The 117,043-nt window shown below is 38.8% G+C and overlaps 2 protein-coding genes and 1 pseudogene across 8 annotated transcripts; 2 read left to right on the forward strand and 1 right to left on the reverse strand.

The window, feature by feature from the left end:
• Window positions 1-30,501: 30,501 nt before the first annotated feature.
• ZNF300 (zinc finger protein 300) lies at window positions 30,502-78,202 on the reverse strand. Of its 7 annotated transcripts, XM_065875078.1 has the most exons (5): window positions 77,518-77,641; window positions 77,169-77,275; window positions 76,571-76,581; window positions 66,946-67,956; window positions 30,502-31,507 (listed from the first exon to the last, which is right to left on the reverse strand). In XM_065875078.1, the coding sequence occupies exons 1-5, from the start codon at window positions 77,549-77,551 to the stop codon at window positions 30,502-30,504; spliced, it is 2,169 nt and encodes a 722-aa protein (XP_065731150.1). In that variant the 5' UTR covers window positions 77,552-77,641. The 7 variants fall into 7 exon arrangements, with proteins under 7 accessions (XP_065731150.1, XP_065731149.1, XP_065731152.1 ...); XM_065875077.1 differs by lacking the exon at window positions 76,571-76,581 and having other exon boundaries at window positions 30,502-31,530; window positions 66,885-68,413; window positions 77,180-77,275; XM_065875080.1 differs by lacking the exons at window positions 66,946-67,956; window positions 76,571-76,581; window positions 77,169-77,275; window positions 77,518-77,641 and adding exons at window positions 33,170-33,296; window positions 33,558-33,684; window positions 38,651-38,668 and having other exon boundaries at window positions 30,502-32,050.
• Window positions 51,147-55,414, forward strand: LOC136121652 (protein phosphatase 1 regulatory subunit 12A-like; annotated as a pseudogene).
• Window positions 78,203-85,823: 7,621 nt separating the features above from the next.
• On the forward strand, window positions 85,824-95,829 carry LOC136120295 (zinc finger protein 25-like). The gene is made up of 5 exons (XM_065873731.1): window positions 85,824-85,880; window positions 88,888-88,932; window positions 89,673-89,799; window positions 90,090-90,189; window positions 95,151-95,829. The coding sequence occupies exons 1-5, from the start codon at window positions 85,824-85,826 to the stop codon at window positions 95,827-95,829; spliced, it is 1,008 nt and encodes a 335-aa protein (XP_065729803.1).
• Window positions 95,830-117,043: the final 21,214 nt, after the last annotated feature.

The raw sequence follows: 117,043 nt of genomic DNA on the forward strand, positions 1-117,043 counted from the left end.
TCAATGGAGAACAGGCCTTTTCCATTTGCTCTGTTATTTTCAGAGTGTGGTTTTAAACTATGTCTCTGGAGATCTATCCAGCTTGCTTCAGGTTCTGGGTACCATCCTGCATCTTTACATACCACACGGACCACTCTGGCATCACTGTTCTTGATGAGAACATGTGAGGAACTTCTTATTCTTGTGAAATGAGAAGGGAACAAGCAGCTCAATTAAGAAATCAAAAAGTGGTTTGATTCTAGTTTCAGTGTTTTGAATATGATGGACCAAATCAAAGGATGGTTCATCTCCTGTATAACTTAGGTAAAAACAATGAAAATTTTCCATCAAAATACATAATTATCCTAAGGAATCATATATAGCAGAAAAAGGCAAGAACAAGTAATTTTTAAGAACTGATATGGAAGAAAAGAAGATAATATGAGAAGCTGAGTCTAACAATTTATAGTAATTTCAGAAGCACCCTAAAAGCTGGTTGAATGGCACAGTTCTAATCAAAAGTTATTATACCACAACAGAAGTCAAATTGTCAAAGCAGATTCAGAGAAATTAGGCACCTTACTTAACAGCAAATTTTACTAATGATTAATTAAGGATACAAGCAAAAAAGCAAGCGTAACATCTATCTCTGGAAGGGTCCAAACTATCATATGCACCTCCAAAAACTAGATTTTTGTACTGGGACGTATTCTGGCTTCAGAGCTAGAGATGAGTGTTCACTGTGTGTGTTGGACATGTGCTGTAAAAGTCAGCTCTAGGGAGCTATTTAAGTTTAGAGCTTCTTAGTTTTTACATTCCATCAGTCATGCAGAGAGGGGATCTACAAGACTAATTTCTGTTCTCTAAGCGGTGCTCCATAATCAATAAATTCCAGATTTGTTTATAATAAGCAATGTAAAACTTCTGGTAAAAATATTATCACATGAGACCTTCTTTGGCTATCCTCCTACTTGTAAGTTTACATGGAGGAGAGAGTTATAGAGCTGTTGAAGGATTCAACACAATTCAGCCCATATCACAGGAGCAAACCAACTGGGCCTTCAAGAGACATGCAGTAAGGCACCAAGGGGAGGTAAAGAGTGTGTGAAAAGGTATGTTTTTAGAAGTATCATCTCATTGTACCTTCTCAGAATACGGGTTTGGGCAAAAGTATTTGTAGAAGAAGAACATTACCTTGTCAGAAAACCTCAATTGCTTGTCCTAGTCCAAAAAATATTTGAATAACAGGATCTTCTGTAAAAAGAGTGGATATTAGGTTGAGAAAGGGAAACCAGAATAATCCAGAATAAAGAGAAGGCTGAAGGCTCTTCAGCAATACCTTTCTAGAAGTTCCAACGTTGGGCCTAAGAGTGAGTTAGTGAAAGAGGACAAACAAGAATATTTCTCATTCAAGGGACAGTATATCCCAATTCTGAGGCTCCTGAGAGGTTGAATATACAAGGTTATAAATTTTTAAAAATCTGTATTATCCAGAATTTTAAATGAACAATTATAACTGCTCATAGTATATAAATGTGCCACTTTGGACATTCATATTCATTTTCTTATTTGATATTTACAACAGAGTATGGAGTTGGCATTATGGTCCCCATTGTATAGTGCAAGAAATAAGACCCAGAAAGCTCATAACTGCAGAGGCTACCATGAACCCATGTTTTCTGTTCCCAAGTGCAAATGCTATTCCCTCTTAGTCTAATCGTCTAACATTTTCTAAACATTCTTGACAAGGAAAGGATAACGAAGCACTGCTTTGAGAAGGCTAGTTTTGAAAGTTTCTTCATTTTTGGAGAAATATGATTTAAGGGACAGATTTGGAGGTGTTAGTACCAAGCAGCCTATGACAGGCCTTGTGGTGCTCAGGTTGCACAGCTCACTCTGGCTGCCTCTTCACCTTCATCTTGAGCCCACATGTAACAGCCAGGACCTAGTTTTTCTTAGCCTTTGGATCCACCTCCTACATAAATGCTACTGTACATTTCTCTTCCAGCCGTAGATCTTGGGCACAGGGTTGGGAATCTGTCTGGGGTCCTAAGGAAACACATAGGGCTACAGTACAGATTCTTTCACTGGGGGATTTAGACTTAGATCACTCTAGCCCTGCCAACCATCCATCTTCTGCTCTGGCCAGCTAGACACTTCACCTTCCTCCAAAACCTTATCTTGCCATCTTTTACTTTTGTTGATATATCTTTCATTATTCACTTAGCTATTGTATTTCCCTCTATTCACCTGCCCCATTAATGTTAATTTCTCCTGTTGTAAAAAAGAGGACCATTTGCTTCCCAAGATTCCCTTTCATGTGGATTTCCTTCTCTGCAGCTCTTGTACCACTTCTTCCTGAAGTGCTGTATTTCTTATTTCTCGTCTCTTTCACAAATACAGACTCATCCTAACTTCTGTATCTCTTCCCCATTGCTAGTCAACACTTTCAAATCTTTTCCCACTTTAGTCTCCTCACCTGAAGTTCTTCTCTTCCTTCAACAGGGCACACCCTGAGGGGCTAAGTTAAGGGGTCTGCTTCAAAGATATACATTTTAAATAGAAGATACAGAAATACTGAAAGTAATGGAAAGAAAAAATATATATCATTCATATACTAATCAAAAGAAAGCTGTTATATAGCTCTTCTTACACTGGACAAAATAGAGTTCATTAAAAGGGAGAGAGATCACCAGGCAATAAAAAGGGAAAACTCACTACAATATAACATTCAGTAAATATAAGCAACGAAGAAATATAGGCACATTTATTGTTATGTGAAATGGTGAAATGTACACATTTCTAAAATAAGGGTATATATAAGGTAAAATATTCTCTATCATCAGACAAAAAAAAAAGTCCTTTTAACTTCAAGATAAGAAATTATACTGTCTTGAGCTCCCTTGTGCCTTCAGTTCCAAAATTCCATGGTTCTGTACTTCTGAGTTTCCATGGTTTTGTGAACCTCTGATTCCAACCCAAAGCAGTTCATTTGGAGAAAATAGGGCCATTTTCACTATTCTTACTGAGAATTCCTGAGGCAGGTATCTTGGTTACACTGGTGTGGGACATGGGAAAGCAAAGAAGGTGACTTAAAAGTAGCAAAAAGTACACCTAAAAGGTGTGGGAGTGACCAAATTTAGGAATAACAGAAAGAACCAACACATAAAACCACCAGATTGTTTAATGTGGGCACTGCCATACTCTAATTTAAAACTGAATGAAAACAGCCCTTGGGAAGTTTTTGGAGAAGATTCGGAGGTTCACCTCCTGCTTGACTTCTGTACCACCACTGCAGTGACTTTATCTTGAATGAGGATGTCATTAATGAAGAATATCATTACATATGGATGAGATGATCTGAATTATTTTGTATGTTAACCCCTTACCAGACATATCATTTGCAGATATCTTCTCCCATTCAGTAGGTTGTATTTTTGCTATGTTGATGGTTTCCTTATCTCTGCAAAGGCTTTTAAGTTTAATTAGGTCCCATTTGTTTATTTTTACTTTTGTTTTCCTTGCCTGAGGAGATAAATCCAAATAAAATATTGCTAAGACTTATGTCAAAGAGTGTACTGCAGTCCAATGTTCCTAGTATCATTATTTACAGTAGTCAAGATATGGAAGCAACCTAGCTGTCCATCAAAAGATGAATGGTTAAAGAAGATGTGGTATATATAATACAATGGAATATTACTCAGCCATAAAAAAGAATGAAATTATGCCATTTCCAACAACATGGATGGATGTGGAGAGTATTATGCTTAGTAAAATAAGTCAGAGAAAGACAAATATTGTATGTTTTCACTTATATGTGGAATCTAAAAATTAAAACAAAGGAATGATAGGGCCTTTGAGACAATATGGTATACTACAATGGTCCTTAACACTGGCCTCACTTAATAATCACCTTTTAAAAATAAAATTACCAGTGCCACACTCCAAAGGAATTCTCAAAATTTTGTAGAAAATTTATATTTAAAATATAATATTATGTGGCAATTCTGGAAATCAGATTCCACCCTCTCCCCAGGGTTTGTTGGTGTTGCTGCTGCCATTGTTGTTGTTGTTGTTGTTAGTATACTGACTTAAAAAATTGAAGTATACTTGATTTACAATATTTTATTATTTTTGAGTGTACAGCATAGTGATTCATTATTTTCACAGATTGTACTCCATCATAAGTTATTACAATATAATGGCTGTAACTCCCTTTGCTATGGAATATATCCTTGTTGCTTATCTATTTTACACATAGTAGTTTGTATCTATTAATCCCAAACCCCTACTTTGTCTTTCCCCCATTCCCTCTCCCCTTTTGTAACCACAAGTTTGTTTCCTTTATCTGCAAGTCTATTTCTGTTTGCATATACATTCATTTGTATAATTTTTAGATTCCACATAATAAGTGAACAGTAAGTCTTTCTCTGACTTATTTCACTAAGCACAATATTCTCTAGGTCCATCCACATTGCTGCAAATGGCATAATTTTGTTCCTTTTATGGGTGAATAATATTCCATCGTGTGTGTGTGTGTCTGTGTGTGTGTGTGTGCACATTTGCACACGTGCACCACATCTTATTTATCCATTCATCTGTTGATGAATACTTAGGTTGCTTCCATGTCTTGGCTGTTGTAAATAGTGCTGCTATGAACACTGAGGGTGCAGTACACGTGTTGACATAAGTCTTAGCAATATTTGTTTGGATTTATCTCCTCAGGCAAGGAAAACAGAAGTAAAAATAAACAAACCGGACCTAATTAAACTTAAAAGCCTTTGCACAGCGAAGGGAAACTATCAACAAAATGAAAAGACAATACTGGAGTGCATGCATCTTCAAATTAGTATTTTGTTCTTTCCAGATATATGCCCAGGAATAGAACTGCTGGATCATTTGGTAGTTCTAATTTTAGTTTTCTGAGGAATCTCCATTCTGTTTTCCATAGTGGCTGTACCAATTTACATTCCCACCAACAGTGTACAAGGGCTCCCTTTTCTCTACATCCTCTCCAACATTAGTTATTTGTAGACTTTTTCATTACAGCCATTCTGACAGGTATGAGGTGATATCTCGTTGTGGTTTTGATTTGCATTTCCCTCGTGATTAGTGATGTTGACTTTCTGAACAAATTTTAGATGAATGAAATCAAAAACACAATACACCAAAACTTGAGTTCAGGTAAAGCAGTGCTTAGATGCAAATTTATAGCTATAAAAACCTACATAAAGAAAAAGATAGGCTAATGACCCAAGCAAGATGTCTGCCTCCAACAAGAGTTCAAGTAGATGAACACTCTCTGATATTTCTGCCACCAGCTTTTATGACCCCAGAGATAGCAACAGCCATCCTCTGCCTCTGCAGGACACACCACAAGACCAGCAGTGGACAAATCTGGAAGACACCATCTTAACCAAGTGATTAAAAGTTTACATCAACAATAATGGGACAAATCAACATCACGTGCCTCCTGGTATGAGAAGAACAAAGCACCACTTCTCAGAAGGCAGAAAGCAGAAGCAAGAAGAACTACAATCCTGCAGCCTGTGGAACAAAAACCACATTCACAGAAAGACAGACAAGATGAAAAGGCAGAGGGCTATGTACCAGTTGAAGGAACAAGATAAAACCCCAGAAAAACAACTAAATGAAGTGGTGATAGGCAACCTTACAGAAAAAGAATTCAGAATAATGACAGTGAAGATGATCCAGGACCTTGGAAAAAGAATGCAGGCAAAGATCGAGAAGATGCAAGAAAAGTTTAACAAAGACCTGAAGAATTAAAGAACAAACAAACAGAGATGAACAATACAATAATTGAAACGAAAACTACACTAGAAGGAATCAATAGCAGAATAACTGAGGCAGAACACATAAGTGACCAGGAAGACAGAAGGGTGGAATTCACTGCTGCGGAACAGAATAAAGAAAAAAGAATGAAAACAAATGAAGACAGCCTAAGAGACCTCTGGGACAACATTAAACACAACAACATTCGCATTACAGGGGTCCCAGAAGGAGAAGAGAGAGAGAAAGGACCTGAGAAAATATTTGAAGAGAATATAGTCGAAAACTTCCCTAACATGGGAAACAAAATAGCCACCCAAGCCCACGAAGTGCAGAGAATCCCATACAGGATAAACCCAAGGAGAAACATGCCGAGACACATAATAAGAAAACTGGCAAAAATTAAAGACAAAGAAAAATTATTGAAAGCAGCAAGGGAAAAATGAGAAATAACATACAAGGGAACTCCCATAAGGTTAACAGCTGATTTCTCAGCAGAAACTGTACAAGCCAGAAGGGAGTGGCATGATATACTTAAAGTGATGACAGGGAAGAACCTACAACCAAGATTAGTCTACCCAGCAAGGATCTCATTCAGATTCAATGGAGAAATCAAAAGCTTTACAGACAAGCAAAAGCTAAGAGAATTCAGCACCACCAAACCAGCTCTACAACAAAGGCTAAAGGAACTTCTCTAAGTGGGAAACACAAGAGAAGAAAACGACCTACAAAAACAAACCCAAAACAATTAGAAAATGGTCATAGGAACATACATATCGATAATTACCTAAACGTGAATGGATTAAATGCTCCAACCAAAAGATGCAGGCTTGCTGAATGGATACAACAACAAGACCCATACATGTGTCATCTACAAGAGACCCACTTCAGACCTAGGGACACATACAGACTGAAAGTGAGGGGACGGAAAAAGATATTCCATGAAAATGGAAAACAAAAGAAAGCTGGCGTAGCAATACTCATATCAGATAAAATAGACTTTAAAATAAAGAATGCTACAAGAGACAAGGAAGGACACTATATAATGATCAAGGGATCAATCCAAGAAGAAGATATAACAATTATAAATATATATGCACCAAACGTAGGAGCACCACAATACATAAGGCAACTGCTAACAGCTATAAAAAAGGAAATCGACAGTAACACAATAATAGTGGGGGACTTTAACACCTCACTTACACCAACGGAGAGATCACCCAAAATGAAAATAAATAAGGAAACAGTAGCTTTAAATGACACATAGACCAGACAGATTTAATTGATATTTATAGGACATTCCATCCAAAAACAGCAGATTACACTTTCTTCTCAAGTGCGCATGGAACATTCTCCAGGAAAGATCACATCTTGGGTCACAAATCAAGCCTCAGTAAATTTAAGAAAACTGAAATCATATCAAGCATCTCTTCTGACCACAACACTATGAGATTAGAAATGAATTACAGGGAAAAAGGTAAAAAACACAAATACATGGAGGCTAAACAATATGTTACTAAATAATCAAGAGATCACGGAAGAAATCAAAGAGGAAATCAAAAAATCCTAGAGACAAATGACAATGAACACACGAGATCCAAAATCTATGGGATGCAGTAAAAGCAGTTCTAAGAGGGAAGTTTATAGCTATATGTCTACCTCAAGAAACAAGAAAAATCTCAACCTTACACCTAAATGAACTAGAGAAAGAAGAACAAACAAAACCCAAAGTTAGCAGAAGGAACAATATCATAAAGACCAGAGCAGAAATAATGAAATAGGACCAAAGAAAACAATAGCAAAGGTCAATAAAACTAAAACCTGGTTCTTTAAGAAGATAAACAAAATTGATAAACCCTTAGCCAGACTCATCAAGAAAAAGAGGGAGAGGACTCAAATCAATAAAATTTGAAACGAAAAAGGAGAAGTTACAACAGACACCGCAGAAATACAAAGCATCCTAAGAAACTACTACAAGCAACTCTATGCCAATAAAATGGACAACCTGGAAGAAATGGACAAATTGATAGAAATGCACAACCTGCCAAGACTGAACCAGGAAGAAATAGAGAATATGAACAGACCAATCACAAGCACTGAAATTGAAACTGTGATTAAAACTCTTCCAACAAACGAAAGCCCAGGACCAGATGGCTTCACAAGCAAATTCTATCAAACATTTAGAGAAGAGCTAACACCTACGCTTCTCAAACGCTTCCAAAATATAGCAGAGGGAGGAACACTCCCAGACTCATTCTACGAGGTCACCATCACCCTGATACCAAAACCAGACAAAGGTGTCACAAAGAAAGAAAACTACAGGCCAATATCACTGATGAACATAGATGCAAAAATCCTCAACAAAATACTAGCAAACAGAATCCAACAGCACATTAAAAGGATCATACACCAGGATCAAGTGGGGTTTATCCCAGGAATCCAAGGATTCTTCATATATGCAAATCAATCAATGTGATACATCATATTAACAAACTGAAGGAGAAAAACCATAAGATCATCTCAATCGACGCAGAGAAAGCTTTTGATAAAATTCAACACCCATTTATGATAAAAAACCCTGCAGAAAGTAGGCAAAGAGGGAACTTTCCTCAACATAATAAAGGCCATATATGACAAACCCACAGTCAACATCATCTTCAATGGTGAAAAATTGAAACCATTTCCACTAAGATCAGGAACAAGGCAAGGTTGCCCACTCTCACCACTATTATTCAACATAGTTTTGGAAGTTTTAGCCACAGCAATCAGAGAAGAAAAGGAAATAAAAGGAATCCAAATTGGAAAAGAAGAAGTAAAGCTGTCACTGTTTGCAGATGACATGATACTATACATAGAGAATCCTAAAGATGCTACCAGAAAACTACTAGAGCTAATCAATGAATTTGGTAAAGTCGTAGGATACAAAATTAATGCACAGAAATCTCTGGCATTCCTATACACTAATGATGAAAAATCTGAAAGTGAAATTAAGAAAACACTCCTATTTACCATTGCAACAAAAAGAATAAAATATCTAGGAATAAACCTACCTAAGGTGACAAAAGACCTGTATGCAGAAAATTATAAGACACTGATGAAAGAAATTAAAGATGATACAAATAGATGGAGAGACATACCACGTTCTTGGATTGGAAGAATCAACATTGTGAAAATGACTCTACTACCCAAAGCAATCTACAGATTTAATGCAATCCCTATCAAGCTATCACTGGCATTTTTCACAGAACTAGAACAAAAAATTTCACAATTTGTATGGAAACACAAAAGACCCCGAATAGCCAAAGCAATCTTGAGAATGAAAAACGGAGCTGGAGGAATCAGGCTTCCTGAGTTCAGACTATACTACAAAGCTACAGTAATGAAGACAGTATGGTACTTGCACAAAAACAGAAAGATAGATCAATAGAACAGGATAGAAAGCCCAGAGATAAACCCATGCACATATGGTCACCTTATCTTTGATAAAGGAGGCAAGAATATACAGTGGAGAAAAGACAGCCTCTTCAATAAGTGGTGATGGGAAAACTGGACAGCTACATGTAAAAGTATGAAATTAGAACACTCCCTAACACCATACACAAAAATAAACTCAAAATGGATTAAAGACCTAAATGTAAGGGCAGACACTATCAAACTCTTAGAGGAAAACATGGGCAGAACACTCTATGACATAAATCACAGCAAGATCCTTTTTGACCCACCTCCTAGAGAAATGGAAATAAAAACAAAAATAAACAAATGGGACCTAATGAAACTTAAAAGCTTTTGCAGAGCAAAAGAAACCATAAACAAGACCAAAAGACAACCCTCAGAATGGGAGAAAATATTTGCAAATGAAGCAACTGACAGAGGATTAATCTCCAAAATTTACAAGCAGGAATGTAAATTGATACAGCCACTATGGAGAACAGTATGGAGGTTCCTTAAAAGAATAAAAGTAGAACTACCATATGACGCAGCAATCCCACTACTGCGCATATACCCTGAGAAAACCATAATTCAAAAAGAGTCATGTACCAAAATGTTCATTGCAGCTCTATTTACAATAGCCAGGACATGGAAGCAACCTAAGTGTCCGTCAACAGATGAATGGATAAAGAAGATGTGGCACATATATACAATGGAATAATACTCAGCCATAAAGAGAAACGAAATTGAGTTATTTGTAATGAGGTGGATCGACCTAGAGTCTGTCATACAGAGTGAAGTAAGTCAGAAAGAGAAAAACAAATACCGTATGCTAACACATATACATGGAATCTAAGAAAAAAGAAAAAAAAAAGGTCATGAAGAACCTAGGGGCAAGACGGGAATAAAGACATAGACCTACTAGAGAATGGACTTGAGGATAGGGGGAGGGGGAAGGGTAAGCTGTGACAAAGTGAAAGAGTGGCATGGACATATATACACTACCAAAGGTAACATAGATAGCTAGTGGGAAGCAGCCGCATAGCACAGGGAGAGCAGCTTGGTGCTTTGTGACCACCTCGAGGGGTGGGATAGGGAGGGTGGGAGGGAGGGACACACAAGAGGGAAGAGATATGGGGACATATGTATAACTGATTAACTTTGTTATAAAGCAGAAACTAACACACCATTGTAAAGCAATTATACTCCAATAAAGATGTTAAAAAAATAAAAAGAGGGCTTCCCTGGTGGCACAGTGGTTGAGAGTCTGCCTCCCGATGTAGGGGACACGGGTTCGTTCCCCGGTCCGGGAAGATCCCACATGCTGCGGAGCGGCTAGGCCCAGGAGCCATGGCCACTGAGCCTGCGCGTCTGGAGCTTGTGCTCCGCAACGGGAGAGGCCACAACAGTGAGAGGCCCGCGTACCGCAAAAAAAAAAAAAAAAAACCAAAAAAGAGAAAAACAAATGTCGTATACTAACGCATATATGTGGAACCTAGAAAAATGGTATAGATGAACTGGTTTGCAGGGCAGAAACTGAGACAAAGAAGTAGAGAACAAACATATGGACACCACAGGGGGAAAGCGGCGGTGGGGGTGGTGGTGGTGTGATGAATTGGGAGATTAGGATTGACGTGTACACTTATGTGTATGAAATGGATGACTAATAACAACCTGCTGTATAAAAAATTTTTTTGAATATTTTAAAAAAGATAGATGTTAAATCACAATGTAACCTTCTACCTTAAAAAGTAGAGGAAAAAGAACAGATTAAATGCAAAACAAGAAAATCATAGGATATAATAAAGAATTCAGAAGAAATAGGGAACAGAAAAACATTAAACAAAGTCAATGAAACCAAAAGTTTATTCTTAAAAAGATCAATAAAACTGAGAAGCTTTTAATTTGGCTGATTAAGAAAAGGACTCAAATTACTAAAATTAGGAATGAAGGTGGGACTATTACCACTGACTGAACAGAAATAAAAATGGCTTTAAGAGAATACTATGAATAACCTATGCCAACAAATTAGATAACCTAGATGAAACAGAAAAAATTCTCAGAAACACTCAAACTATGGAAACTGACTGAAGAATAAATAGAAAATTTGAATAGAATTATAACAAGTAAAAGATTGAATTACTAATTCTTAAAAATCCACATAGAATAGTCTAGGCCCAGATGCTTCAGTGGTGAATTCTACCAAATGTTGAAAGCATGAACACCAATCCTTCTCAAATTCTTCTAAAAGTAAAATAGGAGGGAACATTTCCTAATCCACTGTAAATATAAGGCCAGTAGTACCCTGATACCAAAACCAGATAAAGACACCACAATGAAAGGAAATATATCAATATCTCTTATGAATATTGCAAAAACCTCAAGAAAATAGTAACAAACTGAATCCTGCAACATATAAAATAGGTTTATACACTATGATCAAGTGGGATTTAACCCAGGAATGCAAGGTTATCTCAACATATGAAAATCAATGTAATACATGATATTTATAGAATAAATGATAAGAATCAAAATGATCATATCAATTGATGTAGGAAAAGCATTTAAAAAATTCATCTCCTTTTCATGATAAAAATGCTCAACACACTAGAAATAGAAGAGATCTTCCTCAGCCTACTAAAGGTCATCTAGGAAAACACAACAGCAAGCACAATGCTTAATGGTGAAAGAATGAAAGTTTTTCCCCTAAGATCTGGAACAAGATATGGATGTCTGCTCTCACCACTTCTATTCAACCCTATAGTTACGGTTCTTGTCAGGGCAAAATACTAGCAAATGAAGATACAGTACCTTTCCAACCATAAATATTTCACTATATATCTCTAAAAAATATAGAGGGGTTTTAAAAAATTCAACCACAATACCACTATCCAGAAAGTTAACAATCATTACTTAATATAATCATTTTAGTACCTATTTAGATTTCTTCCTTTGCCTCTTGACTTTTTTCAGTAGGTTCATGCTAATCAGAGTATAAACTAAGGTTATGTCTCTCAATGTTATGGCTTACAATGTGATTTGTCTTTGTAAATGTTCCATGCACATGTAAGAAAAATGTTTGGTGGAGTGTCCTATAACTGTCAACTAGGTCAAAATAGTTGAGTGTTTTTAGTTCTACAATATTCTCAAAGAACTTCTTTTTACGTGTTCTACCAATTACTGAGAGATTGCTATTAAAATATTTTTAATTGTGGATTTGTCTATTTCTCCTTGCAGGTCTATCAGTTTTGCACCATGCATTTGGAAGCTCTGTTACTTAGTGCATAAAAATTTAGTATTATTTCATTTCCTTAATAAATTGGCCCGTTTATCATTATGAAATGACCCTTTTTATCCTTGGTTATATTCTATGCTCTGAAATCTGATTTGCCTGATATAGTTACTCCTTCTTTGGATTAGTGTTCACATGGTATATTTTTTCATTCTGTTATTTTTAATCAATCTGGTCTTTATGAATTTCTTATAGACAACATATAGTTGAGCATTGTTTTTTTATCCAATTTGAAAATCTCTGGCTTTTAATTGGGTCATTTGGATCATTTATATTTAATACTATTAATGATATGTTTGTGTTTAAATCTATCAACTTACTATTCATTCTTTTTGGTCAATCTATTTTTTTTCTCTTATTCAGTCTTTTTTGGAATAATCAAGTACTTCTTTTATGATTCTGTTTTGCTCTTGTATTCTTAACCAGACATTTATAGCATACATCTTTAACTTATTTTAAACTATATTCAGGAACTATTGTACCACTTTAGGTACACTTTAAGAAGCACACAAGAATATACTTCCGTTTATCTTCTCCTTGCCTTTGTATCACTCTTATGCAGACACATTAAGTTATACATATTACTTACACATATGCTAGAAAACCCTCACTACATTGTTATTATTTTTGCCTTAAAAGGTCAATTATCTTCTGAAGAGATTTTTAAATAAAGGGGAAAAGTCTTATATTTATCTATATGCTTTTCTTTTCTCCTATAGATCCAGATTGCATCTCCTCTATTTTCCTTGCTACTGCAGGGCTTTCTTTAAGCTCTCTTGTAGTGCATGTCTGTTGGTGATAAATTTTCTTTCAGCTTTTGTAGGTCTGAAGACATCTTCATTTCACCTTTGTTTTTAAAATGTATTTCTGATGCACCAAGAATTCTAGATGGCCAGTTATTCTTTTTCTCTTTTTTCAGTACTGTAAAGAAGTTACTCCGCTGTCTTCTGACTTGCATTACTTCCACTGATGAATTTCCTGTCATTCTTATCCTTGCTCATCAGTACATAATACATCTTTATTCTCTTTCACAGTCATTTTGCCTGTATGTCCAATGTTCTTTTCTCTCTGTTGAATATATCTAAGTTAGGCCTTGTTGCCAGTCATGCAAGATTAACAAAACCACCCAACGCTAAGAAGACATTCAAAGAAAGCATCACTATTATCTCCAAACTCATCCAGTTGTATATATTACATATGTACAGCTTTTCTTCAGTCATGCAGTGGTCTTAGGAAAAAACCCACTATTTTTCATTTCATTTCTCTTTTGCAAAGAAGTAATATCTCACTGATACTTACCCTAGATCAGTATCAAGGGACGAGTTCAACAAAGACAGGATGTAGGGAAGAGAAATAAAATGTATTGACGGCAACTTTTATGCAACCTATAAGGTAAATAATAGACGACCTTACTTAATGAAATTTGGTGAGCAGTCATACTATCAACACTATTTTACAAACAAAGAAAGCAGGACCCTGAGAGATGGAATGATCTATTCAGGGTGCACATTCAGTGACTTACAGAGCTAGGATTTGAACCCAGTTGTGCTGATGGAAACCCTTAAGCCTATAGCACTAAGTGGATGCTGTTCACTCTTCCCCAAAAGTTACTGCGAGCTGTAAGGACAGGTAACGTGTCCACTAGTCACTCCTACCAGATCCCCTAATTCCCAGAGAGCCTCTGTCCTGCTCACCCTCTGCCTCATTCATCTCCCTAATTCTCTTATCTTCCTATAGCATCTGCCTGGACTGTAAGAAAACCTCCTATCACCTGCATGAGTGCTGTCAAGAACTCATACTCCCCCAAGGAGTCTGAAGAGTCAAGTTTCACCTAAATATTCAATACAGTGACAAGGACTAACTAGGACTTTATACAAGTTTAGCAACAATCACATGTAGAGTGCCAAGCTGGACCAGCTAGAGACAGGACAGTGTTACTCATTTAACCTCTCCTGGCCTAAGTTTCCTCCTGTCTTCTGAGAAATGCAGAAGAAAATAATGTACCCTAATCTGCCATGGGCTCAAATCTGTCTCTGCTCTTTAACATTTGTGACCCTAGGCAAGTCCCTCCTCTCAGTCTCACACCTTCGAACAGTGTTCTGAGCCACAGGTGAAAGGATATCAATTAAGAGTATGTTTGAAATCCTGTGCAAAGTGCTAAATGGAGGTAAGTCTGACTGCATTGATTTGGACTGTTGATCCAGACTGCCATGATATTTTACACAACACAGTTTGGTGGTAAAGAATGTGACTGGAGCTGGAGTTCCCAGCTTGGATGCTGGCTCTGCTATTTGCTATCAGTGTAACCTTAGCAAATAACAAATTCTATGTTCCCTAGTTTCCTTATAGTTAACACGGGGACAGTAATAGTATTTAAACAATAGGATTATAATGAGGATTAAATGAGTAAATACACATGAAAGGCATAAAAGTGTGCCTAACAAAAGTAATCAGTTCATATATATATAAAATATGCTGAAAAGTTGTTGGTAGAAAATGGAAAAACCAGGAGAGATATAGGGGCCATGATGGGATCTGCTAGGTTAGATAGTAGGGGATGGGGATTGGGTTCATCTTCCTCATTTCCCCTCCTCCACGTTCCAGAACCCTTTGTGACTGTTCCATAGCTCTGTGATGCAGGTCTGGAACTCCAGACTGGAGTGGGTAGTCTCTGTGCTCAGTTTCCTGAGGTAGTAGTGCATTTTAGATGATGGAGAACTTTGGCTGGTTGTTTCTGCATTTTAGTGAGTCCTGGGACCTTGGTTCCATCTTTTACTTTTGTACAAAGTTGGGGTCACCTTTTTGTCTTGTTACTGCACCCAGTGGTGTGCATAATTACCAATGTTTGAAAAAAACAGAGACATTAATCAGGTAAGGGAACTCTAGACTCAGCCCACAAAAGAGATTGACTTGACTTATTTTTCCTTTTCCTACTGCCACTATTCTAAATCAATTATTGGAATGGAGAGATAACAGGAATGGGAATTCTCAGGAGAGATTAGCACATCATTTGACTAGGAAAACTGGTTGGGTGGCCAAGGGGTATAGTGGAGACTAGGGTTTCTATCCAAAGTTCACAGACCCTCTACCTAGATGTGGTAAAGAGTTCCAGGTTAGGGGCTTCCCTGGTGGCGCAGTGGTTGAGAGTCCGCCTGCCAATGCAGGGGACGCGGGTTCGTGCCCCGGTCCGGGAAGATCCCACATGTGGGGGAGTGGCTGGGCCCATGAGCCATGGCCGCTGAGCCTGCGCGTCCCGAGCCTGTGCTCTGCAACGGGAGAGGCCACAACAGTGAGAGGCCGACGTACCGCAAAAAAAAAAAAAAGAGTTCCAGGTTAAAATCCAAACACTGTGATTCATGGGTCATGGATTGGTTCATAAAGAGAGTTCAGGGCACCTGAAGAGAAGAGGCCTTCAATGCTTGTTCAGCAGCTGCTTTCCCATTATAGTGTTACCTGGCCAAGCCTCTCTCTTGTGTTTGGGCTGACCCAGAAAGCAATGTTGAGCCTCTGAAAGCCTCTGATACAGATTCTACTCATGGAGTAAAATCCTATAGAATGGAGCAAACATGTTCCAGAAAATGTGAGTTTCTGTGCCCCTTTACAGTAGAGGACTACTATCTGAAATACCAATTGAGGACCAAAGGCAGTAAGCCCATTCTTTGAGAAAGATTCTTCTCAAACAATTCTTTGTCATTCTTCTTTGACAAAGGAGAATCAGTAGAAAACATATCTACTTTACAAATAAATAACATGGAAACAATACAGGACTCAACATTTATCAATATAGAGTGTCACTTTACTCATTAATGAATGTCTGCTGCTTGCTTAGAATAAGGAGTATAAGAAATGAGTCCCACTTCTCATTTTTTTTCTTGTCTTATCTTTCAGCATCAACTCAGCGGCAGGAAGAGAAAGTGGGAACTTTAAGAGCTAAGGTTTTGCTGTTCAACCCAGGCCTCTCCCACTGATACCCTTTTTGCTCCTTTCATTGTGGAGCAAATGGTCTCAGGCCCACAACTGTTGGGATGTCACTTCCTAAAGCCAATCCTCAAAAAACATAGCCCTCTGAGGAGAGCTCATTGGAAGTAAATCAGAATTGGGGACACTTCTAATCCCTTCTCTCTCCTCCACAAGAATTTAAACTGGTGGAGCTGGGCAGTGGGTCGTGTCCATGGGGTGGGGTGGTGATGTGAGATAGTAGAAGCAATATAGGTTGTTTTGGAGGCAACATTTTGGGGCCTGACTTTGTACAAGTTGTTATCTTCCCTAATATTCAGACTCATCCTTTGAGAGAGAATCTGGCTTGCCAAGAGCAAAGCAATGTTGTGATAATCAGTTGGGAACAATGTGCATGGAAGCACTTTGTAAATGACAGCATTGGACCTATATCAGCCTTATGATTTTCTCACTGACCTTTTGACCTTAAGTCTTAATTCCTGGGGCTCTTAGGGTAAATTTTGAAATAGTCTTTTCTCAGTTGAACATTCTACAAAGCCTCCTATAAGATCCCTTGCTCCTTCTTTCAAACAATAGGCTATTTTCCTAACTTGAGAGCTTCCCTTAAAGGCACCAGTTTTCTCTTTGGAAATGATTAATCTCTTATTTTTCCACATATCCCTCTTCCCGGCTTGCTTCTTGGAATTCCAGGACCCCATAGCAGTCTGGGGATGGCACAAAAAGGGGACACATAGAGAATGGAAAGTGAAAGGAAGCCTTGGGTTAAGTGATATAGGAATGAAAGAACAGGAATGTGGAGACACGTGACCTTTGCCAGGCCTGCTAGGCCAGCTTGTCCCCATTCTGCTCCTGGATGCTATTTTTACCTCTGGTCTCTTACAGGCGCCTGCACAAGCTCTCTTTTGATGTGGCTTTCTAGAGCAGTCAGAGCAAGATCCTGCTCTGAGGAGTGTAACAGAGCAACCACAGAAGCAAATATTCTGTTATGGGAGAAGCTGGGGGAAATGATGTTTTGACTCTACCTCCTTTGGGATTCACTAAGTCGTCACACACTCTGGCCTCCAACTTCCCACTGGACTGAACCACCTTCTCAGTTTCCTTGTTTTCACCATCAACGCTGGGTGGCCTACTTCCATCAGAGCTCCATTAAACGCTGAATGCAACAATATCCATGGACTTTCTTTCACACCATCTCTTCCCTTTTCCTTTGTACCCCTAGAGAACACTCAGATCCTGGACCCTATTTCACAACTAGGCCCCTTTGCCTCTGTACCGTATCTCCTTACCTGACCCCACACTTCTGAAGATAACTTTCCCTCTTCAGTCATCTATATTTAAAAGGCTGACTAAATAGCTGAAACTGCAAAGCCCCTTGGAGGAAACATTCAAGCAGATCAAGGAGAAGAAAAAATCAGTTTTCTGCATGCTTACCTGTGGGTGAAGAGGGCCAGATGGCCATGAGGTCAGCCCCCTAAAACTCTGCTCATAGGCTCAGGCTGGGGAGGGGAGCAAACAGGACAAGAATCTATCACCAACTTAATAGAGAAAAGGTCCTAAGTATCCTAGGAAACCCTTAGCTGGAGAAGAGCAAAAAGGGAATGCAGACTGGAGACCGCAAGGAGGAGAGTCTGCTCAGGACAACCTATTGCAGAGACTCCTGGGAACAAGTCATCCTACTACCTATCATAGGGTCCACCAAACAGTACTTGGAAAACAGGAATAAGTATGTGCTCCAGTGGTTTCATCCACTGGATAGAACATAGATTCATGGCACAAAACCAAGACACTGTCAACTTCTTTGCAGAGCTCAGATCCACTAGAAGTCAGAACTGCCTCTATGGGCAAAGGGGATATTGAAACTCAGAAGAACAAGTCAGTCACTGGCTAGATCCTAAAGAAAAAATGGGATTATGTACAGAATTAATCAAGGAAAGGAAGTCTGCCTGAGGAACTCAAGGCCCAGGCTGAGTTCAAAGATATATTTTCCTGTGATTACAAAGATCCCTACATCCCTGTGGAAATGAAAGGGCTGAGGAACACATCTTGATACCTACAAGTAGACTCTTAAGTTGCTAAATGCTCTAAACAATAGGCAGGTCACAGTCAGAATAATAAAACTCATGAAAATTGTGAGCTTCCAGAATGAGCTACTGTGTTTGAAGCTGATCAGGGAGCCTGGACCAAGGATGCCAGGTCTAACAGACAATCCTCATACCTGCCCCAGGATCTGTCTCTGGGGGTGGGTGTTTCTTCTGGTCAATCATAAACTCCTCCTCTATTCCCTCCCTGTTGCCAGCAAGACTTCTCTCAAACGTTTCCATACAATTAGAGAAAATTAACTGGCTTTCTCATTACTGAAGAGGATGTGCTCAGTTTCTCATGATCTCAAATATATTTGTTTCCTCTAAAAGGAGAATAATGTCCTTCGTCTCTGCCGCACTTGTGAGAAGTTTAGAGTATCCGAAGATCTAGAGCGTGGAGAAAAAAAGAGGCCAGTTTTATCTCTTATTGAGAGCTGGCTTTGACTTCTTAAAGCTGATGAGGGTTAGGAAGGGCCAGTGATGGTGGCATGGCACCTACTGCCATCTCAAGTTGCTCCATTTATCTCTCTGAAGATATCCTGCTTAATACTTATTATAATACGCCCTTATAAAACCAAAAAAATATATTCAGAAGCTTTGAAAAGTGATAAAACCCATAAATACCATGCCCAGGAGCTGGACTTAGCCCTCCCCATGTTCCATCATTATTTTGAACTGTATACTGCCATGGTTGGAATGGTTGGGGTTACACAGGCATCAAAGGGCCAGAATTTTCCACTGAACCTCCAGGAATAGTAAGCAACAAACTTCTCATGTCCCCAAAATGGAACTGGAGTTTGAGAGTCCTAAGTTTAGAAAGGTAAGGAAGAATTCTCCGTGACCCCGAATATTTTGGTGTAGAATAGCTTCTACCTGCCCTCCAGACCCCCTTACATTCCTGATGTAGGCTGGGAGAATAAGAATTGCTCTCCACTTCTCATATCTTCCTTAAAATGTACAATGGACCACTAACTCTCCTTTCCTCTCTCCATGCAAAAGGCTCTGGAGCAGCAGGAAACACAGAATGCCTGGCTGTTTTATAGTAAGTGGGAGACAGGAGGAAAGTAGAGGAGGGTTAAGGTCTTAGCAAACCTGATGATTGAAGGAGAACATAGTTTTATCAGGCTTGGGAAAGAAATCTCCTCACATCTCCAGGTAGCACTCAGCTCACTCTCCAGCCAGTGGAAGTGAGCTGAATTCAAACTGAGAGACATAAAAATTGATGCATGTCCTGAATCACGATCACCCATCCTGCAGAAGATAGCCCCACTCTGAAAGTGTTTGGAAATGACACTGTTTTCCAGAAAATGGAAACTAGAGAAACTAGGCCCATCTAGTGTACACAGAACTGGATGAGCTTGAAGGTGTCAGTTGTTTGAGAGTTATGCTAAGATGGATCATCAGACAGGTATGGCAAGACCAAGGAACAAATTAAGGATTGCCTGAGTCTATGGGATTCATTGGTCTCAAAAAAACCTTTAAACTCTATGAATTCTCCCTGCTGAGTAGATATCTTATGGAAGGAAGCCCCATTCTACGATGCTTGACTTGATGATGTCATTGCAGGGCAAAGGGATCATACAGCCTTCAGTGATGGGAAGATTCATGGGGCAGTCATACAGCATCTACAGAAGAATAAGGACAAGAGTGGGGAAAGGCTGGGGAATGAGTGGGAAGGGAGGAAAAATAACCCAGCTAGTGGGAAAGAATTGGAACGTTTTCATCGTCACTAATCATGACACACCCTACCCCACCAAACAACACATGCATGTGCATACAGACACACACACAGACACAGACACACACACACACCCTGACCTGTTTATGAGTGTCTTAGACACCACAGAGTGTGCCTCAGAGCATGGAGTTAATGTACCACAGAAGGTTAGGATGGAATTTAGATTTTTCACAAGGAAATAAGCATTTTTCTCTCTCTAGGTTAAGTGTAGAACATCAAATTTCTAAATGCTTCATTTTATTAGGTTCTAAATTTACATCTTAATATAATCCTTAATGTGATCATCACATTAAAATTATAAATGTAAAAATTACACAACAGAGTTTCACTTGGAAAAGTAGTGTCTAGCAGCATGCACAAAGACTACGTATTGCCACATCAATAGGCACATAAATAAGACTGGTAATAGTTGTGCATAATGCCCACTTCAAAATAGTGAAACAAAAAGGTAACAGTGGGTTCCGTGGTGGCGCAGTGGTTAAGAATCCGCCTGCCAATGCAGGGGACACAGGTTTGAGCCCTGGTCCAGGAAGATCCCACATGCTGCGGAGCAACTAAGCCTGTGCGCCACAACTACTGAGCCTGTGCTCTAGAGTCCACAAGCCACAGCTACTGAGCCCACGTGCCACAACTACTGAAGCCCGCACTCCACAACAAAAGAAGCCACCACAATGAGAAGCCCCCCACACCGCAACAAAGAGTAGCCCCCGCTCCCTGCAACTAGAGAAAGCCCAACTGCAGCAATGCAGACCCAGCGCAGAAAATACCTAGGGATAAAAGACATACCAAAGGAGGCAGAAGACCTGTACTCCAAAAACTATAAGACACTGATGAAACAAATTGAAGATGACACAAACAGATGGAAAGATATACCATGTTCCTGAATTGGAAGAATCAATATTGTTAAAATGACTATGCTACCCAAGGCAGTCTACAGATTCAATACAATCCCTATCAAATTACCAATGGCATTTTTCACAGTAGAACAAAAAAATTTTTAATTTGTATGGAGACACAAAAGACCCCAAATAGCCAAAGCAATCTTGAGAAAGAAAAATGGAGCTGGAGGAATCAGGCTCCCTGACTTCAGACTCTACTACAAAGCTATAGTTATTAAAATAGTATGGTACTGGCACAAAAATAGAAATATAGACCAATGGAACAGGATAGAAACCCCCAAAATAAGTCCACGCACCTACTGCCAATTAATCTATGACAAAGGAGGCAGAATAGACAATGGAAAAATGACAGTCTCTTCAATAAATGGTGCTGGGAAAACTGGACAGCTACTTGCAAAAGAATGAAATTAGAACATTCTCTAACACTGTACACAGAAATGGAGTCAAATGGATTAAAGATCTAAATTTAAGACGGGATACTATAAAACTCTTAGAGGAAAACACAGGCAGAACACTCTCTGATATAAATCAGAGGAGTATCTTTTTCAATCCATCTCTTAGAGTAATTGGAATAAAAACAAAAATAAACAAATGGGACCTAATTAAACTCAAAAGCTTTTGGACAGCAAAGGAAACCATAAACAAAACAAAGAGACAACCCACATAATGGGAGAAAATACTTGCAAATGATGGGACCAACAAGGGATTAATCTCCAAAATTTACAAAGTGCTCATTCGGCTCAATATCAAAAAAAACAAACAACCCAATCAAAAAATGGGCAGAAGACCTAAATACACATTTCTCCAAAGAAGAAATACAGATGGCCAAAAAGCACATGAAACAACGCTCAATGTTGCTAATTATTAGAGAAATGCAATTCAAAACTACAATGAGATATCACCTCACACCGTTCAGAATGGCCACCATCAAAAAGTCTACAAATAATAAATGCTGGAGAAGGTATGGAGAAAAGGGAACACTCTTGCACTGTTGGTGGGAATGTAAATTGATACAGTCACTCTGGAGAACAGTATGGAGCTTCCTTAAAAAACTAAAAATAGAGCTACCATATGATCCAGCAATCCCACTCCTGGGCATATATCTGGAGAAAACCATGGTTCAAAAGGATACATGCACCCCAATGTTCATTGCAGCACTGTTTACAATAGCCAAGACATGGAAGTAACCTAATGTCCATCGATAGATGAACGGATAAAGAAGATGTGGTACATATATACAATGGAATATTACTCAGTCATTAAAAAGAATGAAATAATGCCATTTTCAGCAACATGGATGGACCTGGAGATTATCATACTAGGTGAAGTATGTCAGACAGAGAAAGGCAAATAACATATGATATCACTTATATGTGGAATCTAAAAAAAGATACAAATGAACTTATTTACAAAACAAAAAGAAACTCACAGGCTTAGAAAAGAAACCTATGGTTACCAAAGGGGAGAGATGGTGGGGAGGAATAAATTGGGAGTTTGGGATTAACATATATACACAACTGTATTTAAAATAGATAACCAACAAGAACCTACTGTATAGCACAGGGAACTCTGCTCAATATTCTGTAATAACCTAAAGGGGAAAAGAATTTGAAAAAGGATAGATATATGTATAAAAGAATCACTTTGCTGTACACCTGAAATTAACACAACATTGTAAATCAACTATAGTCCAATATAAAATAAAAATTTTAAAACAAACATTTGTACAGGAAAAAAACAGCCTATTTGTGTCTTTATATTTAAAGCATGCTTTTTGTAGGCAGTACATAGTTGGGCTGTGCTGTTTTAGCCAATACGACAACCTCTTCCTTTAATTGGTGTGTTTGGACTTATATGTAATGTGGTAATTTACATTGTTAGATTAAGTCTATCATCTCCATTTTATTTTCTATTTGTCCTATCTGTTCTTTTTCTTTTTTCTGCCTTCTGTTGGATCAACTGAATGTTTGTTTTGACTCCTTTTTAACCTGTTTTGGATTATTGGCTATAACTGTGTTGTTGTTTTAGTGGTTTATTTAGCATTTGTACTATATACCTTTAGCTTACCCCAATCTACCTACAAGTAATATACAACTTCATATATAGTATAAGAGCCTTACAATATGTTCATGGTCATGTTTTGCCATTATATGACCACGTGGCTCCTCCAAAGATTGGCTTGACCTACCTCTGGCAGGTATAATTGTGGATGATGTGACACTCTTCAGACAGCTATACCTGGGAGCTCTCCAAGGATCTCCTTAGATAAGGAATCCCAAAGCAATATGAGGCATTAGATTAGATTTCCTCTTGATCATCTCAACAAAATCTGGAGCCAGTGTCTCTTGGTACCACCTGCAACAAAGAGAGAGTATCATCAATCAGTACACACCTCCTAAGGGACTATATTTCTAGACGCTTCAATCTTAGAGGGCCAGAGCTTAGGGAGTTCACTGAATGTGTAGTATCAATGGCTTCCCCAATGTTCTTCAGATACCAATTCTCTGAGCTCTTTTAAAAATCCTACTTGATTTCCATGTTTATCAACAAGCTATCTCATTTCCAGGACCTAGGAGAGGTCCGCTCTGAACACCAAAACTTAAGAATTAAGATTAAATCTTTAAATCAATTAAAATAGTGATTTTTAAAGGAGTTTTTTTTTAATAATAAATCTTGGCTAAATAGAAGGAGCATTTTAAGAAGAATTTTGCTGTTGATGCAGCTGTTACTGGAGCTATTAATAGTATTTTATGGACTGACAACATTGGAATAAATCATCTAGAGCTGATGATTCTTATAGAACAATTTTTTAGAAAAGATTTAACTTTTTATACACATCATGTAAGTCTGAATTTAATTTTCAATGTAAATATACACAATGGCATTTTATTGTTTTCTCAAACATTTCCTGTAACTTGCAGAGGTCATATAAAAAAACAAAAACTGGCTTCAAGATTTATATACAATTCAAACATTTGTTTACATATTATAAAATATTCAGTTACAAGGGAAAAATGATTTTAAAATTGTCTGCCTTGTTAATGGCTAGTTATCCGAAGCTTCATGTGAGAATAATGTTCTTTTTTGTTGACTAACAATCTTTAATTCCTATATCTAAGTTTGTGGAGATTTGCTTTGCAATGCTGTAGAAGTTTTCAAAACCAGAGATTCTAAATCCTTTAAAGGATTTTAATAATAAGTGAGTATGGTTTATTGCAAAAAAAAAAGATTAAACACATAAACAAGAACCACTTAAAAATAAATAAATAAATAAACAGAAGGAGCACCTTTGCGCAGGCATCACGAATCATGAACTAGTTCAAAACACAGTCTACAATGGAGAGTGAGGCAAAAGGGGCAGCATAACACAGTGGTCAAGAGTGTAGATTCTGGCATCAGAATATTTGGGTTTGAATTATGATTTCTGATGAATGGAAACTAAGTTACTCTTTGTTTCTGTTTTGCTTTATTTTTGGTATCTTGATTTTCTTTTAGGAATAAAGGAAAGGAATTAAAGACAATTTTTGTTTGTTTGTATGTTTGTTTTCTTTTGACAATGGAAAGTGTGTGCTGACTTTCAAAGCAGCTTTCTGGTTTTAAAATATTGATATCAGCCTTTCTATAAAGATGCTCTCTTATTCGGTCTGGTGAAAAGATTCTGAGAGGAGGGTGTGATGACAATAGCATGCATTGGTAAAGAGATAGGCCATGATGGGTGTGCTGCCTATTACCAACAAGATGATGAAGCTCCTCGTGGTGAGAAAGAAGTGCAGTCCATTAGGAGACTGGAAATGACCTCAGATAACCATCTCAAGGATTACCTGAGATCCCCCACAGCTCCAGATTTGCAAAACTAGCTCCTGGACAGTAACAATGATTTCCTAGAGAATTTTGTAAATTTTCAGTCTCCTCACCAAGTCAGAAATACAGTATTTCTCTATCGCAGAAATGTATCAAAATCTCTGCAGTCCAGTTAGAGCACAAGCCATTAAAATGTAGAATCCTTAACTTCCTCTTTTTTCTACCCACAAAATTCTCTTTCTAAGTCACCTTTGCAGATGAACCCTTGATGTATTTTCTCACGTTGATCATTTTTTAAAAAATTTTTTTTAATGGCCAATTTTAAAGTCTTTTTTTTTTTTTTAAAGTCTTTTATTGAATTCGTTACAATATTGCTTCTGTTTTATGTTTTTTGGTTTTTTGGCCATGAGGCATGTGGGATCTTAAGCTGTTGCACAGCAAAGGAAACCATAAACAAGACAAAAAGACAACCCTCAGAATGGGAGAAAATATTTGCAAATGAAGCAACTGACAAAGGATTAATCTCCAAAATATACAAGCAGGTCATGCAGCTCAATATCAAAAAAACAAACAACCCAATCCAAAAATGGGTGGAAGACCTAAATAGACACTTCTCCAAAGTAGATATACAGATTACCAACAAACACATGAAAAGATGCTCAACATCACTAATCATTAGAGAAATGAACATCAAAACCATAATGAGGTATCACCTCACACTGGTCAGAATGGCCATCATCAAGAAATCTAGAAACAATAAATGTTGGAGAGGGTGTGGAGACAAGGGAACCCTCCTGCACTGTTGGTGGGAATGTAAATTGATACAGCCACTATGGAAAACAGTATGGAGGTTCCTTAAAAAACTAAAAATAGAACTACCATATGATCCCACTACTGGGCATATACCCAGAGAAAACCATAATTCAAAAAGAGACATGTACCACAATGTTCACTGCAGCACTATTTACAGTAGCCAGGACATGGAAGCAACCTAAATGTACATCAACAAATGAATGGATGACGAAGATGTGATACATATATACAATGGAATATTACTCAGCCATAAAACGGAATGAAACTGAGTTACTTGTAATGAGGTGGATGGACCTAGAGTCTGTCATACAGAGTGAAGTAAGTCAGAAAGAGAAAGACAAATACCATATGCTAACACACATATATGGAATCTAAGAAAAACAAAACAAAACCGGTACCGATGAACCTAGTGGCAGGGCAGGAATAAAGATGCAGACGTAGAGAATGGACTTGAGGACACAGGGGAGGAAGGGGAAGCTGGGACGAAGCGAGAGAGTAGCATTGACATATATACACTACCAAATGTAAACTGGATGACTAGTGGGAAGCTGCTGCATAGTACAGGGAGATCAACTTGTTGCTTTGTGACAACCTAGAGGGGTGGGATAGGGAGGGTGGGAGGGAAGCTCAAGAGGGAGGGGATATAGGGATATATGTATACATATAGCTGATTCACTTTGTTGTACAGCAGAAACTAACACAACACTGTAAAGCAATTATACTCCAATAAATAAATATATAAAAGAAGGGGAAGTTGAGCTTTCACAGATCTTCTGACTATATCTCCTTGAATATTTATCCTGTTGGCATTTTTAGCTTATTAATGTAACTATTTTTAATTTGGTTGAATTTTCATAGCCATTGAAATGGAAAAATATTAAAGCTAAGGAATCAACATAAGAACAGACTTTGTTCATCTATTGTTTTTACTGTTTTAGTAATATTAGTGTTGAAAATTTGAAGTTTGTTTAAGCATACTATAAGCAAAATAATTTAGTAATTCTGCTAACGTGGTTGGGGAACATTATTTTCAGTGTAAGATGAAATACTAGTAAAATATTAAGGATTTTATGAAAAGTATGAATGGAACAGTATAGACTCACAATTTAAAACAGTATGTTCTGATCCCTTTCCAAGTCCACTGAAGGTGGTCTAAACTTAATGACTGGGGTAGTATAACTAGGCATTTTCTTAACACTGTATTTAGAAGAATAGATGTTATTATAATGAACTCTATCAGCTTTTAATGTCATGTTTTGTGGGGTTTTTGTCTTTGAAAAATCTTTGCATAATGAAAGTCACAATTACTTTCTGTTTTCTTCTAGAACTTTAGTTTCCACGTTTACATTTATGCACATGACCTTTTTCACGTTGATTTTTAGATATAGTCTGAGTATGAGCTAGGAATCAAGAGTTTTTTGTATTGCTTTGTTTTTGCATATGGATTTCCAAATGTTCCAGCATTGTTTGTTGAAGACTACCTTCTGTCCATTGAGTTACCTTGACAACCTTGCTAAGAGTCTGTTATTCATATGTGTGGTTTGACTTCTAGACTATATTGTTTCATTGACCTGTCTATTCTTATGCCAATACTATATACTTGATTACTCTAGCTTTATAATAAGCCTTGAAATCAGGTAATATGAGTCTTCTTCTTTCTTTCCAAAGATGTCTTGTTTATTCTAGGTCTTTTGCATTTCCATGTACATTTTTGAATCAGATTGTCGAATTCTACACAAATGTCTGCTGAGATTTTTTGTGGGTGATTGCAATAAATATATAGATCAATTTGAGGAAAACTGATATCTTAACAGTCAATATTGAATCTTTCTATCTGTAAATACAGTATATCTCATTTTTTAAGATATTTTGTGAAACCCATTTATCAGGTCTAGTAGATTTTTTTGTAGTCTTTGAAATCTTCTGTGTAGAAGACCGTGTTATCTGCAAATAAAGACAATTTTATTTTCCTTTCCTGACTGTATGCTCCACACCCCCCCACTCCACCCCACCCCCCACCTTATTTTGTTTTCCCTACTGCACTGGCTAAGATCACCAGTACAATATTCACTAGGAAGAGCAGAACAGACATCTTTAACATTTCCCAATCTTGGGGCACACATTTAGTCTTTCACCATTAAATATGCTAACTAGATGTTCTATAGATGTCCTTCAACAATTTGAGGGAGCTGCCCTTTATTCCTAGTTGCTGAGTTTTTATTCTAAATTGATGTGGAATTTTTGTCAAATAATTTTCCCCCATCTATAGAAATGACCATATAGTTATTCTTTTTAGGCTATTGGTATGTTGAATTATACCAAAATTTTTTTGTACATTGGACCAAACTTGCATTCTTGAATTAAACTCTATTTAGCCATGATGTACTATTTTTTTCAAAATATTTCTAGACTTGATTTGCAAATAGTCTGTTAAGGATGGTTGTGGCTATGTTCAGGAGAAATACTGGTCACTAATTTTCTTTTTCTTGTAATGTCTGGCTTTAGCATCAGGATAATGGTAGACTCATAAAATATGTCAGGGATCCTTCCTCTTCTCTTTTCTGGAATAGATATTGTAGAATTGGCTTTTTTCTTTTTAATTTACTTGTATTCAAATCTTTTCAATAACTTTTAAGTATCTTTAGAATCTGAATATGCCTAGTGCTTCTTTTTCTTGCCTCATTGCACTGGCTAGCTCCTCTAGTAAAAAGCTGGAAAAAAAAAAGCTGGTGAAATGTTAAACCAGGAGGTGTTAAATCTGAAATGAGATTTTTATAGAAACACATTATCAGATCAATGAGGCTGCGTAGGAGCTGTAACAGTGGAAGGATCAAATGGGAAGTCTATGAGGTGGGAACTGTGAATCTTTGTTAAACCTATATAAGGTCCATACCTGTCACTATATAAAACCCCCTCTTCACTAAATTTCTCTATATTCCCAATATGATCCCTTGGCCTTCTCATGTCTCCATAAGAGCCAGTTAGGACATCTTCTATGAGGAACCCTCAGAGTAGCTCAACCCATGAGGTGTATACTCTTAGGCCTTCTATCCCAGATCTGAATGGCCAGTTATATCTGATGACAGTGCTATCAACTCAGTGTTAATAATGAGACCAGAAATTTGCCCAGACAGATTCCCACATCCCTCTCCATCAGGTATGCCCTCTCCCCTGCAGAGATTCTCACCCAGTTTCATAATAGATAGTTCAGCCATGCAGGAAGGGGATAAGGTGGGCATGAAATGTGAAGGAATCAAGTAGGAACTAAGGGAAGAACAATGTGAACATGGGTAAACCATGTTTTACCATATAGACACCCTCATCCTTGCCAGGTATGCTCTCCTGCAGAGCAGCTCCAGCAGGAGTTCTCATTTTAAGTCGCTCATGCAGGAATATGTGGGACCACAGGAAGGAGGGCAGGAGAAATTTTAGAGGTATTAAGTTCTCAAATCTATGGCAGGCATGAATTCTTACCCCAAGAGTTTTCCTTTGTTAAGTGTCCTCAGTTCCGGGGAGAACAGCTGCAGCTGCAGGACAGGGGTCATAAAGGAACTAAAGTGACATTAGACAGGGTCTTTATGTGCAAACACAACGGCTTATATAAAGGTATGTAAAAAATAATAAAAGTATAATAAAATCTCACTTTAACATACCAGGAATCAAGACTACCATGGCCAAAGACAGTTAAATCAATCAGTCATAGGAATGGGGTACATAAGCAGAGTATCCGGACTGCAAAGCAAGTTCAGATGTATCATGTTACTCTTAGCATCCTGTTATAGGACAATAGAAAGATGAAAAGAACTAATATTAACTGAAAGTGTGCTCTACACTGTACATTTATTTACGAATAAAAAAAAAATATTCAGATGGGTAAAGTAGGCTTCCCTGAAGTCACACAATCTTTTGAGTAGTTGAGCCAGGATTAAAACCCAAACCATCTGGTTCAGTACCAAAGTCTTTCCACTATACCAAATTCCCAGTAAGGGAGAGTAAAGAGGAGATTTGGTCAAGAAGCAACAATTTCAAGGTCCAGGGTCCTTCCAGAGATACAGATCAACTTATATGCTTGAGATGGGAAAATGTATAATTATCACCTTTACTGAATCTGATCAACCTATCTTTCCATCTTTGTATAAGAATTTTACATGTATATTTAGGGATCATGTTAAGCAACCCCCCCCCCTTTTTTTTTTTTTTGGCTGCTCTGCACAGCTTGCAGGATCTTAGTTCCCTGACCAGGGATTGAACCTGGGTCACAGCAGTGAAAGCACCAAGTCCTACCACCAGGGAACTCCCAAGCCCCTCCTTATTAATACAGTTTCTAGGAATTGATTTTTTTAACTCAAGTTTTTTTCATGTCCTTTATAGGGGATTACTGTACATGGCCAAAATAATGGCAAGCTAATATTAGCAATTTCACAATGTGTTTATTGTTATGGTATAATAAGGAATATGTAATTTGACAATATTTTATATACATAATTTGTTCTACTGACCACTCAGTTCATGACTTTAAAAGCTTTACATGCCATGGTGAAATGTCCTTCATTTATGTAATTATTTCCCATCATCTTTGCTGAGTTAGGTATCACCACACTACAGACACGAATTCTCCTGTAAAATTTTCTCTATAAAGATGTTGTCCACAAATTTATCAAATTAATCACGTTTCTGTTGTTTATTAAGGCTTGAGCTAATACTGAAAGCTTGTCTGTGTTTTTAGTTTATTATGATTTTACCACTGCTGTGAATTCTCTGATGTACAGTGAGTTGTGATTTCTGGATGAAGGCTTTCCCACATACAGCACACTGATAAGGTCTTTCCCCTGTATGAATTCTCTGATGTAAAACAAGGTCTGACTTCTGAGAAAATGCCTTTCCACATTCAGCACATATATAAGGTTTCTCTCCTGTATGAATCCGCTGATGCCCTGGGAGGTGAGACTTTTGAGAGAAGGCTTTCCCACATTCAGTACAAACGTAAGGTTTTTCTCCTGTGTGAATCCTCTGATGTCCAATGAGATGTGATTTCTGACAGAAGGCTTTTCCACATTCACTGCATTTATAGGGCTTTTCTCCAGTATGCGTTCTCTGATGTATAATGAGCTGTGACTTCCGGGAGAAGGTCTTCCCACATGCAGTACATTCGTAAGGTTTCTCCCCAGTATGAATTAACTGGTGTGTAATGAGTTCTGTCTTCCTGCTGAAGGCTTCCTCACATTGAGCACATTTGTAGGGTTTCTCTCCAGTGTGAATCCTTTTATGTATGATGAGGTGGGACTTCTCACAGAAGGCTTTTCCACATTCAGTACACTCATAGGGCTTCTCTCCAGTATGAGCTCTATGATGTATAATCAGCTGTGACTTCTGGGAGAAGGCCTTACCACACTCTCTACATTCATAAGGTTTCTCTCCAGTGTGAATTCTCTGATGTATAATGAGGGGTGATTTCTGGGAGAAGGCTTTCCCACAGTCACTACATTCATACGGTTTTTCCCCAGTATGAACTCTTTGATGTATAATGAGGGATGATTTTTGAGAGAAGGCTTTTCCACATTCAGAACATTCATAAGGTTTCTCCCCAGTATGAATTCTTTGATGTACAATAAGGTGAAACTTCTCACTGAAAGCTTTCCCACATGCACCACAATTGTATGGTTTCTTCCCAGTATGAATTCGTTGATGTACAATGAGCTGTGACTTCTTAGCAAAGGCTTTTCCACATGTAATACATACACAGGTTTTCTCCTTAGTTTCAACATTCTGATACTGAATAAGGGATTGTTTCTTGCTGAAAATGTTTCCACACTCATTATCATCACAGGGAATTACTCGATTGTGAATTTTCTCAAGATCAGGATTGGACACACCATGGATGGATGATTTTCCACATCCAAAACTCTCATCAGGGTTTTTTCCTGAATTGCTCTTATTACAACTAGGTAGGTCAATACTAGATTTCAAGTCATTTTTAAATGCATCACAGTTATGGGGTCTTTGTCTTGAAGTATCTGACCCTATGCATTCTTGAAATATTTTGCCCAATGCATTATATTTGTGGTCTGACTCCACAGTCATTGTTTTGTTGTTGATGACTGTTACTTGCCTGAAAAGTCTGTTTTTCTGACATCTCTGTAGGTGGCCATCACCTTGACAGACTTTTAATATGGAGTAAAATGAACCATCCTTTGTGACTCCTTTCAGTATCTTATTATGGAAGGAAACAGACCCCAAAATACATGATTGGGTGTTGTCAAGGTTACTTTTCCTGTCTAAAGGAAAGAAAGATAAAATAAAACAGTCATAAAGAATAATTAATAGAATGCAGAGGAGTATAAAAAATGACTGATCCAATGAAGGTGATGAACTCAAAACTGGGATGAGACAGGCCATTTCATAAGACAGACAGCAAATAGTATGATGAGGGAAATGGTTAGACAAGGATGTTAAAGCGAAATATTTATGGGAAAACTATACCTAAAGGAGATAGAAAACTATCTGAGTTATTATCACTCTAATCTTGGATTACTCTTTTAGAGTCTTCCCATTTCTCCTGCTTTCTGAAGGGAAATGCTTTTCACCTTTCAAATGCGTTTATTTTATAATTTGCTATATATACTTGACTAGTATTATCCTGCCACCACTAGCCAAAGAAACAAGGTCTCTTCTGTATTCAAAATACTTTAACTCTCCTCAGTCTACTTTCTTAAATAACGACTAATACAAACAATAGAAAAACCCAAAATCCTGCTGTGGATTCAGTATCAGATTCACACCAAGAATCCAAGCTTGAATTCCACAGTTCCCCATAAATTCTTTCTCTACATTATCAAATAAAACTAGCAAAGTTCTCCCAGAAAAGCCATATTTCCCTAACTTCAAGGTTTTGTTCATATACTCTTCATGCCCACCCCCCATCAACAGTTTGTCTTCACCTCCCTCTCTCAGCATCATCAATACTCAATATATCTTTCAAAGCAGCTACAGCTGCATGCTCTGAAAAATGCTTTTTCAAATTCTGTTTCGTTTCTTTAGACTCTAATTTTCTCTGAACTTTTAAAAACAGTAGCAGTATTTGACATTTAATTCTGTAATGCAACCTGTGTTCTTAGAAGGAATTTGCCTTCTATTGCCTATTAAGCCTTTTCATAAAATGCATTAAATATATATTAACTATATTAAACAAATATATATTTAATACATAATATATACATATACAATCAATAAGAAATAGCTATCCCCTATAAAGGTTCACAGTTATTTAATTGATTATTTGTTGAATGCCTAGTAAATTCTCAGCATAGGAACAAAGAATAAGAGAATTCACTAAGGAGAGAAACATAAGCCTCAGGCATCAATCAATTAAAAAAAAAACCTGATATTTCACTTCCCTTGTCGCCCATCTGCCTGATCTTCATATGGATAGATCCAATTTGGTATGTCTCTCTTTATGATCCATGGATCTTCTCCTTGTTCCAACTTGGAGATGACATCTGGTTTGGAAACTGGATGCCCTATTAAATGGAAATAAAAAAAAAAAATGGAAATCAGAGGACCTGGGATAGACTGCACAGAAGGCAAAAGAGAAGGTGCAGTTTAAGGAGGTCTACAATGAAGTAGTACATTTGGCCCTCAGCAAAGTAATGACCTCCATTGGGGAAGGTACGAAGATCATAAAAGTCATTATATATGTCAGGAACCACCTAACCACAGAGACTGATAAGGAAAGGCACTTGATTGGACAAGTCTGAGTTATACAGGGAAGTCATCCTTACCCATTGAGACCAGGTGGCTGTAGTTCTCCAGCATCACATCCCTGTACAGGGTCTTCTGAGCAGGGTCCAGTTGCTGCCACTCCTCCTGGGTGAAATCCACAGCCACATCCTTGAATGATACTAACCCCTGTAACAGTATATTCCTGTTAATCTAAAGTGATCATTCTTATCATCTCTAATACAGTATGCAAAACTATACCTACATCTAGTTTTGTATCAGAGTATTTGGGAGAACCAATGCAAAATCCTGCCTTTGGCAAGAAGACCCAGACAGTACAGGAAAACAGAAGAGGTAAATCATAAAATGCCTACCTAATACAAATGGTAATTTAAGGGCAGCATTAAAGCAGCTGAGAGGAATTTTGGAAAACAATTCAAGTATGTAATAATAAGGAAACAATTACTTAAATTTGATGGAATAATATACAGCTCTTTCAACATGTGGAAATACATGAAAGAATAAATGAAAAAAACAGCATAAGTTAATATGTACACACTGAATGTAACTATGAAAATGTATCTCTGTGCACTAATAAATTAGAAAAGAAATAGCATTACATAAAGATTTGAGTTTAATATAAAAAAACATACAGCTGAGAGGAAGATGTATTATTCAATGAATAGTACTGAAACAACTGGACAGTTAACAGGAAAAGAATAATGTTGAAGCCATATGTTAGAGGCTGAATTGCATACCCTGAAAATTCATAAGTTGAAGTCCTAACCCCTAGTACCTCAGAATGTGACCTTATTTGGAAATAGGGTTACTGCAGATGTAATTAGTTATATGAGGTTATTAGGGTGGACCCTAACCCAATATGACTGAGGTCGACATCAAAAGGAGAAATCTGAACAGAGAGAGACACACACACAGAGGGAAGACAGTATGAAGAGACATGAGGAGAAGATAGTTATCTACAAGCCAAAGAGAGAGACTTGGAACAGATCCTTCTCTCACAGCCCTCAGAAGGAACCAGCCTTGCTGATACCTTAAGTTTTGACTTCTAGTCTCCAGAACTGTGACACAAAAAATTTCTGTTGTTTAACCCACACAGTGTGTGGTATTCTGTTAGGGCAGCCCTAGCTGCCATAATAAAATACATCAATTATAACTAATACAATGATATCTTATGTCTTGGAAAAGAGAAAAATATATATTCTGGATGGAGTAAAAATTTAAACTCTAAAAATACCCAAAATTATATAACAACAAAACAAAACCTGGCTGGGAAGATTTTTATTAATAATTTTTTTTAATGTATTTATTTTTGGCTGCATTGGGTCTTTGTTGCTGCACGCAGGCTTTCTCTAGTTACTGGGAGCAGGGGCTATTCTTCCTCGCGGTGCACGGGCTTCTCATCGCGGTGGCTTCTCTTGTTGTGGAGCATGGGCTCTAAGGGTCACAGACTTCAGCAGTTGTGGCACGTGGGCTCAGCAGTTGTGGCTCGCAGGCTCTTGGGCGCAGGCTCAGTAGTTGTGGCGCATGGGCTTAGGTGCTCCGCAGCATGTGGGATCTTCCTGGACCAGGGCTCGAACCCATGTCCCCTGCATTGGCAGGCATGTTCTTAACCACTGCGCCACGAGGGAAGCCCTTTATTAATAATTATAGAGAAGGATTTTTAAAGTATAACATATAAAAAAGAGAAAAGCCGCATTTAGAGAATCAGAGAATGTCAGAGTTCTTGAAGATTCTAATCCAATCCCCTCATTTCATAGGAAAGAAATCTTAGCTTCTTCTAAATCTAACAGTTCTCCTATATATATGCAATAGTTAGGAATATAATGAAATACATCAATTATAACAGCAATATATTGAAAAACACACTTAAGAAATATGCAGGTAACATTCACGAGAAAACTATAACAAATTATTGACATGACACTGAAATAAAGGACTTGGGTAACTGCAGAGCCAGAGGTGTTTCTGGAGGGTAAACTGACTATTTTAATTATGCCACCATTATGTATGTTCATAATAGTGGAATCTGAGTGATTTGTATTATTTTAAACTACTTTGAGAGTTTTCCCCTAATTATTCCATTATTATCAAATATTGCTTTCAGAATGAAAAAAAAATTAAATATCAACATTCCCCTGCTTAAAAGACTCCTTTGGGTCCATCCTTGCATATATAATTAGTCTCATCTCAATCATCTCAATGTTAAGGTTTCTCTCACCCACATCAAGTCTCATATTCACACCATCAAGCTGCCAAGCATTCAGTTTGTTCCCATAACAACCCCTTTAGTTTTCCCACTTTACATATGAGAGAATTGAGGATTACAGTGGTTAAGTCACTTCTTGCCAGAGGTTACACTGAATATATGAGTGATTAACTGTCAAATTTAAAAGCTGGTGTCCTGACTCAGTAGCTGGGTTCTTGACCACTGTACTTATTCCACAATGCCTTCCTTGATACTGTAAACAAGACCTTTTATATTTTATTACCTTAATGCCATCTTCAGACAAACTTGCCATGAGACACCCTCCGCTTTAGTTTTCCTCAAATTCTCAGCCTTTTCTACTTTTTCAAATGCTGTTTCCTACCCTCATCCTACTTCCTTCATGATCCAGAGTTTAATAATCTTTTAAGACTCTTATCCTTGACTTATTTATAAAGCTGGCTGCTCCCCCTTATCGACTATAAAAGTCCCTTGCTCCCATGTCTATTATAGAGCTTTTATGTGTTAATGTTAGTTTCCACATCTGTTCACCCCATTTTTCTCTGCATTCTTCCCAAGAACCATGTGTAACTCTTGAGATATTTCACAGCCAGCCAGCACCTGTGACATATATTGACTACTCAAGAAATGTTTGCTAAAAAGGAATGAATGAAAATTATAGAGAATAAAATAAATTTCATGCTTAGTTAAGAACAGTTTTGTGCACTGTCAATAATATTCTTGTGATCTAAAGAACAGTAAAATGTGGAAGATAAATGTAGAATGTAGAGGGAAACCATTCTGTTAAGAAAATTAATAAACGTAATGCTGACATTCTAACTTTGCTTTATCAATGATACTAGAATGCTTTAATATACTAAATATGTATAAATTTTGTTAATTTTGAGTAAAATAGTGCATAATCAGTGGAAAATTGTACTTTCCAATCAGCTACAAGCAATTTTTACTGCTTGAGTGACTGGACGAATGGAAGAGATGGAGGAAATGGAAGGGGAGTAGGTGTTAAGAGGGAGAAAAGAAAGATAGATATGTATGAAAATGATGACTTCACTTCTGGACTGTATGGAAAAAATATAAATCTTTCTTCCTGAGCTAATAAGCAAGTTAATTAGCCATGATAGTTGGATTTATTGGGCCAATAAAAAATCCATTTTCATCTTTAAAGCAGCTCTAACAGAAATATAAAGCCAACCAGATAAGTAATTTTAAATTTTCTAGTAGCAACATTCAAAAAATTATTTTCAATAATATATATTTATCCCAGTATATTCAAAATATCATTTCAACACGTAATCAATCTTTAAAAATTATTAATGAATTTCTGCAATTATATCTTCAAAACCCACTATGTACTTTACACTCAAAGCACACTTCAATTCAGACTAGCCAATTTCAAGTGCTCAATAACCACATGAGATATTGGACAGCACAGCTCCAAAGCTACTGAGACCCAAAAAGGAAAAACACCTGTCTTTTCACAATAGAACTCATTTGTTAAGCTCCACTGTAAAATATACATAAGAACTCCTAATGCAAAAGCTGATTCCAAGATTTGACAATAATAATGATTATATAATAATAATAGCTAATACTTAAATATAAAACAAACCATTCCCAGTTACTGTTCTAAGTGTGGTTTTTACTCAATTTCCACAACAACCCTATGAGGATTACAATCTCCATTTTACAGATGAAGAAACAATTCCAATCCACAGGGTATATTATGGATCTGCTAAAATAATAAAGGAGAATTCTATATACTAGCATAGGAAGATATTCAAAATACATACAAAAATTTTTATACTGGACAGTAAAGTTAAAAATCAAGTTGCAAAACAGAATGTTTACTATAACATTATTTTTCCCCAAAAAAGGAACAAGAAAGTAAGAGACACCCCTGGCACTGGTACTATTACACATGTACGCTCCATCACAAGGTTAGAAACAAATGGTTAATACTGATAATCTCAGGAGGAGGGGAGTTTAAGTTAAAAGGTACCTCAGTGTTTAAATTTTTATCTTTTTATATAGTTAAAGATTTTTATACCGTATATATAGTGAATATTGGCAGGGAGAAAAAAATAACAGACTGTTAAAAACAGAAACACAGAGAAGGAACTAGCCCCAAGTTAGACAGTAATCCTACAAAATCTGAAACCATAGTAAAGGGTACAGAGCTTCAGTGACCCTTGCTCTCCAAAGCTCTGCCAGACAATTATATTTCAAGAACTACTTTTTGAAAGAAATATGTATTTTGGAAGACCATTCAAAATGTATCCATCCTATATTATCTAGACTTTATCGGTAGAGAAAGCTGGCCAATAGGAAGCCTCTATAATCAATCTGGTCCTCTAAAGAAGAGGTCAACAAACTTTTTCAGTAAAGTATATATTTTCAGCATTGCAGGCCATATGGTGCCATTGTACTACAAAAAAAGCCATAGACAATATGTAAACAAATGGCATGGCTGTGTTGCCAATAAAACTTTATTTACAAAAACAGTTGGAGAACTGAATTTAGGCAATAGTTTGATGACTCCAGCGCTAAAGGATAAAGTTAAGGAGTTTGGCTATGACATTATGATAACTTCCCTCTAAAAGAAATCATTCTGTGATACAGCTACAAGAAATTTATAATTGCATTTACCACAGGAGTGTTGGTGAGAACACTGCACACTCCACCACCTAGAGAAAGACCCAAAAATGAAATCTTAGTCTTATATGGCAAGAAATAATTTCTTCCCATGGGAAATGTATCTGTCTACATATTACCTAGCAACTATTTCTAGGTCTGGATCTTTATTTTGGCTGTCTTTCCCTGATCCTAATTTTAGCTATCTTTATTTTTCCATTTGATTGTATGAAGAACCAAAATAAGAAATTTAAGAAATTAAAAATTAAAGAAACTCACCTGGGACTTCATCATTTTCTGTTCTCTTCTAAAAAGGTAGATGCCTGAAAAGGCAAAATTGGTGATCAGAAGGATGTTTTCACAGATCAGACGCAGACTGCAGGTTCCACATTCACCAGTCTAGAAGCAACTACCACAGAAGTCAGGTAGATGTTAGGCCAACCTGTGGGAGAAGACTGTTCGGTCTTTATACAAAGATCAGCACGTATCATGTGAAGGAAGTCCTCTTGTGACTACATACTATGATCATACAGAACTTGGACAAGGTTTTTTAATTTAATTGTATAGATGTGAATATATGTTTCCTGTTGATTTATTAACAATTTATTTTCTCCACTATGAACCAGCAATTCCACTCTAATGTTTTCATAAGGCAATACACACACACACACACACACACACACACACACACACACACACACACAAAGATGAAGCTCCCCGGCAATAAGAATGGGTAATGAGCAAATGAAAAACTGAGGAATGTATTCCCTTATTCCCCAGAAAGGAATCAGCCGCTGAATTCTAATAATCTCCCAAGAGCTCTCATATTTTCCTTCAACTCAGCAGACTTTCCTGCCAATCAATATTCATGGACCAAAATGTTCATTTTAAGATGTTTTCCATTTAAATTTTTATTGCTGATTTCAACAGTATGGTTGTCTGCATAGAAAAATGGTGGTATGTTGGAACCACTGATACAACGGAATATACCCTAACGTAAGAAGGTACATACCTGGGAAATCCTTCTCAGTCCCAGAAGGAGTCAGGTAGGTAAGACTTAACTGGTTCAGAGGAAGTGGGTGCTCCCATGATAGACAGACTGTTTTATATGGGGTATTCCAGGCTTTGTCAAAATAGATCTGGAAGGAAACAACCAGGAGAAATAGTCATACTTATCTCTGGGCACCCAAGAGGTGTTCAATAAATGTTTCTTGAATAAATATAAAATGATTTCAATAAACTTAGAAAAAGGTAGGACGAAAATCACACTTTTCATAATAATCCTATCTTTTTTGATTTGTTTGGTCTTGTTTCAAAATGATCATTTTTATGCGGGGCACCAGACTAAGGGCATAATGGTTGAGAAGAGATTTGACCTTTAAGGTTGCATATGACCTGTGGAAATTTTAATGTATGTAAAAAACAGTAGGGATGATCATCAAGATTCCCTGATCCCGTTACTGCTCCCTCCAAATCTCTGAATCCTCGGACCTAGCAATCACATACCCCACAGATCTGCCCCATGCCCACCACATCATTGACTGCCACATGGATGCCCTCATCATTTAGTCCACAGCCTCCCTCACCAATCACTGATTCCTCAGAGTCCCCTAAATCCCTGCCCCAGTCATCACCAGTCAGACCCCCTACACACCATTTCTGATCCCACAGACAACCCCGTCACTGACACACCGTTATCCAATTACTAACCTCACAGCTCACCCCATCCTTGACTCCCAAATAAGCCCAACCCTAATCCTACATACCTTCCCCACCAGTGACTTCATCAGTCTCCAATCACTGACACTCACGGACCCCTCCCGTCCCATTACCAATCCAAAAGACTCACTCCTCACCACACATGTCCGCCTTCTGACCTGCAGTTCCGTTATCAGATCTAGAAACGCCCGTCACGGCTTAACCCGGGACAGCTGTCACATCCATAGCGGCGAACTCTCCCGCTTCCTGTCTGGGTGAGCAAAGCACTGGGCTCCCGGGCCTGCGCTGTTCGGTACCGGGCAGCTTTGCCCACTCCGCACCCTGGGCGGCTTTGTTCAGGAGGCAATATGGCCGCTCCCATGCGCTGTGTCTCAGTGGGAACTGCCATCTTGAGAGGCCGGCCGGTTCCGTACAAGCAGAGGAATTCGGTTTATTCGGAGGCCGGGCTGTACCACCGCGGCAGCGAGGGGAGGGGGAACAGATGACATAAAGGAGAATTATACAAACCAGTAACATGCAAAATTTTGCAGAGAGATTTTATAGGAGGACTGGGTAAGAAGTTTGAGTGAATGTCCTCTATTAGAAAGCTTCATTTGGTGGAAGAGGAAGAATTTGGAACAGTAAAATATTCTCATTGGAGACTTTACCTAAAAGTGTTTGTAAATGGCACAGCCCTCTACCGGGAGATTTTACTTTCTGAGAGGGGTGAAAACGTGGAATGGAGATTCCACTGTGGGAAAAGGGGGTCAGAGTGATGGAAGAGTTCACTGAGGAGCAGAGAAAGAGGACACACAGAAATAATGAACTTTACGCTAAAAACGATTATATGGAATTCTCTAGGGGAAACTACTACTACTGCAGTAACAAGTTGCAGAGGCCGACTGAAGAAAATAAAGTGAGAGGGAAGAGGAGATGAGAATCAGAGACTAGGAGAAAACAAGAATAATGGGGGAAGGAGAAGCTTGTGGAGACAGAGAGATGGGAAACTTAAGCGTGAAAAATGGAAGCACAGGAACAGAAGTGGGAAACCAGGAGACTGAGACCGAGAAGGAGGAGACTAAAACAACAGAAGGAAAGAAAAGAGAGGAAGAGAGTGAGGAGGTTAGACTTCAGGGGGAAAAATCACTTGATTAAAAAAAAAAAGAACCAACGAAACACTTATCATAACCTTTACCTTACATCAAGCTTTTTTACTTAAAAAAAAGGCATACTAACAAACTGATGTTTCCTGTACATAAATAGATACAATTTGGAATCATCATAGATTTCACAACAAGCCATGATTTCTGGCTTGTGTGTAATTAAATGAGCAGCAATTTTACATTAGCAGTTTTGTTTCCCATGTCAAATAAAAACATGTCTGGATTTAGATATGAAGAGATTTTATTCAGAAAGATTATTGCAATAGGGAGAATGCACCAATCTCAGACAGCTGCAAGCACCTCACAAAATCAAACAGAAAAAGGCTTTTCTTTAGTAGGGAGGTGTAAGAAGGGTTAGCAGGAACTTTCAAGAGATGGAGGTGTGCAAGTGGCAAAACCAGGGTACTTTAACAGGAAATGTTTCTAGGGTCTTCGGATTCTGAGAGTAAGCAGCTGAGGGAGGATGTTGTGCATATCCTTACCCTTTAATGTATGTTTAAACTTGGGGGCAAGCCAAAATTTAGGAGTATGAGGGGAGGAAAAAGGCCTAAAATTTCATCAAGACAAAGAAGAGGGTCAGAAATGGGCAACCAACAGCACTCCAATTTAAACTTCCACAGTTACATCAATCTTTATTGAACATCTTGTGCGTAAGACACTGTAGTCACTCACTGTGTTATGCACCAACGGTATAGTAATGATTAATTCAGAATCCTAAAGCAGTGATACCAGTGGAAGTTGATATGGGAAGGGATCAGATTGTGCAGAGCCATGTAGAAATTGTGAAAATGTTAGCTCTTTATCCTAAGCATGATGGGAAGCTGTCCTTATTTTAATATTTAATTTAAAAAGAAGGTAGAGAGGAGTCCTCTCCTATAATAAAAGAAATAAAAATTAAAGCCACAGTAATTTACTATTTCTCATCTATTACCTTGTTAAAAAAAAAAGTATTCTTAGTTTGGAAATACACAGTGTTAGTAGAGTCACGGGAACCTGGAATTCTCATATATTACTCATGGGACAGAAAAATGGTATAGCCCCTATACAGAAGATTTGGCAATAGTTAACAAAACTATATGTATTCATTATCTATTGCTGTGTAACAAATTACCTGAAATTTAGCAGTCTGAAACTATATATATTGTTGTAGTTAACTGTTTCATAGTTTCTGTGATTGGAGAATGTGGGAATAGCTTAGCTGGGTGGTTCAGGTCTAGTCTGTCATGAGGTTGCAGTCAAGCTGTCAGCCAGGGCTGCAATTATTTCAAGGCTGAACTGGAGGAGGATATGCTTCTAAACTCGATCAAGTAGCTGATGACAAGCCTCAGAATTTCAATTTCCAAGCTCAGTTATTCACCATGGGGGAATTTCCTTCGGCTACTCTATTATCCCCATGACATGGTAGGGGTCTTCCCTCTCAAGCCTCCCTCCTAGTATGGAAGCGGGCTTCTACCCACACCAGTGAGTCAAGGGAAAGATAGTGAGAGAGCATACACAAGATAGAAGCCATAGTCTTCTTATAACCTAAATTAAAAATGACATCTCATTACTTCTTTTGTATTCTATTTCCTGAAAGTGAATCACTAAGGGTGCCCACAATCAAATGAATGGGAATTGAGCTCTACCTCTTAAGGGGAGGATTATCAAAGCGTCTAAAACCACAACACTACATGTAAGCTTTTGCCTTTTAACTCAGAAACTCCATTCCAGGAATATATCCCAAATACACATTGGCAAAAAAAAAAAAAGTTACTCATTGCGCTACTATTTTTAATACCAAAAGACATCAGTCAACCCGAACATCTGCTAACAGGTCTAGCTGTATAAATTACAGTATACACACAAAACAGTACTATTCAGCTGTAAGAGAGAGACAGAGAGAAGTGTCTCTATGTACTAATATGGAGGTAACTTCAGGATATAATGTTATATGAGGGGAAAAAAAGTAGAAAAAAATGAAAATAGTTTGTTATTACCATTTATTTTCTAAAAATGTGAATATGTATACAGTTAATTCTACTTATTCATGGTAGCTATGTTCAGTTAAGTTGCTGCACAGAATTAGTGAATACTGAACCATTTCTCCAAAGGGGAATAAATCAACATAAAATAGATTATACTCTTAAATTACAACTTTGTATAATTAAGATTATAACCTTAAAAACAACTTATGTTGGTGGATTCTATTTTCTTTATTTTACCAAAAAAACCCCCAAGGTTCAGAACAGTTAAGTAATTTGCCTGAGGTCCAGTAACAAAGGCCAGAGTTAGATTCAAACCCTATCCAACTGACTCCAGAGCTGGAGTTTCTTGCACTACACTGAATTGCCCCTACCATCCCCGTCATCTGTTCATCTCTGTATGAGAGCTGAAACAGGAAGGCAGAGCATCCCCTTGTTTAAACTCAGCCGGGAATGTGTGCATGTGGTAACTCAAATTTTTTGCTACTCTGTGCATGTCTGCCAATGACTGAAAAAGCACTGTGAGTATCGATTTTGAGATTATAAATACATTTTAGCAAGTAGGTGAATTTGCAGATACAGAATCTGTGAATAATGAAAATCAACTGTATATGTTTACCTTAAAAATAAAAAGCAAATGATGGAAGAATAAGCCATCAAATAAAATATAATCTATAAAAGGTATTATTAGTTATCTATTGAATTGTAGCAACCTACCCCAAAACTTAGTGGCTTAAAACAACACACATCTATTGTTTCACAGTTTACGTTGGCCAGGAATCTGGACATGGATTATCTGAGGCCTCTGCTTCGGGGTCTTCTACAAATCTATAATCAAGGTATTGGCCCAGGCTGGGATCTCTTTCATCTGAAGACTCAAATGGGGAGAGATTCATTTCTAAGCTCAACTACACGATTGTTGGCACAATTTAATGCCTCAAGGATTGTTGGACTAAGGGCATTCATGTCCTTGCTGGTTGTTGAGAGGAAGCCACCCACAGTACTTTGCCATCCAACTTACAACTTGCTTATCTATGGAGTCAAGAGAAGAGTCTGTAAGCAAGAGGGAAGTCACAAACTTTTATAATCTTATTATCAATATATAAGTGACATCCCCTCTATGTTGCCATATGCCATTGGTTAGAAGCTGCTTACTTATGCAGAGGGTATTACAAAAGGCCATGAATATCAGGAGGTGGGAATAACTGGCTACCTTAGACACTTCCTACCCCAGGGAGGAAGGAAATAAGATAGAAGGGACAGAAATCATACCTAATTTTCTTTGAATATACCATGTTCTGTTGATTTGACTTTGTAACCACAAAAAATTTTACATAATTATAAAACAAAATTAAATTTTATAAACCAATTCCAAACTTCTGTTTCTGATCAAAGTGAAGTAATAGGGAACGGATGGGAACTTTCACCTGAACCAATGGAAAAACCAGAGAAGTGTATGAAGCAATGGCTTTAAAGGTATTAGACATCAGGCTGTGAAGGACAGTGACCCTTGAGAGATGGGAAACAAATTGAGGTGACCCCTCTGATTGCCCAGTTTACTGCCTTGAGAACACTTCTAGGTATGACACAGGACAAGAGAGTCCAGGCAGGGGCCAACAGACTTCCAGAGTGGAGGAGAAAGAACTAATAGTACAGAAAGACCAAGGCAGCTATATTCACAGAGCAGAAGCCAAAGAGGAGAAAGCTGCACAGAAAGAGAGCTCCAGAGACTTGCAGAGGGTCCACTTCTAGTATTTAGGAGCATACTGGTCAGTGCATATATGTAAGGAAAATCAGAGTCTGGGAAAAGAGACACCAGAAAGGAAGGAGGAAACAGTAACTGAAGCTCACAAAAAGTCAAGATTAATGCCTGTCCCCACCAGCCAGACTGGAAAACTTTACAATTCCCTGGCAAGAATACACGGAAGGGTCTTGCCTCAATAGTGGGAAATTATTAGCTCTATATTTAAATCTTGCTCTGGTGCCACCTAACAATTGTTTCCAAGTAACCTAACTGAACTACAGAAAAAAGCTTCAAAAATATGTATTGGAACACAGAAGTATCTATCATCCAACAAGGTAAAATTCACAATGTCTACCACTAAATCAAGAATCATCAGGCATGTATAGAAACTGGAAAATGATACTCATAATGAAGAGAAAAATCAGTCAAAGAAGAAAAAACAGACCAGAATTGAAAAAGATGTTGGAAATTGTAGAGATAGATATTAACAAGTCACTATAGATCTTGCAGTCATTAAAAGGATAATGTGAGAATATTATGAACAACTTCAGCCTCATAAATTTTGCAAGGTAGAAGAAATGGACCATTTCTTCAAACACCAAAACTCAATTAAGATGAAATAGATCATCTGCATGATCCTATAACTATGTAAAAAGTTGATTTTTAAAGACCTCACAAAAAAGGAAAAATGGTTTCACTGGAGAATTCTACCAAAATTTAAAGAATTGACACTGATTTTACACAATCTCTTCCAGAAAATAGAAGAGGAGGGAATACTCCCCAAATCATTTTATCAGGAAATTATTACCAAAACCATACCAAGACTGTACAGTGAAAGAAAACTACAGATCAATATCTCCCATGAACATAGACATAAAAATCCTCAAAAAATATTAACAAACAAAATTCAACAATCTATAAAAAAAAATTATACACTATGACTAAGTGAAATGTATTCCAAGTATTCAAAGCTGGCTCAAAATAGAAAATTAACCAACAAGATACAAAGAAAAAATAAATGATTACACCAATTGACACAGAACAGGCATTTGACAAAAATCCAATACTCATGAATGATAAAAAAAAAATTCTCAGCAAAATAGTAACGGAGAGGAATTTCCCTAACTTAATGAAGAGCATATACCAAACAAACAAAAATCAAAAAAATACAACCCACAGAAAATATAATACTTAATGATGAAAGATTGAATGATTCCCCTCTTAGACCAGGAACAAGACAATGATGTTTGCTCTCACCATTCTCCTTCAACATAATACTGGAAATTCTACCCACCAAAATAACACAAGAAAGAAAAATTAGAAGCATATAGATTAGAAAGGAAAGAAATAAAACTGTCCCTATATGCAAATGATATGAATGATTGTCTATGTAGGAAATCCAAAGGAATTTACCAATATTATGCCTAAAACTAAGTGAGTTCAGCAAAGTAAGAGGATACAAGATCAACACAAAAATCAATCACATTTCTCTATACTAATAAAAACATGCAAACACAAATAAAGACAGTACCATTTTTAATCACTCCGAAGAAACTGAAACACTTAGGCTTACACTTATCAAAACATGTAGGATTTTAGGAAGAAAATCACAAAATGTCATTAAAAGAAATCAAATAAATAGAGATATACCATGGTCCCTGATATGAAGACTATAAACAATAAAGATGTTAATGATGCCCAAATTGATCTATAGGCTTAAAGCAACTTCTCTTAAAAATGACAGCAAGTTTTGTTTTAATTTTTGTAGACTTAGACAAAATTATTTTAAAATTTATATGGTGTTCCTTAAAAAAATTAAAAATAGAGTTCCCATATGATCCAGCAATCCCACTCTTGGGCATATATCCAGAAAAGATGAAAACTCTAATTTGAAAAGATACATGCACCCCAATGTTCATAGCAGCACTATTTACAGTAGCCAACACATGGAAACAACCTAACTGTCCATCAACAGATGAATGGATAAAGAAGATGTGGCACATATATACAATGGAATATTACTCAGCCATAAAAAAGAATGAAATAATGCCATTTGCAGCAACAAGGATGGATCTAGAGATTATCATACTAAGTGAAGTAAGTCCGAAAGAGAAACACAAATATCATAAGATATGACTTATATGTGGAATCTAAAAAAAGATACAAATGAACTTATTTACAAAACAGAAATAGACTCACAGACATAGAAGACAAACTTATGGTCATCAAGGGGAAAGGTAGGGAGGAATATATTAGGAGTATAGGATTAACAGATAGACACTACTATATATAAAACAGATAAACAACAAAGACCTATTGTATGGCACAGGGAACTAGATTCAATATCTTGTAATACCCTATAATGGAAAAGAATCTGAAAAAGAATACATATATATATAAATGGATCATCTTGCTATACAACTGAAACCAACACAACACTGTATATCAACTATACTTCAATAAAAAGTTGCTTGTTGGGCTTCCCTGGTGGCGCAGTGGTTGAGAGTCCGCCTGTCGATGCAGGGGACACGGGTTTATGCCCCGGTCCGGGAGGATCCCACATGCCACGGAGCGGCTAGGCCCGTGAGCCATGGCCGCTGAGCCTGCGCATCTGGAGCCTGTGCTCCGCAATGGAAGAGGCCACAACAGTGAGAGGTCCGCATACCGCATAAAAAAAAAAAAAGTTGCTTGTTTTGAAAAAAAAACTTACATGGAAAGAAACAGGCCCTAGAATAGCTAAAACAATCTTGACAATGAAGAAAAAAGTGGAAGGAATTACTCCCACAACTTCTATTAAACATTGTACTGGAGTTTCTAGTCAGTGCAATAAGGCAAAAAAGAAATTAAAACCGTCTGGTTGGGAAAGGAAAGGGCAAAACCACATTCACTTGTAGATAACATGATCTTCTATGCAGAAAACCCAATGTATTCTACCAAAAAATGGTACTAGAACTGATTAGTAAGCTCAGGAAGGTTGAAGTATACCAGATCAATATACAATAATTAGTTGTACTTCCATATACAATCAATAAATAACCAGAAATTAAAATTTAAAACATCTACAGTAGAATTTTTAAGTATGAAAGGTTTGGGGGCAAATCTGACAAAAGATGTGAAACACCTGTACACTGAAAACTATAAAACAATGCTAACAGAAATGAAAGACTTAAAGGAGCTACATCACATTCATGTGTCAGCTCATTATTTTTATAATGTTTAATTCTGCAAATTGACTTATAAGTTCAGTGCAATCTACTCAAAACAGCAGCAAGCTTTAGAGGAGAAACTGACAAGGAAAGAAATAAAACTGTCACTGTATGAGAAGGACAGTTTTATATTCACACGGAAAGGAAAAGGACCAAGAATCGCCAAAACAACTTAGCAAAAAAAAAAAAAAATTAACTTTGAGGCTTAACACTACCTATCTCAAGGCTTATTATACACACACTGCAATAATCAAGAGTGTGGTATTGGTGTAAAGATAGAAAAATGTATAAATGAAACAGAATAGATAGTTCAGAAATAGATCCAACTGATACAATAACAAAGGCAATTCTGTGCTGGAAAGAATCACCTTTTCAACAAATAGTGCTGGAATAATTGGATATCCATAATTTAAATTGAAACCTTAATCCATTCTTCATACTACATACAAAAAAATTAACTCAAAATGGCTCATAGCCTTAAATATAAAATCTAAAACTCCTAGAATAAAATGTAGGAGAAATCCTTTGTGACCTAGGATGAGGCAAAGATTTCTTAGCTGATACCAAAAGCACAAATCATAAAATAATAAATGATAAATTGGACCTCTGGTATTCAAAAGACACAATTTAAGAGAATAAAAAGAGAAGCCACAGACTAGGAGAAATTGTTTCCAAGTCATATATCTAATAAAGAACCATCAGCCAGAATATATGAAGACCTCTAACAACGAAATGATTTAAAACTGACCAAAAGATTTAAACAGACACTTCACTAAAGATATACTGATGGCAAATAAGAATAGGAAAAGATGCCCAACATCATTAGTCATCAGGGAAATGCTATGGTATCATAATGAGATGCCATTAATCACTTACTAAAATGACTATAATTTTAAAAACTAATATTACCAAATACTGGCAAGGATGTAGAGAAATGAACTTTTACACACAGCTAGTGGGAGTGTAAAATGATGCAATCCCTTTGGAAAACAGGCAATTCCTCAGGTTAAGTATTCACTGACTATATGATCCAGCCATGCCACTCCTAATGTTTATCCAAGAGAATTAAGTATTAGGCATGTGCAGAATACAACGTACAACATCCAATACATGTGCATGCAAACATTTGTACAGGAATGTTCACAGCAGCTTTATTTGTAAAAGCCAAAAACTAAAATTAACTCTAATGTCCATCATAGGCATCCATACGATAGAATACTAATCAGCAACAGAAAGGAATGAACTCTTGGTACACATAGAAAATCGGATTAAATTCAAAATAAGTATGCTGAGTGAAAGAAATCAGTAAAAACAAGAGTGCATATGTTATGATTCTACTTATACCAAATTCTAGAAAATGCAAATGAATATATAGTGGCAGAAAACAGGTCAGTCGTTGCCTGGGGATGAGGCAGAGAGCCAGTTGGGGAAGAGGAATTAATTTCCAAGCGATAAGAAGAAACTTTGGGGGATGATGGACATTTTCATTCTCTTGACTGTGGTGACAGTTTCACTGGTGTATACATAAACCAATGTTATCAAATATGTGCGATTTCTTGTCTATTAAATCTCAATAAATCTGCTTTTGAAAAACCCTACAGCATGCCTTAAAATGCCCTACATTATCTTCCTCAATTTTTTTGACATCATTATAAACCACTTCCCCTCATTCATTCCACTTCAGACATTCTTGTTCTTCTTCAACTCACTTTCACTTTAGGGCTTTTGAGAATGCTCCTCTTACTAGTATACAGATTTATCACTACTCTCACCAATTACCATAGCAAATAAGAAATATTTAGATTATCTCCCCAAAATGAAAATACCTTTTTCTTCTGGTCTTCCCTTCTCTTCTCATCTTTCTTACTCCCAACTTACCCACACCTTAAAAGCTTTCTGATGTATAAAATTTTGGGTAGGGCTTCCCTGGTGGCACAGTGGTTGAGAGTCCGACTGCCAATGCAGGGGACACAGGTTCGTGCCCCGGTCCGGGAAGATCCCACATGCCACGGAGCAGCTGGGCCCGTGAGCCATGGCCGCTGAGCCTGCGTGTCCGGAGCCTGTGCTCCGCAACGGGAGAGGCCACAACAGTGAGAGGCCCGTGTACCGCAAAAAAAAAAAAAATTTTTTTGGGTAATTCCACTCAGGTTATTAAATGAGTAAAACTGTTCATTCACTCTATCATTTAGTTGTTCAGCAAATATTCAGTGAACATCTACTATGTGTCACGCACTCTTTTATATCTTCAGCTATATCATTTTAATACAGCTAAATATTCCTGTTCCATTCATACTTAAATGCTACCAAAATGGATAGACAATAAACAAAACAAGATAAATTACAATATGACAAAAGTACCATTTAAAAAGTGAAATAAAACAAGGAAAATTAGGAATGCTTAGGGGAGTGTTGTTGTATCACACATGGAGGTCTGCTACTCTTAGAGAATTCTGATCTAACCAGTCATCTAAGAACTCAGACTCATAATACAGTGTAATTCTACAGCGATAGAACACTGTATAATGATAATTAAGAGTGTATGCTCCCTAGCTCTACCAGAAGAAAGAGAATAATAAAGATTAGAGCAGAGATAAACAAAATAGACAATAAAAACCAACAGAGAAAATTAATGAAACCAAGAGTTGGTTCTTCAAAAAGATCAACAAAATTGGCAAATCTTTAACTAGACTGACTAAGAAAAAAGAGAAGAGATTCAAATAACTAAAATCAGAAATGAAAGAGGGGACATTACAACTGATTTTACACAGCTAAAAAAGATTGTAAGAGAGTACTATGAACAACTGTACACCAACAAATTGAATAATCTAGATGAAACAAATTCCTAGAAACTCAAAACTTACCAGTACTAAATCATGAAGAAATAGAAAATCAATAGATTTAAAACCAGTAAGGAGATTGAATAAGTAATCAAAAACCTCGCAATACATAACCCTGACTACAACTGTTGGGGGCACTTTCCTCCTCAGTAGAGGTCAAGGAGACATGAAGGTCATATTTCACCCCATTAGAGATGAAGAGTCTGAAACGCAAAGAAAAGCAAGATCTAGACAAGCAAGACAGTCTAGAAGATCAACACAGCATAGACTGTTCTTTAGGAAGCTGAAAAAACAAAATGAAGAAGTCATTGTACCCAAATCAGAGAACAAGAAAAAGAAAAAGGGGGAAAAGGAAAGCAGGATAAAGAGAAGGAAGAAGGAAAGAAGCAGAAACATCTAGAGAAGATAAATATGAACAAAAGTACTTCAGAACATATGATAAGATTTATCAGCCTTGTCTCCCAAGGCAATAGAAATAAAAGAATAAACAAATGCAACCTAATCAAACTTATAAGCTTTTGCACAGCAAAGGAAACCAAAAACAAAATGGAAAGAGACAACCTACAGATGGGGAGAAAATACTGGCAAATGATGTGACTGACAAGGACTTAATTCCAAAATATATAAACAGCTCACACAACTCAATAACAAAAAAACAACCCAGTCAAAAAATGGGCAGAGGAGCTAAACAGACGTTTCTCCAAAGAAGACATACAGATGGCCAACAGACACATGAAAAGATGCTCAACATTCTAATTATTAGAGAAATGCAAATCAAAATTACAATGAGGTACCACCTCACACCAATCAGAATGGCCGTGATTAAAAAGTCTACAAGTAATAAATGCTGGAGAGGGTGTGGAGAAAAGGGAACCCTCTTACACCATTGCTGATGTAAATTGGTGCAGCCACTATGGAAAACAGCATGGGGGTTCCTCAAATAACTAAAAATAGAGTTGTCATATGATCCAGCAATCCCATTCCTGGGCATATACCTAGACAAAACTATAATTCGAAAAGATACATGCACCCCTATGTTCATAGCAGCATTATTTACAATAGCCAAGACAGGCAACCTAAATGTCCACTGACAGATAAATGGATAAAGAAGATGTGGTATATATATACACAATGGAATACTACTCAGCCATAAAAAAAGAACGAAATAATGCCATTTGCAGCAACATGGATGCAACTAGAGATTATCATACTATGTAAAGTAAGTCAGAAAGAGAAAGACAGATACTATATGACATCACTTATATGTGGAATCTAAAATATGACACAAATGAACTTATCTATGAAAAGAAACAGACTTACAGACATAGAGAACAGACTTGTGGTTGCCAAGCAGGGGTGAAGGGGTGGGGAGGGATGGAGTGAGAGTTTGGGATTAGCAGATGCAAACTACTATATATAGAATGGATAAACAACAAGGTTCTACTGTATTGCACAGGGAACTATATTCAATATCCTGTAACAAAACATAATAGAAAAGAAAAAAAAAATGTATCAGCCTTACAGACAAGAACTGACTTCAAGTTCAACCACTCCATCCTCTTCACTTTTTTTCTTTCTTTTTTTTTTTTTTTTTTGGTAACTTGTTAGCTTGTTTATGTCTCTCTGGGCATCATTCCCCACATGTGGGGCCCAGCTCTCTGGAACCTTCACTGGCCATCTTTTCCTCGTTTCTCCCCTGGGCACCAGAACCGCGTAGGTAGATACATCCATGCATCTCCCGCATCTGTAGACGCCTCCTGCCTCTTGTGCTATTTGGCCAAACTCTGAGGCTCCCCCAGCACCTTCATCTCTGGGTCTGTCCTGGTGGGGCCTTCCTCCCTGGGGTAGTAGTGCAGGGGATTGGGCCACAGTTCCTCGCCAATGATCTCAGCAATCCTGTTAGACCCTGGGCAGTTGTGGTCAGACAACCAGTTGAGGAAGTTAAGGCTGGTGGTGTCCTGCCTGCAGTTGGGGGCTCCTCATTCATAATCCCAGAACCACTGGACGGGAGTGGAATGAGACGCCCTATATCCAGCAATGCTAAGGTGATACTCCTTAATGATCATGTCATTCCAGCAGCAGGTGTTGTTCCAAAAGAAAAACATCAACCTGCAGTGGCGCCTGGGATGGCCCAGTTCCTGCACCTCCAAATTGATCACGCAGCTGAGCGTGTCTTCATCTTGGTCACTGATCACGGCCAATATCTGGGAGTGGTTCATAATGGCTCTGGCCCATAAGCCAGGAATGCCCTGGATGGCCCTTCTGCGATCCAACTGAGGATTCCGCCTCTGACTGATCTTGCACTTGCCCTGCTGGCTTGGGCATTCAGAGTGTTCAGCTCTAACTGCAGGGCCCCCAGTGCCTCCAGCAGGGGCCGGGCAGTCGTGGGTCCCAGTTCTGGCTCTTCCTGCCCCTGCTCCTGGGGTTTCTCCTCCCGCTCCTCCGCCTGCATCTCCTCCTGCTCCTCCTCCACCACCACCTCCACCACTTGCAAGATGTCCTCCACCAGCAGCCCTAACTCCTCCCGGATCCCCGCCACCTCTCCCTCCTCCAGGGCCCCACCTTGCTGCACGACCTCCACCCTGAAGATGGTGGCCTCCTTGCCTGACTCACCAGCTAGTGTCCGTGCTGTACCCACCTCCCCCACCGCACCTGGGGACCCGCAGGCCCCTGCTTCCTGAGCACCCCCTCCCACAACTAGGATGACCCAGGGTCCCTGGGCAGTGCTGCCTTCCCCAGACCCCGCCTCACTCACCATGTGGCCCTGGTCCTGAGCTGGGGCAGCTGCAAAGGAGCGGGAGGTGGAAGCACAGCACGTGGCCTGCAGAGCAAGCAGGCCCAGCGACCAGAGTCACCCTGCGCCACGGACCTCGGGGTGGGGAGCAAGGGCATCCTGTTCACTTTCTACCATGAACAGTTCACTCTACAATTCAAGTCATCTAAACAGGCCAAACAATCTTGTAGGTATAACTTCTGCATATTCCAGAAGATTAACAAAAGAAAATGAAAAAGAGGGAGAAAAGAGAGAAGAAAAAGGAGAAAACAAGCACACCCTAAATCAATCAGAGAGCAACAGTGACCAAGAGAGAAAAGAAGATCTACAGGAGTTTCATTTTGGACACAAGATAGAGATGAAAATGAAAAAGAACAACAATCAGATACAGATGGGAGATCCAATAAGAAAGAAACTTAGGTGGATTCCATTTCTAGATGTGAAACAAGTTCTATGTCATCTAGTGATTGGTATTAATTCCTTGCTGGGTTGCTCTGGATCATACAGTTACTTTAAAAAAAGAAAGACTTACAGTAGCAGGCTAGAAAAGGATGACTTACCTGACTTTAAAAAGCTTTATGAACAAATTCGAACTGAAAATGAAAAGCTGGAAGCATAGCTACATGATACATATAGGAAACTGACAGATCTTAAACTGCAATTAGAAAAGGCCACCAGAGACAAGAAAGATTTGCAGATAGGTCACTATTGGAAGTTGGGAAAAAAGGGGACAGAGAGCTCTAAAAAGAATATCTCAAGTGAAAGAAGAGCTCAAAATGTTAACAGATCTAAAAGCAGACAACCAGAGGCTAAAGGATGAAAATGGGGACTTGAGCAGAGTCATAAGCAAACTTTCCAAATTAAATAAAAAGCAGCAAGTAATGGAATTGTACATATTTGTAATCCCATGGACCGTAACTGAAAGTCACTGGAAACTGGGAAGGATCCTTGGAGGCTATCATTTTTGGATATGCTGCCAATTGCCTACTTATCTAGGATTTCTGTTTCATTTTGTTTTTCTTTTTCTTCCCTTGTATCGAGATCATTGTTTCATGTTAATGCAGCTGCTGAGAAGTGGGATTTTTCATTTTGTTATTTTAAATAACTGAGAAAACTTGTGTACAACTCCAGCATATAAAGAAAGTGTTCAAGGCCAGATATGCCTCAGATATTTAACCAGCAAGCCTTAGTTGTACGTAAATACTTTTGTGTCAACAAAAACTTTCCGCTCTCACAGAAGACAGTTATTCAGCATTTTTTGATCTGCCAGTTTTCAGTTTTTCAATATTTAGTTTTTTTTGCTTTACATCTAAGTTTGGGTTTGTATTTTTTCTTTATAACTCTTCATGTGGCAGACATTTCTATGTTTTCATACCTTTATCATTTACAGAAAAGAACATGTGCTCTTCTGAGATTGTTGTTAGATGCAGGCTAATGCTGTGTTGTCCCAGCTGGAACTGAGTTGCTTGGAGGAACATTTTTTTCTCATTGTTTGTGCAATATGCATTTATTTCTTATATGAATGCTTTAAAGTCAATTGAGATTAGATTCTTCTAAATCCTACTTTCTGCCTTCACTGGTAGGATGTTGTTTCTGTTGTTTATTATTGTAGAATAAGATATTAGACCCTGTAATCTTCACATTCATTTTGCAGGTACTGAGTGATACTGTATATATAAGTGTGTGTTGCTTGATATTTAGAAAACCCCATGGCACACTTGACTATTTTCTTATTTCAAAAATCTGTTAACACAAGTAGGCTATTCCATAATAGTGTTAAAAACAAAATTTGCTAACAATGTGATATAAAGACTTTAAAAAGTACCCTATCTTTACAAAACTTTTCTACTGTAAAGGGCTTTTATTTTCAGTTTTCATTTGATAGTTTTCAACCACAATTTAAGTTGCATAGATAAATGCTTCACATTTCAAATACCTATATTTATCTGAGTGTTGTCTAAAATTGTTGTGCTAGCCAAAGTAATGGTATGAAGTCATTTCCAGATTTAACCCATGAGTTAATGTTAAATGCATTGTTATTGCCATGGGAAGAGGCACTGACTTTGATACTACCAGCATGTCCAGACTATACATGTACCAGTGACCTTTTAAAAAAAAAAACCAAGTACATAATGAATATGGCTTTTATTTGGACAAATAGCTTTATATTTTAATTAAACCATGCAAAAAGTATTACATCTTTCTAGCATGTAACTGTCTTCTTATCCACTGAACATTTCAGACTTTTGAATAAATTGTACATTGGAAAGCTTATGGTCACTAATTGCATTACTGATTGTAGTGTATATTACACAAAATGTGAATTTGTCCCCCCTCATTTTAGAAGGTCACTGTGTTCTACTGCCTATCTGAGATTATTTTGGGGTTGGGAAAGAGTGTTCTCCCAGAAGGATTGTAAGTCTTCTCTCTCAATGGGTTTTATGAAGACGTGAGGTTATGTTCTTACCACCAAGCTCAGGATTCTAGATATTTAAAGGTACAAGGATAGTTATGGGAATTTTATTTTGATTTGAACTATATGAATAGAACATCTGAATATAGAGAATTTCCATGATCTTATGAGGGCATAAAATACACAGATAATTGAACAGTTTGAGTGACTGCACAACATTTACGTATGAAAACAGGAATAAAATTAAGAAAACAATTTCATTTATAGTAGCAAGAAAAAGAATAAAATACACGGGACTAAAGTTAATCAAGGAGACAAAAGACTTGTACATGGAAAATTACAAAACATTGCTGAAAGAAATTAGAGAAACACACAAACGGAAAGAAATCTCATATTCATGGACTGGAAGATTTAATACTGTTAAGATGTAAATATCCAAAGTGGTCTACAGATTCAATGTAATTTCCATCAAAACTCCAATAATGCTTTTTGCTGAAATAGAAAAATCCATCCTAAAATTTATATGTAACCTCAGGAAACCCTGTATAACCAAAACAATCTTCAAAAGAAAAACAATGTTGTAAGTCTAACACATCCTGATTTCAAAACTTATTACAAAGCTACTGTAATCAAAAGAGTGTGGTATTGGCATAAGAAAAGACATATAAACCAATGTAACAGAACAGAGAGGACAGAAATAAACCCTTGCATATATGGTCAAATGAGCTCAACAAAGATGTCAAGACCATTAAAAGGGGAAAGAACAGTTTTTTTCAATAAATAGCGTTGGGAAAACTGGATAGCCACATGCAAAAGGATGAATTTGTACCCTTACCTAACACCATATATAAAATTACCTCAAACTGGATCAAGGTCCTAAACAAGAGCCACCTGTCAAAGCTGCCTTTCAGAAATGAAGGGGAGATACTTTCCCAGACAGCAAAAACTGAGGAGGTTCATCACCACTATACCAGCTTTACAAGAAATGCCAAAAGGAATTCTTTAAGCTGAAATGAAAGGATACTAGCTAGTAACATGAAAATATAAAACACAATTGTAAAGGTAAGTACATAGTCAAATTCGGAATATTCTAATACTATCATACAATGGTGTATTAACCACCTAATTCCAGTAGAAAGGTTAAAAAAGATAAAAGTATTAAAAATAACTGTAGCCAAAATAATTTGTTAATGGATATACAAATGAAAAGACATTAATTGTTACATTAAAAACATAAAATGAGGGGGAGTAAAGGGTAGTTTTGTATGCAACCAGGTTATCATCAGCTTACAATAGAATAAGATATTTTATGTGAGCCTCATGATAATCACAGCAAAAACCTATAGCAGATACACAAAAGATAAAGAGAGGGGAATCAACACCTCTAAGGAAAATCATCAATTAACAAAGGAAGACAGCAAGAGAGGAAAAAAAGAAATACAAGACAGTCAGGAAACAATAAGATGGCATCAATAAATCTTTGCTGATCAACAATTACTTTAAATTGATTAAATTATCCAGTCAAAAGGCATACAGTGGCTGAACAGATTAAAAAAACAACAACAAAACAAGACCCAGTAATATGCTGCCTACAAGAGATTCACTTCAGCTTTAGGAACATGTATAGGTTCAAAGTTACAGAATGGGAAAAGATATTCCAAGCAAATGGAAACCAAAAGAGATCAAGCATAGCTATACTTATATTAGACAAAATATACTATAAGTTAAAAACTGAAACAGAGACAAAAAAGTTCATTATATAATGATAAAAGAGTCAATTAATCAAGATAATACAATATTATAAATATATATACACCCAACATCGGACTACCTAAATATTAGGCAAATACTAACAGGTCTGAAGAGAGAAATAAAACTACAGTAATAGTAGAGGACTTCAATACCCCACTTTCAACAATGGACAGATCATCCAGACAGAAAATCAACAAAGGAACTTGAACTATATTTTAAATCAAATGGACACATACACAACATTTCATTCAACAGCAAAGGAATATACATTCTTCCCAACAAGTCATAGCATATTTATGAAGAGTGAAACCATATCAAGTGTCTTTTCTGACCACAGTGGTATGAAACAAGAAATCAATAACAGAAGCAAAACTGAAAAGCTCACAAATATGTGCCCACTCTTGACACTTCTATTGAACATAGTACTAAAAGTACTAGCCAGAGCAATTAGTCAAAAAAAAAAAAGAAAACAGCCATCCAAATTGAAAAGTAAAAGTGTCTCTGTTTGCAGATGACATGACCTTATATACAGGCATACCTCAGAGATATTGAGGGTAAAGTTCCAGGCCACTGCAATAAAGTGAAAAGTGCAATAAAGTGAGTCGCACAAATGTTTTGGTTTCCTAGTACATATAAAAGCTATGCTCAAAATAGAGTCATGTACCAAAATGTTAATTGCAGCTCTATTTACAATAGCCAGGAGATGGAAACAACCAAAGTGTCCATCATCAGATGAATGGATAAAGAAGATGTGGCACATATATACAATGGAATATTACTCAGCCATAAAAAGAAACGAAATTGAGCTATTTGTAATGAGGTGGATGGACCGAGAGTCTGTCATACAGAGTGAAATAAGTCAGAAAGAGAAAGAGAAATACCATATGCTAACAAATATATATGGAATTTAAGGAAAAAATGTCATTAAGAACCTAGGGGTAAGACAGGAATAAAGACACAGACCTACTAGAGAATGGACTTGAGGATATGGGGAGGGGGAAGGGTAAGCTGTGACAAAGTGAGAGAGTGGCATGGACATATATACACCACCAAATGTAAAATAGATAGCTAGTGGGAAGCAGCCGCATAGCACAAGGAGATCAGCTCGGTGCTTTGTGACCACCTAGAGGGGTGGGACAGGGAGGGCAGGAGGGAGCGAGACGCAAGAGGGAAGAGATATGGGAACATATGTATATGTATAACTGATTCACTTTATTATAAAGCAGAAACTAGCACACCATTGTAAAGCAATTATACTCCAATAAAGATGTAAAAAATATATATATACTGTAGTCTATTAAGTATGTAATAGCATTATATCTAAAAGCATGTAATACTTTAATTTAAAAATAACTTATTGCTAAATAATGCTAAGCACTATCTGAGCTTTCAGCGAGTCTTACTTTTTGTTGATGGAGAGTCTTGCCTCAATGTTGATGGCTGCTGACTGATCAGTGGCGGCTGCTGGAGGTCGGGGTGACTGTGGCAATTTCTTAAAATAAGACGACAGTGAAGTTTGCCACATTAATTGACTCTTCCTTCACGTATGATTTCTCTGTAGCATGCAGTGTTTGATAGCATTTTACCCACAGAGCTTCTTTCAAAATTGCAGTTAATCCTCTCAAACCCTGCTGCTGCTTTATCAACTAAGTTTAAGTAATATTCTAAATCCTTTGTTGTCATTTCAACAATCTTCACAACATCTTCACCAGAAGTAGATTCCATCTCAAGAAACCACTTTTTTTGCTCATTCATAAGAAGCAACTCCTCATCCATTACAGTTTTATCATGAGATTGTAGCACCTCAGTCACATCTTCAGGCTCTACTTCTAATTCTGCAAGAATTACCAAAATGTGACACAGAGAGAAAAAGTGAGCAAATACTGTTGAAAAATGGCACCAACAGATTTGCTCAACACAGGCTTGCCACAAACCTTTGGTTTGTAAAAAACACAACATCTGCAAAACATAATAAAGTGAAGCATGATAAAGCAAAGTATGCTTGTACAGAAAACGAGACTTTACCAAAAAACTTGTTAAAATAAACAAATTCAGAAAAGCTGAAGGATACAAAATCAATATGCAAAAATCAGTTATATTCATCTATATACAAACAATGAACTATTGGAAAGAGAAAGTAAGAAAACAATCCCAGGGAATTCCCTGGCAGTCCAGTGGTTAGAACTTAGTGCTTTCACTGCTGAGGGCCTGGGTTCGATCCCTGGTCAGGGAACTAAGATCCTGCAAACCACACAGCATGGCCAAAAAAAGAAATCCCATTTACAACAGCATCAAAAACAATAAAATACTTAGGTATAAACTCAAACCGTAAACTGAAAACTATACAATACCAACTTAAAAAACTGAAGAGGACACAAATAAATGAAAAGATATTCTGTGTTCATAGCTTGGAAGATTTAATATTGTTAAAATGTCTATAGTAGCAAAACAATCTGTAGTTTCAATGCACCCACTATTAAAATTCCATTGGCATTTTTCACAGACATAGAAAAAACAATCCTAGAATTCATCAGGAACCACAAAGACACTGAATAGCCAAAGCAATACTGAAAAAGAAGAACAAAGCTGGAGGCAACATATTTCCTGATGTCAAATTACATTACAAATCTATAGTAATCAACAGAATGGTACTGCCATAAAAACAGACACATAAACTAGCAGAACAGAATAGAGAGCCCAGACATAAACCCATACACATACAGTCAGCTAATCTTCATCAAAAACACACAATGGAGAAGGGATAATCTCTTCATTAAATGGTGCTGGGAAAACTGGGTATCCACATTCAAAAGAATGAAACTGGACTCCTACCTTACACTACTCACAAAAGTTATCTCAAAATGGATTAAAGACTAAATTTACCTGAAACCATATAACTCCTAGAAGAAAACAGGGGAAAAGCTCCTTGACATTGGTCTTGGCAATGATTTTTTTTGGATATGACACCCAAAGCAGAGGAAATAAAAACAAAATAAACAAGTGGAACTATATCAAACTAAAAAGCTTCTGACTACAAGTAACTCAATTTCGTTTCTTTTTATGGCTGAGTAATATTCCATTGTATATGTCATACAGAGTGAAATAAGTCAGAAAGAGAAAAACTAATACCGTATGCTAATGCATATATATGGAATCTAAAATAAAAATGGTACTAATGAACCTAATGGCAGGGCAGGAATAAAGACGCAGACATAGAGAATGGACTTGAGGACATGGGTGGCAGGGGAGGGGAATCTGGGGTTAAGCGAGAGTAGCACTGACATATATACACTACCAAATGTAAAACAGATAGCTAGTGGGAAGCAGCAGCATAGCACAGGGATCAGTTCGGTGCTCTGTGATGACCTAGAGGGGTAGGATAGGGAGGGTGGGAGGGAGGCTCAAGAGGGAGGGGATATGGGCATATACGTATGCATGTGGTTGATTCACTTTGTTGTACAACAGAAACTAACACAGCATTGTGAAGCAGTTATACTCCAATAAAGATGTATAAAAATTTTAAAAATAAAAATAATTATAAATCTAAATAAATAAATTAATTAAAAGGCTTCTGAAAAGGAAATAATCAACAAAATGAAAAGACAACCTATGGAAGGGGGGGAAATACTTGCAAATCATTGATCTGGTAAGAGGTTAATATCCAAAATATATAAGGAACTCATACAACTCAATAGCAAAGAAACAATCTGATTATAAAATAGGCAGAGAAATTGAATAGGCATTTTTCCAAAGAAAACATCCAAATGGTCAACAGGTATACGAAAAGGTGCTCAACATCACTAATCATCAGAAAAGAGCAAATCAAAACCATTCTAACCTCATACCTGTTAGAATGGCTATTATCAAAAAGACAGATAACATGTTGGCAACGATGCACAGAAAGGGGAACCCTATACACTACTGGTATGAATGTAAATCAGCACGGCTATTATGGAAAACATATGGAGGTTTCTAAAACATTCCTGCTTGTGGGCATATAAAGGAAGTGAAATCACTACTTGAAGAGATACCTACACCCCCATGTTCACTGCAGCATTAATCACAATAGTCATTTTTATAACCACATGACAGAACTTCCCTGGTGGCACAGTGGTGAATCTGCCTGCCAATGCAGGGGACACGGGTTCAAGCCCTGGTCCAGGAAGATCCCACATGCCGCGGAGCAACTAAGCCCATGCGCCACAACTATTGAGCCTGCGCTCTAGAGCCCACAAGCCACGAGTACTGAGCCCGTGTGCCTAGAGCCTGTGCTCCACAAGAGAAGCCACCGCAACAAGAAAAGCCACTGCAACAAGGAAGCCCCTGAACCACAACAAAGAGTAGCCCCTGCTCACCGCAACTAGAGAAAGCCCGTGCACAGCCACCAAGACCCAATGCAGCCAAAAATAAATAAGTAAATAAATTTATTTTTAAAAGCTACATATGACTATATATATATATATATATATACATATATAAAATTCAGCTATAAAAAATGAAGGAATTCCTGTACAGCACGGTGGCTAAAGTTAACAATACTGCATCATATGTTTGCAAGTTGCTAACAGAGTAAATCTTGAAAGTTCTTAGCACAGGAAAAAAACCTGTAGCTATATGAAGTGATGGATGTTAGCTAAATTTACAGTGGCAATCATTTCACAATATATGCATATCATTACGCTGTATACCTTAAACTTATACAATGTTTGTTATATGTCAGTTATATCTCAATAAAACTGAGGAAAAAAAGGAAATCCTGCCATTTGTGACAACATGGATGGACCCTGAGGGCATTATGGTAAGTAAAGTCAGATAGAGAAATATAAATACTCAATGACCCCACATATATAAAATATGGAAATGCTAAACTCATAGAAATTGAGAGTAGTTTGGTGGCTGCCAGGGGCTGAGGGCCAGGGAAGATGAGATGCTGGTCAAATGGTACACACTTCCAGTTATATAATAAATAAGTTCTGGGGATATAATGTATAGTATGGTGACTACAGCTAACAATACTGTATCATATACTTGAAAGTTGCTGAGGGTAAATCTTAAATGATCTCACCACAAAAATAAAATGATAACTATGTGAGGTGATGAAGCTGTTGACTAACCGTATTGTGGTAAATGTCACATTGTAAATATATATTGCATGTATCAAATTATCACTTTGTATACCTTAAACTTACACAATGCTATGTCAACTATATCTCAATAACTCTAGGGAGAAAAACAAATTTAGGATTATAAGGTTTTTACTTAACATCTTTGGTATGTAATTTTTTATCATACACCTGAAATCTTTGGTTCCTAAAGACATTCATAACTACAGTAGTTCTCCCTTGACCACAGGGGACGTTTCAAGACCTGCAGTGGATGACTGAAATTGAGCTCTGTTTTTTCCTATACATACATCCTATGATAAAGTTTAATTTACAAATTAGGCACAATAAGAGACAATAAATAAAAATTAAACAATTATAACAATATACTGTAATAAAAGTTATCTGAATGTGGCCTCTCAAAATATCTTCTTGTACATATTTAATGCCTTTTCCATCTTAACTTAAGCACTTATCATGCACTGTGGCCATAACTTTTGAAGTCTGAGGTGTGACAGCAAAACCAGCATGAATTATTTTTCCGTCTTCACAATTTCACAGATTTGTTCTTACCATAGGTCTTAGCAATCTCAGCATACAATTTTTTTCTTTCCTTACTAAGTCAAAAACTTTTACCTTTTCACTTTAAGAAAACATTTCACAGCCTCTCTTTGCCATATCGTAATTGCCAGCATCACTACTATTGTGCTTCAGGGCCATTACTAAGTAAAATAAGCGTTACTTGAACACAAGCACTGTGATACCATGACAGTTGATCTGATAAACGAAATTACTACTAAGTGACTTCACAGGCAGGATACACTGGACAAAGGGATGATTTATGTCCCAGGGAGTGGGACAGTAAAAGACTTCTTCACACTACTCAGTATGATGTGCAATTTACGAAGTATTTACAGAATTTTCCATTTAATATTTTTAGAAGGAGGTTGACAACAGGTAACTGAAAACACAGAAAGCGAAACCGCAGATAGATAAGGGGGGACTACTGTATTTATTTGATCCATTCCTTCACTCCTTCATTTTTTTTCTTCTCTCTGTATATGTATCCAATATTATTATCAATACCAGTATTATGAGTAACAGAACACTTACTGAAAAAAAACCTTCTTTGCCATTCCTTTATCCTTATGATATATCCCACCAGGAAAAAGAGACAAACAGTTTAAAGTTACTTGAAATTATTTCTCGGTATGGTTAACCACCAATGCTATACGTGTTTAGTTTCATTTTGCTAAATTTTTAGGTGTCACTTCATTTTGACTTTGTTTTGTTACTATCTATACTATTTACATGGTTCCAAAGTCAATTATACAAAACCAAGTTACATTCATGAGAGGTCTAAGGGATATCACTATCCTTTCCACCATGTTCAGTCACCTTAGAACAAAACATTTTAATTAATATTTGGGTCTTTCCTTTCAGCATCTGTACTTATATATAAGAAAATATGTCCACTTGTTCCCACCACTACCTGTTTTTCTTAGAAGACAGTGTACTGTAATTCTCTGTGCCTTGTTTTATTTAAGAACATGACTGGAGAGTATAAAAAGACATATCTCATTCCTTTTTAGAGTTGCACGGTCCCCAGTGTGCAGATACACTATATTTAAACATTTTCTATCAATAATCATTTAGGCTGTTTACTGTCTTTTTTCTGCTATGAATAAGTGCTATGATGAATAAACATAAGTATGCACCTCTTTTTTTTTAAGATTTTTTTTGATGTGGACTATTTTTAAAGTCTTTATTGAATTTGTTACAATATTGCTTCTGTTTTATGTTTTGGGTTTTTTAGCCCTGAGACGTGAGATCTTAGCTCCCCAACCAAGGATCGAAGCTGCACCCCTGCATTGGAAGGCGAAGTCTTAACCACTGGGCTGCCAGGCAAGTCCCAAGCATGCATCTCTTAATATTTCTCCAACATATCTTTAGAAGATTCCTAAAAATGTTTAGAAATTGCATATGTAATTTTGCTAGATACATCCAAGTTTATTCCAAACTAATCACTTCTTTTAACACAGAAGAAATTTTAATATTAATATAAGCCATTTTATCAATCTTTTCTTCATGCACAGTGTTAACCATTTTTCCCTATCCTAAGGCTATGAAAAGTCTCCTATATAACTACCTGGAAACTTTGTCATTTTGCATTTCATATTTAGATTAACTGACCCAGAACAATTTATTAAAAAGATAATTTTTCCCTTTCTGATTACAATACCACTTTTGTCATAAAGTTACTCATATATAATTTTTTCATTTTCAGGCTCTCATTTCATTCATCTATTTTTGTCACTCTTGTGTCAATACTATATTGCCTACATTACTACAGCTTTGTGGGAAACCTTAGTCTGATCAATTCTCTAACATTTGTTCTTAATGAGTGACTTGCCTATTCTTATCCCTTAGTATTTCCATATATATATTAGAATGAACTAGATACAGATATAGATATATCACAATTTGTATGTGTTTGCAAAATAAAATAAATGAAAAGTAATTGAGGTCTCTTTAACATAGCATGAGTTATATCACCAGACACAAAGGCAGTGAAATGGACAAAGGAGAGGACAGGAAATCTGAGATCAGAAGCAGTGTGTCTTAAATGCAAATCAAATTTAAATGTGTGCACACTGGAATTAGTAGCCTATTTCAAGAGAAGAGAGAGGGATAAACAGGACAAATATTAGCTAAGAATGTGCTGTCTGCAGATTTAGAGAACAAACATATGGAAACCAAGGGTGGAAAGCCGTGGTGGGGTTGGGATGGTGGTGTGCTGAATTGGGCGATTGGGATTGACATGTATACACTGATGTGTATAAAATTGATGTCTAATAAGAACCTGCAGTATAAACAAACAAAAAAAACAACTAATATTAAACTTTCTTTGGGTTATTTGTATGTAAATATGTTAATATAAATGTTTCAGACATTACATGAAATTTCTAAAAATCTTATATGTCCTGGTATAATGTTATAAGTCATAATTTAGTTATTACTTTAAAATGCATATATCAGAAGTAACTAAAAAAAAAAACATGCTGTCTGCCAGGATTTCACATACAGATGAGCAAACAGACACTGAGGGTTAAAATGGTCTTCATAGATGTCACACAATCTATTAATGAGGGAACAAGGGTTAAAACTCATGGCCATCTGACTTTAGAACCAATGTCTTTCCACCACACCAAGCTCCTAGAAGGGCTGGGTAAAACGGAGAAATGAGCAAGCAGTGTCAATTCCAATGTCCTGGGTCCATCCACAGACACAAATCAACTTATATTATCAAAATTAAAAACCACAAAAAGACCACATTTATTGAACCTTTTCAACCCATCTTTCCATCATTGTATAAGAAGAATTTTACATATACTTTTAGGGTCTGATGGTCAAGTCCCCTCCCCTTAGTGCAGTTTCTAGGTCTTGGCACTTTTTGGCTCATGCTTTCTTCATGTCCTCTTTGGGGAATTACTGCATGGCCGTAATTACGAGAGGCTAATATTAACAATATTACCACATGCCTAACTTATTATGTAGTATAATCAGGAACATGTAACTTCAAAATAGACTACATGTAATTTGTTCTGTTATGCTAATCATTCAGTTCCAAATCTTAAAAGTTTAACATGCCGAAGTGAAAATTTATATAAACAAAACTTTTTTATTGTCTTGTATTATCTTTGATAAAAAAAATTAATTACATTAGAAATATGATTTCATTTGTAAAATAGTACCAACAAAGATGCCTAGAAACACATTAAATCTGTGAGTTTTGTTGTACTTATTAAGGCTTGAACAGATACTGAAGGCTTTTCTATGCTTAGTCCATTCTTATGATTTCACCACTATATGAATTCTCTGATGTACAGTGAGTTGTGATTTCTGGATGAAGGCTTTTCCACATACAGCACATTGATAAGGTTTCTCCCCAGTATGAATTCTCTGATGTACAACAAGGTCTGACTTCTGGGAAAAGGCTTTTCCACATTCAACACATATATAAGGTTTCTCTCCTGTATGAATCCGCTGATGCCCTGGGAGGTGAGACTTTTGAGAGAAGGCTTTCCCACATTCAGTACAAACGTAAGGTTTTTCTCCTGTGTGAATCCTCTGATGTCCAATGAGATGTGACTGCTGACAGAAGGCTTTTCCACATTCACTGCATTTATAGGGCTTTTCTCCAGTATGCGTTCTCTGATGTATAATAAGCTGTGACTTCCGGGAGAAGGTCTTCCAACATGCAGTACATTCATAAGGTTTCTCCCCAGTATGAATTATCTGATGTATAATGAGTTCTGACTTTCTGCTGAAGGCTTCCTCACACTGAGCACATTTGTAGGGTTTCTCCCCTGTGTGAATTCTTTTATGTATGATGAGGTGGGACTTCTCACAGAAGGCTTTCCCACATTCAGTACACTCATAGGGCTTCTCTCCAGTATGAGCTCTATGATGTATAATCAGCTGTGACTTCTGGGAGAAGGCCTTCCTACACTGATTACATTTATATGGCTTTTCACCAGTATGTATTCTCTGATGTATAATGAGGGGTGATTTCTGGGAGAAAGCTTTCCCACAGTCACTACATTCATATGGTTTTTCACCAGAATGAACTCTCTGATGGATAATGAGGGATGATTTTTGAGAGAAGGCTTTTCCACATTCAGAACATTCGTAAGGTTTCTCCCCGGTATGTGTCCTCTGATGTACAATGAGATGTGATTTCTCACTGAAGGCTTTCCCACAAGCACTACAACCATAAGGTTTCTCTCCAGTATGAATTCTTTGATGTATAATGAGCTGTGACTTCTTGAGAAAAGATTTTCCACATTCAGTACATACACAGATCTTCTCCCCAGTTTCAACATTCACATATTGAATAAGAGATTGTTTATCGCTGATGATTTTTTCATACTGACTACCTGTACAGTGTTTCACTCTATTATGAATTTTTTCATGCTTAGAATAGGAAGAACTAGGTGTTCTCCCACATCCAAAATTCTCATCTGTGTTTTTTCTTGCAAAACCCCTATTACAACTGAATAGGTTTACAGTAGGTTCCAAGCTCTTTTCAAATGAATCACACTTATACAGTCTTTGTCTTGAAGTACCTAGGTCTGTGCAGTTATGAAATATTTTTCCAAATGCATTATATGTATAGTTTGACTCTTCAATAACTGTTTTGTTGTTGATGATTGTGACTTGCCTGAGAAGTCTGTCTTGATTTTCCTGATCTCTCTCCAGCTGGTCGCCTTGCCAGACCTTTAAAATGGAGTACAATGAATGATCCCTTGTGACACTTTCCAGTATGTCCTTAGGAAAGTAAACATCTCCAAGTGTATCCAAATGATGTGTGTCAAGTCTAGTCTCCCTGTCTGAAAGAATAAAATTGTAGAGATAAAATCAAACAGATAAAAAGGTTGAGTAGAGGACAGAAGAGGTGAAACAAATGGATGATCCAGGATGGTCCATGAAGACAGAGAACCGGGCGGGCAACAGTCCATTTAAAACACAACAAAACATGTAAATTTATTGGGTAAGTAACTAAAGATGGACTTTACTTCTGATAATGGTGGCATGAGGTAGTCACGGACTTCCCCTCCTCAGAAAACAAGTATAAAACTGAATAAAATAATTTTAAAAACAACCAATTCAGGACACTGGAAAACTACCAAACGCAGGCCACAAGGTGAAAAGTGTTTACTTGTCAAAACCTTCTACTTCATTAGGTAAGAATGGGGAGTTTGTGGCATTCTTTCCTAAGGTTTTCCTGTCTTGCACCCCTAGTTTATGGGGCATTGAGAGATAACACAAATCCACAGAATACAGTTTTATGCTGATAGTAGAGCAGCTAGGAATTTAACAAGGAGAATTTGTATGCAAAAGAATCATAGAAAGGTTGAGATAATGAACTTGCCACACATTCCTACCTGACTGCTAAAATATTTGTGAAAAGAGACCCTAGTGAGCCCAGCAGTGATTGAAAGGCTGGGGAAACTTGCAAATTTCCTATGCTTTTAAAGTGTTCTGAGACATGCACAATCCAGGTGGCAAAGAGTAAAAGTCATACTGGCTTTAGGTGTCTAATAAACCTGTCCAAATCATTAGTTCACATCTATAGCCAGGCTTAATCAAACAAACAAAACTAAGCAGAGATATTAGTGACGACACTCCACAGGACAGAAAGATGTCACAGTTTAAGCCCAAGCAAGTGCCTCTAAAACAAAAACTCTCAGAAGGAACAAAAGGATCCAAAGACGCTATAACGTACTGTCTACAATGTAGAGCTTTCAACCAAAAATTACTACACATATAAGGGGAAAAATGTGACCTATACTAAGGAACAAAATCAGTCAATAGAAACTGACTCCAAATGGGTGCAAATGTTGGATTTAGCAAAGACTTTAAAGAAGCTATTAAAAACATATTCAAAAAACTAAGGGAAAATATTCTAAGGAACAAGTGAATAAACTGACAATTTCAAAAGAGGAAAGAAGAATATAAAAGAACCAGTTTGACTATAAGAGGCAGGAAGAAGAATTTTTGAGAGTAATGGAACTTTTCTGTATCACGATTGTGGTGGCAGTTAACTTACTCTATGCCTTTTTCAAAATTTAAAGAAAGAGTAACATTTATTTTATGTAAATTAAAAAATAAAAGAACCAAATGAAAATTCTAAAGTTGAAATGAAGATTTCACCAGATGGGCTCATTAGTGGATTTGAGACAGCAGAAGGCAAAATCAGAATCAGTAAACTTGAAAATATATCACTAGAAATTATTCAGTCCAAAGAACAAAAAGAAAAATTATTAAAAAAATAGAATCTCAAGATCTGTGGAGCAGTTAGGCATTCCAGTATACGTGTAATTGGAGTTTAGAAGGGGGGGGGAAGAGCCAAAAGAAATCTGGAGAAATGTCTTTAAAATTACCAAATTCGGTGGAAAACATTAGTTTGCACATAGAAGAAGCTCAACAGACCACAGGAAGGATACCAAGACAACTAGCCAAATCAGAATTAAACTGCTGAAAAATAAAGGCAAAAAGAAAAATCTTCAAAGCAGCAGGAAAAAGTGACGCATCATCTATCAAAGAATAACAGTACTGTTGGCTGAATTTTCAACACACACACACACACACACACACACACACACAAAACTGAGGTCAGGAAATACTGGAATGACACACAGTCAAAATACTAAAAGAAAGCAACCTGTCAACCAAGAATTCTACATTCAGTGAAACTTTAATAATGGGGAAATGAAGACATTTCCAGATAAACAAAAAAAGTTACCAACAGAACTGATCTATAAGAAATATTAAAGAAAGTCTTTCCTGCTGAACAAATAATACCAGATGATAACTCAAATCTACAAGACAACAGAAAAATTTTAAACTATTTGGGTAAATATAAAGGATTTAAATATGTATAATTTTAAAAATATTTCCTTCTAATTTCTTCAAAAGACTTTTTAAAGCAAAAACAGTAACACTATACTGTCAAAGTTATGACAAATACAAACGTAACATACATGACTAAAAGAACAAAACAGCACAAGGTGGTTCAGGAGGGCAGAAAATGGAGCTATGCTAGTGCAAGTTTCTATAATTTGTGAGAGAAAAAAAAGCAGTATAAACATAAGGTGGGTTATAAGAAAATAAATATATTGTAATCCCTATAGCAACATCACGTACACACACACACACACAGACATACACACACACACACACACAACTACCAACTAAAAAATAAACAGAGGAATGAAAATGGTCTATTAAGGACTTCCCTGGTGGTACAGTGGTTAAGAATCCACCTGCCAATGCAGGGGACACGGGTTTGAGCCCTGGTCTGGGAAGATCCCACATGCCGCGGAGCGACTAAGCCCATGCGCCACAACTACTGAGCCTGTGCTCTAGAGCCCGTGAGCCACAAGTACTGAGCCTACGTGCTGCAACTACTGAAGCCCGTGCGCCTAGAGCCCATGCTCCTCGACAAGAGAAGCCACCACAGTGAGAAATCCACCCACCGCAACAAAGAGTAGCCCTCACTCGCCACAACTAGAGAAAGCCTGTGCGGAGCAACAAAGACCCAGAGCAGCCAAAAATAAATTTTAAAAAATAATAATTAACAAATAAATAAAATTCAAGTCATATATTTAAAATATATTTTAAGAAAAGACAAGTAGACAAAGAAAATCAGTAAATATCAATGAACTTGACTTAACTGACATCTACAGATACCCCATCCAACAACAGAACACACATTCATTTCAAGAACACATTAATCAAACATCAGAATAGACTATATACTGGGCTTCAAAACAAGCTGCAATAATTTTATAAGGATGGAAATCATACAGAGTATATTTTCCAACCATAATGGAACTAAATTAGAAATAAATAACAAAAAGAAATATCAGAAATCTCCCCAAATATTTGGGAATTAAATAACATATTTGTAAATAAACTATGTGTCGAAAAGTCCAAAGAGAAATTAGAAAATAACTTGAATTGAATGAAAATGAAAACACAAAATATCAAAAATTGTGGGACACAGCTTCATGCTTAGAGGACAAATTATATGCAGGTAATCCTCATTTTGCAAGATTTCAACAAGCATGAAATTTAGTTACCACAGTTTAGTTAAATAACACCAGTCTGCCAACAACATAGTTCACACTTTAATGACCACAGTATGTCTAACAGCATAAAGTACAAACTTCACTGCTAGCTCTTCAGTCCATAAATCACTAAATAAATAACAGATACACATCATGATCAGTACCCAATCATTTCACTTCTTTCAAAGTCTGTTGGTGACTATTAATTTCACATCTGTTGTCCAATATATATACAGACAGCAAAGTGTGTAGCTTGTTTCTTCCCTGTATCCCATTGATAAACCCACGTGACATTATCCAAATTACCCTAATCATCCAAAAATGCGTAACTGAAAGAGGGAACTGACCAACAAAGATGTAAATGCAGCAAAGAAACAACACATAACAACACTGGATGTGATTAGAAGATAGCTGACCATGTTGGCATTGCCACTATTTATGAGACTTTAGATATGCAGCCAGAGGAACTTAGTGAAGGCAAACTTTATCAACATAAATTTCTGGGTTGTGATGGAAAGGATAAAAATATTTCAAAGAAAGTGATGCCTAAATTTTCACATTACCTTCGACATATTTCACAACACTGAAAGCACAAAGGAGAAAATGTTGGAAGCTGACCCAACCTTAGAAAGTAATATGACAATTCACTAAGGCACAGAGAACATGTTAACTCCTTATCATAAGTTATACAATTATAAGAAGGCAAGCACTGTTCAAACCACTCTACATAGAGTTTTTTAAAAGAAATAAAAGACATTTTCAGTGCTTCCAATGTTTTAAATTGCAGGGTAGTAAATAAGTATTAGTTTTACTACATTTTCATTTCTATAAACAGTTATAACCAACAGCAAGATAGCATTTTTTTTCAATTTTTTTTTTTTTTGATGTGGACCATTTTTTTTTTAAGTCTTTACTGAATTTGTTATAATACTGCTTCTGTTTTATGTTTTGGTTTTTTGGCCACAAGGCATGTGGGATCTTAGCTCCCCAACCAGGGATCGCACCTGCACCCCCTGCATTGGAAGGCAAAGTCTTAACTACTAGACCACCAGAGAAGTCCCCAAGATAACTTTTTATGTTTTGACGAAAAATGTTTAAAGGTCAAAATCAATTACAATTTTTCCCGCTGATTATAAAAATTACTTGGCAAAGTTCTGGCTTCCATGGTAATTTTTACGGCCCCTCACTACCATACAAAGTAAGGACTATCTATATTTAAATGTTCATACTAGAAAACAATAAAGGTTTCAAATTAATGATCTAAGCTTCTACCTTAAGAAGCTAGAAAAAGAGCAAATTAAACCTAAAATAAATAGAAGACAAGAAACAATAAAGATCAGAGTGGAAATCAATAGAAGATAGACAAACAATAAAGAAAAATGAATGAAATCAAAACCTGATTATTTGAAAAAAAATTAATGAAATTGTTATGTTTTAGCTAGTGATGAGGAAAGAAAACAAAGTATCAGTGTCAGGAATGAAAGACAGAACATCTCTAGAGATCCTATAGACATAAAAGAACAAAAAGGGAATATTATGAAAAAAATTTATACCAATAAATATGACAATTTAGATGAACTGGAAAAATTCCTTGGAAAAAAAAACAACCTACCAAAACTGACTCAAGAAAAAGTAAATAATCTACATAGATTCACATCAAGGAAAGAAACTTAATAAATAAAAATCTTCCCACAAAGAAATGTCCATATCTAGATTGGTAAATTCTATCACTATAATAAACCATAACCATGAATGTATCAGTTTTTCTCAATCTGCGAGTCCTTCTAGCAAATCAGCAGAACTGAAGGTGGTCTTGCAGACCCCCAATACAACTAGTAAACCAAATCCAGCAACATATAAAAAGAATTATACACCATCACCAAGTGGAACTTATCCAGAAATATAAGGTTGGTTTGTTGTCCAAAAATCTATTAATTAAAATTCATTAACACATCACATAAATAGATCATTTCAACAGATGCAGAAAGAACATTTGTCAAAATGCAACACATTTTCATGATAAAAACACTCACCAAACTAGGAATAGAAAGGAACTTCCACAACCTGGCAAAGGGCATGACAACCTACAGCTAACATAACTTAATGGTAAAAGACTGGATTTTTCCCATAAGATCAGGAACAAGACAAGGATGTCCACTCTCCATTCTATTCAACATTGTACTAGAGGTTCTAGCCAGGGTAGTTAACCAAGAAAAGAAATAAAAAGCATCCAATGTGTAAAGGGATATTTAAAACGATCTCTATTTACAGACGACAAATTCATTTTACATGGAAAATCCTAAAGAATTAGCTAAAAACTATTAGAACCAGTAAACTTTGTGAGTTTGCAGGATCCCAGACCAATATTCAAAAATCAATTGCATTTCTATGCACTTGCAATGGACAATCCAAAAATATAGTTAATGAAACAATTTCATTTACAATAGTATCAAATAGAATAAAATACTAAGAAGTATGTTTAACAAAGATGTACACAACTTATACTCTGAAAACTATAAAACATTGCTGAAAGAAGTTAAAGAGGATCTAAATAAATGGAAAAACATTTCATGTTCCAGGGATCAGAAGACTTAATACTGTTAACATGGCAATACTCCTCAAATCGATCTACAAATCCAACCAATCCCTATCAGAATCTGAAGACGTTTATTTGTGGAAACTGATACTCTGATTCTAAAATTCATATGGACCCAGAAGAGTCAAAACAATGCTTAAAAAGAAAAACAATGTTGGAAGAATGATACTTCCCAATTTCAAAACTTACCACAAACAACTGTAATCAAGAGAGTGTGATATTGGCTTTAGAACAGATATATAGATATATAGATCAACAGAATAGTATAGACAGTCCAGAAATAAACCCTTTCATTTATGGCCAACTGATCTTTGGCAAGGGTACCAAGACCATTCAATGGGAAAAGGAGAGTCTTTTCAATAAATGGTGCTGGAACAACTGGATTACCACAGGCAAAAGAATGAAGTTGGACCCTTACCCCACACCATATGCAAAAATTAACTCAAAATATCCGATCAAAGACCTAAATGTGAGAGGTAAAAGTACAAAACTCTTAGGAAAAAAACACAGGGGTAAATCTTCATGACATTGGATTTGGCAATGGATTCTTGGATATGACACCAAAGCACAAATGACAAAAAAAAATAGATAAACTATACTTCATCAAAATTAAAAACTCCTGGGACTTCCGTGGTTGCACAGTGGTTAAGAATCTGCCTGCCAGTGCAGGGGACATGGGTTCGATCTCTGGTCCAGGAAGATCTCACATGCCGCAGGGAAACTAAGCCCATGCACCACAACTACTGAGCCCACGTGCCACAACTACTGAGTCCACATGCTGCAACTACGGAAGCCCGGGCACCTAGAGCCTGTGCTCCGCAAGGAGAGAAGCCACAATGAGAAGCCTGCGCACCACAACCAAGAGTAGCCCCCGCTCGCCACAACTACAGAAAGCCCGTGCTCAGCAATGAAGACCCAATGCAGCCAAAAATTTTTTTTAATTTTTAAAAAAGAGTTAAAAACTCTTCAATGTGTGCTTCAATGACACAATCAAGAAAGTAAGGGCTTCCTTGGTGGCGCAGTGTTTGAGAGTCCGCCTGCCGATGCAGGGGACACGGGTTCGTGCCCCGGTCCTGGAAGATCCCACATGCCGTGGAGTGGCTGGGCCCGTGAGTCATGGCCGCTGAGCCTGCGCGTCCGGAGCCTGTGCTCCGCAACAGTGAGAGGCCCGCGTACCGCCAAAAGAAAGTAAAAAGAAAACATGGGAGGAAGTATGTGCAAATCATTTATCTGATAAGAGATTTATATCAAATAAGAATTCTATACGAAGAATTATATCTATATAACAAACTTTACATGGAAGTTCTATATAGGAACTTTATATAAAGAGCTCATAATTCAATAATAAAAGACAAATAACTCAATTCAAAAATGGATGGGGGGCAAGATAGGGATAGGGGATTAAGAGATACAAACTACTATGTATAAAATAAATAAACAAGGATATATTGTACAGCACAGGAAAATATAGTCATTATTTTGTAATAACTTTAAATGGAGTATAATCTATTAAAATGTTGAATCACTATGTTGTACACTTGAAACTAAGATAATATTGTAAGTTAACTATACTTCAAAAAGAAAGGACAAGTGATCTGAATAGACATTTCTCCAAAGAACATAAATAAATGGCCAATAAGCACATGAAAAAATGCTCAACCTAATTAGTCTTCAGGGACCGTTTTGGTTCAACATACAGTTGCTATATTACCCAGCAATTCTACTCCTAGGTACACACCAAAGGAAAAAAAAAAGATATGTCTATACAAAAACTTGTACATGAATGTTAATAGTAGCATTAGTCATGTAGCTAAAAGGTGGAAACAAGCCAAATATCCAACAACTGATGAATGGATTAACAAAATGTAGTATATCAATACAATGTAATATTATTCAGCCAAAAAAGGAATGAAGTACTGATACATGCTAAAATGTGGATGAACCTTGAAAACATTATGAAAGAAGTCAGTCACAAAGGACCACATATTATATGAATACATTTATATGAAATATCAAGAATGAGGCAAATCAATACAGACAGAAAGCAGATTAGTGATTGCTTAGGGCTGGGGAGATGGGAAGAAGGGGTGTGATAGCTAAAGGGTATAGGGTTTCTTTTGGAGGTGATAAAACTGTCTTAAAATAGACTGTGGTGACAGTTGCACAAATCTGTGAATATCCTAAAAACCACTGCTGACTTTAAATGGGTGAACTGTATGGCATATGAATTATATCTCAAAGCTGCTTAAAAAAATAATAACAGAAAATTTCAGGGTACAGCTAGTGAAACATAGCTGTAGTCACAATATGTAACCAACTTTATATTCCACTATTCCCCAATAAATATCTTTTATTAAAGTCAAGTAAGCCTAAAAATTTTCTATCAGATAAGCCATGTTGATTTCTAACTCCAAGGATTTGTACATGTCCTTTCCTAGAGCTTGCCCTCACCTTCCTCCTTCTGCCTAAGCCACACTTCAGATATGCTTCAAAGTAGCTGGTTCATGCTTTGAAAAATGCCTTCTTAAATTATGCCACATCTCTTTAGACTATAATTTTCACTGAACCCCTGAAGCAGTAACTATATTGGACATGCAATTTTATATAGCTGTAAATCTTGATGTCTTGTCTTTCTATGTATAACCTATGTTCCTGAAAAACATTTGCCTTCTATTGTCTTTGACTCTTTTAGAAAGGTACTAAAGATATGATTGTTGAGTGAATCAATAAGAAATTTCTCTTCTGTACATGGCTCACTACTACTGAATTAACTAGTTGTCGAATACCTACTACACACACAGCACAGGAGCAAGAAGGAATAGGAGTTATCAATCTGGGTGGAAATGTAACTCTTAGTTGCCAACCAATTAAAAACAAAAACAAACTGATATTTCACTCCCTTTGTCTTCCATCTGCCAGATTTTCACCTGGATAGATCCAATTTGATATGTCTCTCTTCATAATCCATGGCTCTTCTCCTTGTTCCAACTTAGATATGACACCTGGTTTGGAAACTGGATACCCTATGATAAAAAAAAATTGAGGAATTGAGTTGACTACACTGAAGAAAGAAGAAAAGATACAGTTTTAGGAGCCCTACAATGAAGTTGTCCTGCTGGCCCTCAGAACAGTAATGACCTTCCACTGGAGAGAAGAAAGAGAGCAAAAAGTCACAAGTAGGTCAAGAACCCACCCAACTCAATCAAATTCCAGTGAGAGGCACTGGATTGGCTAACTCTGAGTTATGTTGGGAAGCCATCCTTACCCACTGAGACCAGGTGGCTGTAGTTCTCCAGCATTACATCCCTGTACAGGGTCCTCTGAGCAGGGTCCAGTTGCTGCCACTCCTCCTGGGTGAAATCTACAGCCACATCCTCGAATGACACTGGACCCTGTAATAGCATGCTCCTGTTCAATCTGAATTGATCATTCTCATCATTTTTACCATAGTATACAAAACTACACTCCCAGTTCTACATTATGCCTATTGAGAAAAATGATGTAAAGATCTATCTTCAGCAAAAAGAGTCAAACACAGCAAGAGAACAGGAAAGCAAAAGAGACCTAATCACAAATGGAAATTTAATCAAGGCAGCATCCACTTCAAGTAAGTGGATTATTCAACAAATGTAGATGAAAATGCAAATCATGCATATGATATTCTCTAACTTTCCACTGTGTCTTCTCGAAATTTATATATAACGAATATATATATATGAACTAAGTTTAATAGTGGTTTCATGTGGTTTCAAAATATATAATCTGCATATTACATAGTAACTCTTTTCAAGTCTTTATCTTTCATTCTCTCTACATTTTCCCTAATCCTAATTTTTGACTTTCCACTCTTTTCTATTTCATTGTATGGAAATCAAGTACAAAGTAAGCAAGCAACTCACCTGAGACTTGGTCATCTTCTGCTTCTCTTCCAAAAGGGAAAAGGTCTGAGGAATCAGGACTAGGAGATAGAATGGAGCCTCCTGGAACCAGAACTGACATTCACCAGTCTAGAAACACTACCACCAAAAGTCACATGGATAACAGGCCACCCTGTAGAAGAAGGTCATTTGGTCCTACGGAAGAGTCCTTACCGAACCACCATGTGAAGGAAGCCCTCTTGTGATTATAATATGATCACACAGAACTTGGACAAGGTGTATTTTTAATTGGATGAATGCTGATATGTTTTCTGTTGACTTACTAACACCTTATTGTTCCCCTTTGGACCAGCAATTATATTTGTTATTCTATATGCAGAACTACCATAAGACAATAATCATGGATATATATGTAAAGATGGAGCAGATCCCTGGCAATAAGAATGGGAATGACGAAGTAGAAAACTGCTTCTGTTTAGGGAATATGCATTCCCATATTCCCTAAACAGAAGCAGCCAGTAAAATCCTAAGAGCTCTTTCATGTTTTCCCCTAACTTGGCAAATTCTCTTGCCAAGTCAGTATTCATGGATTGAAACTGTTGATTTTGTTAATTTTAAGATGTTTTCTGTTTAAATTTTTATTGCTAATTTTTAATAGTGCAGTTTCTATATTAAAAAATATATAGTTATAGGTTGGAACTACTGTTAAACATGAACATACCACAATGCAGCAAGATAGTTACCTGGTAATCTTCTCAGTCCCAGGATGGGTCATGCAGACATGGCTGAACTCATTTAGAGGAAGTGAGTCCTCTCATGATAGGAAGACTGTTTCATATAGGGTATCCCAGGCTTTGTCAAAATAAATCTGGAAGAAAACAATCAAACAGTCATGCTCATCTCTGAACGCCCAGCTCTGCAACAAGTAAACAGCAGACATTTAATAAATGTTTGTTGAACAGAATGTAGAAGGACTGCAATAAACTGAGGAAGAGGCAGGGCTGAAATCAAATCTTACATGAGAAAGAGAAAAAGCAGCCCTTCCTATCTGAGAACTGGGCTGGCACTCATAACTCTCCTATTTAACACAAACAATGACAAGAAACACTTACATCAGACAGGCCACTCCCTGACCAGGACAGATCTAGACAAAAACAACACCTCTCTTAAATCATACCTGAACACAGACAAAACATCAACATTCTCCAATTCACAAAATACCAAACATCCCCCTCTCCCAACTAACATGAAGGATTGCTACTTTTTTACCTATCACACCTTTAGCTTCAACCTAGTCATTCTTGTCTCTAGATAAGATTTATTAAAATTTCCACTCACTGAATTACCCCACTTCCTGACAACATCCAATTCAGAGCTAGGCCCGTTCCCTACACCCTCCTCAAAATCACCTAACACAAGGCCAAATCCTATAACAAGTGTTTTCTAACACCCTCTTATCGAGACACCCTTAACGCTCCCCACTGTGTACGTGTTCCTAACTAGATGCAAGAGCAATAAACCCAACTTATTCAACTACAGGGTGTTCCTGGTAGTTTTTGGCTCGACGGAATTGACAGTAATAATCCTGTCCCTTTAGATTTGTTTGGTCTTACATTCAAAGGATGTTTTCTTCTGTGATGATATGAATGATGGAAAGAGATGATGACTTGAAAAAACATCTGAGGAGGGGCTTCACCTTGAGAGCAGCCTCTGACCTACACAGACTGTAAAATGAGGCATTTCCCAGTAAACTGGGACTAACCTGTATCAGCTCTGGGCCCCATTAATAACCTCTAAAAATCACTGAATCACCAGGTGCAGAAATCAGAAATCTCAAAGAGCACCTCCACCCCCCACTCCCTTCACAGCACTGGCCATATAGGTCCACAAATCACTGGCCACACGGATACCCCATCAGCGCACAGGCCCGCGGTCCCTGACCCACAAATAACACAGCTCTCCCTATGACTGATCCACATACATACCCAACACTCACACTAGAGACTCCCCACCACTGACCCCATAGACCTTCAATTACTGACCCTCATGGACCGCCGTCCCAATAACAATTTCAGTCTTTCTCAAGTCTCAACCCATAAATCCCCCTTCTGACCCCCAGCTCGATTATCAGGTCCCAAAACGCCTGCCACAGCTTATCCCAGTACGGATGTCACATTCATAGCGGCGAACTCTCCCGCTTCCTGTCTGGGTGAGCAAAGCACGAGGCTCCCAGGCCTTCGCTGTTCCGTACCGGGCATTTTGGCCGCTCCACACCCTGAGCGGCTTTGTTCAGGAGGCAATATGGCCGCCCCCAAGCGCTGTGTCTCACTGGGAGCCGCCATCTTGAAAGGCCGGCCAGTTCCGTACAAGCAGAGGAATTCAGTTTATTCGGAACCTGAAGCTGGGCTGTACCACCGCGGCAGCGAAGGGAGGGGGAAAAGATGACAAAAAGGAGAATTATACAAATGCGTAAGGTAGAAGCTATTGCAGACTTTACAGGATTGGGGAAGAATCTGCAGTAGGGCAGTACTTTACTGGAAGACTGTAACTGGTTTAAGAGGAATTTGGAATGGTGCAATCCTTTCGTAGGAGAGTCTACTGAAAAGGTCTGCTAAATGGTCCAGGAGATTCCAGTGTGGGAGAGGGGCAAAAGTGATGGAAAACTTGGGCAGCTGAGAGGGGCATGAACAGTTACTTATGCTAATTATTATAGGAAATCCTCCTAGGGGAAATTACAATTATGGTAATAAATCGCAGGGGGCGATTGACGAAAAAAAGGAAAATTGATGGATAAACAAAAAGGTCCTACTGTATAGCACGGGGAACTATATTCAATATCCTTTAATAAACCATAATGGAAAAGAATAGGAAAAAGAGTATGTGTATATATATATGCATAACTGAATCACTTTGCTGCTTTGCTCTAAGGCACAAACTAACACAATATTACTTCAATAAAATTATTTTTTAAAAAAAAGAAAATTGAGACAGGGAAGAGGAGACTGAAACACAAAATAAAGGAGAAACTGAGGAAAAGAGAAAGGAAGCCTAAGGGACAAAAAGACCTAAGGCATAAGAACAGAGAGTGGAGACTGGAGGACAAAAGGGGGGAAAATGAGGGACTGAGAGTGAGAGACTGAGGACAGAGGCAAAGGAGAATGAAGGAGAAGGGGGGATTGACAGATAGAAAAAAGGAGAAATGAAAGGAGAAGACTGAGGTGGAATGACCCACCATAAAGTTTTGTCTGGAACTGCCCCAGGAAATCCCTCCCAGGGACTTCAAAAGTCCTGCTTTGGGAGGATGGCTGGGGAAAGTTGGAGAATAAGTACAAAACCCATGAGGTGGTCCCACAAGTAAAGGTGTAAGCAACACTGTTATCCTCTCAAGTGGATAAGGCAAAGATTTTATGCCTTTCCTGGTCTTTACTATTGCTTTTTTTTTTCCCCTTGGCTGTTGATGCTGGCAGTCATGATTTGCAGTTTACAAAAATGGTTTATCCACTGTTGCATCACTCTGGAGTGATACAATTTAAGTGTACAATTTAAGTGCACTGCAATCATAAGCTTTAATAATTAGTCTGTGGCCTTGTCTGTGCTTTGTACTGATATAGTACTAGTTTAATTTCTAACAGTGTGACTATTATGACCATGTTTTCTAAGAGTTCAGATAATGAAAACGAGAACATTTTTAATACCAATGACAGCATGACCCAGACATCACCAACAAAGACTCTTATTTTAATAACAGATGTAAAGACATATCCACATCTAGATTAGGGAAGTAAATAACTAAAACAGTGCAAACTGCAAAAGATGAAAAAAGGAATTTGGGATTGGGCATGGTGGAGGAGGGGAATAAAAGCACATATGGAGAATTAAATTTAAAAGTCAAGGATGAGACAGACAAATACTTCTAAGTAAATAAAAGGGTTTTTTTGGTTTGTTTTTGGTCCCTCGAAAAGACACCAATGCTGAGTTGAAAATAGTGGTCGTTGAATTCGACTGGACAGATCACTCCTAAAGGGAATCTAGGCAGCAGAAAAGAAACCTGTCAACTGGCCCAAAGTGCCCCCAACACTGGGTGTACTTCTCACCTGGTTGAGATTGCCTACTGGGTGTTTAAAAACCAAAATATAGAGGATAAAAAGGCCTGGAGGCAAGCCCACCTACTGGTTGTTGCCCTTCAGTGTCAACCAGACGGCATGGGAATTTGAACTAACTACCCACGGAGATTCTTGACCTGTTGAGTGATCCCCAGCCTCCACCAAGGTATAGCAAGTCAAGAAAACTAGTACGCAATCAGTGCGCCATATGTAAACAAGAGGGGCACGAGAAGAGACAATGCCCTCAGCGCCCCCCAAGGTGGATGGAAATGGCAGAACCTGGCCACAACCCTCGAAGGCAGATGGTCCAAATAGATGAAGAATAATGGGGCCAGGGGCTCCTAAGCCAGCACTCCAATTGACCCCCGAGAAGCCCCGTCTGAGACTGGACACTGGGGAAAAGTCTGTTGAATTCTTAGTCAACACTGGTGCCACTTTCTCAGTTCTGAACACCAGATCAGACACTCAGACATAAGAGTTGTAAAATTATGGGAGTATCAGGGAAGGCCCAAGAACGGGCATTCACAGAGCCATTAAAATGCAAATTGGACAAACACGTCACCCATTCCTTCCTACACATTCCCAAATGTCCTATATCCCTGATAGGAAGGGATATCTCACATAAATTAGGAGTTACTATCCACCTAATGGGAGACAAACTGGAGATTGGCATTCCCCTAGACAGGGGGCACAAGATGGTAATGTTAATGGCTGAGGACAAACTTCCCTGGACAGATCTGAACAATTAGATCAAACAGCTAAGGGATGGTCTCCTTGCCTACGGGCAGTAGTAGCTACTGCAACCCCGCTAAAGGAGGTTGAGAAGTTAATGTTCAGACAGCAAATCACCATATGAACTCCACACCAGTTTCAAGCATTTAGTAAGCTCTAAGGGAACACGTCAGTTCAAGTCCAGGCTACACTTCTGGATACCTTAGTGGTTACTATGGAAACCTGTGGTACACTGGGAGTTCCCTGGTGGTCCAGTGGTTAGGAGTCAGCACTTTCACTGGGGCGCGGTGCAGCCAAGAAACAAGACGAGACAAGACAAAAAACCTGTCAAACCTGTCGTACATTAAATCCTGCCATCTTACTACCTACAGAAACAGGGCCCTTAGAACATGAGTGTATAGAAACAATAGACACAGTCTATCCCAGTTACACCGACCTAAGAATCAAGCCTCTCCCAAACGCTGAAGAGGAGTAGTTTTGTGAGGGAGGGAAAAAGCCTGGTGGGATATGCAATAACCTCCCAGACCCAAGTCATAGAATGAAGAGGCCTACCCCCAGGGACTTCAGCCCCAAAGGTGAAACTGATGGCCCTTACCCAAGCCTTAAGAGCTCAGGACAGGGAAGGCCTTAAATATTTACACAGATTCCTGGTATGCATATGCCACCCTACACAGACACAGGGCTATTTGAAGGGAAAGAGTTATGCTTACTGCAGAGAATAAACAGGTGGTACATGGCTTAAACATATTGAAACTCTCAGAAGCAGTACAGATTCCAAAAAAAGGTGGCAATGATTCATTGCTGGGGTCACCAAAAGGAGGATGCAGAGGATAATGGGAAACGACACGGTGGATGCAACTGCCAGAAAGGTGGCCCTAGAACCAGTAACTTGGCAACTACCCTTCATACTTTGAAGGTCAGATCCATCCAATTATTCCCCAATCTACACGAAATGTTAGACAAAACCCCAAAACGGGGCTTCAATAGGGATTTGGGGAGTCATGGGTGGCTAGTTAATGCCCCAAACTGTAGCTTGCCAAGGGAGCAAGCTTGTCAGGGAGGACCATTAAGGATCTCACTATGGGAGGGAAGTCCTAGATAATTAGCTGGTTGAGATCATGGTGACCCCAAGCACGAAAAACGTAAACGGTTGGGTAGTTGAGACCTGCCCCAATGGTGCGATAAATATACTCCAACACCAGAGCCCCCAGAGGCCCCCAGATAAGACCCATTCAAACCAGAGGGACAGACACTGGAGAACACTGGCAGATAGATTTCACTGTCACACTGAGAATATCGGACAATTTCAGATATAAGCATTCCCCACTAGAACTGAAAGGGCAGCTGAAGTGACTAAGGCATTACTAAAAGAAATAATCCCCAGGTTTGGGCTCCCAGGATCCCTACAAAATGATAATGATCCAGCATTTGTGTCTCAAGTGACGAAGGGGATAGTGAGTGCCCTGGGCATAAAATGGACCTTACACTCAGCCTGTCAAGAAAACTGGATTAAGATTCTTCTGACTGCTCTGCTCTACGTGTGGTTAGTCCCCGGTGGGGATAAGTTAAACTTAAATGCACCTGAACTCATGAATGGTAGATCCATTCCCCAAGCCCAAGAAAGGACACCTTAACCCCCTTGGAATGAAACAACTCAAGCTCTCCACGTAGGAGAAACCATGAAAGCTCTCAAAGAATATGGTAACCACGAGCGGCCTGCACACACTGACCTGGTCCTACATCCCTTCCAGCCAGGAGAGTGGGTGTACCTAAAAACATGGAAAACAGGCCGCCCAAGACATCAACTCACTCCTAAGTGGAACGGACAGCACTTAGTGATCCTAACCACCCATTCTGCCCTGAAGTTGCAAGGGATCACTCCGTGGGTACATCACACTCCAATGAAGAGGGCTCCTGAGCCCCAACCTCTGGAGAAATAACCCAAGACAACAGACACCATCCCCCCACCCCCCGCTCCACACGACTCTTGTGAACCTCTCTCCAACCTAAAACTCCTTTTTCAAAAAAAGGCAAAAGATAAGTAATTGTATATGCCAAGCAATAGGGATTTTAGGATAACTGGATTGCCCTAGATTATCTGTTGGCTGACAAGGGAGGGGGTCTGTGCAAGTCAATCCAACATGTTGCTTTTACATCAGTGTAAGTGGCCTGATTAAAGAAAGTGTAGACAGGCTACTAGAAAAACCAACTTGGTTAACAGAAGCCAGCCAGCCTAATCTGGCCAAACAAATTTTGCAACAGGGTAAAACAAGCCCTCCCCAGCATCCTTGGTTTCTACGTTTCCTGGGCCCCTTAAGAACCATTGTCCTCTTGCTGATATATATTTGGGCCATGTAGTTTAAATTGTCTGGCGTCCTTTGTCTCCAAAAGATTAGAATCTATAAAACTTCAAATGGTGGTCGCTCAGGGATACGAAGTCAGGGCTGAGGCCAGTCAACAATCAAACATATCTCAAGGCAGCAGGGGAGAAGTTGTGCTCCTCCACCTGGGGTTATGACAACACCCAAACTCGGCAGGAAGCAGTTGCAGAAGACAGACCCTCGGCCCTCAGCACCCGTCAAGAATGAGGGGCAGGTCAAAAGAAAGAGGGGGGATTTGCCACTTTGCCAAAGGCCACTAGGGTCCCCTGGGAAAAATAAGATGGAATCTAAGTGATAAGGTCTAACCTCTTCTTTTGTGCTTAGTCTAGTTTCACTGGCCTGTAGAGGGCCGTGTGCAGAGGCCTTGCACCTAACCCATCGCATCAGAGCTCCCAGAGCAGAAGCGCCGTGCGCTGTGCTGGACACCCCAACTTGGCCTGAAGTGAGCGGAAGCCTGCGCAGGACATTCAATTCAAGATGGCGGTGGCAGCAGCCGGTCGTGTGCAGACGCTGTACCCGGCACTTCGGTCTGAGGTGCGTGAGCAACACGCCTAACCCTCACCCAGGAGATCTCCACCCCGCCCGCCACTGACAAGAACCCTATAAAGTAGCCCCACTAATGGTCTTTACAGGAGAACATGTGCTCTAGAGCGCCAGTTTGCACCTCTCCATTCTTTGACCACAGAATAAAGCTTTCTTTTGCTTCTCAAGTAGACCCTTCTTGGGGCCCGACTCCAAAGGGTCGGGAACACACCTTCTTAATATTGAACTCCCCTGAGGAGTAAATCCGTCTCCAAGCTTTTTCAAATTTTTCTCTTTAAATATTACCCAGACGAGTTAGCTATTGGTCATCATATTTGTGTAATCAATATAAATTTGTGTTTGTGTTCTTCGGAATTATCCCACTCAGTACTAACTTCAACCATTGTTAGCTTCAATTTGCAGGCATTTTAATAAAATCTGTAAGATGTATTTCCCATTTTGTCGTAACTTCATACTCACAGGCCCACAACGAAAACCCTTGGGTTCAAACTCAAATTCCAGAGTTAAGTCCTCAAATTTCTAGTGAAAGCCGGTCCTGCCGGGAGAGTTCTTGAAACGGAGTAGGTACGGACGCCACCGCAAGATTCCTGGCACAGTGCGCCTGTGCGTCATCCCCCAGTGGACCTTTTGCCGGGAAGGGGGTTGGGGACCGGGGCGGGAAACGCAGTGCTGGAATCAGGTGGAACGCGCCGGGGCCACACCTCACGCGCGCCTGGCCTCTCGCTGCGCATGTGCGGCGCCTCAGGGCGGGCGTTCTGGGAGATGTAGTTTGCAGTCGGAGGTAACACGCTCCAGCGAGCCCCGCGCGAGGCGGCTTCTTCTGCGCATGTGTGCGCTCCAAGTCCTCACGGTGGTGACCCCGCGCGGGGGTGAGGCCCGAGAGGTTAAGCCCCTCACCTGGCTGGCCTTGGTCGGGGCTGGAGGTGCGCCGTGCAGAGGAGGATGGCGCGGGTATGAGGCGGGTGGGGAGTAATAGAGCTCAGCCGGACTTCGGGTAGAGGCGTGGACCGGCGTGTGTCAAAAGCTACAGTGACCCTTCCCAGCCCGAGTCCGCGAGCCCCGGGTGGGCGGGCTCCCGGGACTGCGTTCTTGCGGGTCGGGGATCGGGCGATGCAGGGGCTGTGCAGGTGTGGCGACCCGGAGCGCATCCACCAGTGGCCGGAGCGCACAAGTGTTTAATGCCCTCTGGGGTGTGGAAAGAGAACCAGGCTTTACTGAAGGTCTGAATTGTTGCCGGTGGAATGCTACCTGCTTTTCCAAAGGTGTCTAGCTTTAACCCCACAGCAACCCTGTAAGTCAGTTTTTCAAACTATGGGTTGAAACCCAGTACGGTCGTGAGTATGGGTGATGAAATCTGTTCAGTTAGTAAAGACTAGTATTTTTATTTGCCAGTGCTTTTAAAAAGTTGGGTTATAATTTACGTAGAATAATTTGCACGTAACTTACAGAGAATAAAAATGTAAAAATTGTTGTATACACCCATTTAACCACCACACCATCAAAATACAAAACCTTTTAATCCCCCAGAAAGTTCTGAACCTTCCCAGTCAATCATTCTCCCCGTATGCTGAGAAACAACCAGTTTTCCACTTTCTACAGGTTAATTTTGCCTTTATAGAACATCATATAAATGGAATTCTATAGTATGTACTCTTGTATGTGAACATTTAAAAAAATAAAATACTGTAAAATATCACATATGTATCCCATGTAATAAGCATTGTTTCATGAAACTTACTATAGCTACATATGTATTTTTTTTCAATGACTATTTTTTGAGCATCTATGAGCCAAACACTTTCCTGGTGCTGGCTATTGACTATTCAGACAAAAATCCCTGCCTTTACGAAATTTTAGTTTTAGTTAAGTAGAGACAGTCAATAAACAATAAGCATAATAAATCAGTAAATTATGTAGTATACTAGAAGGTGATGTGTTATACACAAAGAAAAAGTAGATCAGGGCAAGGGAAATGGGAGAAGGGTTAATTTTAAATTAGGTAGACAGGGAGCCCTCCTTGGTATCTGATGAAAGTCTTGATGAAATAGTGGAAGTGGGTGCTGGCCAGAGGGAACGGCTAGCATGGATGTGAGTGCGCACACACACACACAAACACACACACACACCTACATTAACGTTAGGTTGTTTTGTAAAATATATTCGTTAGCTTAATTTAAAAAGGGGTGGGTGGGTAAAGTCACTGGTACAACACAGGTATTATTTCCAATTTTACTGAGGCTCAGGAAGGTGAAGTGACTTGCTCAAGGTCAAATAGACAGCAGGTAAATTCAAGCCCAGATATTTGTTTCCAACTCTCCTACTTTTTACAACATGTCTCCCAGCCTAAAACACAGCATTTAACTGAACTCTGCTCCTCCTCAGCTTAAACCACAGGGACCTGCACCTCAGTTCCCCTGGGGCAGATTCCAGACAGACTGTTGAATGAATCTCACCATGTGGACACTATATTTCCAAGTGTATAGATGTCTTTGCGTAGATCCTTGGTCCCACTGAGAGCCCAATACTGGTGCATCCTACTTTCAAACTGTAGCCTATCTGTAGTCCTACAGCCCTGGTTGGAGTCCACAGAACGCATGACTAGAGGGTCAGAGAAGGGTGTACATCAACTACCACTTACATTTTGATAAATTTCTGACAACATCATTTTTGATGATTACAAGTTTACTTGGGGGGTATATATCTATTTGACTAACCAGTTCTTTAATTTGCTCCAACTTTAAGTTTGTTAAAAAGTGCTACAACAGATATCCTTGTAGCTAAATCTTAGTGCAAATCTGTGGTTTTCTCTCAATGAATTCTGGAGGACCGTGGGGGAAATTCTCCCACAGTGGCTTCTTCAACCCAACTGTTGAGGCAGCTGTGTATGGGTTGTTATGGTCACCTGTGTCAGGGTTTATTACACCAGTGGCTCTGGAATCTTCAAGTCATACCTGGTCTCACATGGCTCATTCTCTTAAACCTATCTCTGTCTTCATAGATCTCTGCTTTCACCCAAGGGTTACAGAAAATGACCAAGTCCCAGGTGAGTTAGTTTGTTTTGCTATACAGGACCAGTAGTACAGGATTGTAAAAATGACCACATGAGCTGAAATAGTTCAAAGCAATCTTAATAATCAATGAGATTTGCCCCATTGGTTACAATTATTCTGTGACCTTAAACTTTTTTGTCAGAACATTGAATCCTCTCTTGGCTATACAAGTATAGGAAAATGAAAAATAATAAAAACAAATATTTAGTACACTGTAATTTGAAACATTGAGAAAGTGTTTTATTCTTCGTTAAAAAGCTTATCAAGAGCGGTTTGAACAGTGCCTTCTCATTGTATAACTTTTGACACTGAGTAAGCATTTTTTCTATGGCTTGACATATTGGCAAATTGGATCAGCTTCCAATATTTGATCCTTTGCATTTAGGACAGTCAGTTCTGGACATGTAGTGGGTACTCAGTAAATATTTGTTTAATGACTTATTATTAAATGAATGGCCTAATGGGTAATTATTTCACAAGTATAAAGTATTTCAAATATGAGTTTTGTGTCATGCACAAAATAGAACATAAATCTAGACAAACAGGCATCAAAGCACAGTGCTGGAGAAACAGAATGAGACCAGTTTAGTGCAATATCCCCCAAAACGAAGTGGGACTAAATTTTGGGAAGCATTGTCAACTAATGAACATGGTTAGAAACAAGTTGCCATGCATTTTTTCCATTTTATGCATTATAGATCATTTTAGTTGGAATAGGAATGTGTTGTTACAGAGACCAGTAACATTCAAGGACGTAGCTGTGGATTTCACCCAGGAGGAGTGGCAGTATCTGGACCCTCCCCAGAGGGATCTGTACCGGGACGTGATGCTGGAGAACTATATCAACCTCATCTCAGTGGGTGAGGACCATTTCCCAGTGTTGATTGGTATGCACCTGGTTGACTGCTTTTCCTTTCTCAGTTGCTCCAAATTGCCAGCCCTCTGAAATACTTTTACTAGTGTAGCTCTGAGTCTCAGTTGATGACAACTGACAATCTTTGGGGAGACATGGCTACACGTTTGTTTAAAAAACCTCTTTTTAAGGTACAAGTGAGCACCTTTATCAGGCAGTCCCTGATGAAGCTGAGAGTTCAAAGGACCTGAAGCCCAAGTAGCTAGGTCCAAATCCCTTATCATTTCTCATTGACAGGATGTAAAACCACCAAGCCTGCTCTGATCTACAAATTGGAACAAGGAGAAGAGCCATGGATGGTGGAGAGAGAAATCTCAAGTTGGAGATACCCAGGTGAGTTAGGTGAAGAGTTGTGTGGATGGAAGTGAATGAAATGAAGTTCACAGTTGGTTAATGAGGGCTGGCATCTTTGAGAAATATGCTTCAGATTCTCTTCTTAAAGGCCTCGGACCTTTGGAAATAACTGGGGACAGTTAACATAAGTTTCATATCTACCTGAACACCATTTCTGTGTACCACCATCACATATTAGTGTGGGTTTTTTTGCATGGCTGTTAGAGAGTTACAGTTTCTCCTTCAGGTGTATTCTGCCTGTGATCCCTATCAACTTCATTTAGGACCTTGAGAAGATATTTTTCTCTTTTTTAAAATTGTGACAAAATATAGACAACATAAAATTTACCATTTTAACCATTTTTAAGTGTACAGTTTAGTGGTATTAAGTACATTCACATTGTTGTAAGACCATTACCACCATCCATCTCTAGAACTCTTTCATCATCACAAACTGAAACCATTAAACAATAACTCTGTTCCACCTTCCCCCAGCCACTGGTACCCACTATTCTACTTTCTATAGCTACGAATTTGACTATTCTAGATACCTCGTATAAGTGGAATCTTAGAATATTTGTCCTCTTGTGTCTGATTTATTTCACTTAGCATAATATCTCAGAGTTCATCTATATTGTAGCATGTGTCAGAGTGTCATTCCTTTTTATGGCTGAATAATATTCCATTGTAGTATATACCACATTTTATTTATCCATTCATCTACCAGTGAACATTTGAGTTGTTAACCTTTTAGTTGTTGTGAATATTCCTTCTATGAACATTGGTGTACAAATATCTGTTTGAGTCCCTGCTTTCAATTCTTTCAGGTATATACTCAGAAGGGAAATTGCTGGATCATGTGGTAATTCTCTATTTACATTTTTAAGGAATTCCCATGATATTTTCCACAGCTACTGTACAATTTTATATTCCCACCACAAGGCACAAGTGTTCCAATTTCTCCACATCCTCACCAACACTTGTTATTTTCTAGTTTTTTAAAATAAATAGTCATCCTAATTGGTATGAAGTGTATCTCATTATGGGTTTGATTTGCATTTCCCTAGTGATTAGTGATGTTGAGCATCTTTTCATGTGCTTATTGGCCATTTGTATATCTTCTTTGAAGAAGTGTCTATTCAAGTTCTTTGCCTATTTTATTTTATTTTAATGTATTTATTTTATTTTATTTTTGGCTGCACTGGGTCTTTGTTGCTGTGCAGGATTTTTTTAGTTGTGGTGAGCGGGGGCTACTCTTCCTTGTGGTGCATGGGCTTCTCATTGCGGTGGCTTCTCTTGTTGCGTAGCACAGGCTCTAGGCGCATGGGCTGTAGTAGTTGTGGCTTGCGGACTCTAGAGCGCAGGCTCAGTAGTTGTGGTGCACGGGCTTAGTTGCTCCGTGGTATGTGGGATCTTCCCAGACCAGGGCTCGAACCCATGTCCCCTGCACTGGCAGGTGGATTCTTAACCACTGTGCCACCAGAGAAGCCCCCGTCTTTGCCTATTTTAAAACTGGGTTGTTTATATATTCTGGATATTAATCCTTTACAAAATATATGATTTGCAAGTATTTTCTCACATTCTGTGGGAATGTAAAATTGTGCAATAGCTGTGGAAAATATCATGGGAATTCCTTAAAAATGTAAATGGAGAATAGAGAATTACCACATGATCCAGCAATTTCCCTTAATAGTGTCCTTTGACACAAAAAAGGTTTTAATTTTGATGAAATCCAGGGGCTTCCCTGGTGGCGCAGTTGTTGAGAACCCGCCTGCCAGTTTACCTATTTTTTCTTTTGTTGCCTATGCTTTTGGTGTTATATCCAAGAAATCATTGCCAAATCCAACTCCATGAGGCTTTTTTCTGTATTTTCATCTAAGTGTTTTATCTTTTTTTTTTTTTTTTTTTTGGCCACTCTGCAGTCACGTGGGAAATTAGGTCCCCAATTAGGGATCGAACCTGCAGCCCCTGCAGTGGAAGTGCAGAGTCTTAACTACTGGACCACCAGGGAAGTCCCAAATAAGTGTTTTATAATTTTAGCTCTTTAAGTCTTTGCTCCATTTTCAGTTTATTTTTGTATATGACATAAGATAAGGATACAACTTCATTCTTTTGCATGTAGGTATCCAGTTTTCCTACCACCATTTATTGAAAAGACTGTCCTTTCCCCATTGAATGATCTTGCTACTCTTGTAGAAAATCATTTAACCATATACATGAGGGTTTATTTCTGGGCTCTCTATTCTATTCCTTTGGTCTGTCTATCTGTCTTTATGTCATTACCACACTGTCTTGATCACTGTGGCTTTGTAGTATGTTTTATAATCAGGAAGTGTTAGTTATCCAACTTTGTTCTTTTTTTGGAGTGTTTCACTACTTGGAGTCCCTTGAGATTCTATGTGAATTTTAAGATGGATGTTTCTATCTCTGCTAAAAAGTCACTGGGGTTGGACCTAGAGTCTTTGATCTTCATTTCTCTAGCATTCTAGCCTACCCACCATCACTCTTGCGTTGTCATAGTGTCTTTTTTTTTTTTAACATTGTATTAATTTCCCAGGGCTGCAATTTAAAAACCACCACAGGGCTTCCCTGGTGGCGCAGTGGTTGAGAGTCCATCTGCCGATGCAGGGGACGCAGGTTCGTACCCCGGTCTGGGAAGATCCCACATGCCGTGGAGCGGCTGGGCCCGTGAGCCTTGGCCGCTGAGCCTGCACGTCCGGAGCCTGTGCTCTGCAACGGGAGAGGCCACAACAGTGAGAGGCCCACGTACAGCAAAAAAAAAAAAAAAAAAATTACCACAAACTAGGCTTAAAACAACAGAAATTAATTGTCTTACAGGTATGGAGGCCAGAAGTTCAAACTCAAGGAACTTCTGGCCTCATGGAGTTTGGGGCCCAGCATGGTGGTACATGAAAGCACTCTGGTTCCCCAACCTGTGAACTTTCTGAACCCCCTCCTTTAGGGTTTTTATGGAGGCCCCATTACATAGGCACGATTAATTAAATCATTGGCCACTGGTGAGTACTTCAGTCTCCAGCCCTTCTCCCCTCTCTGGAAGTTGAGGCATGGAACTGAAAGTTCCAGCCCTCTAATCACATGGTTGGCTCCACTGGCAACCAGCCCCAATCCTTAGATGCTTCCCATAAGTCACTTATTAACATAACAAAAGACACCTTTATGACTCCCATCACTTAGGAAATTACAAGGGTTTTTGGAGCTCTGTGCCAGAAACAGGGACAAAGATGAAATATATATTTCTTATTATAAATCACAGTATCACTGGGATAAAAGATATGTGTTGAAGCCTCTGGGGTTCCAGTGGTAGATACAGAATAGAAATTTACTCATTTTCTTTAAAGAGTGATGACTTACATGTTGGGAACTGGGCCAGAAAGCTCGGTAGGATTGTTAAATTCTGAGCCAAGTGGTGCCTTTATTGCTCTGGATATAGGCAGCGTAAGTGTAACAGTAGTCAGGTACTGTCAGAAGTTTATAAAATATCAATAGATGAAAATGAAGATTGATAGGAATTTAGATACAGGGTGAAAAATCTACTGCTTAAGATTACATTAATAGAATCCAGCTGCTTGGAAAACATGATATAAAGCAGAAAGTGGCAAGAACATAGTTGTCTGCGGATCAGTAATAATAAATATAATTATATCTAACTAGTGAAACATTACATGCTAGGCAGTATTCTGAGTACTTAAAGCAATTGACTCGTTTAATCCTCACAAAACCCTGTAAGATAGGGCTATTATTATCCTTTTTTTATAGAAGGGGAAATTGAGGCCCAAAGAGATTAACTTGACCTGTGCCACACATCTAATTAGTGATGAAACTAAGATTGTAATCTGGATTCAGAGCCCACGTGCTTAATGACAGTTCATTTTCCATCTGTGGTAGGTAGAGAGCAAGGTAGGGAGAGCATTTAAAAGTCAGGATTGATTCAGTATCTATGAACTATTATAGAATAATATGATACACTCAGTTATCAGAATTTAGCAGTGACTAATCCTGAAGCAAGGTTGGCTTATCCTATGGCATATTTTCCTCTTACTGGACATGGGAATTCCTATGCCCTCACACCTATACAAGAATGAATTACCATTATACTGGCTACAAAAGTGTTCCTGTTTACAAGTAGAATTGATGGTTTTATAAAATCAGTTTCATGCTGCTGGATGAATAGACAAGAGCTCAGAGACATTGGAAGCAAACAGACAAGTGAAGATTAAACTACAGCAATCCAACAATGAGTTGATGAGACACTAGCTCAAATCTCTCTGTTCCTCGTCTGGTCCTTCCTTTATTTCCTCTAATCACCATTTTACCCTAGTCACTTTTATTTCTCCTAGATGGGCTCTTCCCATTGACCCTGTAGCAGCTGTTCTTCTTTGTTCCTTTTTACTACTTCTTGACATTATTTCCATTTTTCTCCCCAGTTTACAAAGTCTTGTTTGCATATAGTCAAATATATTTATGTTCATTGTCATATTATCTAGTTCTTTTACTACTACTACAGTTCTTTTAAAAGTTGTGGCTTTCCTGCTAAGCTCAGGGGTATAGATTCCATTTAGCCTTGGTATTTCTTTTAGATATGGATACTGGGTCTGCAAGTAAAGATTCAATCTCACAATAGGGCAAAAAGCTATGAGTCATAATACATTAGCAGAAATATTCACCGACATATAGTTTATTATGCTTCCTTCTAGAAAAAGTCTGGCAAGTTGATGACCACATGGAGAGGCACCAAGAGAACCAAGGAACACTATTCAGGCATGTTGCATTCACTGACCAGAAAACTGTGATGGAGGAAAAGCGTAACAATTGTACTGCACTTGAAAATAGATGTCATCTGAGCACAGCCTTTGTTTCTTCAAAACAAAGACTCCAAAGACGTGACTCGTATGGTAGAAGTTTTAACTATTTAGACTTATTTAGTGGTAACAGAAGATATGCAAGAAAGAATGAATGTAGTGAATGTGGAAAAGCCTTCTTCCAGAAGTCAGACCTCATTATACATAAGAGAACTCATACAGGAGAAAAGCCCTTTGTATGTACTGAGTGTGGTAAAGCCTTCAGCAAGAAATCAAATCTCGTTATACATCTGAGGATCCATACTCTAGAGAAACCTTATGAGTGTACTGAATGTAGAAAAGCTTTCTCCCATAAGTCACACCTCATTGAACATCAGAGAATTCACACTGGGGAGAAACCCTATGAGTGTAATGAGTGTGGGAAAGCCTTTTTCCAAAAATCACACCTCAGTATTCACCAGAGGACTCATACTGGGGAGAAACCCTACGTGTGTGATGAATGTGGGAGAGCCTTCAGCATGAAGTCACACCTCTTTGTACATCGGAGAATACACACAGGAGAGAAACCTTATGTGTGTGCCAGGTGTGAGAGAGCTTTCAGTGAAGTGTCCTGCCTTATTAGACATAAGAAAATCCATACTGGGGAGAAACCTTATGAATGTAATGAGTGTAAAAAAGCCTTTTCTGAGAAGTCTGACCTCATTATACATCACAGAACTCACACAGGAGAAAAACCCTATGAATGCAATCAGTGTGGGAAAGCCTTCAGACATAGCTCAGCCCTCTGTCGCCATAAGAGGACTCATAAAGAAAAAGTTTCTTAAAAGAGACACTAATGTGGGAATATCTTCAACTAAAAATTACAGTGACAGAAAGCCTTCATTAGAAATCAAACCTTATTATGTATCAAGAAATCTTAAGAAGAAGCCTATTAATTCAACAAATTTAGAAAAGTATGTAGCTATGTTTCTGTAGAAATCATATTTCAGATGTGATGCCAAAGTATTTCTAGAAGATATTGCAGAAAGTACACCTCCTTGTTAAAGGATATATGCTTACTGTGGACTACAAAGACTTTTGAAATATTAATAAGTGGGCTAGTCAAAACAAAATTAGAAAATCATATATGGACAGTCTGCAAAATATGAAAGCATTATATTCCAAACTGTTCTACATTACATTATGCACCACATAACGTAAATCGTGTAGGTATTGGAATTGCTTACATGAAGCTAACAATTACGAATATAAAATAAGCATTATATATGTAGAATGCCATTACCAATTATTTTCCACATTAAATAATACTATTTTTCCTTTTTTTAAATTATTTATTTTAAATTTTTTTTTATTTTTGGCTGTGCTACACAGCTTGCAGGATCTTCGTTCCCCAACCAGAGACTGAACCCAGGCCATGGCAGTGAAAGTGCAGAGTCCTAACCACTGGACCACCAGGAAATTCCCTATTTTTTCTTCTTTTAGCAAAGTATGAATTGTAACAAAACATAGGGCATCCTAAATAAGAATTCTAAAATATAAAATAAACTTTTTTCCTGTTGTTTGTTGGCATATATAAAAGACTCCTGCTACTTCTTGATCAGTGATAAGAGTATGTAAATGTATTATTATTTACATAAAGTATATATGAGATAGATATCATATGAGAGTGAGCAAAAGAAAGTAGCCATGGTCTCTTACAACACTCACTACAATTTAAATAGTTGTTTTTGGTGACTAAATTACCCCCCTTTTTTTTTTTTTTTTTGGCGGTACACGGGCCTCTCACTGTTGTGGCCTCTCCCGTTGCAGAGCACAGGCTCCGGACTTGCAGGCCCAGCCGCTCTGTGGCATGTGGGATCTTCCCGGACCGGGGCACGAACCCGTGTCCCATGCATCAGCAGGCAGACTCAACTACTGTGCCACCAGGGAAGCCCAACCCCTTTTTATATACTGTTATTGTCCCCCCAGATCCATATGTTGAAGCCCTAATTCCCAGTGTCTCGTAATGTGACTGTATTTGGAGATGGGGCCTTTAAAGAGTAATTAAGTTAAAATGAGGCCATTAGGTGGGCCCTAATCAGTCTGACTGGTGTCCTTATAAGAAGGGATTAAGATATCAGGGATACAGATACAGAGAGGAAAGGCCATGTGACGAGACAGCAGGAGGGTGGCCTCAGAGGAAACCAACCCTGCCTGCCCCTTGATCTTGGACTTCTAACCTCCATAACTGTGAGAAAATAGATTTCTGTCTTTTAAGCCAGCCAGTCTGTGGCATGTTTTTTTGGCAGCCCTAGCAAATTAATATACACACTATTATTCATTTTCACTGGATTACTTCATAAGTTTGAGTATACAAACTATAAATACTACACAATCTAACAATATGATTGGAGGCTTGTTGTACTATGCACCATTTCTATCTATTTGGCATTTCCTAATTCACCTGTGATAGAATAGTAAGAAATACTTTTCATTAGGATTTTACAGTTCAGAAATATAGGGACTTTTTTCAGAGAGAATTATTCATTTAAAAAAATAAAATCCATTCAATGGTGGTGGGTAGATACCCTGTAAATTTCCACGTAAACATCCATGGCATTAGAAATCAACTTCTCCCTTATTTATTAATTTTAAATGCAGCCTCATTTTTTCCTAAAGTGAGTTTTAACAGAAAATTATGTACACATGTGAAAAACATACCAGAGGTGGTATAAGAGCTCTCGTGCTGCAGGCAGCCAGATTCTAGATCTACTTTGAGCCTTATTTTCTCTTCTGTGAATTAGAGATAACAATGCCCTAATTTGTTGGGTTATTGCAAAGATTATACAAGATGGTATATGTACAGTATTCATAAGATGTTAGCTATTTTTATGTTTTTCAAGGGTACAACTGGAACTTTAATTCTAATTCGAGAGATAGACAAGGAAATGATTCACTGTAATCAGGGCTGTGATAGAGGGAGATAGAAAGGACTTGGGGGAGGGGGTGTCACATGCATCATTCTGTTTCATTCTCGCAAGAATATGAGCCTGGAACCACTGCCCTACATTGCCCCTATATTAAGTCACTGATTTAGCGGTTGGTCCTAGAAGTGTATTGCCTGTGTAACAGAAAATAAAATATGTGACATTGGCCTAGCACTTGGGCAGTGAGAAAACATGTCAAAGGCTGAAAAGATGATGACAAACTGGCAAAACAATTGGTAAAATTGTCTCCTCTACATACACCTACTATGCTAACAGCTCTAGAAGATATTAGAAAACAGTGTTAGTAATATTTGCTTACTGATATTAGCTGCATTTGGCAAGCTTTTACAAGAAAGAGATAAACTCTGGAAAAATTAGTGATTGACAAGCCAAAATAAAAGCAAATAGTCCAGAAATTTGGGGCCCTACAGAATTTTTTTTTTAATTAATTAGTTTATTTATTTTTGGCTGCATTGGGTCTTCGTTGCTGCGCGTGGGCTTTCTCTAGTTGTGGCGAGCGGGGGCTACTCTTCGTTGAGGTGCGCAGGCTTCTCATTGCGGTGGCTTCTCTTGGTGCGGAGCACGGGCTCTAGGCGTGTGGGCTTCAGTAGTTGTGGCACGCGGGCTCAGTAGTTGTCGCTCATGGGCTCTAGAGTGCAAGCTCAGTAGTTGTGGCACATGGGCTTAGTTGCTCTGCGGCATGTGGGATCTTCCCGGATCAGGGCTCGAACCCATGTCCCCTACATTGGCAGGCGCATTCTTAACCACTGCACCACCAGGGAAGTCCCCCTACAGAATTTTTTTTTTTTTTTTTTTCAGTACGCGGGCATCTCACTGTTGTGGCCTCTCCCGTTGTGGAGCACAAGGCTCCAGACGTGCAGGCTCAGCGGCCATGGCTCACGGGCCCAGCCGCTTCACGGCATGTGGGATCTTCCCGGACCAGGGCACGAACCTGTGTCCCCTGCATCGGCAGGAGGACGCTCAACCACTGCACCACCAGGGAAGCCCCCCCTACAGAATTTTTTTAAAAATTATTTCTAGACTTCTAATAGTTGAGAACGATTTAAAAGGTTTTGAGAATCAACAACCTGATAAACCTTTCAGTGAAATAAAGTGACTTAGAAAAAAGATCTTGTTGAACTCTGATATCTTCAAAGTGTCTCATCTGCCCACCCCAGCTCCATGTTACAGGAGCTCAATTTTAGTCAGCTCCAACTGAGAAGACTTGGGCTTCCGTTCCCAGCCTAGCTCTTTCTTATGCAGTAGCTCTACCCAAGACAAGGTAGGCCAAGAATACTGGGGCCCTGATCCACCCCCCTCCAGGCTTTATGTTTGTAGGGCAAATGTTCCACACCAGGGTGTGATGGGGGACCGAAAGCTGAAAGGACAGCAGGCTATTTTCCCAACTCCCATTTATAGAACAGAGGTTCCATACGGGCAGGAGTAAATCAAAAAGACCTCGGGCTTCCATTTCTCCTCCCAAATCCCACTTGCAGGGAGGAGTTTCCATGCCAAGAGGAGAAACTGAGAAGCTTCCTCAGCTCCAATGCAATAGTGTAGACATCTGTCCAGGGAGAGAGGCAAGAGGAAGAACTGGAAGCTCCAGAGCTCCACAGAGGGACCTGACTTTATTTAGTACACAGTGTGGAGGAATGCTTGACTTCAGACATTGTTGAAAACAGAGATCTTAGTGGCAAGCAATTAGAATTCTATTCCATAAAATAAGTAGCAACAAATAAAATAGCAGGCCACCCGAAAGTTTAACAGAGGGAACCAGAGAAATAGCTTAAAAAGTGCCCTGGAAGATCACAGTTATCCCTGTCTGGAAGGCTGTGCACACATCTAGGTTTCACACTCAGAACCAACCAGAGCAGGCACTTGAAAGGTATAGTCACTAACTGAACATAGGCCAGACTTGAAAGAATTCTCTAAGTCACACACAGATCCATTAGCAGAGAGTGGAAGCTTTACTGGCTCAAGGAACTTAGGGACACCTCTGACCAATCACTGGCTGAACATTACAATAATTTGGGCCCAGGGGTGACTTCTTGGAAGCCCGGCTTGGGGTGGGAGATGGGGGAACTGAGCAGTAACATCAGAGATTATACACGGTGGAGGAAAATAGACGTCACAAGATTAGTCCAGGCAAGGTACTTTAAAAAACTAACAAAATAAAACAGAGCAAATTCACAAGCTCTGAAGGGGATGTATCAGAACCCAAAGTTCCTACAATATAGTATCTCAAAAACTATGAGAGATGCAAAGAAACAGAATAGTATATCCCTTGTACAGGAAAAACAGTGGCAATAGAAACTACCTTTGAGGAGGCCCAAATGTTAAACTTTTAAGGCAAAAACTCCCCAAAAAGCTATTATAAATATGTTCAAAAGCTAAAGGAAACTATGTTCATGAAAGTAGCTCATGAATAGAGAATGTCAATAGATAAAATTATTTGAAAGAACCAAACGAATTCTGGAGTTGAGAAGTACAATACCTGAAATAAAGGCTCACTGTAGGGGATCAACAGTAGATTTAAGTTGGCAGAAGAATGAGTGAATTTGAAAATAGATCATTAGAGATGATACGATCTGAGAACAGAGAGAAAAAAAGAATGAAGTAAAATGAACTGAGCAGACTTCTTGTTTCTTATCTGACAGAAAAATCTTAGAATTTGTCACTATCATCTTCACAACCAGAAAAAAAATCTGAACAAGTTGGAAATCAACAACTCTTCTCACTTCCTGTAGAGAATTTAGGTTACAGGACAAACTCCTTCCCTGAAAACTAGAGAAAATGGAAGATACTGAGAGGTTACTAGGAGCAAGCTCACCAGAGGAGCCAGTATAGGTAGGAACACTTAGATTGTAATTGATGAATGGCTGGAGACTCAGTGTGAAGTAGACTGAGAGTTAAAAACTCTGAGGGTTCAGCCTTAGGGGGACCTCCACACTTTCATGAGTCATCTCCAGGAACCCCCCCAAGTTCCTCAGGTAACGATCAGAAAATAGATCCTTCCTGCCTCTGACAGAGGGAGCAGAAATGTAACCATTTTGAAATATACCCAGAGGATTCTGTTCTTTTTAAGATAGGACTTGCATCCAAAGAAACCGTTTTCACTAGAGCCTAAGGGAAGAACTATTTTTAAGAAGGGGTTTGCATCAAAAGAAACTATTTTAACTTGGGGGAAGGAAAATATTCCACTCCTCCCCTCTCTAGTCTTTGACACGGAGGAAAAGAAATATCCAACACGGGCCCCCTTTAACCTTCATGTCTCACCTGGGGGGCAGGAGAAGCTAAGAACACTTGTAAAAGTCACAGCCTCAAATCACAGCCTCACTAAAAGACTGGCGCCTAATCACAGGATTATAGAATTCTCCCCTCCCTCCACATCTTACCATCACATCAATCAACCTGTATAATAACAGGGGGTTACAGCTAAAATAACTGCAAAGCTCAGATGCTATTTGAGCAGAAGTGTTTAGAGAAAACTAAAGATAACACAGGAGACAAAAATAAGGACACTGGAGGAAATTTTACCTCTCACATCTACAGCTACAGCAAACAAAAAACTCAGCCAAACTGCTAGCCATGTAAACATAAAATTGGTGTTGGAGAATTGGTGTAGAAAAAACCTGCACATTTGGCGTCAGGAGTCGTGTCAGAAAAAAGATACCAGACCCTTCAAAAGTTTAAGGAGAAATGCTCTCTCAAACAAAATTTGAGGGAACTTGTTGCCAGTAGACCTGTCTTGCAAGAAAGGTTAAAATATCTTCCCAGAAAGAAGGAAAATGATATAGGTCAGAAACTCAAGATCTCGGGACTTCCCTGGTGGCACAGTGGTTAAGGATCCATCTGCCAATGCAGGGGACACGGGTCCGATCCCTGGTCCGGGAAGATCCCACATGCCACAGAGCAACTAAGCCCGTGCGCCACAACTACTGAGCCTGCACTCTAGAGCCCATGACCCACAACTACTGAAGCCCGCGTGCCTAGAGCCCTTGCTCCGCAACAAGAGAAGCCACGGCAATGAGAAACACGGGCACCGCAACAAAGAGTAGCCCCAGCTCGCCACAACTAGAGAAAGCCGGCGCGCAGCAATGTTGACCCAATGCAGCCAAAAATAAATAAATTTAGAAAAGAAAAGAAACTCAAGATCTCCATAAGGGAAGGAAGAGTGTTGGAGAAGGAATAAATGAAGGCAAAATACAATTTTTTTATTTTCCTTAGTCTTAATTGATCTAAATAATAAGTTTGTTCAAAATAATGGCAGTATATTGGTTGATTACAGCCTACGGGTAAGTGAAAGGAATGACAGCAATGTCATAGGGATGGGAGGGAGGAATTATCTTTTAATCTGTGTCTTTATATTTAAGTGAGTTTCTTGTAGACAACATGCATTGCTTGCTGGTGAGAATGTAAAATGATGCAGCCACTTTGGAAAACACTCTGCAAGTTCCTCAAATGACCAAACATAGAGTTACCATAGCACCCAACAGCACCACTCCTATGTATATACCCAAGAGGAAAGAAAACATATGTTCATGCAAAACCTTGTATACAAATGCTCAAAGCACTACTCTTCACAGTAACTAAAAGGTATAAACCACCTAAATGTCCACCAGCTGATGAATGAATAAGCAAAATGTGGTATATCTATGTAATGGAATATTATTTGGCCATAAAACAGAATGAAATACACAACACAACATAGACGAAGCTTGAAAACATGCTAAGTAAATGAAGCCAGTCACAAAAGACTACGTATCACATGATTCAATTTATATGAACTGTCCAGTATAGACAATTCTGCAGAGACAAAGAGTAGACTAGTGGTTGCTTAGGGTTGGAGGAGGAGATAAGGGGATTATGGCTAAAGGATATCAAATGTCATTCTGAGGTGATGAAAATGTTCTGATATTGACTGTGGAGATGGCTGCACATGTCTGTAAATATACTGAAACCATTGAATTTTATACTCTAAATGGGTGAATTGTGTGGTGTGTGGACTATATCTCCATAAATCTGTTTTTAAAGATTGAAGTGTTGGGCCTATAACATATAGAGGTATAATATATTTTACAGTGCAAAGGAAGGGAGAAAGAAAGAAGTTCTAGGGGAGTATGGATGTGACAACAGGTGGTAACTTGAAACCACAGGAAGAACTGAAGTGTACCAGAAATGATAAATGTTTGGGGTTTTTTAAAAGATCATTTGTGTGCATCCTTTCTTCTCTTGGTTTCTTCAAAAAACATAAAATTAGGGACTTCCCTGGTGGTCCAGTGGTTAAGACTTGGCACTTCCGCTATGCCGGGGGCATGGGTTCGATTCCTGGTCGGAGAACTAAGATCCTGCGTGCCCCGTGGTGCAGCCAAAAGGACATAAAATTATATAAAGCAACAATTATAACACTGTACTGTCGGGCTTTAACATACATAGACAAAATATATATTAAATAGTAGCACAAAATTGGGCAGAGTGGAGCAAATTTTCTATATATCACTGGAATTAAGTTAGTATTAATCTGAAGGAAATTATGATAGAGAGAGATTGTCTAAATCCTAGAGCAACAAATAACAAATAGTTTAAAAATCAATACATACTCAGCCCTCAAAAATGGAGAGCCCAACTTCTCAGTCCTTACGTGTATGCTATGCCTAGCGATTTCCAAAGTGAATAGTATGGAAAGAAATGGGGAAATAGTAACTTTACAGTGGAGAAACATGGACCAACCTACCTTAGACGGATGACCAATGTCAATATCAACACTGATAAGTCATGTTGATAGCATGAACCCTTGATATAATATGATGAAATGGTGCTTTACCTCTGTGGTCTTCCTCCCTTTGCAGTCTAAGCATGAGAAAAACATCAAGAAAATCTCAACAGGGGGACATTCCACAAAAATTCCTGACCAGTACTTCTCAAAACTGTTGAGGTGGGGCTTCCCTGGTGGCACAGTGGTTGAGAGTCCGCCTGCCGATGCAGGGAACACAGGTTCGTGCCCCGGTCCGGGAAGATCCCACATGCCGCGGAGCGGCTGGGCCCGTGAGCCATGGCCGCTGAGCCTGCGCGTCTGGGGCCTGTGCTCTGCAACGGGAGAGGCCACGACAGTGAGAGGCCCACATACCACCCCCCCCCAAAAAAAAAAAACAAAAAACTGTTGAGGTTATGAAAACAAGGAAAGTCAGAGAAACTGCTTCAGCCAAGAGGAGCCTAAGGAGACATGATGGCTAAATATAATGTAGTATCCTAGGTGGAATCCTGGAACAGAAAAAGGACATCAGATAAAAACTAAAGAAATCTGAATAAAGTGTGGACTTTAGTTAATAATGATGTATCACCATTGGTTCATTTATTGTAACAAATATACCCTAGTAATGTAATATGTTAATAGTAGAGAAACTACTTAAAATAATGGAATCAACGGTCTATAAAGTCTTGACTTTAGATCTACACGCTAGAGAATCCACAAATGGAATCACTCTTTAGAAGTTGCAAAGACAGCCCTGTAGAGTGGAACAAAAGAGGCAGGGTAGGAGGGTGCTGGGCCCCTTCCTTTTTCCTTTAGCAGAAATTACTTGAGAAGCATCCTGACACCTCCCCATACACAGGACATGATGGATAAAGAGAGTCGGCAGGATTGGGGAGACCTAAGTGTATGAAGATTAAAGCATGATACACCTGTAGAAGATGGTATGAAGAACGGCATGAAGTCGTTGGGGGGTTGATGTGTCTAGGTGAACAAATGAGCAGGAAAGGTTTTCTGTGATATATTTCTGTTAGGTTAGAAGATGGAATGCACATGTGAAGGGGGAGGCAGGGGAAGCATGTGGTGGTGGGAGTGCATGAGTCTGGGATTAGAGTGATTTTAGAAATAATTTGAAGCCTGGGTCTTACCCCCTGTTAACCTGATAGAACAGAAAAAGCCCTTGGGGTAGGACAAACCTTGATGAAAGACCCAGACCTCCATCTCTTTCTCCCCCGAGTGACCAGCCCTGGTCTGCTGCAGGGCAGAAATCTGCTGAGTCTTCTCCCCTCCCAGGGAGTTATACCATCATGCAGCCTTGGCTCTTGGAAAGAGTCACCATCTTGTATTCTAATATGGGTCCCATATATTCTAATATGGATAAGGCCATATTGACCACTCCGTTCATACTTGCATCTCTCTTGCATTAGTCTAGTGGCTAATAGACTATTTCTCTTTCTAAAAAAAAACTTACCCAGGGTACTTTATTCATGTCCTTTCTTCTCACTGGAATTTGCCTGCCTTATGGAACACAAAGATGGTTTTTGTGGTCTTCTTATAAAGTAGGTCACGTAGACCTACAGGTGGGCTGTATTCACTTTCTCTAAGAAGATGTCACTTGGCTTGGGAATACCAACCAACCATGTCTGAAATTCCAGACACAAGAGAGCCCAGAGAACTGGGTGAGCCTGCCTATAACTGCCTTGACAACTAAACCACCGATGGATTAGAATTTTTTAAATCACAGCACCGTGGAAACAGAATCACAGAATTTTGGATCTGGGTGACAGAAATCTCACATAATCCAATGCCTTAACAACAACGAAAAATCCTTATTTACTGATTGGAAGAAGTTTTTGCCCATGGAAATTGTTTGTTTGTCTGAACTTGAATACACAGGACAGGAATAGAAATATCTTTTTGGTTGCTTGATGAGAAAAATAAAATAATCTTGAAACCCTGACAAACAGAAGCTATGCGGGAAAAGGAAAATTATTTGATCATAAAAGTCAAAAGCATTTACTCTATCAGGGTTTGAAGGTGCTGAAAGTGGAAAATTGAAGGTGAATGAGGTGGGGCGAGGAGATCAAGACAGCTACTTCCTTCATCTCTTCCCTTGAAATTTCTTCATAATTAAGACTTTCATTCATCTACCTTTGGATTTAACATATAAGGTATGAACTTTATTTTAACATGGAGGTGTGAATGCCGCTACTTCTGAAATCAAGTTATAATCCCAGTCTAGTGGCAGCTTGCCTGATGTGTCTCATGACCTTATATAGACAATGGATACTTAAATATGACACCAAAAGCACAAGCCACAAAGTGAAAAAGTAAATAAATTGGATATTATCAAAATTTTAAAATTTTGTGCTTCAAAGGATACCATCATGTAAGTGAATAGATACGGAAGAAAAGAATGGGAGAAAAAATGTTGCAAATTATATATATGATAAGGGACTTGTATCTAGAGTATATAAAGAACTCCCATTGAAAAGAAAAATAACCCAATTTAAAAACAGATATAGAATCTGAATAGACATTTTTCCAAAGAAGATATACAAATGACCAATAAGCACATGAAAAGATGCTGAACATCACTAGCCATCTGGGGAAATGCAAATCAAAACCACAGTGAGGTACAATCTCATATCCACGAAGATGGCTATAGTTGAAAAGATGGACAACAGTAACTGTTGGAAAGGATGTATAGATATTAGAACCCTCATACACTACATTGCTGATAAAAAGGTGAAATAGTGCAGCTGCTTTGGAAAACAGTCTGAAAGTTCCTCAAAAGATTAATTCACTTCTAGATATATATCCAAGAAAAATGGAAACATATATCCACACAAAAACTTGTACACAAAATATTTATAGCAGCATTATTCATAATAGCCAAGAACTGAAAGAACTTAACTGTCCATAAACTTATGAATAGATAAATAAAATATGGCATATCCCTCCAACGGAATATTATTTGGCTATGAAAAGAAGTAAAGCACTAATGCATGGATGAACCTTGAAAAATTATGCTAAGTGAAACAAACGAGTCACAAGGACCGCCTGTTGCAATATTCCACTTATGTGAAATGTCTAAATTAGGCAAATCCAGAGTCCAAGTATATTGGTGGTTGCCTAGGGCTGGGAGGGCTGGGGAGGTATGGAGAGTGACTGATAATGGATACAGAGTTTCTTTTGGGGGTGATGAAAATATTCTAAAATTGATCGTGGTGATGGTAGCACCACAATACACTAAAATATACTAAATATGCATACTAAAACCATTGAAATGTACACTTTAAATAGGTGACTTTTATGTATGTGAATTAAAGCTCAATAAAGCTGTTATATAAAAATGAAACCAAGATCTGAGTGTGCTTGCTGGTATTGTAGTGTCACAGCTTCTAGGCCCTCCCAGCTGAGAGAGCAAGATACATACGTGTTTATACTAACCCATGGATATACACGTACCTATAAATATCTGTATATGTACCCATCTCTACCTCCGTTAAGCTAAACATGATTTCATGCTGATGTCTCCAACTCTAATCCAATATCACATAGATCATTCTAGCCTTCCCCACTAGCTTAACTGTAACCTCTCACTCCTGGGTCGCACCATCTGCCATCCATTTATTTAATTGTTCAGTTCCAGTATGCATGTGTAGTAGTGTCAGGATTATTAACCTGAACCCCTGTGGAAAACAACTTTAGCAACCAGAGTACAGTACTTGTGTGTAGTTTACTTGCCTTTGGTCTTACTGCTCCACTCATATCCCAAGTTTATTATTTTCCCATCACCCCCTACGGTGAAGTAATTTCATACAGAGATTCTTTTATCAAAGTTTAAATTCCACCATGAGATCCCCCTACTGCCTAAATTATTTTTAAAAATTGATTACATAAGGTTCAATTCTTGTGCTGCTAAGTTCTATGGGTTTGGCAACTTCATAGTGTCATGTACATCCATTATTATAGTATCATACAGAATAGATTCACACCCTAAAAATCATCTGTACGTCACCTATTCAACTCTCTCCTCCTCTTTCAACATCCCTGAAAACCACTGATGTTTTTACTGTCCATAGTTTTTCCTTTTCCATTATGTCATATAAATGGGATCATACAGCATATTGCCTTTTCAGATTGGCTTCTTTCATCTAGCAATATACATTTAAGAGTCATCCATGTTTTTCTGTGGCTTGATAGCTCATTTCTTTTTGTCGCTGGATAATACTCCATTATATGGATGTGCCAGTTATTTTTTTTTTTAACTTTAAAAAAAATATTTATTTTTCTGTGCCGGGTCTTAGTTGTGGCACGCGGGATCTTCATTGCCGTGTGTGAGATCTTTAGTTGCAACATGTGGGATCTTTAGTTGCAGTATGCGGGCCCTTAGTTGCAGCATGCAGGATCTAGTTCCCTGACCAGGGATGGAACCCAGGCCCCCTTCATTGGGAGCGCGAAGTCTTAACTGCTTGACCACCAAGGAAATCCCCAGGTGTTTTTTGTTTGTTTGTTTTTTGCTTATTTTTGGGTGCGTTGGGCCTTCCTTGCTGCGCGCGGGCTTTCTCTAGTTGCAGGGGTGTGCTACTCTTTGTTGCCGTGTGTGGGCTTCTCATTGCGGTGGATTCTCTTGTTGCGGAGCACGGGCTCTAGGTGCGTGGACTTCAGTATTTGTGGCTCACAGGCTCTAGAGCACAGGCTCAGTAGTTGTGGTGCACGGGCTTAGTTGCTCCTTGGCATGTGGGATCTTTCCGGACCAGGGATCGAATTGCAGGCGGATTCTCAACCACTGCGCCACCAGGGAAGTCCCCCAGTTATTTTTAATAGACTTGATGCTTTTGAGTAATTTCAGGTTCACAGCAAAATTGAGAAGAAAGTACAGTTCCGCTACACAGGCACAGCCTCCACCACTATTAATATCCTACCAGAGTGGTACATTTGTTATAATTGATGAACCTACATGAACATATCATAATCACTCAAAGTCCATAGTTTCTATTATGGTTTACTCCTGATGCTATATATTCTGTGGGTTTTTACAAATGTATAATGACATGTATCCACCATTACGGTATCATATAGAATAGTTTTACTGCCCTAAAAAATCCTCTATACTCTGCCAATGCAACCCTCCCTCCCCCTAACCCCTGGCAACCACTGATCTTTTTTAAATGTCTCCATAGTTTTACCTTTTCCAGAATGTCATATAGTTGGAATCACACAGTATATAGCCTTTTCAGATTGGCTTCCTTCACTTAGTAATATGCACTTAAGTTCCCTCCATGTCTTTTCATGACTTGATAGGTCATTTCTTTTTAGTGCTGCATAATATTCCATTGTCTGGATGTGCCATTTCTCTTCAGTTCCTTTTTTTTTTTTAATCATATATAGGTATTGAATTTTGTTGAATACATTTTCTGTCTCTATAGATATGATCTCATGGTTTTTCTGATTTTGTCTGTTAATAGGATGAATTACATTGATTTATGAATGTTGGACCAACCTTGCATTCGGGAATGAACTCTATAAGATTTCCCTGGGGCTTCCCTGGTGGCGCAGTGGTTGAGGGTCCGCCTGCCGATGCAGGGGACGCGGGTTCGTGCCCCGGTCCGGGAGGATCCCATGTACCGCGGAGCGGCTGGGCCCGTGAGCCATGGCCGCTGGGCCTGCGCGTCCGGAGCCTGTGCTCCGCAACGGGAGAGGCCACGGCAATGAGAGGCCCATGTACCGCAGGAAAAAAAAAAAGATTTCCCTGGCTTGCAGATATTATCTTGATTTCTCAGTGTTCTGGACAGAAGCAAAGGGCAGGAGGACACTATGTCATAAGCTCTGGAGAGTAGGCTAACTCTGCTGCTTGTACAGATCTGTGACTTGGAACTCTGAGATCACACTTCCTGTTTAATGGGGAATGAGGTTCTGTTTGCAGTGAAGGCACCAAGCACCTACACTTAAGCTTGCCTCATATATTCATGGCTCTATAAATGGCTGTTCTCCCTGAAGCCACTGAATGTAACTGTCAGTTATGACATTCACCGGCCCTCTGGTACTACTGGAATCAGCTTTTGTCATTCAAGTTTTAAAAGCTCTCTGGGCAGCTGGGAAGGTAGTATTGCTCACTGGTTAAGAGCACAAGTCTGAGTCCCTGCATCCAGTTCTTTTAGGTATATACCTAAAAGTGGAATTGCTGGATCATATGGTAATTCTGTGTTAAATTTTTTGAGGAACCACCATACTGTTTTCCACAGTGACTGATGACCTACAGTTTTAAGTTCAGATTTTTCTAATATAGCAGAAAGAAAAAGAAAACAACCAGAAGTAAAATTGACCTTCCCTCGTGGAGCCAGATATACACACTTCAGTTAAAGACTAAAAGTAGTATCGTCCCTCTCATTGATATGAAAGTATTACTTTTATATAATTTAAATTTTGTTTTAAATAGTGACGAACAAAAAACGTAAAATGTATAATCTTCATATGCTCTGGCTATCCATTAGGTGGCCCTTGGGTGCTGAATCTTTGAAAAACCCTGGGCAAAACGCTGAACAAATGTGTATCCAACTTATCTGCAACCTCCTCCAGGAACTTCCTCAGCTGCCTGACTCCCAGGAGGTTCTTTCTGTCCCCTGAGCTCCAAAGGTCCTCCTGGTCTCCAACACTTACCACATTTGTCCTCTTCATGCTCCAGTGTTCCCCCACTCTAGACTAGAGCCCTAGAGGACACACTTGCTCACTGGTCAGTGTCTCCAGCAAGGCCTGGACAGTTCTGGAATTTTGTCTAGGCTGCATGTCTGATGGGGGCTGGGAACAGAGGGTCAGATTCAGGACTTCAGATCAGCCTGGCCAAGAACCGTGGATGCACAGCTCCCATCGGCCCACTTATGAGAGGCTCCCAGAACTCCAGCCCAAGATCCTTTATTCCCCTTGGCTTGCTGTTCCCACCCTCTCCTGCCCAGGCTCTCTGCATGCAGCAGGCCCAAGGAGCAGACATTTATCTGTTATCATTTGACTGTTGACGCTGCCTCTCAGTGGGATCCGCATGTCTGGGGTTGGCTTCAGCATTCGTTTGCTGTGTATGAGCATACACTGCATTGGAGCATGAAATATTTTTAGAATCCATGACTCAGACTACTCCCTGACTCAGATTGGCCTGTCACAACAGGTAACTAAGGGGTTTCTTGTTTTACAGATAGTTTCCCCCACAATTAAAATTTTCTAATAGCAATAAGCTTATTGTTAACAACTCAGACATACAACAGTAGAGAAGGTGAAAAGCAACTGAATGTCACTACCCAACATAAGCGCTATTAACATTTAATGTACTATCCTTTCACATGTGTGTAGACACTTACAAAACTGTGCAAAGTTTGTGTTTATAATTAGGGTTTTACTTAGAAGGACACCCTAGACATCTATTTCATTATACTCAAATGGCTCGATAATTTCCCCCGTGTGCATGTATACGTAGCCAAACTCCTGTTTGAAGGCCTGGTTTGTTTTCAGTTTTTCAGTGATATAAACAATGCTGAGATCAACCTCTGGCTCCCAGATTATTTATATTGACTGATTTTAACATGTAATTTGAATTTTTTCCACAAGGGGGAAGCAGGCTACTGTGAGAAGACAAACTAATATTCAAAACACAAAAACAACTAAAAAGTTCTTACTCTTTTTGCTCTCAGGAAAGAAAAAAAAAAAAAAGGAAGAAAGAAAGTTCTTTGGCACACAGAAGCTCACCCCAACCTTGTGAGGCTGGTGGTAGTATTTTCCTCATTTTATGGATACGGAAACTGGGTGATGTGTATGGATTCTTACCAACCAGTGAGTGTCAAGGTGGAATTCAAAGCTGTCTTCTGGTTCCATATAGCTGGCTCTCTTTCCTTCACAGCACTTCCAAATTGACACTGGCATTCTCCTTACATTCAGTTCAGGTCTAGGCACTGTGCTGGGGACACTCTGAGGCATGCAGAAATGAATCAAAGGGACTTCCCTGGTGGTGCAGGCAGAATTTGCCTGCCAATGCAGAGGACATGGGTTCGAGCCCCGGTCTAGGAAGATTCCCACATGCCATGGAGCAACTAAGCCTGTGCGCCACAACTACTGAGTCCGTGTGCCACAGCTACTGAAGCCTGCGTGCCCAGAGCCTGTGCTCCACAACAAAGAGAAGCCACCACGATGAGAAGCCCGCGCACCGCAATGAAGAGTAGCCCCCGCTCGCCACAACTAGAGAAAGCTCGTGCACAGCAACGAAGACCCAACGCAGCCAAAAATAAATAAATTTCTTTTTTAAAAATGAGGGACTTCCCTGGTGGCGCAGTGGTTAAGAATCTGCCTGCCATTGCAGGGGACACAGGTTCGAGCCCTGGTCCAGGAAGATCCCACATACCACGGAGCAACTAAGCCCATGTGCCACAACTACTGAGCCCACGTGCCACAATTACTGAAGCCCACATGCCTAGAGCCTGTGCTCCACAACAAGAGAAGCCACCGCAATGAGAAGCCCACGCACCACAATGAAGAGTAGCCCCGACTCGCAGCAACTAGAGAAAAGCCCGCATGCATCAACGAATGCGGCCAAAAATAAATTTATTTTAAAAAAAAAGAATTAGAGGATCCCTGATCCTCAGGGGGTCATTATCAGGTGTGAGGACAGACTTAGACATAAGAAACTGAATGACTAGATGCCCACTAGAATAAAGAGAGCACAGGAAGTCAAGAAAGTCCCTTTGATGGTGAGACCAAGCACAGCTTTATAAAAGAAGCATGATGCCAATAAGAGTTAAGGTTTATTTAGCATTTACTCTAGGAGGCACTGTGCTAAATCCTTTATATGCATAATCTAACTAAAAGTTCCCCACAGATCTGGAAGGTGTTAATGTCCTTTTTCTAGGGAAGAAAATGGATGAGTAGAGAGGTTAAGAAACTGGCTACTTGTGTCAGAACCCTGGAACCCACATCCTTCATGTGTATTTGGCAGGTCCTAGAAGGAATGGTAGACCTTCAATAGGCAGAGCTAGGAGAGAGACTTCTAGGAGAGGAAACAGAGAAACAAAGTCTTGGAGGCAAGAAATACGGGCACATTCGGGAATGCAAGGGGATCGGTATGCCTGGAGTGTGAAAGAGGAGGGATCTGCAGAGATAAATACTAGAGGGAGAAAACTGAGCCAGATTGGAGAAACCTGTGAAGAACAAGCCAAGGAGATCCTACTGTGTTTTATAGTGGGGGGAACCAACCAAAGAGATTGACATCACCTGTGCTTTATGAAGATAAATTTGATGCGTTGCATAAGGGAACAAGGAGACTATTAGGGGATTGTTAAAATAATATCCTGGCCAAAGGTAACCAGAGAAGAAATGAGAACCGAAAGACATTACTGAGGTAAAATCCACAAGATATGACATCTCATTAGACAATGGGGAGAGAGGAGAGAACCATCATTACGGTTTACACGTTTGGGCAACTGGGAGAATGTAAGCGTGTACACCAGGAGGGGGCCATGGGGAGAGAAGGTGTCTTTTCCTATATAGGATTGAGGAACCTGAGGGACTTTTGGGTAGAGATGTTCAGTGGGGAGTTAGGAGCAGGAAGCTGGTGATTTAGATGTGGTACCCAAGAATCAGAGGAAATGACTGGGAGCAGGCCAGGGAGAACCTATACTTAGGATTCAGCAGGGGATGTTTGTACCCTGATAACCTGTAATTCCACTGTCAGATTTCTGTTGTAGAGAAAAAAAATCCCAAGTGCACAAGAAAGTGTGTGAAGGATGTTCACAGCAGCATTGTCTGTAGCAGTGAAAGGTGGGGTGAGGGGAGGAGTGAATAAATAAACCATAAAACAGCCACATTGTGCAGTGGTTAAAAATTAAGTCGATAAAAAAATGCTAACATGGACAGATTTCCAAAACATAGAGTGGGAGAGAAAAGCAAGTTACAGCACAATAATAATAATGTGTAGTGCTACTTATGAAAAAAGAAGAAAAGAAACTAAACAAAAGATGTTGTCACATATATTTTACATATTGTGTGTGGGTGTGTGTGCACACAGAGAAAATTCTGGAAGGATAAACACACTGTTAATTATGCTGGAGGAAAAGAGTTGTGAGGAAAATGAAGAGCAAGAGGTGACCTAAAGGGGAAGGAAATCCAAAAAAGAGGGGGTCTATGTATACTTATAGCTGATTCACTTTGTTATACAGCAGAAACTAACACAACATTGTAAAGCAACTATACTCCAATAAACATTAATTTTAAAAAATGAAGAGCAAGAGGGGTGAAATGGGATTTTAGCCCTAGTTTTAATTTTATAAGAAGAATGCAATCATAATGACTTATGTGAATAAAAGTACTAAAAAATATATAGATTCAATGGGAATAAGAGAGAATGGAAGACCTGGGGACATATTCCAAGGCTCTGGGGGGTAGGGAAATATTATTGGGAACACTGGGAGAAGTTTCTGGAAGTGCAAAGTGGAGGGGGGAATCACAACACACACCGACTGTGCAGAGGCAACCAGCAGGATGAGCGCTGTGAGCTCAGCTAGTTTTCAACACCTTTCAATTATCGCCACAAGCTCCTGTGTCCTGGAAAGGTCACCGTGTCCCACCACTAGCCTTGGAATGAGCCGGTGTTTGTTGTTCTTTCCTGAGTTGTAAATGTCCTATGACTTTTCATCCAATTCTTGTGTTTGCACATGCCCTCCCTTTCCCAGAAATTCCAGCATTCTTGGTGTTCTCATTCCAGTCCTTCAAGCTACTGGTGAAGTCCACTTCCTCCTGTTCCAATCCCAGCCAGTTCCTGCCTCATCTCTTGTCCCCCATTCAAAAATATTCCCACTCCAGGTTACTTACAAGAACATTGTGGGAGGCCTCTTATGGAATTTTTCAAGAGACACCTGGCAATAGATGTTGCTAACACTGATTGAGCCGGGCGTGGTACTAAACTTTATAGAAAGTATCTCATTTGATTCCTCCAACAACCTAGTAGGTCAATACAATTATAACCCTCATTTCACAGCCGAGACTTGGTGTGTAGTGGTAAGCATGTAGTGGGTGAGGGTTAGGACAAAATCCATAAGCGATTGAATGGGGGTCAGAGAGATGGGGTAGGTATAAGGGACTGGGTGAGGGAACAACTTCTCAGGTGCTGGACTGGGGGTCGGGGGGGTTCATTTTGCCAAGTGCCTTTATAGCCATGATTTCATTTGGTGTCACCACATTGATCTAATGATGGGGATCATTAGGGAAGATAATGAGTGAATCGAACTTTAATTCCCTTAAAGTGGCAACCATTGGATCAAGGGCTTTTCCGGCCTATTAACCCACCGTGCTGACTTGAGCAAGTCTGCAAGGGGGTGGAGTGCAGACAGAGTGGGGACTGTCTGTGGCTGCTTTTGGCACAGTTCTTTAAGGATCATCAAGTTCCTAGCAGCTGCTCCTCCCCATCTGGAAACTCTTGGCCAGGCAGCCCCTGCTCTCCAAGCCTGCCAATTCCAGGAGATAAAGCTAAGTGGCGGAGGAGCCAGTTTCCTGGGGTTAATAAACAGGCTGTTTATAGCCAGAAGCAGTCACGGGGCAGGGACAGACAGGCTGGGAGGTCATGCTCCTTCTCAATGTTGAGGTTTCTCATAAACATTCTCCCAGTGAGCCTTCTGGGATGCAAGGACAACTCTGGGCCCGTTGTCCTTGCTGGGGGCGGAGTGCCAAGACACCCACACCTCACTTCCTCCTCCTTTCTCCCCACTCCCCTCCTCTTTCCTTTCTCCTGTCATTCCTTTCCTATCTTCTATAATGAAAAGAAAATAACATTTTCACAATAGACACACCCCATAACTTTGGGCAGGTAATCCATCCCTCTGAGTCCCAGTTTCCTCCCTTACAATATGGGGGTAATGACAGGGCCCTCCCTGCAGGAGGTATGGAAAGCTCTCTAGCACTGTGTTTGGCACACACAATGAGTATTTAAAACACATTTGTCTGGACTTGAGGACACGGGGAGGGGGAAGGGTAAGCTGGGATGAAGTGAGAGAGGGGCATGGACATATATACACTACCAAATGTAAAGTAGATAGCTAGTGGGAAGCAGCCGCATAGCACAGGGAGATCAGCTCAGTGCTTTGTGACCACCTAGAGGGGTGGGATAGGGAGGGTGGGAGGGAGACGCAAGAGGGAGGAGATATGGGAACATATGTATAGTATAGCTGATTCACTTTGTTATACAGCAGCAACTAACACACCATTGTAAAGCAATTATACTCCAATAAAGATGTTAAAAAAAAAACAGCACACATTTGTCTTTCCCTTTTTCCCTCTCCACCCCATCCCTTCTCCCTAACTCTGGTCCCTGCCCTTTCCACTTTCTAATTTCCTGCCCCAGTCCTGCCCCAACTACCCCCCCTACCCCCCCACCCCGCCCCCCGGCACTTTCAGCTCCTCTGACTGTGCTTCTGCTGCCTGGGCGGATGGGAGAGGCAGTCAGGCTTGCCCTGAGGAGGGCGGCCCACTGTAGGGCCAGCCAGCCAGCCTTGGCACTTACCACAAGGCCACACCCTAGCCTCTCTGCTTTTGGTAAATAGCCCACAGGATCTGGGGGTGGAGGGAGGATGTAGAAAGGGAGCGTCGAAGATGCTTTACTCTTTGGCTTATTGTTGCCGTCAATATGACTATTCCAGTGGCTTAATGGTCAGAGATCATTGCGTAAGTTACCGTGGGGTAACATTTGGGCGTTACCGAAGGGGACTTTGGGCAAGTCCCCTTCAGTCTCTGGACTCAGCACAGCGTGCAATAAAAGTGGAGAGTGTCAGGCCCTGGAGCCAGATTGTCTGAGCTGGAACCTTGTCTCCACCACTTACTAGCTTGGGTTACTAACCTCTCTATGCCCCAGTTTCCTCAATTTTAAAATGGAATTTATATGTATTTTATAGGGTTGTTATGAGGATTAAATAAATTAGTCTGTTTAGATCACTTACAACAGAGCCTAGCCCATAGAAGGCACGCAGTTAATCTTAGCTATTCTGTGTAAATGGGGAGGTAGAACAGGGTGTGTATAACATTATGTCAAACATATTTCAATTATTAAAAACAAAAAAGCTTTAGTATGTAAAAAAAAAAAAAGCAAAGAACGGGTGGTGTGCACGTGGGAAGAGCAGGACAGCCTCTCAGAGTGTTACAAAGTCCTGAAACCTCACATTCCTCCCCTTTGTTGACCTCTGGATGAGAACAGATCAGACTCTTGTACACAAGATTCTGCCTAAATAAAGGCAAAGTACAAGGATTAAGGGACACTCCCAAATCTATGTCTCCCCTTTCTATTTCTCATTCATT

The sequence above is a fragment of the Phocoena phocoena genome, chromosome 3 (genome assembly GCF_963924675.1).
Source record: "Phocoena phocoena chromosome 3, mPhoPho1.1, whole genome shotgun sequence".
NCBI classification, from domain to species: domain Eukaryota; kingdom Metazoa; phylum Chordata; class Mammalia; order Artiodactyla; family Phocoenidae; genus Phocoena; species Phocoena phocoena.

Excerpts from the sequence above, each read along its gene's own strand:
- ZNF300 (XM_065875077.1), bottom strand. The coding sequence starts at position 77,551 with ATGCTGGAGAACTACAGCCACCTGGTCTCAGTGG. Across the intron at positions 77,276-77,517 it reads CAGCCACCTGGTCTCAGTGG|GGTATCCAGTTTCCAAACCA; the intron begins GTAAGGATGGCT and ends TTTTTATCATAG. Across the intron at positions 68,414-77,179 it reads ATCAAATTGGATCTATCCAG|ACAGGGAGACTAGACTTGAC; the intron begins GTGAAAATCTGG and ends TTATTCTTTCAG.
- LOC136120295 (XM_065873731.1), top strand. The coding sequence starts at position 85,824 with ATGGCGGTGGCAGCAGCCGGTCGTGTGCAGACGCTGTACCCGGCACTT. Across the intron at positions 85,881-88,887 it reads ACCCGGCACTTCGGTCTGAG|ATCTCTGCTTTCACCCAAGG; the intron begins GTGCGTGAGCAA and ends CTGTCTTCATAG. Across the intron at positions 88,933-89,672 it reads AGAAAATGACCAAGTCCCAG|AGACCAGTAACATTCAAGGA; the intron begins GTGAGTTAGTTT and ends GTGTTGTTACAG.